At 37.6% G+C, this 144179-nt stretch overlaps 5 protein-coding genes and 1 pseudogene across 12 annotated transcripts in view; 2 read left to right on the forward strand and 4 right to left on the reverse strand.

The window, feature by feature from the left end:
- Window positions 1-6639: 6639 nt before the first annotated feature.
- Window positions 6640-17035, reverse strand: LOC109074089 (G protein-activated inward rectifier potassium channel 1-like). The gene is made up of 3 exons (XM_042757947.1): window positions 15395-17035; window positions 14755-14971; window positions 6640-8771 (listed from the first exon to the last, which is right to left on the reverse strand). Exons 1-3 carry the CDS (start codon window positions 16070-16072, stop codon window positions 8050-8052), a joined length of 1617 nt encoding a protein of 538 aa, XP_042613881.1. The 5' UTR covers window positions 16073-17035; the 3' UTR covers window positions 6640-8049.
- Window positions 17036-17229: 194 nt separating this feature from the next.
- LOC109054506 (ADP-ribosylation factor-like protein 6-interacting protein 6) lies at window positions 17230-41994 on the reverse strand. Of its 2 annotated transcripts, none has more exons than XM_042757948.1 (4): window positions 41216-41994; window positions 41034-41087; window positions 40825-40957; window positions 17230-17855 (listed from the first exon to the last, which is right to left on the reverse strand). In XM_042757948.1, exons 1-4 carry the CDS (start codon window positions 41505-41507, stop codon window positions 17741-17743), a joined length of 594 nt encoding a protein of 197 aa, XP_042613882.1. In that variant the 5' UTR covers window positions 41508-41994; the 3' UTR covers window positions 17230-17740. The 2 variants fall into 2 exon arrangements, with proteins under 2 accessions (XP_042613882.1, XP_042613883.1); XM_042757949.1 differs by lacking the exon at window positions 17230-17855 and adding an exon at window positions 27805-30521 and having other exon boundaries at window positions 41216-41862.
- Window positions 41995-43267: 1273 nt separating this feature from the next.
- Window positions 43268-72660, reverse strand: LOC109054507 (formin-like protein 2). Of its 5 annotated transcripts, XM_042757942.1 has the most exons (28): window positions 72062-72660; window positions 69202-69285; window positions 66408-66488; window positions 65210-65286; window positions 64999-65082; window positions 61723-61872; window positions 61516-61624; window positions 61325-61401; window positions 60584-60677; window positions 59741-59815; window positions 59518-59628; window positions 59269-59418; window positions 59014-59115; window positions 56054-56408; window positions 51152-51358; window positions 50892-50912; window positions 50603-50727; window positions 49930-50132; window positions 49171-49405; window positions 48966-49034; window positions 48798-48878; window positions 48555-48684; window positions 47846-48009; window positions 47632-47733; window positions 47452-47553; window positions 46265-46388; window positions 45908-46023; window positions 43268-44522 (listed from the first exon to the last, which is right to left on the reverse strand). In XM_042757942.1, exons 1-27 carry the CDS (start codon window positions 72179-72181, stop codon window positions 45932-45934), a joined length of 3324 nt encoding a protein of 1107 aa, XP_042613876.1. In that variant the 5' UTR covers window positions 72182-72660; the 3' UTR covers window positions 43268-44522; window positions 45908-45931. The 5 variants fall into 5 exon arrangements, with proteins under 5 accessions (XP_042613876.1, XP_042613875.1, XP_042613878.1 ...); XM_042757941.1 differs by lacking the exon at window positions 45908-46023; XM_042757944.1 differs by lacking the exon at window positions 50892-50912 and having other exon boundaries at window positions 72062-72659.
- Window positions 72661-73866: 1206 nt separating this feature from the next.
- LOC109092334 (myosin light chain kinase, smooth muscle) lies at window positions 73867-88206 on the reverse strand. 3 transcript variants are annotated; one of them, XM_042757951.1, is made up of 17 exons: window positions 87342-88206; window positions 85776-85892; window positions 85519-85584; window positions 82001-82042; window positions 81671-81798; window positions 81391-81547; window positions 80359-80664; window positions 79379-79423; window positions 79180-79270; window positions 78862-79065; window positions 78083-78300; window positions 77883-78006; window positions 76470-76622; window positions 76072-76195; window positions 75852-75942; window positions 75617-75748; window positions 73867-75145 (listed from the first exon to the last, which is right to left on the reverse strand). In XM_042757951.1, exons 1-17 carry the CDS (start codon window positions 87979-87981, stop codon window positions 74892-74894), a joined length of 2892 nt encoding a protein of 963 aa, XP_042613885.1. In that variant the 5' UTR covers window positions 87982-88206; the 3' UTR covers window positions 73867-74891. The 3 variants fall into 3 exon arrangements, with proteins under 3 accessions (XP_042613885.1, XP_042613884.1, XP_042613886.1); XM_042757950.1 differs by having other exon boundaries at window positions 75617-75751; window positions 78862-79064; window positions 79179-79270; window positions 87342-88205; XM_042757952.1 differs by lacking the exon at window positions 82001-82042 and having other exon boundaries at window positions 75617-75751.
- A 3475-nt stretch (window positions 88207-91681) lies between these two features.
- LOC109092333 lies at window positions 91682-95667 on the forward strand (annotated as a pseudogene).
- Window positions 95668-132326: 36659 nt separating this feature from the next.
- The window catches only part of LOC109088154 (acid-sensing ion channel 4-B-like), a 34051-nt gene continuing 22198 nt past the window's right edge, over window positions 132327-144179 (forward strand). Inside the window, 1 exon segment of the mRNA XM_042757954.1 lies at window positions 132327-133749. Coding sequence (XP_042613888.1) covers window positions 133162-133749 — 588 coding nt within the window. The 5' untranslated portion in view covers window positions 132327-133161.

A 144179-nucleotide genomic window follows, 5' to 3' on the forward strand; every position in this document is an offset into this window, starting at 1 on the left:
TTAGCTGTTTCTTTAGCCTCTTCGTTGGTGTTGTTATAGGCTAGGGATAATCCATCCATGAAAATTCTATCATCATTTACTCACCCTCATGTCAATTTTCTTCTTCTGTGGAACATTAAAGAACATATTTTGAAGATTTTTGGTAACCAGACAGTTTTGGTACCCATCGACAAAAATAGATTACCAACATTCTTCGAAGTATCTTCTTTTTAAGAGTCTATTAAAACCATTGATATTAATTGCTTTTTAAATATGTGAGTGTTATGGATCACTGCAAATTGTATCTATACATTATGAACAATGTGAACAGATGTATTTAGAGGCACTATGGATCTTTTACAGCTGGGACCTGATTGCAAGAAGAATTGATTCTTTGATTCTGACATGAATTGAGGGCTGACTCCCAAGGTTTGGAGTCTGCAGAAGATTTATTCTATTCAACACTATCACTAATATTCAACTAATTTGATGTTGGAATAAATCTAATTCAGATATCAGTTGTTTACCAGTTAAGTCAGTTCACTCTGTGTAGTCCCATCTTAACTTAACCCATCATTTTTTGATACTAATTGTCACGGTGTCTGTTCTGTGTCTCCCTGGGTGGCCACTAGAGGTCTCACTTCCCCTTATTGTCACCCCCTTCAGAACTACATTTCCCACTAGCCTTATCTGTTCATCACTGTTTATTGGGTTCAGCTGTCACCACTTACCTTGTTTGCACCTGTCTTTAAATACCCTGGTTGTTTCTGTCATGATTACGGAGTCCTTGTTGAATGTCACCCTGCTTTTTCCTGGTTCCCTCGTGAGTGTTTGTGTTTCGTGTTTTGGACGGTTTTATGTTTGGTTTTGACCCCTGCCTGGCTGGATTTATGATTTTGGATTGCCCCTAATAAAGACTTACTGCAATTGGATCTACCTGTCTGTGTGCGTTTCGTGACAGAAGGACTCCGTCAATCCTAGATCCAGCAGTATGGTTTTTGAGGTTTCTCCCCCGGGCCATCGAGCGGGAGAGAAGGAGTGGGGTTTGAGGGAACCCGCCTGGTCGTTTTTCGTGGGAACCCGGGGGAGGTCGCAGAGGAGTGAAGGCGCGAGAGGAAGTTCAACATCGCTCTCAACCACGGGGCCCCTTCGACCCGGGGGCTGTGTGGGATGGATCAGCGCCACAGCACAAGGCAGTCGTCAGCCCCACGCCACGAGGCCAGATGGCCGCCAGCCCAGCGCCACCGCCCAAGATGGCCGCGGAGACATTGTGTTTAGTTACTTTTCCCAGGATGTGCCAGACCCCAGAGTTTCCCAGGAGTAGTCACATCACGGCTGCTGAGCCAGCACCACAGTCCAGGAGGGTCGCCAACCCAGCGCCACAGCACAAGATGGCCGCCAGCTCAGCGTGCCTAGCACCACAGCACAAGATGGCCGCCAACCCAGCGCCACAGCACAAGATGGCCGCCAGCCCAGCGCCACAGCACAAGATGGCCGCCAGCCCAGCGCCACAGCCCAAGATGGCCGCAGAGACAGTGTTGAGTTACTTTTCCAGGATGTGCCAGATCCCGGAGATTCCCAGGAGTGTTCACATCACGGCCGCTGAGCCAGCGCCAATGCCCAGGATGGCCACCAGTTCAGCACCACAGCGCAAGATGGCCGCCAGCCCAGCGCCATTGCACAGGATGGCTGCCAGCTCAGCGTGCCCAGCACCACAGCACGGGATGGCCGCCGGCCCAGCACCACAGCACAAGATGGTTGACTCAACGCCTGAGTCTTCCGTCAGGGAGCCACCGGCACGCCATCATAGAGGCCGCAGGGAGGAGGAGACAGGCGTCAGCCCGTTCCTCGAAGCCCGGAGGACGTTCCCGAGCAGGCCGCTGCCGTCCAGGAGGACGTTCCCGAGCGGGCCGCTGCCGTCCAGGAGGACGTTCCCGAGCGGGCCGCTGCCGTCCAGGAGGACGTTCCCGAGCGCGGGCCGCTGCCGTCCAGGAGGACGTTCCCGAGCGGGCCGCTGCGTCCAGGAGGACGTTCCCGAGCAGGCCGCTGTCGTCCAGGTGGATGTGCCCGAAGTTCCCGAGGCGGGGCTCGAGGTGGTTCTGGATGCCGAGGCGGTGCCCGAGGCTGTGCCCGATGCCGAGGCGGTGCCCGAGGCTGTATCCGAGGCCGAGGCGGGGCCCGATGCCGAGGCGGTGCCCGAGGCGGTGCCTGATGCGGTGGCCGAGGCGGTTCCCGATGCAATGTCCGATGCCGAGGCGGTGCCCGTTGCCGAGGCGGTGCCCGAGGCGGTTCCCGATGCCGAGGCGGTGCCTGATGCGGTGGCCGAGGTGGTTCCCGATGCAATGTCCGATGCCGAGGCGGTGCCCGATGCGGTGGCCGAGGTGGTTCCCGATGCAATGTCCGATGCCGAGGCGGTGCCCGATGCCGAGGCGGTGCCCGATGCCGAGGCGGTGCCCGAGGCGGTTCCCGATGCAGTGTCCGATGCCGAGGCGGTGCCCGATGCCGAGGCGGTGCCTGATGCGGTGGCCGAGGCGGTTCCCGAGGCAATGTACGATGCCGAGGCTGTGCCCGATGCCGAGGCGGTGACCGATGCCGTTCCGGAGGTCGAGGCGGTGCCCGAGGCTGTGCCCGATGCCGAGGCGGTGCCCGATGCCGAGGCGGTGCCCGAGGCGGTGCCGAGGCAGGTGCCGAGGCGGTGGCCGATGCGGTGGCCGAGGTGGTTCCCGATGCAATGCCTGTTGCCGAGGCGGTGCCCGATGCCGAGGCGGTGCCCGAGGCGGTGCCCGATGCCGAGGCGGTGCCCGAGGCGGTTCCCGATGCAATGTCCGATGCCGAGGCGGGTGCCCGATGCCGAGGCGGTGCCTGATGCGGTGGCCGAGGCGGTTCCCGAGGCAATGTACGATGCCGAGGCTGTGCCCGATGCCGAGGCAGTGACCGATGCTGTTCCGCAGGTCGAGGCGGTGCCCGAGGCTGTGCCCGATGCCGAGGCTGTGCCCGATGCCGAAGCGGTGCCCGATGCTGTTCGGAGGCCGAAGCGGTGCCGGCCGATGCCGAGCGATGCCGAGGGGTGCCCGATGCTGTTCCGGAGGCCGAGGCGGTGTCCGAGTTGGTTCCAGAGACCGAGGCGGTGCCCGATGCGCAGGCCGAGGTCGTTCCCGAGGCGGTGCCCGATGCGCAGGCCGAGGTCGTTCCCGAGGCGGTGCCCGATGCGCAGGCAGAGGTCGTTCCCGAGGCGGTGTCCTTGTCCAAGGCCGTTGCCGAGGCGGTGCCCGATGCCGAGGCGGTGCCCGATGCCGAGGCCATTCCCGAGGTGGTGCCCGATGCAGAGGTCGTTCCCGAGGCGGTATCCTTGTCCAAGGCCGTTCCCGAGGCGGTGCCCGAGGCCGTTCCTGAGGCCGTTCCTGAGGCCGTTCCCGAGGCGGTGCCCGAGTCCGAGGCCGAGTCCGAGGCCGTTCCTGAGGCCATTCCCGAGGCGGTGCCCGATGCTGTTCCGGAGGCCGATGCGGGGCCCGAGATGGTTCCGGAGGCGATACCCGTGTCCAAGGCCGTTCCCGAGGCGGTGCCCTTGGCTGAGGCCGTTCCCGATGCCGTTCCCAATGCCGTGACCTGGCCATCGCCACAGCCTGCTCCTTACTGGCTCCCCGATTGGCAGGTTCTGTTCGGGCCACTCAAATGGCGAATTCCTCCCTGGCCGTCTGCACAACGAGAATGGACCGATCCACCGCGGCCACCTGAACTGCCTGGTCCCTCGTGGTCCCCTGAACTTTCGGGTCCACCGTGGCCACCTGAACTGCCTGGTCCCTCGTGGTCCCCTGAACTTTCGGGTCCACCGTGGCCCCCTGATCTGACCAAGCCACCTGGGCTACCAGCGGAGCCATCGCTGCCGGTCCCAGTTCCCCTACACGGGCCTGGCCCGCCATCCCTCCCCCTGTTCTGCCTCCACCAGTCCACCTCCCTCCTGGTCTCTTTGTTTTGTGTTTTTGTTCTGAGGAGCATCTGGAAGCTGCTCCTTAGAGGGGGGGTAGTGTCACGGTGTCTGTTCTGTGTCTCCCTGGGTGGCCACTAGAGGTCTCACTTCCCCTTATTGTCACCCCCTTCAGAACTACATTTCCCACTAGCCTTTATCTGTTCATCACTGTTTTATTGGGTTCAGCTGTCACCACTTACCTTGTTTGCACCTGTCTTTAAATACCCTGGTTGTTTCTGTCATGATTACGGAGTCCTTGTTGAATGTCACCCTGCTTTTTTTTTCCTGGTTCCCTCGTGAGTGTTTGTGTTTCGTGTTTTGGACGGTTTATGTTTGGTTTTGACCCCTGCCTGGCTGGATTTATGATTTTGGATTGCCCCTAATAAAGACTTACTGCAATTGGATCTACCTGTCTGTGTGCGTATCGTGACACTAATATTGTAGTAACTTTGTTTTTATAATTTAATTATTAATATAATTAAAATATATTAATTTTTTTTCTACAAAATGTAGTATGTGTTACAAATAAGGGGAGGCTTAAAAATAAAGGTTCCAAAAGTGATGCCATAGAAAAAAAGAAAAAGAAAAAAAAAAAAACATTTTGGGTTCCTCAAAGAACCTTTCAGTGAACGGTTTTTAAAAGTACCATTTTTTTTTTCTGCGTGTGAAGAACCTGCTATAATCTAAATAATATTTTCCACTATAAAGAACCATTTGTGGAATAGACAATTTCCATGGAATGTGATTCCAATAAAGAAACTTTCATTTTATGAGTGAATGAAATCACGCCTCCATGAACAAACATGTTTTTTGTATATTTTCTTTCTGTAATTTTATCAATGTCAGTTCAAGTTTTTTTGTATTTGTAGTGACACTACTGCCTAAAATTGCTTAAAACATTCTCTAGTAATGATACATGATGTGTCACACAGAGAATTTTATTTTTGCTCAAGATTAAAAAAGGAATCATCTTCATTGATTCCAAATCCTGGAATCCTGGAATGGAACCAGATCCATTCATCAGTCTTTTTACTGATTATGGTCTTTAAAAAGGCATGTCTATATATCTAATCATACCTTTTCTTTACATCTTTAGAACAATCAGGTGTTAAATTGAATGGATGATCTACCACAAACTGTCTCAAGTGCATCACCCGGATACAACCAGCTGGTAAATGGCACACTTTCTCTGAAACACGCACACCTCAGAACAGACAGCACATTGTCCCTGCAGGGAATATCCACACAAATAGAGCATCCTGCTGCCCTCACGTCCATTCAGCCCTTAAGCCATTATTTATCTGTGGCAAGTGCCATCCTGTGCCAACCTCAAGACTTATAAAGTGGCCCTGGACAGGACCCTTTTTGTCCTTTGTGAATTCAATTAAACAGTTAAATTGCTATTGAACTGGGAAGTATAAGATTTCTACTTTGATCTGCTATGTACCTAATGCAAAACAGTAAAGACATACAGTTGACTCAGACATCTGGAGATTCTAACCACCTTAAAACCGCAAAGATTTGACCGGGAGGTTGTTAACAAAGGATTTGCCTTTATTTATCTATAATTAATGAGTAAGAGCCTTTCTCCATCTATTCCATCATCAAAGTAGTTTTAAATGAGAGTGATTTAATTTACAAAACCATCGGAGAGCAGAAACAATTTAGGAACTCATTAATGGTTATTTGAAAGTACATTAATTTAGCTAATCTTATATAGGATGGGATTAGATCGCTAAGTATGGAACTGATGAAATGAAATAAGGAGCGTTTGACATCGGGCTGCAGGGGAAAATAAATTAAAAGGGATAGCAGCTTCTGAGAGCTCTCTGAAGAGACGAGCAGGTCACAATAATGCTCTTTAAGCAGAGCAGGTTGACCTTCACAAACCCCTTCTTTTCATCTGAATTTGACATTTAGTGACAAGATAATATTCTCTCTGAATTTCACCAGCTCCCTTTCAGCACACACACACACACACACTTTTATAATTAGCTTCCTGCTGATAGAAGTTCAGGATATTGGTCCCCTGTGGAGAGGTAATGTGTTAATGTTTCTTAGGGAAGTTGTATCGAGGGATCCATTTAACGGTGAACTGCGTGGAGCCCCTGCAGTTTGTATATCTAATGCAACTCTCATGCAGATTTCACATTGTCTCTTTCACACTTCACACCCACATTTCATTTTGTTCTGAAAGGTGAAGCAAATAAATGTCTGTATCAGATGCAAGCTGACTTTTGCAGTTATAACTTGGGAAATGCTTTACGGTACAATGTTTTGCATAGTCACTGGGGTACATGGAAAGGACAAACCTGCCCATTTGTTACAGGAAAAAAAGCTTTATTATTCAACTTAAGCGTTATAAATAATTAATCATGATAAATAAATGAAAGCACACGTGACCTTTTACTAGGCTGACGTCTGTGTTTTTTGTGGCACTTGTCTGTTTCATTAAATGTGAATGAAGAGTAGTTTTTTTTTTTTAATTCAGTTGTTATTATCTGAACAGTTATTAAGCATGTGAAAAGTGACATACTGCAATGATGATTAAAAAGCAGGCAAACTTTAGCTTTCTCTGCACAAAAAATGGATGTTTTTTCATAGAAATAGAATAGAACTCTCAGGACATTTGAAGCAATCTAATACCTCCAAAGAGCAGCAACGGGCAGCAAGCTGCCAGTCATCCAAACAGCTGGGTCAAACCAGTTCAAACTGCTTTATTTGTGGGAAAGACCTCTGCCAATACCAATGAGTTTATCTGCGTCGAACATGGAAAAGTCCACCCATAGCTTTGATTCATTTTGGACTTATTTTGTGATGATGGATCAGGTGGAGGTTTCCTTCAGTAGTTTCCTTTCATAATAGACTTGTTACACATCACATCACATTTATTACAGTATTATAAACCACTCCAACTGCCATTCTAACATTCGTCGAAAGTAGAATAGATGTATTGAGAGAAACACAATTAGAAAACTGTAAAACCATTGAACGTTAACATAACATAAGGTACGAGATTTTTCCAGTCAGAAGTTCCACTGCAATTTATAATCTTATTGCTTCAGTTTTCAAACACAAGAGTTAAACAAAGCCATAACAACGTTGACAAGGTCTTATCTATAAAGAATATTAAAACAGATATACACATCCTTTGTGCTCTTTTATGTCTTTGATAACCCCCCCCCCCACCCCACTTTATCCATCTTTCCCATCGCAATTCTCAAGTTATTCAGGTCAAGAAAATATTTGATAATTTCAACTAAGTTTAAACTTCTAAACGGAGAACAGCAGGAAACGATCATTGACAAAACATCATATATAGTCAGAGCCAAATGTGAAATACTGTGAGAAAGACTTATTCTTCAACAAACAGCTCATAAAAGCTTTAAAAAGTGTCAAACATTTTAAAAGCTTCTCAAATAAACGTCTATGATGATTGGTATTTTACATTTGGCTCCTTATATTTAAGGCTTATTCTTTGACGTGAGATAATCTGACTCGATTATGAAATGATAGGTCATGCAATAGATTAAAAAAAACAAGAACAAAACCTGAGTCGCTTCATCCAAATATGTGTTACATTTCCATACATGCACAGCGCCCATTTTTGAAGTCTAAAGACCACAGTAACTAATCTCTCAATGTGTTATTGTGAACCACAATAACCAATCCACTGATAAAAAACAAAACAAATGGCTAACTCAGGTTATAGCCATTGGCTTCTTTAGAAACTTCAGTTACCATGGCTTATCAGTGAAAACTGACATAGTATTCTGATAATTATATTGATATTCTATTTTAAGATATACATTATATAGGCAAGCCCTCAAAACAAGTTTGGCTATTAGGCTAATATAAAAGAGATATACTGAATAGTTGTTAAATAGTGTTGAGTACTGTTATATTATCTGCAATTAGATGTTGAAATTTATTTTTCCTTTCATGCTGTTTGTGGTAAAAACATGCCAGATTGTGCAGAGGATTAGCATTAATCTAATATATTATCCATATATAAATTGCTATAAGTATAGATTGTCCTTTTTACTCAATTTCAATTTCAGAGGAGGTAAATGAGCAAAATGTGTATGCATATAGAAATCAGTTCATTTTAAACTCAAGCCCGTGAACCTCTCTGAATTAATTTTTCTCAGTTTGGGAGGCAGATGACCATCCATTCGTCCTCCGATTCCGACTCCACCCACCCCCCCTCCAGCCAACCTTTGCAGTTTCGGTGGCAGATCTGTCACTGATTGGCTGATGGGTTCAGGCCCGCCCACCAAGCCCAGCTTGGGAGCCAGTCTGTCCTCATTGGGGCTAAGCACAGCACTGATTTGCTGAAGCCTCTCTTCTGCCACGCCCGGAGCAGAGCTGATTCGCTGGAGTTTGACGGGCAGGTCACCCAGGTTGTAGGTGATCTCTGAACTCATGCGCAGAAGCTTGCGGGGCATTCCATCCCGGATGGGGGCCTCCCGTCCTGTAAGCTTCTGAAGCTTGGCAGGCAGTTTGTTGGTTGGCATGGGGGTTGCTATATTGATGGAGGCAGTTTCTGCATCGCTCTGAAGTTCCAGACCTTCAAGAGTGCCACTGCCTTCCGTCACCCCACCTGCGCTTTGGCACAGAGAGGGCGCCGTCAGAGGTGATGACAGGAGCAAACTCTCCTCTTGTTCTTTAACACTGTGTGGAGGTGTAGGAACCTCAAAAGTGCCATGAAACTGCGAATAGTCGACCTTGAAGAAACCCTCCTCCAGAGAAATTACCGGGAAGAATCGGTGACCCCACAGAACCTCATCCTCCGTGTACGAAGTACGAGCCTGGCATGTCATACCTAGGACAATACAAGAAACAAATTAATTAAACAAAGTGCGAATGAAGGGGACAGTGCAGCTCATTTATAAGAATCTTCATAAAGCTTTGTGCAATAGCAAATCTGTTTCAGAGGAGTGTGCTGTGCAACAATGGTTGGATGACTAAAACTAATAGATGCATTACTGACTGGGTGCGCGAGCACACACACACACACACACACACACACACACACACACACACACACACACACACACACACACACACACACACACACACACACACACACGAGCGCATTTACTGTTGAGCAACACCCACGGGAACGTCTGTTCACGGTCCATTTGGTTGCATGAAAACAAGAGCTTTATCTGTGGGAAATTCATTAGATCTGTATATCACCCACACCAACGAACATCCCTCCTTAATTAAAGCATGCAAAGCCTTCACTATAAAGAGCTCATTTTATGAACCCCCTAACAAGCAAACAGATTTGCAACACGGTGTTCGACATCAGTCAATAGCAAGGAATCTAAGATAAGACAATTGCCGACTGAAAAGCAACACCGCGCTTGATGCAGAGTACACTTGATGACACAAGAAAGGTGCGTTTTTCTTCAATCTGCAGTTGCGAAGACAGTTCCTTGAAAACCAGCATCCACATCTCCTTGTCTCCATATAGGAGGGTTGTTCTTTGTCTACTCTGTGTCTCTGTGTCTCAGTGCAGTAGGGGCCAGAGCAGAGGAGATTTGAGATGTTTGCAGGAGAGATAATGTTGAGGACTTTGTTCTATACAGGGATTTGAGCAGCTGGATGAAGGTGCTTAGAAAGCATTGGGACTGCTGTGTAGTTCTCCTGACAGAAGGAAGCAGACGTGGTCTAAAAAGAGACGTTCGCCGAGTGCGCATTACAATAAACCTCAGACCTAAATATAAAAACCAAGCAAGACAAAACATACATTATACATTTTTGAAACTCAAGATCGTTCTTTTTTTCTCACGTTGCCGCCTACGACCATTACACACCTACACACTCTCACACACACAAACTCAGGCACGGTTATCCTCCCTTACTACAGTAAAAAAATCCTTGCTTTTCGAGCTGACAAATCCTGGGTTTAGCAGCATAACACAATATTATTCATCTTATGAAATATTTAACAGGCTTTCTGCTGTTTGCTGGGAGAGGGGAAGGTAAGGTCTCTGCCGGAGTTGAAATCCAGTCTGGCTCCCTGTGATTTTGGCTTACATAATCATTCCATATTCTTCCATTATGACAAATTTCATTTCTGCATTTGAGAGGAACGTTTGCGCACATTGGCTTCCACCAGAAAAAAATGGTACCGCTACACTCCAACAAATGACAGTTATGAGAACAATTTATATTTCCAAGAGGGATAATCTGTTTCTATGGTGACCGTTATCAAGTGTTCGGTTCCATTGCCACAGAGGTGCTCTGCCTGACCTGTTTCTGTCATCTCTGTCTTTCTCTCTTTCACTCGCTCCCTTTCCATCATTTTGCCCTATTTGCTCCACATTTCCTCCTGTCCATTTCACAGTCTCTTCCTAACACACCTATAGCACTAACCATCATTATCATCACGACTCCCTCTCCATCCCTATCGCACACTCTCTCTTTCTCTCTTGTTGTCTCTCTCTCTCTCTGTGGTGTGAGATAACAGTAAACTCTACTATCTGGCTGCTCTGAACAGTAATTGACCATGCAGCTGGGCCCAATTCTCTCCTGTATCTCGCTGATACACAGTGTGTGGTCCTGAGGGGATGAAGCAGTGCCTCCCTTTTGATTTACTGAGGCCCCTTGGGACGGTTGCACCGAGCTGCCCTGTTTACTCACACTGCTGAAAGCACAAGAAATAAAACTGGAATTCTCAAACCACAAGCCAAGATCTAAAAATAAATAGTCAATGAATAATGCCAATACATTTTTCTTCCAAGAATAAATGGTTAATATTCCATGCTGCTCACTATGTACTAAGACACTGTAACTGAATCCCCAGTGTTATTTTAGTATAATTACTATAATATATATATATATATATATATATATATATATATATATTATATATATATATATATATATATATATATATATATATATATATATATTTGTTACTATTATATACAGTTATATATGTACTATATATACTCTAATATATTTGTTTTTATTAATAGTTGATTTATTTTTTATTTTTATATATTTCTTTTTCATTTGAATATTAGTTAACGTTTTGGCAATTTTGTTGATTTTGCCATTATTATTTTTTTAATATGTCTATATAGTTTTTATTTTTTTTTATTACAGTTTTAGTTACTTTAGTACATAAATAAAACTAAATGAAAATAGTTTCTTGGGCAACTAGCTGAAATGAAACAGGTTTTTAGAAAATATATTTTAAGTTAATGTTTTTTTTTTTTTAAAAGGAACAAAAAAGGTTTTAGTTTTAAATAACAATTTCTATGGTCTAACTATTTCTACATGGTCTAACCAACATATCATTATGTTGACCTGGATAATTTAGTGACAATAACTGCCTAATCAGGCATCTGATAAAAAAAGCAGTCACAGATGCTACAATCATTCAGTAAATAATACTCTTCAATAGGAACATATTTCATATGTTTTATCTTATTTACATCATATTTAATTGTTCAAACTGTTCTGTTTGTTTAAGATTTTACATCTCCAGATTATTACATCTTTTGAAGATGCAAATTACAATGCACTGAATGACCAACACTATAATTTTAATGCAGTTTTTACTAAAATTACTTAGAGGGTTACTCCATCCCAAAATGAAAATTTTGTCCTTAATCACTTACCCCATGTCGTTCCAAACCCGTAAAACCTTTGTTCATCTTTGGAATACAATTAAAGATATTTTGGATGAAAACAGGGAGGCTTGAGACTGTCCCATAGACTGCCAAGTAAATAACAGTGTCAAGGTCCAGGAAAGTATGTAAAGCATCGTCAGAATAATCCATCAGTCATCAGTGATTCAACCGTAACATTATGAAGCGACGAGAATACTTTTTGTACACGAAGAAAACAAAAATAACTACTTTATTCAACAATTCCTCTCCTCTGTGTCTCTCCAAATCAGCGTAGCGCCATTTTGGCAATTCTGAGCAGTACGCAGATGGCTTTCATTTGCTTTCAAACCAAAGTGTAAATACACGTAAAAAACGTATCCTTGTGGCATGGCTGATACAGAAGAACGTACGCCATCTGCGTGCTACGCTGATTTGGAGAGACACAGAGGAGAGGAATTGTTGAATAAAGTCGTTATTTTTGTTTTCTTCGTGTACAAAAAGTATTCTCGTCGCTTCATAACGTTACGGTTGAATCACTGATGACAGATGGACTATTCTGACGATGCTTTTCATACTTTCCTGGACCTTGACACTGTTATTTACTTGGCAGTCTATGGGACAGTAACAGGCCTCCATGTTTTCATCAAAATTATCTTAAATTGTGTTCCGAAGATGAACAAAGCTTTTACGGGTTTGGAATGAATAATTACAATATTTTCATTTTGGGATGGAGTAACCTTTTAATATTCAAAACCGTTACTATTTCTTTTGGCTAGAATTACGTTAGTTTCAAGTAATTTTTCTTAACACATTCTGTATTTGCTTAGCATCAGGAATATTTTTGCTATATTTAAGAGACACATTTTTGCAGTGTAATGTGAAAAGCTGTAAATAATTTGACAGATGTGAATGCTGGCACAGCTGTCATATTTATCTCTGAGGGCAATGGATGGCTCAGGGCTGTTCCTCTGAGACTCCTTGGCCTTGAAGTCACTGCCTCTCTGCTCGAAGGAAATTAATGTATTAATGTCTAAATCGTCCTCCTTCCACATTGTGAGAGACTCGGATTAGTTGTCACACTTTTTACTCCAGAGTCCATTTCTGTAGGAAAGCACCTTACATTTTCAGCTACAAAAAGGCTATTTCCTCTGCGATTGTCCAATAAGAAAAATAACAGTTCGATGCACACACTTTTAGTGACAACATGCTCTAAAAGCCGTGCTGGGGTACAAAAATGTGTAAAAATTATACCTTTAGGTCTGTAACAACTTGTCGTTGGGGGAGTATCCTTAAAGGCACATCTTTGTATCTTTTTATCCCTAAAAGTAACATAATCGTATATTTTACTACTCATATGCATCGTTTAGGAGTAGATAAGTTACAAAGTTGTCATTTTAAGGGTAATGCATCAGTGACACGCTGTTGCACCTCTACAATTTTTGCAAAAAAAATTTCGGACATGTGGGTTGTTATCATACCTGCCATTTAAAAGCCTATTACTGTCTATTTAATTTCTCTTCAGCTAAATTTAGAAAACACAACAATTCATGAAACATCAAAAATATAATAGGTAACACTATTAAAACTATCAAGCCATTGTTTTTTGCCAGCAGATTGAATTGTAATTGGAATATATTTAAACATAGAGCATATTTGACAAGCTGCTATCCTGATGCTTACAAGAAAAACAAAAAATCATTTTGATTTAAACCTACTTTTTATCTTAATTTATGCCCCTGTAGTTTTATGTTGTGTCCTTCTACAGAAATGCTGCTATTACAGAAATTTGAAATAGTCATTTGAGTTTGAAAGACAGAAATCGCAAAAAATAATGGAACATCTTTAATGGAACACATTTGGAGACATCTGAAACCAACATTTAAAACCATTACCTTACTGAGATGTAGCCCTTGTGACAACTAGCCCCGGTATCTATCCGCTTTGTGAAATATGAGCTTTCATATACAGAGACGTGTCTAAACAAAGACTTTAATCCTGAAGATTAGAACTGAAGGACACAAGATCGCCCACACACATACACACATGCATACCAAATTTGTGCTGCATTCCCACATGCACATGTCATAAACCTAGCCATAATTACAGGACATAATTAAAAATGTCTAATGAATTAGCTGATAAGTAGTAATTAGTATTTGATTTGTGAGGCTGATAAACACAAGTTTCGTCTCCATACTTCAAACAGCCGGTAAGACTTTACTGTATGGAGACTGCTTAAGAAGGGGCCGATTTAGTTGCTATGGAAACTGATTCACAATGGGGAGAACAGAGTGCTGACTAACTGTACATAATTCTGCTTTTTTTCCCTTTATTATTTTTTTTTAATCCACAAAGCCCTTCACTTTCTGCAGGTGGAATGTTCTGATGTGCCATCAATAAGGAAGACCGGACAGCATATATGATTTTCTTGATTATGTTAATTAAATCAAACCATGGAAACATGCGATTCTGAATCTAATTGAATATGTACATGTACAATATGTATGCTGCAGAGATTTTCTGCTGTTGCTTGTTCGAATGCTGTTTCTTACTGTAAGTGCGTGCTGTCTTGTATATGTATGGATCGATGTGTTTGGCGCTGCAGGGTGAGAAAGTAAAGGTGAGCTGTGATTTGATTGACAGGTGGCTTAATCTCTAAGCATGCCAGACTACGGAACCATGAGGCAGGGAGCAAAATGAAAGACTAACTTTGTGTATCATCTCTTTCATAACATGTCTCTCTCTCTCTTTCCATCTTTCCTGCTAATGCCACCATCCATTCATTTTATTTCATAAAAAGCCGATTTGCACGAGCAAACTTGCTTCTGCAGACTGACTCACACACACACACTGAACCAAACATGTGTAGCACATCACCCAAACACCTTCACCCTGCACAAATTAGAAAATCATTGAAAGTATAGGGATTTAGAAACTTGACTGCATAGCACTGGTTTGTAAATAATGTGTATGATTCAATCAAAATAAACATTTGTGTAATATTTTATTTTTCTATTTCTCTAAAACTTTTGAACATGTTAAACATATATACGGTGGAAATTTACTGTGAAGGATATAGTGTATAATTTAAATTAAATTTCAGCATTCAGATACAGGTTTCTGCCAATTTTTTTGACATCTGAGGATATTCTCTTTGTGTGTATTATTAAAACTCACCGGTGGTCTCCACGATCCCCTCTAAGATAACCACAATCTCAAATTGCTCTGTTTGCATGGACCTGAGCGAGAGGTCATAGAATGGGCTCTTGGAGTCGATCACATGGCAGATCGTTAGAGGGGACACTAAGAAAAGCTGGTCAGCTCCGGTACTGAAACCAACGTCCAGCTCAAGTTGATCCAGAGGCAAAAACTCACCTTCAGGAGTCTGGCGGGACTGCAGGGAAAGGTAGAGAAAGAGAACTACTTAGGATAAACCAGGGAGATGATGGAGTGTGAGTGAGAGAGAAAGACCGGGTCTAATGCATCTACAGTGATCCAAAAGGGACTGTTGCATCCAAGACCACCGAGGGGTCAATACTCTATCCACTGTAGGTGAACAAATCAAATTACAGGTCTTTCTCATCTGTCTAGGCTTGAGGTAATGATTTTATTAGGTTAACGAATGAAGCTTAGCTTGAACCCATTAATATTATATTCACACGTTATGACTGAAATTCATTTTTGTATATTTCTAACTGTAAGATCTCGTAATGTAATCCGCACATAATGTGTTATATGTTTAGTGTTCTTTCTCTCTCTCTCCCCTTTTCATAGTTTTTTTTTTTTTTTTTTTTTTTGGTTCCAGTCGTATACTCACTTTAAGTAGTTTGCAGCGTATTTGCGCGGAGACCATATGGCTGTTCCGCAGGTTCCCCACTCGGAACATCAGGGTCAGTTTGCCGTCACGCATGGAAATAGCCGCGTGCTCGCTGAACATCAGCGTCTCTGCGCGTTTCTTCGGCTGGGACATCTTGATGAACATGCAACCGATCAGAAAAGCGTCTACTATAGAGCCTAGGATGGATTGGAAGAGGAAGAGAATGATGCCTTCCGGACACTTGTCTGTAATGTAGCGGTAACCGTATCCGATAGTGGCCTCAGTTTCGATGAAGAACAGAAAAGCGGAGGGAAAGTTGTGCACATTGGCCACGCACGGTGTGTACTTGTCATCGTGGGCCTGGTTCAGGTCTCCACGTATAAAGGCAATGACCCACCACATTGAAGCCATGAAGAGCCACGCCACCGTGTAGGTAAGGATGAAGATGAATAGATTCCAGCGCCATTTGAGGTCCACGAGCGTGGTGAAGAGGTCCGATAGGTACCGGCTGGTTTCTCCTCCCAGGTTCCCGTGCTGGACGTTACAGCGGCCGTTCTTGTCCACAAAGCGCTGACGTTTCTTTTTCTTCTCAGGGGCCGCCTGGTTGAACCCGCCGCCGCTGGACGAAGTGGTCACCACTTGATAATCATCCCCAAATTTTTTCCGCAACGCTGACATCCTTCACGGTTAAAGTTGTCCCAGATATACGAGAATGCTTTGCGTGCTTGTACCTGACTAAATGTTTTCGGTTTTCTTCACACTGCAGGTACACCAGTCTCTCGCATTTCTGGGCAGATAATTTCAAAAAAGTTATTTTTAGGGCTTACCGCTGTCAATAGCAGCGCGTTGGTCTTGGGATGGAGCGATGCGGATCTCCTTGTCTTCTCCAAACCCGCATAACTAATAATAATAATAAAAAGTCTAACTCAGCCAAGGCTGTGAAAAGGGGAAATAATATGGATGCGAGTAATTTGTAATCTCAGATTGGCTTGGCGCAGTCTAGCATCTGTGCGTTGGCACCCTCCTCCTCCACCTTCATCCACTCCTGTTTCCCCAGGTGTATCGCACCAAATTTGATAAGATGGTAGTTGGTAGACGCCCTAAGGATCCTGTCCAAGTTTAACTGCTGATCCTCGCGGCTGGCAAGCGTTGTTATCTGATTCTGTTCGTCTTCACTGTTCTCGGTTCCTGCGCACTGCGCGCATCCAGCTCTCAAACTCCATCTCCAGCCCCGACAAATAAGAGAAACTTCTCTGAGAGGGTGGTGGAGATGTGAAGTGGGGGAGGGATGAACACGTGTTCTTGTGTTGGATACATCTTTCTTTTGCTGCGTTTGTAATATGCTTCTCTGAACAGTGCTGCATACAACGTGATCTCTGCAAGATGTGTTTGTTTACAGCCAATATGCAGGATGCGAATTAGAGGAGGGTTGGCGTTTGGGGGACCCCCCTAATTAAGGCTAATTAATTAATGCCCCCACAATGGAACGCAAAATGTAAAGTTAAATATCCGTTGAATTTTCAGATGTTAGTAATCACAAGTTTCGAATTCGAATTAGTCGCTACATACATTCTTGCAAACACGATTTGCATTCACGCTAGGAAATAACCATAGCAACAGCAGCTGCTTGAGCACTTTTTGTACACTGATAAATTTACATAGCCTATCACAAAAAAATAAAAAAAATACAAAAAAAATAAAATAAAATATTCTCTTTTTTTCAAAGGTCTCGAAGACTATTCTTTCCTAAGGGTGCCAAAATAATTTTTTCGCGTAAGCAACTGAGTCCAGAAATTACAACTACCATCAGCTCATTTTAGAAACAAGACAAAGCAAGAAGCGTTAATTTTTTTTATTTAAAATGACAGAATTTAAAAACGTAAAAAGCACACTTTGAATGAACCGTCAGGTCATGGTAAAGGTGTTCCATAGCAAAATAGTAAAAGGCAAACATATTGTACAGTTTACAGATGATTTAGTTTTATGTTTTAATCTGTTTTCTAATAAAAACACACTGTTTAAAGTCATTTGATCTTGCACTGATATTTCTGACAGATCTTTCTGTAAACAGTCAGCCACCCTGAAGGTTATCTAATATTTTACACCAATGTACAATTTATCAGAAAATAATTAATGTCCAGCCTTTAATATATTTGGCCCTTTGTGTGTCAAAATGATGGATGAAGAAGATAGAGTTGATGAATATCCTGTCACATCAGTGTCAGACAGAGCAGAGGGAATAAGCTTTCTTCAACAAAAGACATTCTTCATTTGATAAAGCTTCTAAAGCAAACTGTAATGACCTTGGCTTATTTATAACCCAGCCATACATGTCATTTTCTGACACTATCTTAAAGAAAAACACTCACTGTACTTCTCTCTGAAACTGTATTTGACATCTGTGTGTCCTTTTCCAACTCTGAGATTTTCCATCCCTTCCCATTTCAAGCCAGGCGGGGTGCTGGAAGATAAGGACACAATTAGTGTGTTATTTTGGAGTCATGCAAATGACTCTCAGTCTATAATGGACTGACTCTGCTGCTCTGGAAGTGTCAGCACTATCCACAATGGAAGACTGACAGAACGTCATCAGGTACACTCTTACAAATAAAGATGAGGTTTTCACAGCGATGTTAAAGGGATACTCCAACCCAAAATGAAAATTTTGTCATTAATCACTTATCCCCATGTCGTTCCAACCCGTAAAAGCTCCGTTCATCTTCGGAACACAATTTAAGATATTTTGGATGAAAACCAGGAGACTGTGACTGTCTCATAGACTGCCAAGTAAATAACAGTATCAAGGTCCATAAAAGGTATGAAAGTCATCGTCAGAATACTCCATCTGCCATCAGACATGCAATCTGGGTTATATGAAGCAACGGGAACACTTTTTGTAAGTGAAAGAAAACAAAAATAACGACTTTATTCAACAATTCCTCTGTCAATGGTCTCCTCTGTGTCTCTCCATATCACTGTATGCTGTGTATGCTCTTCTGTATCATCCGCGCCACAAGGATGCGCTGTTTTCACACACAGAAGAGTATACGCAGCATACGGTGATATGGTGATACAGTGCTCCTGTCACTTCATTTAACCCAGATTGCATGTCTGATGCCAGATGGAGTATTCTGACGATGACTTTCATACCTTTTATGGAGCTTGACACTGTTATTTTCTTGGCAGTCTATGGGACAGTCACAGGCCTCCCGGTGTTCATCCAAAATATCTTAAATTGTGTTCCGAAGACAAACAGAGCTTTTACGGGTTTGGAACGACATGGGGGTAAGTGATTAATGACAAAATTTTCATTTTGGGGTAGACTATCCCTTTAAATAAAGGTTCCAAAAGGGGGTTTTCACAGCATTGCCATAGAAGAACCTTCTAGTGAACAGTATTTAGGAGAAACTTTTTTTTTCTTAGTGTGAAGAACATTTTAAAAATCGAAATTACCCTTTTCCACTATGAAGTACCTTTTGTGTACTGGAAAGTTTCTATGATTTTAAAGGTTCCTCAGGGAACCATCAATACCAATAAAGAACCTTTATTTTTAAGAGGGCAGATAGAGAAAGGATTTGGGGTTTTCCAATGAACCTTTCACTGAACAGTTCTTAAAAGAACATTTTTGTTTCTTAGCGTGAATAACATTTAAATAATATTGAAACTTCTTGTACTTTAAAGAGTGTTTTGTGCAATGGTATATCTCTCCCATTCTTTTCCCCACCTCAGTTATGATCTTTTAATTCCCATTATACAGAAGGTTGCACATTCACACATGCACAGTGAGATCTTTTGGAAGCAAACACAAATACAGGATGTGGCTATTTTAAGTCCTTTTGCTGAACCTGCTAGTTTAGGCTATTTTTTGCTATTTTATTTTTTGCATTCAAATCCATGTACACCATTAGGATGCTCTGTTTGTAATGAAGAATGGGGTTAGTGTAGAACAAGCTTAAGGGTGTCTGCACCAAGGACAATCCCATACACATGCAAACACCAACAGCATGCTTATTAGACCAAGCATCAGACACAACATGCACTTGTCTGAATGCTGCAAAAGCACATTGTGACTGTTAGCTTAGTGCAACTGCTTCATGCCAGCCAAGGTTTTCCTCAAGACTCTTGCCCTGTCTTCTCCAGAAAGCCTTAATGACTTAAAGAAATAATTATACCAGGAGCACCTGGAGGAAGACCGCCGGAGCATAATGAAATGTGATGAAATATGTCCAGACAGCTTCTAATGATGTCACTGGTAAGAATGTGAACATAATGATTGGAATAATGCAAGAGGGCTTTTAAATCTAAACTAAAAACCCCCTCTCTGACTCTGGACAAGAAAGTCTGCCTATTTGTTTACTAAATAGATTCATCAGCACAATGGGAAGCTAATGACAGGTTGAGAAGGTCCAATCAGTTACTGCTATTCCTCTCATGTGATAATCACTAGATGGCAGAGTTCATCAGAGTTATGCTTTTAAAAGCCCTGACATTCAATATTCTTGTCCCCAGAGCTTAGAAAGAAGACTGTACCAACAAATAAATATCAACCAGCCAATAAATCCCAAGCCTATCACACATTTTTGCTTTTAGATAGTTTTAGCAGAACTGCTCTCAGCTATTTGGTAAGCAACATGCATTCTGTTATATAACTAAAGACACATCATGTTACAAAATATCCCAGTCTTGTTTGACAAAAAATGTTTATACAGAAAATACACTGCCTGGTAATCGTGTAGTTAAAATGCAAGACACACAAATAAAAGTTCCTTACTGCCATTGATGGTTCCTTTATTATCTCTACCTTTCCACTGCACAGAAGGTTCTTTAGATTTTAAAAATGATTAAAATTGGTTATTTTAAGACCTGAAAGGATTTCTGGTGAACCCCTTTAATTTTTAAGAGTGCACTTTTAAATATGCAGAGCTTTTAAGAAAATTGAGGCAGTTTTATTTAGAATATAAGGAGATTACATTACATTTCTTGCCAGTCACGCATCATAGGTACAGTAATTTTAATAGATTTGAACTTCTACCTGATCAACATCACAATAAGGTTCAGCTTCTATTAAAATACTTCAACATTCTTCTGTTTTTCTCCCTGCGATCATTTCAGATGCCTCTTTTGCCTTGTTTCTATCTCTCCTGAATCTCTCCATATGACAAAATTCTGTACTCTTCCATCTGTAGCCTGTTCTACCCATAACCACCCACTCTTCTTCTTCCTCCTCTCTCTCTCTCTTTCCCTCTTTGCCTCCACCGCCCTCCACCACTGAGGGAGAAAAGCAAGCGCTCAGTGAAAGCATTGGAAGAGAGCACACTTCAATGTGCACAGAAACACCCAGACAGGAATAGCACTATGTCCTGAGAGCACATCTCTCTCTCTCTCTACTGGATAGGTCTGATGAATCATATACACGGAGAGAGGGTGATACGGGACAGAGAAGACATGTAAAATAGGCTTCATGAGAGAAGACCCCCAGTGCTGCTCAAAAGACCCTTGTTGATGGACTCACTCCAGGAGGTGCATTGTGGGATGTGTTTATATTGCGCAGATCCTGTTTTCCGGGCTGTTGATTAAAAGGCCAGGTTTGAGAGGATCTAAGCACCCTCGATGATCGATTCTTCCTCCCACTACTGAATGCTTCACAAAAGGGGCTTTTAGGACTTATTATATGCCTGATATCTAAGAGCTTTGATGCTGTTAAGTGCTTGTTCAAGACACATTTAACCCTGAAAAAGCAGAAAATAAAACATTGCTAAGATGTGATCTCAAAGCAATATAAATACTATAACCAGTAGTTAAAGGAGCACATGGAGGATATATCGTGCAAGAATAGTTAATTGCTATAGAGGAGCACAGATTTTCACCTGAGACTGTGTAAACAATAGCATATTAAAAAGATTATCTATAACTGCCACGTTGCACAACCCATCGGTGCCTTCTAATGGATATATTGCACCCATATATTTCCATGGTAATCCTGCTGTTCTCTATCCATATGTTTACAAGGACATCACTAATTTCTGAGAGATTATATGGTTTCATTAATTATGGATTTCCATCTTCAAGTTAAACCCAACTGTGAGTCACAGCACGGTGACTCAGTGTGTGCTTCAACTTTGACCATGTTGGATTGTTTAGGTTGTTTTATTAAAATGTGTGAACTGGATCTTGTATAATCAACATGGCTGTAATTAAAACTCTATTTTCTGCACTACACATCCATGACAGTAAAGAAAACTGCATTCATTTAGACACATTTTAGGAGCAACTCTGCCCTCTGCTGCATGTGTGTCTGCAGACCACCTCATCGCAGATGACACTCAGTTCAGGTTTCAACTAATTGGCTTTTACTTATTTTTGTGCAAAACACACATTTATAAAAAGTGGACATACTTCAAAGCCAAATTAAGTAGGATTAATTAATCTTAAATAAGATTAATGTGCAATTATTTTTCTAAACTTATGCAAGCCGTTGAAAACATTTATTCCTGAAACCTTATACTATCCCAATATTGTTCCACTGATTCTGGTAATTAAAGGGATACTCCACCTCAAAATGAAAATTTTGTCATTAATCACTTACCCTCATGTCGTTCCAAGCCTGTAAAAGCTCAGTTCGTCTTCGGAACACAATTTAAGATATTTTGGATGAAAACCGGGAGGCCTGTGACTGTCCCATAGACTGCCAAGTAAATAACACTGTCAAGGTCCATAAAAGGTATGAAAGTCGTCATCAGAATAGTCCATCTGCCATCAGACGTGCAATCTGGGTTATATGAAACTTTCATACCTTTTATGGACCTTGACACTGTTATTTACTTGGCAGTCTATATGACAGTCACAGGCCTCCCGGTTTTCATCCAAAATATCTTAAATTGTGTTCCGAAACCGAACGCAGCTTTTACGGGTTTGGAACGACATGGGGGTAAGTGATTAATGACAAAAGTTTTACTAGTGACTGTTCATTGGCTACTACCCAGTTAATAATAAAAAATGTTTTAAGAATGTTTTTCCATTAAGCTATAAAAAAACATTATTGGTGAATTGTCTCTGAATGATCAAAATGACCAGTTTTTTAAATGTTTTACAAACATTTTTTTCTTGTTTATACAAATGTTAAAGGAACATTCCATTTGATCATTTTGCAAACATTATGGGAATGTTACTTTTGAATGTTCTATAACATAACATGGGGAAGTCGTGGCCTAACGGTCAGAGTGTTGGACTTGCAGCCCAAGGGTTGCGAGTTCGAGTCTCGGGCCGGCAGGAATTGTAGGTGGGGGGAGTGAATGTAGAGCGCTCTCTCCACCTTCAATACCACGACTGAGGTGCCCTTGAGCAAGGCACCGAACCCCCAACTGCTTCCCGGGCGCCGCAGCATAAATGGCTGCCCACTGCTCTGGGTGTGTGTTCACGGTCTGTGTGTGTTCACTGCTGTGTGTGTGCACTTTGGATGGGTTAAAAGCAGAGCACGAATTCCGAGTATGGGTCACCATACTTGGCTGTATGTCACGTCACTTTCACTCACTTTCACTTTCATAAGCATTAGTTTCAGGCATTAGTTCAAAAAAGGTTATATAGACGACGATGTATAAATAATGTTTCTGTGCTAACATTTTGAGAACATTATTAAAGACCAGATAACTTTTAACAAGATTTCTACTAACATTACTGCTTCATAACTTTGAGAGAACCTTACCAAAATATTAGCTGGGTAATACTCTTACTTATCAGGAACTAGTAGCATCTAGTAGCATACTACAGAACTAGTAGGCCATTTATGAGATGACATTACAAAACTTACATCCCAATTTTTACTAGTTACAAATCTTAAACATATCTTAATATTTACTGATTGCTTTTTTACTTGTTATATGTAATGACTTGTCAGAATGGTTACTTTATAGTTAAGTTAAAAAAAAGAATACTAGTACATCATAGTTATTTACTAATTACAACTGGAATATATCAAAACCAAAAGTGATGTCTGAATCACATACGTACAATTCAATGGCAACTAGTAAACTGACTAGGAGCAAAAGAATAACTGCTAGTATGTAATGAATATACTAGTAATTAACTATTGGAATGAGCAAAAAGGTACTAAAATCACTAGTGAGTGACTATTAAAAATAGGTAGCCAACTATAGTAGCATAAAAAATACTGAATAGTTAGATGTTTTAACGAGTCTACGTTTATTCCGCCGCTAATCGTTTTCAGTTTGTGTCAAAGGGGGCGCAGTGTGAACGAATAGCACAGTAAGCGCCGCTCAACACTGAACTCTAGTCGCAGGGGAAGAGCTCAGCCTTGACTGTGTGAGTTCTCAGGAGTCAGACCCCTGTCCTCTGCAGACCAGAGTCCCTAATTACCAGAACAACAAGTCCGAGAACAACCATCCTCTTTAATGCATGTCAGCCCATACATTCTGTCAAGCTCTTCATTGTTCTTGTGACTTTAAAGCATTGAAAGAAACTTCAGCCGCTGTTTTGTACGCACCTGCTCCTCTCTTCCAAAGGAACCCGGATAGTAGTCCAGAATGAATTCAACTGTTTTTGACGACACAGACAGTGTTCTGTTTTCCAACAGAAGCAGCGAGAGCTTTCTTTCGTGCTGTAATTTGTCCTCAGTGGTGACGGACAGCGGGTTTGTGTCCACGGCGCTGGACGAGCGCAGCGTGTTCATTATGCGCACGGTGCAGATCGCGGTCATGTGCGTGCTGGCCCTCACCGTGGTCTTCGGCATCTTCTTTTTAGGCTGTAACTTGCTCATTAAGTCCGAGGGCATGATCAACTTTCTGGTCACGGACAGAAGACCGTCAAAGGATGTTGAAGCGGTCATCGTGGGATCGTACTAGTGCGTAAAAGTTTCATGGTCAGATGAGACGCGCGCATTGGTAACGTCAAACTATCCGCATTGCCCTCCAGAAGCAAAGATATGTTATAAGACGATAGAAGAAACGTTACATTTGTGATTCAGTATGATTCATTTCACCGGGAAAAGCAGTAAATGAGAAAAGTAAAGGTGAAAGTGTAACGTGAGGCACGGAGACTGCAATGGATATAAAATAGATGAGAGGAAACATCTGGACTGTTTTGCCCACTCAGTGGACCATGAGTGATTAATATCCATGTGATTAATGCTTGCGAAACAAACTGCTGTTTCAGACTGCTGAGATTTATGTGGGTAAACATTTTGAGTAATGCATTTAAAGTTTAAATGAAGGTATAATTTTATACTGTATGTGTAACTAAAGCAGTTCTTAAAGCTGGATATTTATGTCTATTTTGTGTAATATTCAGTGACAGATGTCTTTGTTCTGCTACAGTATGTTCTCCAACTAATTTACTGTTAAATTACTTTTGGATTTTTTTAATGTTGTCCAAAACTGTGCTTTGCACTTATTTTGCATGTTTATGGGTGAATTATATATCATAGATTTATTACAGTGAGTTAATTTTGAAACTGATAAATGTAATGGATATCTGCATCACTTCAACCTCGAAACTTTTTTAAAATGCAAGTACAAAATAACTGAATTATTATATATTATTATTATTTTTTTTTTACAAAAGCAGACAGCACTACATATGAGTGTGTGTGTGCATGTGTGTGTTATTATCAGATGGAAATATGGATTAATATTGTTATGTTTCCTATAGCCTTTGGCAAATAATCATCTCATTAAAGACTGCACAAAACAACAAAATCAGATCAACAGAGGTTCAACCCACCTGTTTGGAATAATTGGGTCCAAAGGTCTAAGAGCATTACTGAAAACTCTTTATTCCAGTTTCTTACTTTCATTCTTGTAATAATTTTTTCCATTACAAGTTATACTATCAGCATAATAAAAAGAGTGAAATTATGAATTCAAAATAATCTTTTTAATCAATCATATTCATTTTACACCATAGTTCTTAAAAAGTTTTCTAAATCTCCAACTTTTAATTTCAAGGTTAAAGTTGAATTTGTCCTGAATTTGTAATGTTTTCTTTTTGGTCCCTATTGCTAACAAGACCCCAATGTGCTTTCAAATAGTTTCTTAACATGAGTGCAAAAACACACATAAAGAATGCATTTGAACTATCTTATAGCAACAACATGACTAAATAATTTACTTAACTTTAATTAAGATGACATTCAGCTTATGTACATGGCACACATCTATTAACCATTACAGATCACCCCATTACCTTAACCTTGTATGTCCAGAGCAGTGTTTGTTTACCTTAGGCATATTTTTACTCTACTACACACATCAGTGTGCCAAACAGCTGTGCAAATGATAAACACCAGAATGCAAAAAGCGTCATAAAATAGGCAAGCACTTGAGTTTAACATTGAGTTTTTACACAACTCACATATCACATTAACTACACTGCAATGTTTAGGCACTCTTGAGTTTACAAAACTCCTTGTCTATGTTTGTGCACTTTAGTGTCATGAGTGTCCAGGTGTTACACTGTGATATTTTATATATATATATATATATATATATTTTCACTCTTGGCATCTATGGTTCCATGACAACCCATAAGGTTCACAAAATATTCTTCATAGTGAAAAAAGGATCTTTGAGGAACCTAAAATGGTTCTTCTATAGCATCACTGTGAAAAACCCCTTTTAGGAATGCTAGGAATGAATGTTCTGTCATAATAAAAAAAATGGACTCTTTGGAAAATAAATCAATAAATAAACAGCCTGAAATAAATAATAATAATAATAAATTGGTTCTATGCCACAGTTATTATGGTTTACTAAAACTAATTATAGAAAAAAGAGCTTAATTAAAAAAAAAAAAATCTTTAAAGAAAACATTTTCATTTAAATTAACCTGGAGTACTGAAATTAACTAAAATAAACTAATTAATCAAATTAATAAAAGCCATACAGATATTAAAAAAAAAAAGACAAAAGCTTAACAAAAGAGATTTAAACTCTAAATATTAACCAAAACTATAATAGTTTACTATCGATATTCCATGGAGCTCTTAATGTGGAGTCAGACCAAGGCCAACATCAGATATTTTTATCTCATTCTAGCCAGTATCTAAGCAACACACATTATCTCTGTTTTCATTCAGCTTGTCCAACTCCATATCCAACAGAAAGCCAAAACGAGGCAGATTCTAGGCTGTTGATTGAAAAAATGTACTCCCTTGCTCTCTGTTTGGTTTGGTTTTGTGATGGTGGAGTTCATGACGCAAAGCAAGAGATGACCGAGATGATTGCATCAAAGGAGTCAGGTCTAATGTCATCGCCAGATCAGTGGGTAAAGAAAGACAGATGGAAAGCACTAAGCGAGGGGGAAAAGGCCAAACACTGAGCTGGCCCATTAACTGCCTTGATGGATTTGCACACTAAAACTTGCAAGAGCATCTGCTGGTTTAATTTGTTCCATGGATTTGTCACCTTGTACAAAGCAAGTCAAATTGACAAAAATGATTTTTCAAAGTTGTAAATAAAACAAAGATTACTGGAATACAGTTAACAAAGAAATAACTTTCACTCTTTCTACTTCATGCAAAACAAAATGCCTAATGTGTTACTTGCTGTTTCTTTGTAATCCTTCACCAGCATTACTGGTCTATACTTCCTCTCAGATATTTTTTTTTTTATTTAATTTTATTATTATTATTATTATTTTTTTTTAAATTAAAATATTATTTTATTATTTTTTTAATGGGAAAAAGGCTGTCATTTAAAAAAAATCATTAAATTCTGTCCTATCAATAAGTTATTACTGTTACCCTGAATATTTCCTATTCCCCTGTATATAAATTCAAAAATTTGTCAACAAAGACTTGACATCAGAGAATTTGCCATTATACATAACCATATCAATAATAATCATCAATGATGGATATGGTTGTGATGGCATGCACAGTTCCATTAATTCAAGCCCAGGGCTGTCACTTTATTACACCTTTGTGAATTGCGGCTCTGTTATTAGTTTGTATAGTGTATTTGTAATTCACCATTTTTTTTTTTTTTTTTTTTTGACGAGAATCAGACAGATTAAGAGTCAATCTTGTCAGACATGCAGTGAGCCGTGGGTGTAATTTTTTATTCTGCAGAAAGATTACATGTCTCGCTGCCCTTTCGTGAAAACTTGCCTTAGGGGTGACAAGTAAAAAGGCAACATAGCAAATGCTTCCATATCGACTGCCACTCGCGCTCACGTCTGCACAGTGCATTCTGAACCGCAGCGCCCTTAGGCCATAATGGAGATCTTTAGAAGCGCTCACCCACAAACTGCCAAACAGATGTTTCTATTATTTTTTATGAATTGCAACACATTAGGATTTTATGTGGAGGCATAACATATTTTTCCATTTTACGAGAAAAGCAAGCAAACATAACTAGTGCTAAAGTGAAATGTGAAAGATTGAAAAATAAAACAGATTTTTTTTTTCATTTAAATTGCAAATTTATTGCTTTTTGCATAAATACATTCTTACAATATAAATTCTACTAGCATTTTTTGACACAATATCCCACCTCTTGGGTAAGCAATGTATATTCCAGTGTTGTTTTTTCATACCTGATTATTTAAATGGCAGGAAAACAAGCAAGCAAACCACTCAACCTTCAAATCAGTGGTTTGTGACAGTTGCACTGCATGATGGTTTACCCCAGACAGACCTTCACCTCAACAGAAAAAGCATTAAAGGGGTCATATGATGTTGCTAAAAAGAACATTATTTTGTGTATTTGGTGTAATGCAATGTGTTTGTGTGGTTTAAGGTTCAAAAAACATTATTTTCCACATACTGTAGATTATGGTTTCTCCTCTATGCCCCGCTTTTCTGAAACGCGTTGATTTTTACAAAGCTCATCGGTCTGAAAAGTGAGGTTTGCTCTGATTGGCCTGCTATCAAGTGTGTTGTGATTGGCCGAATGCCTCAAGCGTGTGACGGAAATGTTACACCCCTTACCATACTGTGATGCATGTCCCCCCGCGCAACGACACAAAACCACTAAAACCCATTACAAATGAGGCATTTGTTGCATCCAGTGGGGACATAATTACTGACTATAATGACTTATACTGTCTTTTTACATGTTGCATTGCATAAAACCACATCTGCATTTGTGATCTGAGAAACAACAAGAGCTACTCTACACTGCTCAAAACTCGTGTTTGAATCATCAGTGGCAAATCCTTTACATATGAAAACGTACTTACAGACTGTGTGTCAGAAGCCGCAGACTGTCCTTGCAAAGTTGGAATTGCCCTACTTTATAGAAACAGACACCGGCATTGTGGGCTACTCTCCCAGGAAACTGTCCTCATCCTCCGTAAAATGCGCTGCACACATCTGAATATTTGGGTTGAACTGTTCCAGAACAACGTTGTAAATACAACTTAACCACTGATTTCTAGTTGTGTCCTCTTTTGGAAGGCCAAACAAAGTAGTTTCGCTTTCACAACGAAACACACATTATCTACATGACATGGCGTGGCAACAGTGAGAATAAAAGTTACGCCTTCTTTCTTTGCATGAACATTTGGGCATGTAAGAATGAGCCGTTTTAGGTAGGAGTGGTTGACTCAACTTTTATAAAGACTATCTCTTTGGATTTGAGACTTTAGTCTTTGCAACTTTACAGAGCTTATTTATGCACCAAAAGCTTTTAACACTCCAAAGAGAAAGATTTTTTTTTTTTTTTATCACATTTACACATCATATGACCCCTTTAAGAGAGACACTGTCACCAAGTCATGCAAGAACACTTTTTTTTTAAAGACTAAAACACAAAAACACGGAGAATGTGATCAAGCACACACGCACGCACACACACACACACACAATAATCTCCTTTTTATCTTAAAATACCTGAACAATTTAAGAACAACAGGTTTTGAGGTGGATAAACTACTTCTGGAAACACTAAAATCACAACAAACCAGAATTCATGTCTATTTAAATGTATTAAAAATGGAGATGAAATGTCCTGTAAAGGAAGACAAATTATAGGATCCTGTTGCCACGGATACAAAAAGAACACACACACAAGGCGGCAGTACATTAATACTCCATATATACGAGACAGACCAGTGCATTAGTGCTAGATGAAATTAGTTGCTACAGGGCCTGCTAATCTAATGAAGAAGAAATAAGTAATCATGGCCTGGCAGAGTCTGCATCAAATAATTAAAGTCATAAATTAAATTCACACTTCTACACTCTCTGACCTTCTCCCAGGCTCTCAACAAAGCTTTAACATGGTCACTCTCCATCAACCCCAAAACAGCTATTGTATTAATGATTTCCCCCATTAAAACACTCAATAGAGCAGCAACTTCCAGCTTTAATAAAGCCTGACTGCAAAGGGACTCTAGTCTTTGCTGAGCAGAGGTCCTAAAATACAAATCCAATTTATTGAGAAAGACTTAAACAGCATCTATGTGTTGCCTAACTAACAATGAATGACATCAAAAGGGCAAAAAGCAGATTTAATGCACTGCTATTGTAATGGTAAAAAGGTGCTTGCATGGGATTCAGTAATAAAAGCCTTTTATAAGACAAAATAACAGGGTAACAAAGAGACCCTGACTTTGCTATTATATTTGTTATTTTTTCTGAAATGTAGTCCATTAAGAAACCATTGTGCATTTACTGAATTTGTCAAATTAACATATAAGAAAATGTGAGAAATCCTCTAAAAAATAAAAATTAAATGAAATTATTTTTTAAACTAGTATTCTATTCTTTGTGTTTGTTTTTGTGCCTTTTTTTAAAGTTTTATCTGTAGTTATATTACTAACTTTATATGACAGCTCCTCCTGCCACTAAAGCAATAGTTCAACCAAAAATGAAAATGATGGCACGGAGGATCCACTGGTGAGGAAGTTTCTCCAAATCTGTTCCGATGAAGAAGCAACCTCATCTAAATCTTGGATGGCTTGAGAGTGAGTAAATTTTCATTTTGGGGTGAACTATTTAAACTTGGAATTTCCTCCTGGTAATTGCAAGTTAAATGACAGTCAAGGTGTCCACAGATGGGCGGCAGTTGAGGTGCTTTAGGTGAGATACCATATAAGAGTGAGCGCAGCCACTATGCCGTTGAGTATAGCCATACTGTAGCCCATGTGGAAAGAATGTCCAGTCATTCTTCTGCAAAACACAAACATTCAAATGACATTAGTCCGCAGCATGACTATAACACAAATCATAATTTGATTATATCATAAGTTGATTAAAGTCCTTGACATTGTTTGTTTGTTTACTGAAAGTGTTCCTGAATTATATCAGAAAAGGTGTAAACATTCGATTTTACAATGGCCTGCTTAAGCAGCCTGAAAAATAAATTGGTTCTAAAATTTCAGAATTAATTATACTTTGAAATCAAGAAACAAGAAACTAGAGTCAACTATTCTAGACTGCAAATCTGGACAAAAGTTGTGTTGTGTTGAGTATTCCAGCCTTTTGTCAGACCTGTAACTGAGTTCTGGACTCCTAAGAAAACTTCAATATAATTAACGAAGCGGTTTATGCTGTGATGAATCTTATTTACACTGTCTGTGCCTCATTGATCATAATGGGAGTGTTAATGGTTTGTAGTAAATCCAACATAATGCTTTTCACTTTGGTTCTAAAGTAATTAATTTAAAAACATCTCACATCAATTCTTGTGCACAGCTGGCGTCTATGAATTGTTACAATGCTCAACTGATGCAAAAAGCACACTAGCACAGTGTAAATAGAAACCTCTTATGCAACAGAAGTAGATCTTAATGAGATACTGTAATCCATACACTTGTAACTGTAACAGCTATAATAAAATCTAAATTATTTATCCAATTAATTGCACAGCTGCATGATGTACTATCACTCTTTACCACTCAATCTGCCTGTTACTCTCTAGAGGTGTCTTACTCCAGTGCAGGAAGTTTAAAAGCACACGGAACAAACAAAACTGAGGACAGCGTATGGAATATGGACAAGTGCATTGATCATATCAGCTGGCCATTACTCTACTCTAGTGAGTGCAGAGACCCATAAAAATCCCATTATGAGGCATCCATATGTCCCACGTTAACCACTCCCCAGAGTGCTTTTTAATGGTTAATTTGACCAGTATTTTAATGATTCATCTGAGAAATCAACTGAGATTTCTCTATGGAAATAAAGGTTTTGATTTTTTTGGTAGTATTACAGCCCACCGTAAGTGTAGATTAACACCCTTTGTTGCTTTCTTTTGGGATCTGATAGAGCTTTTGGACCTGAACAAGCAGATTTCTAAATTACATCAGCTGGACTTGACCATGATATATTAAGGATCATTTTCAATAATAAGTCTCAACCAGACATATCACATGCTCAGATATTGCTCTATCAGCTTGTGTCTGTTTTACCTTTTTTAAAGCCAGGAAACACTAACATTCATCTCTCAAAGACATAACAGACTTAATGACACACTTTAGACAGACAGCAGCCTTGGCATGGAACAACAGGGGGCCAGGCATTTCCCAACATATCAATAGGGAAAAACAGTTTGGGAACTGATTATAATTAAGGCCATCCATTCAGATAATTTACGGATGTGAGATCTAATCAGGGAATAGGGCTGTGTATTGGCAAGAATCTGGTGATACGATACACATCACGATTCAGGGGTTGTGATACGATATATTGCAATACATTGCAATACTGTAAGCAAGGCGATATATTGGGAAATTTCTTATTTTAGGAATAGGATATATTTTTAGGAAAGCTGTCATTAAGAACACACCACCATATGCAATCCTTAGCAAAAAATAAATTAATAAAAATTGTTTAACCAGAACACAGTGGGATCTGCATTTGCAATAATCAGTCCCTGTGACATTCGATGTTACTGAACCACTTTTTGTGTAGTAGGGGGAAAAAATTCAAGTGTTTGCAGGATCCTTTAGTTAAATATATAATATATATAAAATGTATACTGGACCACAAATCCAGTCTTAAGTGTCAATTTTTCAAATAGTGAATAAATAAGCTTTCCATTGATGTATGGTTTATTAGGATCAGACAATATTTGGCCGAGATACAACTATTTGAAAATCTGTAATCTGAGGGTGAAAAAAAAAATAAAAAAATTCTAAATACTGAGAAAATCGCCTTTGAAATTGTCCATATGAATTCTTAGTAATGCATATTACTAATCAAAAATTAAGTTTTTATATATTTACAGTAGGAAATTTACAAAATATCTTCATGGAACATGATCTTTACTTAATATCCTAATGATTTTTGGCATAAAAGAAAAATCAATAATTTTGACCCATACAATGTTTTTTTGGCTATTGCTAAAAATATACCCTAGCGACTTAAGACTGGTTTTGTGGTCCAGGGTCACATATATATTTTTATACCCTGCGTTAAAGGTTCACAGTTTAAGTTTACAGTTGTGACATACAATGTCATAACATTTTGTTCTGAACAAAAAAAAAAAAAAAAAAAAAAAAAAAAAATCACATCTACTTAAAGGGTTAGTTGAAAAAATTAAAATTAGCCTGTGCTTTACTCACCCTCAAAGCATCCTAGGTATATGTGACTTTCTTCTTTCAGATGAATCCAATCTGAGTTATATTAAAAATTGTCCTGGCCCCTCCAAGCCTTTCAATGGGGGTAAGCGGGTGTCAGTTGTCAACAGTTCAGAAAACGTGAAATAAAGTGCGCGTATCCGTAATAAAACGGCCCCTTTTCTCACTTCCTCTGACTGTGGTATGCGGAAGATGTTCAGGCGGATGACGTAGGACGTATGAGAAATGCAGGAGCAAAGGAAACAAAGTTTCCTTACTTTAGCAAAGAAAAGCCAGTCTCCTCTTTGCTTATATCCTCCAACATTTTTCTTTAAAAAAATCCTTGTTTTCTGCTTCTAATTCATGAACGGCATTTCGTTTTGTTTTGTCTCCACGTTCATCACTTATCATGCAACGTCAACGTCTTAAGGCCTGTTCACACCAAAACGATAACTATAAAGATAACTATAAAGATAACGATATTAGCGTCCACACCAGCGAACGATATCTTCTGTTTATTCTAAGCGCACGCTCGTCTGGCGCTTTAAATTCTCGAGCTCGTTACAGCAGGATCGATTCTGATTGGCTGCCAATTTTTTATCGTTCATCAGCTGGAAAAAATCGTTTTGAAAGTGAACGATATCGTTTTTCTTTGTCTTTATCGTTATAGTTGTGGTGTGGACGCTGAATACCTAAAACAATTAAAACGATAACTAGAACTATATCTTTATCGTTATCTTTATAGTTATCGTCCTTGGTGTGAACGGGCCTTTAGGTCCTCCGCCGGAACGGCTGCCACATATGACAGTCAGCAGAAGTGAAAAAAAAAAAAAAGTGTTTATTACATTTGGAATATGGATATTTATCTTACAAAAATGCATGGATTCGCTACAGGAGGCCTTTATTCACCCCCTGGAGCCATGTGAGGGACATTTTATTACGGATGCACGCACTTTATTTCACGTCTTCTGAACTGTTGACAACCAACACCCGCTTACCCCCATTGAAAGAATTGGAGGAGACAGGACAATTTTTAATATAACTCCGATTGGATTCGTCTGAAAGAAGAAAGTCACATACACCTAGGATACTTTGAGGGTGAGGCTAATTTTCATTTTTGGGTGTACTAACCCTTGAATATCAATGAAAAATAAAGTATTTGTAGGATTCTTAAAGAAAACTAAATTGTAAAACAATTAATTAATTAAAGATGCTGATCATTCTCAGAACCTTTCAACTTGGATTTCACAGGTTTTTCAGTTTGTATATGTGTTCCGCGTGGAATCACCGATACCATGAGGCAAGCACTGCCCCACCTGCACAAAACGCCCCCACCACGAGGGAAAGCTGCAGCCACGCAGTGACCCTACTGCCTGCTGTGCGAAGATTCTTCACATGGGACGCGGCAAGCAGCAGAACCGAGGTGCCACCCGCGCCGTGGTCCCGGGGCGGACATTACCACAAAAGCCCAAATGATGCCACACTTCAGCTTTGTACACCGAAACGGGAACTGGGACAATTCTTTCATCCCCATTACTGGCAGTGAACTATATTAAAGCTAACGATAGTGGCGTGCTCTAATGCTAGTATTTCCTGTCACTGTTTATGTTCAGAGATGAAGACTGCTATCTAGCAGTCGAGATATGAACTCAAAACGAAACAACTGCCATGAATCTTGTATGATTTTTATTTTTAAATATCGATATTCTGTTTTTGAGAATCGATACAGTATCATCAAACAAAATATCGGGATACTCATGTGTTTCGATATTTTCTTACACCCCTATCAGGGAACGACACGACTAAAAACCCAAGGCACTGAAAGAGACTAAACTAATTTCTATAAGCCAGTTAATACTACAAATCAATTGTTGTAGCAACTCCCTGTACCCCACCAACAATATAAGCAGATAATGTGAAGCTTATCTGATGGAGACAGAGCCACAAACAACTGACTGTGACCATAGGCACCCACTGATTGAAAGGTTGGGTTTCTATGGAAACAAAGTGATGAGTGCATTATACTAATACATGTGTGCATATCTGGAAACAAAAGAGGAAAGCTTTTATTAGCATTCGAGTCATTTGAGGATAATGCAAGAGGCTAACTGCCAGAGCAGCGCTGCGACATACAGTGAAAACTGACATGGAGAATGCCAATAGGACAGAGTGTGTGCCGACCACTGCCGTTTTGTGGTGGTGAACTGGAGCTATGCAAGCGTGAAGGAACAAGCAGACCCAGTCACAGTTCCGTGGGGGTCGATAGCCTGATTGCATTCTGAGCCGGCTGTGTAAGTTGGGTTTAGGACAGACATCGTCAAAGCACTGCTGTGTGATTAGATAACCAACTCGTTTGGCGATGAAGTGACCCTGGGTTTTATCGCCAAGCCTCCAGACACAATCAATAGCGTTACTCCCAAACAGCCAACCAGAATCTGGCTTATAGATTCATAAATTGGAGCACAGCCTTATACTCACTTGCAAACTCAAAGTTAGCAGAGGAGACACGTTTCAGCTGGCTTCAAATGGGGCTCCCTGTCTTTTCACCATTTCAAACGAATGAGAAGTTCAAGGGGTGCCATCCAGCATGAATTAATTAGAGTTTAAAAACAACTTTAAAGAGCTCTGCTACAATTTTTGTTCCATAATATGTTAGGCTGCATCATTTTTAGTTCAGTTTTAGGTCACCGTTCAATATTCATTAGAGGATGTTATCATTTGAGTGTCCTCTAAAGTCTTTCTGAAAGCTTAGGTCTCCTCATGACTGGATCATTAAATCTAAATTGAGGTAATTTCAAAGTATATTAAATCTGCAAATGGCAACAGCTTGTCACAGCATCCCTGTGTGTCCACATGCCTCCTATCCTGTGTACACAAAACTCCTGGTAATAAATGTCAGAAGTACTAAGGTCACTGGAAATACAACAGAATTCACAGTCTGATGAGTTAACAGCAATTCATCACACCTTCCAAACACTTCCTCATTTATGCAGTGGGTAAACCACTGAGGGAGTGACTAATGCTCTGTATCTGCACCTACGTTCATTATTTTTCCTCAGTGTCAGTCAGTTTACTTACTAACCATGGAGACGAAACAGTTTCTAGGGTTTCACCAGCTCCAGTGTGCACCTTGTGATATGCAGGTCTTACTGAGCTGGTTGTGGCATTCTTTCTGTGGTTAACACTTCCTGTTAACAGCTCAGACATATGTAGCAAAAGAGGACACAGTCACGAAGATTTGCCATTAATAGAAATCTGAATTAATCTACAAATTCTTTTAAACACAAGTCCATTCTACCAAAACTTAAACGCTTCAAAAAAGTTCATATCGAGTTTGTAAAATAAATCCATATCAAGTCTTCTGAAGAGACTCTTCGCAACCTAAACTGTACTTGCTTAACCTCCGAGAACAAACCTCACTGGTTCTTGTGGAGGCTCAAACATACAAACATATCTCACAAGCACATTTGAGTTTCTATTCATCATTTTTGATGTGCTCTATCTGAATGTATTGTTTATATGTGAATAAATGCTTAAATTAAAATTTGTTCATCATATAAATTGATCATGTCTTCAGAAGACTTAAATTAAATCCACTTGATTTATATTGATTATTTTTACAATCTCTTTATGAACTTTTTGAAATGTCAACATTTTTGTAGTGTGAACTTTCAATGGAAAGACAGAAATCTCTCAGGTTTCATGAAAATATCTTCATTTGTGTTTCCAAAATGTCAAAAGTCTTATGGGTTTGGATTAGAATGATAACATTATTTTTGGGTGAACTAATTCCCACCCCTCAATAAATAAATAAATAAATAAATAAAAATAAATAAATAAATAAATATGCAAACAAACCAGCTAAATGACAGTCGATGATTTTGGAAAGAGCAACACAAGAAATTTCAGGCAAATTCCCCTCACCACTCTCTACTTCAAGAGAATAACCAGTTGGGGCAAAGGACATTTAGACATATTTGATGGGGCTTGGAGCCACACAAAATCCCTGAGGACCAATTCTGGGACAGTTTTGGAATGTTCCGCTTGGTGCAAGTATTCAGGTCTGAAGATGAAAAGCAATTACAGGAAAATTGCTTTTCTGTTCTCCTCCGAGTCTGTGCTCTCGCCTGGGCGAGTCGAACCAGCACAAAGAGATAGGAACAATTTGCTATTTTACCAGCTGACAAGCTTCTAAGGCACTGACAGCTAAACACAAAATAGGAAAAATGGCTGAATAACCTCAGACAAAAGGAACAGCCTTGATAACATGTTCCTATAACTCTTGTTCTCTTTCAGGGTATTACACTAAAGAGTAGAACTGGCCATGGAAAAAAATAGCTATACTTGTAGAGAAAATCAGACAACAAGCACTGAAATAAAAGAACAGTGCTCACAAGAAAAGTGGGATGGCTGTCGCAGGTGCTGCAGCAGTGATAATGAGTGAGACTGGAGTGAAGTGATTAGATGATCACTTCTACTTGGAATTTGAGTTTCTCTGCCTATACTGCAGATGAATGTGAACTTATGCAATTTCTAAGAATTTTCTTCTGATTTCTTTGGTATGGAATTAAATCTATAAAATAACATCAATATTTGCTTTTATTTCTTTTGGTTACTTTTAAACAGTAACAAACACATTACTATTACAAAAGATCAGTTTGAATCACTTAGAAAATGGAAATTATGTCTACTGTCCAAAACACGTGCTATTCTTGTATTGCAGTGTGCAGCTCACTTGCAGAGCAAACTCAACGTGGATATTATAGATGTGAGGCCATGTGTACAGTTTAAGAGAGTGGGAGAAGATGCGGTACCACTCAGTCCCAATCACTCACAGTTTGTGAAATTCCATCTTACAGAAAGTTTTAAAATGACTTATCTGCTTTGATGATCTGTTTGGATTCAACCTACATGCTACAGTGCATAAATGTTTGCAGGAATTTCTTGCTTTATAATTGCGAAACCTGGGGAATGTGCGCAATGCATTCAAAGAGTTCTCATTATAATGTTATGTATATGATAGTCTCTAGTAGGCCTACAAATGAAGCACTTTACAGCAGTGTAAACTCTCATCTTATATGAGATAAATAAATAACTCTGTGGACACATTCTTTCCGTAACGCGTTGAAACGTGATATATTCTTTTACAGTCGTGTCCTCATTATAATTTTATGTAGCCAATATGACAGATTTGTTCGGCAGATGTTGTCCTTAATGGTACTTTCCTTTTCAAAGGGATTCAAGCAAATCAAAACTATCACGGGCATATGCATTTGAAGTGTCTCAGTTGGGGGCGGGGTAGGCCATGAGAGTACCGCGGTACGTACCGTGGGCGGTGTATTTCGGTTTGGTTTGAATATCTTTACACTACTAGTGACTGTATGATTTTGAGATCTATCTTTTCACACTGAGAACAATTGAGGGACTGATAAACAACTATAAAAAAAGATGAAAAGATTCTGATGCTCAAGGCGGCAACATGAATCATTTTTTTTACAGGATGATTTGTAATTTTTTCTTACGCAGTTTAAAGATACATAAAAAAATACTATTTAAAGGGTTCATATGATGCAATTTCAAGTTTTCCTTTCTCTTTGGAGTGTTACAAGCTGTTCATACATAGATGAGATCCCTTCTTTTGCAAAGACTAAATTCTCAAACTAATGGTCGACTGATATTGTTTTTTGACAGCCGATGCTGATATCTTATAAAGCGGGGGGCCAATAGCGGATATTATTATGATTTTTTTTTTTATTATTATTATAAATATTTAAGAAATGTGTAATAATTTGTCAATGGATTAAAAAATACATGTGTAAAATAAACATACTTATACTTTAGATGACAAAGTATTTTTCATAAATAAATAAATACTTAATAAAAATATAATTAAAAAGGAAGTAAACACTGTAACCAACAGGGCACTAGTATTCTGGGAAGTTTGTGTGCATTTGGAATCATATTTTTCAAATAAAGCAAGGGTAACACTCATTTTACATACAGCACACAGTGAAAATGACATGCATAAATGCGTAAAGCACAGCTTAATTTGAAAACACCAGTTTAAAGTATTCAATTCACACTGAGAACACGCGATCATGCAGGGAAAAAAATGCACACTTCACAAGATCTCACAGCTGGATTTGAAGTTTGCAAGGTTTGTGTAATGAAATGTTCATTAGTCATTCAAAGATTTGTTACGATTATTAGACAAGCTTCTATCTGTATTAGACAGAACTGTTAACGATGACAGTAAACAAGAGGGAGAATATGAGCACTGTGTGCTCAGGCACTGCTGCAGTTCTCAGCGGCATCAAAATAAAAGTCAGGCGCACCATCAAAATAAAACGTCGAACACATCCGTCAAGCAGAAAAACTTATCGGCCGATGCTGATATTTGAAAAATGCCAAATATCGGCCTTGGTGATATATCGGTCGACCACTATCTAAAATCCAAAAAGATATTCTTTATAAAAATTAAGACTCATCCACGCCCTCCTAAAACGCCTTGTTTAAACAAGCCCCCATGTCTACTTCACTGTGTGGGAAGATTTGCATAACACTGCCCAAATATTCATGCAAAGAAAGAAGGCATAACTTTGATTCTCGCTGCAGTATTGTTGCTGCCGCTACCACCATGTCATGGAGATGCTGTATTTGTCTTTTGTTTGATTAATAAGCACACAGTCACAGCAGGAAAATAGCCCGCTGCCACTTTAAGAGCCGCATGGCTCCAAATTACTGTTACACATGTATTTTCATCCTAAATTCTTTACGTTCATTTATTATATGACCGACCAAGGTATACATGAATAATCACTAAGCAACGCATTTTGACACATTTTTGCATGCATTTGATCTTTTGGGTGCACACCTTGAGCTAAAAGATGACTTTTCATGTCCGTGTTCTGTTCTGTCTCTGAGCACATATCTCTTCCTGAGGAGCAGCGCAAGTTCTTTTTCAAGCTTTTAAAAACATGAATAAATATACTTCGATAAATCAAGCATGTCCCATTTTGCAAATGTCATGTAACATAATTTTACTGATTTGCACGGGAAATTGGGCTTTTATGGAGGAACGAAAGCACAGCGCTGCAAAAGGGGCGCAATAATCATTTTATCTCGCTTATTGTATTTTCAGAATCGTTGGAGGCCAAAATCTAAATCAAAACTGTTTTTTCGATTAATTGCACAGCCCTAGTAATGCGTTTTATTGTTTCTGTCTCATCGCGCCTGGACACACGGCATCACAATAGGTTAAGGGGCGTAACATTTTGGTCACACGCTTGAGGTATTTGGCCAATCACAACGCACAGGATAGCTGGCCAATCAGAGCACACCTCGCTTTTCAGAACGATGAGCTTTGTAAAACTCGACGCGTTTCAGAAAGGCGGGGCATAGAGGAGAAACAATAATGTACAGACGTTTTTTTTTTTTTTTTTTTTTTTTTTACCTTAAACTGCATGACCACATTGCATTAAACCAATTACACAAAATAATGTTCTTTTTAGCAACGTCATATGACCCCTTTAAAGCATTTTAACACCTTTCAGAAGCTACATAAGATATTTACGTTTTCAATAAGACAAAATAACTACAATTTACCAGATCATCTAATTCAAAAACTTTATACCTCACTGAGCATAACGCATCACATTTCCTTCTTGAGCATCAGTGAATGTCACATACCCTTGAATCTCAATAAAGTGCATCTTTTAAACAGCTTATTCAGCACAAAATAAATAACGTATTTTCTTCCCCTTCCTATTTTGCTAAAATGATTAACATCCTGCATATTCTGCAAGGCGTATGCAAACTTATCCGGAGAACTCTATTGGCAATGTGCAAAATTTTTGGGGTTCAGAGAATATGGTTTGGTTTTTTAATTGTGCTAAGAGATAAAACAGGCTCACTTGAGTCTGGCTGAAGAAAGAGGAGTTGGGGGAAACATTCCTGGCTCAAAGGAGTCAAAGTAGGTTATGGTCCAGGAGAAACTGCAACAAAGAACTCCAGCCACGGAAGACAGGACCAAAATACTCCAAAAACCTACAGGAAAAAAAGTCCTGTAGTTCACAATATGCAGTCACTATGTGAAAATATACTAGGTGTAATTTGGACCTACCTAGAAGTCTCACTTCTGATCCATCTTCAGCAGTTATCCTCTCTGCTCTTAGATCTATAGATCAAAGATTTATTAATCAAATCAAGCATATATGCATAATGCATATATCATTAGGTATTGCACATGCTTGAACTTCATGAGAAGGGTTCCAAGATATAGATATGAACTTATTTTAACGTTACCTTTTAATACGATGTACAAGAAGGAGATGAGCACAGCGATAAATGAGACGATGACTACGCTGCATAGCACAGAGACTATACGAGCGGGCCACAGGTGAGTGTCTTTCCAGTAGCGCTGGCGTAACGTTACCGGTTGCCGCCCAGGCGTTGCCCTGCGGATTTCGCTGCTCTCACGTGAAGCAGCATTAATTTCCCCCAACATGTTTCTTCTTCCTGCTAATGCAGTATTATCCTCATCATCAGAGTAAACGTCTAAGGACTGGATGTCTTTATCTCTGGCAGACCGCAGCATGGTCACCAAGATAAAAGTTTCTAAAGTTGAAATTGTTAGCTCGTGAGTCACATCCTGCGTCTTTAGTTTGCGCGTTTCCGTTTCCTAGACAACTGGCTAGTTAGTTAGCTCGTCAGTTAATCTCACTTTTCAAATGAATAATTACACTTGATTTGTACAATACATGTTAACAACTTTTTATTCAGTTAACGAGAACTACAACCGACTTAAAGACGATTTCGCTGAACACAACGTGTATTAATTAGAAAATTGTTAAACGGTGAACAGTTTCAAAACACCGCGGTTTGTGCTTCCGTGTTTGTGAAGCACCGCCTCGATTACTGTGTTGTCCAATCGTAAGTGAGGACCCAGGAAATACGACCATTTGATTGGATGTGATGAACGTCATTAAACAAACCTACTTGTTTCGCTCATTGTAAATAAAAAATAATTAAATTTAATGAAGACTGACAGCAGACTGAATTGAGTTTGTCACTGATGTCAAAATGGAATAGCCTGAAGATCAAACACATTAATCCCACCACATCTGAAGGAACAATGAGGTCTAGGAGATAATGTGGAAGAAAAATTTAATTACTGAAATATTACTTACATGAATGCATAAATTTTTAGCTTACGTTTTGCTTGCTTTTATTCTTTTTTGTTTTTTTTCTTACAGAAGTTGATAACTTTGTGCCAAACAACTATTAATATTGAATAATACTTAAATAAAATTTAAAAAAATATATATTAATATTTAAGTTAAATTAAATGTCATCTACACATTTTTCAGCAAATGTCATGTTAAGGAATAGTCTGTTCATTTTGAATGAACAATTCTGTTAACTGACTAATTACTTAAGTATGATTTTAAGAGTAATTTTCACTGTCTCTAAGCACTTATCTATTGTATTCTTTCATTTGTGTTTTCATGGAACAATTCTTCAGCACTCTTAAAGCTTCTGACACTGGAAGATGGGAGGTCTGCCCACGCTCTTCACAGCGTGAGTTGTTGTCAGCTTTTATTTTTCTCCTCTTCAGTTCTGCATCGTGAACTGGTCCCCAACCTTGTGAAATTGTCCATTAGCCAGCAGACAGGATATAGGTATCCCACTTAACTTAACTGGTTGAATATGAGATGATTCATCTATTACATTATTTAATGCTTTTATATACATACATTTTTAAATACACAGAAGCATTGCTCATCTCATATTTGAAAAATTGGGTCTTAGTTTTAGTGTTAAAGTACTTAAAAGCATTGTATTTCTAGACAATTTATGCTGAATATATCACCACCTGCTTTGTCCTTGTACAGCCATCAAGCAAAATATTACTTTTTGTCAATTATTTGGATTTCATTTTTAGTATTGCAGATCACGGCAATAGTGTTGGTTATTTTAGACAGAAAACCAAAACTGAAAAATTACCAGTCATTGAAAACCTGCATAAATGTAATATGAATTTTATAAAACTTATAGAGATAGAGAGCTATACATTTTTATGTGGTCTGGTTTAAATAACTAAACTGTAATCTGGCCATGTTTAATAGTACAAATGCCTGTTATATGGACCTGGGGCAGAAAAGAAATGGCTAAGATCCTTGAACACAAGAAGTTTGCTACCACCTTGTGGCAGTGTTAGGTTACCATTGCCCACAAGTAGCTCCAACATCACATTTATCATTGAGCATCCTCATGTGTCCATCCAGATTTTCAGTCAAATAAAAACCTCTCTGTGAATTCTTGCATCGACCACACAATAATCACTGTTTTTAATGGTGCTGGTGTCATTGATTTATTTGCACACAACCACTGATTCCAGTTAAAGAGTTCAAAGTAGAAAAAAAGTTATATGTGCCACTAGTGTCTGTTCAAGCTTTCAAGTGTTACGTGCAACCACAGATATTTACCATATGCAACAATAGTGAGGAGAGAGCAATTTAGGTCACAGAGTAAGTTGATTCACGGTCTTCACCATCAGATTAAATAATACTGTCATACTAAACAACATAAAAGCTCATAACATTCCAGTGATATTGCAGGACAAGTTGGTTTGTTTCAACAATATGTACAGCACCACAATGGATGAACAATGTAAAAAATAACAGGCTCGATTTTGTAGCAAAATATCTGTACATTTAAAAAAAAGACTTTTTTTGTCCAATGAAATGTCTTCGTTTAAAAAAAAAAAAAACACTTTTCCACAGCACACAAATGTCACATGAGATTAAAAAAAAAAAAAGTAGGAGAGCAAGTCTGTGATTAAAATGAGATGTACTGTACATACAATGTCAAACTGGTTGTGAATGCTTGGTAGTAAACATTTTCAACATTTCATGGGATGTTTCAGTCGCAAAGAAGAGTAATCCTCAACAGCATTACAGTATCAAGTCCAGTTTAAGATTAATCTACCTCTCGCATTTCATCCATGTTTTTTTTTTTTTAAATCGAAAGTTCATTTTTAAGATGATTCAAAGTTAAAAATAAAAATAAAAGTGCATCTTGTAAATCTTCCCCTCAGAAAAAGCTACTCAGCTTGGAGTTTTAGAACCAGAGGTAAAATGACAATGAAAATGAAAAGTGGGCCAATCCAAGGACTTCCTTTGGCATTTCTGCTCTGTCTTGTGCATGACACACAATGTCTCAATGCTGAATATAGTAAATCATAAAAGACCACAATCTTTCTTCACAATGTCCATTTGTAGGATCCACAATATTTGACCAAGTCAACATACTGCATCCACCACGCTAGACGTAATGTTCTCTTTATCTTACGTTCTTTAAAACGGTCCATTAAATCAAGATGCCACAAAATCAGTGTCACATTTATCCATCCTTCCATTGATCTAAGTGTGCTTTTTTGTTCTTTTTTTTCAGTAGTGTCACTGGCCCACCTTCTGTCCTCAAAAGCTGAACAAACTTGGCTAGCAGGTGGTGATCTCCATGTTGTGTAGCAGAAGGTGCTGTACCTCCAAGTTCCTTCTCCCACTCCTCCTCAGGGCATCGGCCCGTCGGAAAGGTTGACTGCGCAGGTCTGAAGAAAAACAAGTCAACCGTTACACAGTGAGCACAACTACAGTCTGTGCCTGTGGATATGGATGAGACAGGGCCAAAGATGGGAACAAAGCATGCAGGTGTGTGGATTTTTGGTTAGTTTTAGATCAGTTTAGTAGGGATGCATGATATTCTGGTACTATATCGGTTAGTGGGTGTTATTTGGCAAACACCATTGGGTGTTTCGGAAACCAATTGACAAAATGGAATAGAATAGTTTAGTATTGGCCATTTATCTGTCTCTACTGTTTATTGGTATAGGTTTGATATAATGGCTGATACTGAATATATAACTGACAATACTCATTTCCCCTATTTTTACATTATGGTTATGGAAAAGTTAATCTTTACAACACACTAATAATTGAACTTTTTTTTGACAATTTAATATTTTAATAGTGGATATTTGATATAATGGTTGATACTGTATATTTAACACTGCATGCTAATTTACCCTATTTTTACATTGAGATGAAGTGAACAACAAATAATGGCAATTGTAAAGTTAATCTGTACAAAAGAATAATGATTTAATGACACTGTTAGATGTAATCGTCAGCAAATGAAAAAATGAAAATATTCATTCTTCATACTGCACATTATAATGTTGTGATACCTAAACCTACTCATTTAAAATGACTGATCATAGTTTTTGATGTATTATTTTTTAAATTTAAATGGAATAGCATATTTTAATATTGGCCATTTATCTGTCTCTACCACTTACTGGTTTAGGTTGATATTGAATATTGAACTGTGCATATTTATTTATTATTAGGTGAGCATTAAATTAATGCAACTGTGAAGTTAATATCTACAAAACAGAAATATTTCAACATTTAATGCTGTTAAATGTAATCTTTAGAATATTATGGAAGAATGAAAAGGGCGATATTCATTCTTCACACTGTACATAATGCTATGATCCCTAAATTAAAATTTTTGTTATTCAGACAAAATGGAATAGAACATTTAGCTGTTTTCAACAACATTCAAATATTTTCAGCATATCATATTAGCCAGAATTGTAATTTTAGTGCATCCCTACAACTCAGATCCTTCTGATAAGTCATGACATGTTGGAAGGTGGTTACCAAGAGACAAAGTTTGCCTGCAACTGTATTAGAACTACTCAACAGATTTTTAAATCTGCGACTAGGTTTAAATAGTGTGCAGGAAACAAAATGCAGAACAGAAATGATTGAAGGCAGGCAGGCATGCATGCATTTTTTATGCAGAGAATTCACGTTTCCATCCTGTATTTAATGGCCTTACCCAGGTGAACAGAAAACAAATGAGGAAACAGAGAGAAGGATGGAGGGAATGACTAGGAGATGAGTGAAGAAGAGACGGACTTAAAGGCACCTTTCTGAGGGGACAGAATTTAGTTTAATAATGGAAGTCCTCGGAGAGGGCGGGGTCACAGAAGAACCGTGAGCCACGTTTGGCTGATCGTGCGGTAAAGGGGACGGTCTTCAGCACTGCAGCAAAATAATAGCCAATCACAACACAGAAACACCAAAAGCTAGAAGCTCTAGAAAAAGCACAGAATCAGACAGAAACTTCAAGCCTCTAAACTCTCAGCAAGTCTAAACAGCATGGCGTCTACTGCTACTGTTACTTTCTAAAGAACAAGACCAATACACACTTAGGAAAACAGATTAATTTGACGTACGTACAATCAGATGAATCTGTATAGCTTGCATCCAGAAGCGTTCTTACCCGTAATGATGTCCTCAATGGCTCCATCTTTGCCTTCGTAGACGTGGCGGCTATCTTTGCCTTGCCTCTTCCTTAACTCCGCAATCAGTCCCTGCTGCTGCCGCTTGCCCTTGTGAGATGGTGACTGGTGTTTGTGCAAATACATAGATGATAGAATATCCAGTTAGTGCACACAGTTTTGCTGTAATCTTTCCTTTAATGTACACTGTAGTGTGCTCTAGGGCTGGCTATTGACATAAATTGCATGATTCACTTTGATTTTGATTCACGAGCTTGTGTTCCGACTCGATTCTGATTTCAATTCGATTCAATATTGATTCACACAGGTACAGTACCTGTCAGTTTAAGGACAAAATTCTCTACTAACTAAAAACTAATGGTGCAAAGCATACAGGGAATTCTGTCAGTTGGTACATTACTGTAATATTTAAGGTTAAAATTAAATGGTCTGTATACCAAAAAAAAAAAAATTTTTATAATATTATCATAACTTTTTTTAATGACAATTATATTTCTACTCAAATTAGTTTTTTGAAATATAAATATTTAAACGGTGGCTGTCTAAAACATACTGATTTATTCTAACATTATCCTAACATACATTAAACATTTAAGAACAGGTTAAGGAAAAATTTAATGATTATATAATATAATACATATTTAGCAAAATGCTCCTCTCTAAAGTAAATTTTTATAGATAACTAATCGATAACTAATCGAATTTCTGTAGTTGAAAAACTTGATTGTATGATTACAATAGACATGATACATTTCAGTAAGTTGTACTGTATTTTTCAACATACCTTTTCATGTTCATTTACGTTTATTTTGTGCTGTAACTTGTATTAAAGAAGAAGAGATGTTCAGTTCATGTGCATGGCACTTTGCTTGAACTAATTAAAAAGTGCCAAAATGGTATTTATTGTTCGAATTTCATAATAAAATTGACAGAATTTGAAATCGGACCCAGTCTCAATCAATAGTTTGTTGGATGGAAGCCATGCTATAAAATGCTGTGTAGTGAAGTTTTATTTACACATCAACTAAAAATACTATAGACTAAAAGATCAATTTTTGGAATATGAGAATCATTATCGGTTCCTCAAAATGAAAACTGATAAAATCAAGAAACTGATATTTTCAACCCAGCCCTAGTGTGCCCTACTAAGGCTCTCAACTCATCCTACCTGTTGATTTTCTTGCTCCTCCATCATGGCCTCCTGTTCCAGAAGTTTCTCCATCATCAGCTGCTCTTGCCTCTTCTTCTGCTCGTTCTCTTCATCCGCTTGCTGAAAACAACGACAAATTACATCTGGGCCTTGTGTGAACCAGAAGGAAGTTGATGCCCTGATAGCATACAGACTCACCCTATAGGACTTGATGAAGCGAACAAACACAGGGAAGAACACAGAGGGTGGCATGGTCTTGGGGCTCTCCCCGAAGAATTTAATAACATCGTCAAAGGCATCCTGTAATTACATGCAAGAGACATGATCATGGGGATTATCCCTTGTGAGATTCAAACCTACAGCCTTACCATTACCAGGCCACCACGACACCTTATACACTGCTTTTTTCTACCTGTGCAATCCTAGCATCATCCAGGAGCTTCTTCAGTCTGGCCTCATTGTGATGGATGAAGTCTTTGAGCAGGGAGTTGTGGCCGTGCATGCTGTACTCTCTTCTGGTCAGATCCATACCTCTCTGTAGCTCCTTCACATCCAGGAGAACATTCTCCAGTGAGACTGCAACATGGGAATAATGAGACTCACCGTCAAAAACAAACTTACTGTAGAATCAACCAGATAACATATTAGCATATTAAAGCAAAAAATGCATATTAGAGGACAATCATTTTTGTATTTCTTTCGGTTAATGTGAGACCTAAGAACATTTTAAAATGCATTTAGAAAGTGTTATTTTAGTATTATGTACTATTATAGAATTTATTAACTTTGAATTATACTGTTTTCATTTTAATATAAATGTCAGTGATTTTTTTGTGCTTGTCATTTTCAATAGTTTTTTTTTTATATTTCTATTTAGATTATTTTTTTTTATTTCAGTTTTATTAATTTTAGTACTTAAACTAATTTTACTTTAGTTAGTTGCCAAGGCAAGTGTTTTTATTATCTAATATTTATATTTTAGCTTCAACAACAAAAAAAAGGTCTTAGAATTAGTTATTTACAGTTATTAATTGCCATTTCTAATTAGTATATTTTTTTTATTTATATAGAATATAATATATATAAGACATATATTTAGACATATATTTATGTAGACTTACCTGCAGCAGCTTTCTCAATGTAGTGCAGCTCATTGTAAAAAACGCTTACAACAGGATATTTCTCCTTCACCACATTGGCTATGTAGTGCAAAAGTGTCTGCTTCCTGTCTGTGGACTTGGTTTCCAATAGCTAATGTCAGGAAACATTACAATTAAACAAAGTTAATAATGTCAGAATAAACTTAATAATGTCAAAAAAGTGCATGATTTTTTTTTTTTAAGTGTTATGAAATGTGATGTTACCAAATCCAAGCTCTGAAGTTTGAAGCCATAAACAGCTCCTCTCTTGCTACTGTTCATGTAGTTGCCCAGGGCCAAAATGATCTGAAATGAGAGATATCACATAATTAATTAAAAGTAAGACTCTAAAACTGCAAGAAACTGTGTGATATTAAAGTTATATTGGCTTACCTCAAGGATTTTCTTTAACTTCTGTGATGACTTAATGGATACAGATGCTGCTATCATAGCGTGCAGTTGCTATAGGAAAAACAGCAACAGCAAACAGACAAATGTATAAATACATTTCAGATGGATCTTTATTAATAAGAGTTATTATTCAATTCAATGATTCTATCGTAGTTGCTCCTCTTTTTTTTTTCTCTTTCCATCTTACCGGTGTGAGCATCTGCACGCTATCGCTAAAGTTGCCCATGAATGCCATGATGGTCATCCGCTGTGGCAGCCTTTCTATCTTGCTGAAGAGCATCATGAATCGGTCCTCATCAGTGACCCCATCCATTGGCCGTCGCTCCCGCTCATACTGGCGGAGCACCTTCACCTCACTTTCAGTGGGCATAAACCGCATCAAACATTCCACAAAATCCACGGGCACTGTACGCAGGTCAAACCTGCGGGGGTTGAGAGAAACTGATCAGAGCGTTGTTCAAAAAAACAAACCTCAAAAAACAAAATTAAGAACAAAAAAAAAAAAAAAAAAAAAAAAAAATAAAAAAACTAAACAAAAACAAACCAAAACAAAACACTAAACAAAACAAAACAAAACTAACCAAACCAAAAACTAAACTAAACTAAACTAAATCAAAACAAAAAACAAAACAAAACAAAAACAAAACAAAACAAAAAACCAGCAGTGATAGGAGATACAGGAGCTGAACTGTGGAAGGAACAGAACAAGAACTGACTGATGTTCTAACAAGCAGATGTAAGGGAAACACCTGTCATGAATTAGAAGTACAAAATGAGGATTTATAAAGAAAAATGTTGGAGGATTTCGATATAAGCCAAGAGGAGAATTGTCATTTTTGGGTGAACTAACCCTTTGAACAAGAGCAATCCCACAGTTGTAAAACATCATCTCACAGAGAATATGATTCATCTTTATCTTGACATTAATGACAAAGGGGGAACTTACGTCTGGATTGCTTTGCAGATCTCTTCTGGGCTCTTCCCTGCCTTGCGGAGCGTGATGGCAAGGTTTTTGGCTCTGTTGGCCTCCAGCAGTGAAACTTTGTTGGGGCCCTTCGGAGGAGCTTTCTGCTTTTGCATCGTCATGTCGACGGCAGGGCCCTGGGCTTTGGTCTTGAACATTTCCTCAAACTCATCCACATTCAAATCCTGCAAACCAAAACATTCTATTAAAGTTGTAATCCACAGCAATCCTAGAACCTGGTGTTCGAAAACGGTGGCACCACTTATGGCACAAATGATTCATGCACAGTAGGACTTCCTGGTCAATGATTATTTCAAACACATTGTTTTCATAATCTTTTATCAAAATGTTCTTGCTCTGCTTCCTTAACACCTTCCCATCCAAGAACATGGCTCGCTCTGATAGGCAACCAACACTTTTCATTATCCAATCATTTGTTCTCATTTCACAAAATCAAATCCCACCCTAAATTGTTTTCACCTGGAATTGTGTCAGATTATTGAAGTACAATGAGCCGCTAAGGGCAATGATGTTTGACTTTCTGTAATCTGTACGTGTTGTTTATTGCGATTTTAGTAAGCAGCAGTTACAGAATGTACTTGAAGTTGATAGAGATCACACATTTCACACCATGTAAAGTGCTGCAGACAAATACCTCTAGAATCTTCTCGTCATCGATTTCATTGAAGACAGTGCCGTTGATCTGATTTGGTTTCAGAGCCACCCAATTGAACACTGGCATGCGGAACTTGGTTTTGATTGGCTTTTTAATTTTCACAGCTGCCAAGAAAGAAAAGAGGCCTGTGACTACCAAAACAACTACTCAATGAGATTAAAAAGAATCACAAAAATACACAACGACGTGTTAAGCAAAGACACACAACACATAATGTGACTAGATCATGACAGTAAATGGTGGCCATGACAAATATCAGGAAACCTACAGAAGAGCTTGATTGGTCCATCTTTGAGAGCGGGAGAAAAAGAGAGTAGATAAAAACAAATGTTTAGAGAGTAATAAAGCACAAATGTCTAGAAAGAGAAAGCCGGAAATGCTTCTACGCACTAAGAAATGCTGAACAAAAATCTACAAAAGCTTGGAAAATTATTTCAGGGAAAAATAATAAGAATCAAAACAGACAATAAAAAATAATACATTTGCAGTGATCCATTCACACTGAAACAATCATGTACACATTTATACCCGTCAAGCCAGAGTTGAATATGACAGTTGGCGTGCCGCTTCCTGGGAGAGGAGGAGCACAAGGAGGGGGAGGCGGGGGTAATGGAGCAGAGATCTCAATAGAATGTCCGGGAGGTGGAGGTGGGGGAGGAGGAGGAGGTGGTGGAGGAGGTGGAGGAGGCGGCGGCGGCAGTGGAGGTGCAAGAGCTGCCGATGGCCCATTAGGAACTACAGGAGAAGAGAGAGAACGTGTTGGTGGCTAACAATTAATTTAAGACAGCAAGCTTAAGCACATCTGTATCCACTTAACAGAATTAAAACATGAAACTAAGAATAACTGGTTAGAAGGGATAGACTGATAACTGGTTTAGATATTTACATTTCTACTTAATCAGTTCAAATCAGTATGTATATGCAGTGGCGGCTCGTCGGGGGAGGCAGGGGAGGCACGGCTTCCCCAAAATGTTGAGATGAAAATGGGAGGACGACGACTTAACGTTAATAAAATTCACAATTCATTTCAGTTCATGTCTCAGAATGTGTATTTTTGTTTGTAAATTCACAGCTGTAATACCATAACATGTTCCTGAAGTTGGAAAGCGGTGATTTTCTATCGCGAATGTGCCGAATCTGATGTAATTACAACCGCTAATGTTAGAGAAGGGGAGGAGGAGGCCGGGGGAGAGTTGAGCTCTCGTGCCTCAGTTGGAAAAAAAAATTAGCCAATCAGCATCGAGTGTTCTCTTTCAGCGCGGAAGAGTGTTGAGAAAAGAAACCTCGCCTCCCTTCTGGTATATCATCATAGAGACGTAAATTATGTGATATTAGTTTGAACGTCTCCCGCTGCACTGATAATGTAATGTAAAGTACTTACGATGAGTAGCGATATAGAATATTTGATCGCCAACAGATTTACCAAGCTGTCATTCAAACAGTATATATACAAATTAAAAATAAAGGGAGGACATTTCGTAAGCTGGATAGGGTAACTTTACAGCAGTCACGACTTAATTAAATGGCACAACAGGCAGCTCTCTTTTAACATAGACTTTTAAGGGATGGATGTTTGTTTCAAGTGATAGGCCAGGTAAGTGAAATGATATTATCTTACTCTATGTGTGTCGTTTTCTTAACGTTCTCCGACTAAAAACAACCAAAAAGCCATTTTAAAATGGTTAAGCAAATAATAATAATAATCAGCAGCAGGGATCCCCAGACCAATACAATTAGTGTGCCTCCTCTAGTTTAAAACCCACAAGCCGCCACTGTGTATATGTATATGTATATATATGTTGGCTGTTTAAACAACTGTACCCACAAATGCCATTAATTTGTGGTAAAAATGTTGGCACAGTCTTTATGCAGCTCTGCGCAATGTCGCAATTGTGCACAGTAAAAGCTGGTCTGTTAGGTATTTAGTTAAGTTAGGCAGTTGTCATAGAATCTAGGTTCAGAAAAACATTATTAATAGTTCTGATCAGCTGGACTTTATGAATGTGCCGACACATTTACAAATTTTCCTTATTTCTTAGGATATATTCAGTGAACTATAGACTATCACACAACTAAAATACATTACCTATTTTTTAAAGTATAAGAGTAGCTTAACGTGGATATTTATATTTATGTAAATTTGTATATAAATGTATATCAATCATAATTCATAAATGTGTGTGTGTGTGTATATATATATATATATATATATATATATATATATATATATATATACACATATACATACACAGTGTTGGGGGTAACGCATAACAAGTAACGCGAGTTATGTAATCGGATTACTTTTTATCAAGTAACTAGTAAAGTAACGCATTACTTTTTAATTTACAAGAGAATATCCGAGTTACTTTTTCAAATAAGTAACACAAGTTACTTTTATTTTACAATTTATTGATTGACAGCTCTCATGTCCCCATATTGAGAGAAGTCAGATGTTACTGTAGTTCTAAAATAAATATGAATATGCATTGATTCATCTCAATTACAAAAACACAAAAAAAAGATTCAGTATTCCTCAAAAATGAATAAAAATAATGCAACTCAATATGACGCAAACCTGCAATAATTAAATGTTAAACAACACGAATATCCTTTATGTATTTTCATTTACATTACATTACATTTATGCATTTAGCAGACGCTTTTATCCAAAGCAACTTACAGCGCATTCAGGCTAACATTTTTTTTTACCTACCATGTGTTCCCCTGGGAATCAAACCCACAACTTTTTGCGCTGCTAACGCAATGCTCTACCACTGATCCAATGCTGCTTCTGACCTTCGATGACCCATTCAACCATACTAATAAGCAAAAATTACTCTAGACAAACAACTGAAGTGTGTTGAAATCGCTTCTTCTGTGTTTTACTGTACGGATGTAAATTTACTTTCCCTTCAGCCTGAGGCTTATTCATTTCACTTTTAGTGTGAAAAGGCTTTTGTATTTGCCACAAAAAATAACACATTACTTTTAAAAGTAACTTTCCCCAACACTTTATATATATATTGTGTGTGTATGTATGTATATATATAGTTTAATTCAGCAAGGATGCATTAAATTAATCAAAAGTGACAGTGAATACAATTATAATACAAAATATACCCATTTAAAATAAATGCTGTTCTTCTGAACATTCTATTAATCAAACAATCCTGAAAGAAATGCATCACGGTTTCCACAAAACTGTTTTCAAAACTGATAATAAGAAATGTTTCTTAAGCACCAAATCAGCATACTAGAATGATTCTTAAAGATCATGTGACACTAAAACCTGAAAATGTAGCTGAAATGCTGAAAATGTAGCTTTGTAAATGTACAATAATGCATTTATTTTAAAATACATGTAATATGTATATTAAAACATTTTTATATGAAATACAAAAATATTAGATCTGTCAAATGATTAATCACGATTAATCACATCCAAAATAAAAGTTTTTGTTTACATAATATATGCGTGTATGCTGTGTATATTTATTATGTATATATAATTACAAACACATCCATGTATACATTTAAGAAAAATATGTTATGTTTATATATTAAATATATTTATATATAATATAAATATAAGAATATAAATATATAAATGTATATACATGTAAATATTTTCAAAATATTTACTGTATGTGTATGTATTTATATATACATAATAAATATACACAGTACACATACATATAGTATGTAAACAAAAACTTTTATTTTGGATGCGATTAATCGCGATTAATCATTTGACAGCACTAAAAAATATCTATAGAAAATTTAATCAAATAACTGCAGACTTGATGAACATAAGCCTTATTTCAAAAACATTTTCAAATATCTTCTGACCTCAAGCTTTTTCATGTTAGAGTTAATGTTTATAATTATACAAATATTCATAATGCATTTAGGCCTGGTTTCACAGACTGGGCTTAGGCCATAGTTCAATTAGGACATTAAGCTTGATGCTAACCCTGAAACAACGTACAGAACTACCAAATTTTGCTATAAGTTTGATTGCATCATATAATAACTGCTGTTAATAGTCTGATTGATTACATCTTTAATTTATTTTTCCGTACATTTCTACCATATGTACATAAACTGACATTCACCACTGATAAGCTACTACTAAATATTGTAGAAACATAATTTTCTGTAATGTTGCTTTGCAACGATTTGTATTGTAAAAAGCGCTATACAAATAAACTTGAATTGAATTGAAATTAAAGTAACTTTTATAAATGTGCCTTAGAAAAAACATCACTGGTGTGCATCTTGAGATAAAACAAAGGCGCTGATATTTTGAGATATGCCGATGCAAGTTTCTTTCAGTTTAAACAGCTCAGTCATGCTTTTTAGTCTGGGACTAAGCTTAAGCCTTGTCTGTGAAACCCGGGATTATGTTTCTATGTAGCAACAATTATTTGTGCAAAAATGCATAAAACAATTATTAAATATGGGTTCGTCTTATCAGTTATCTGACACTTAAAGATAAAAATAATGGATCTATCTATATTTACTAATCATTTAGTAAACCATCTTTTTTTACTTGCAATACAGGAAAAATCCACCTAGAGCAGCCGGAAGGTAAATGGATAATCATCATAGTTCACAGATGAAGCCTTGTAGGGTTTGCAACAGGGGCACTGTCAGGGGAATGTTGTCTCAGGCCTTGTGACAAAGTGGTACAGACTTTTCATTTGGCCCGTATGAAGGAAGCCAGCCTATAAACTTTTATTTCTCAGGCTCTGTAAATTTAAGTAACAGCACTGTTTGAACCCAAGACCATTAGGCTACACCAGCGGTTCTCAATTCCAGTCCTCATGACCCCCTGCTCTGCACATTTTGTATGTCTCTCTTTGTAAACACACCTGATTCAGATAATCAGCTCATTAGAATTGAGCTCCGTGCATGAATTGTGTTCCGATTGACTTGGTCCCTACACAGTGTTAATTGCTCCCTACACCCTGAGCAGTTGAAATCTGTTGAAGTTTACCTCACTTTGGAACATTCATTCACGGATCTGCGCTGTGCAATGTCTTCACACACGGACAAGTGTGAAATCTTATACCTCTGTAAATAAATACAATTAAATTCACATCTTGCACACTTCAATGCACTTTGAATGGAACATATACATTCGCGTCAAACTGGAATCATGGTGGAATATCCTGTGATATCCACTTCGCAGGGCACTTACGTTCGACTAGAACAAACGTCTGAAGCGATAAGAAACATACAAAATGTGCAGAGCAGGGGGCGCAAGGACTGGAAGTGAGAACCACTGGGCTACACCACTCCAATTAAATAAAATTATGGTAGTCACATTGAGTGAATAAATCATCTTTAGTTGTAGAAAGTAATCATTTCATTAAACCCTCATTAAATGAGCGCTGAACCATCAGATTTGTTGAAATCATTACTCACCAGAGGAACTTGCTATTGGAGGTGGTGGAGGGGGAGGAGGAGGTGGTGTGGCCATTGCTCGAAGAGTTCCAGTCTGGGACGTGCTGCTAGAGCTGTACGCTGCACCGGCACAGGCTCCGGCCAGGGCCATGGCATCAGGGCAGGGAGAAAGAGCCATGGGCTGAGGAGGTGACGGCAGCGGAGACACGTCTCCTTCTCCATCTCCCTCACCCCTGACCTGGATCTGGAGACTGCCTCGGCGCTCTAGCTCATGGATTTTCTTCTCCAGAGTGGACTGCCTCTGAATGGTCTCATCCTTCTCACGAACTATCCGGCGAAGCGTGTGAACTTGTGAACTGGCGTCCCGGTACACAGCCTGGATTGCACATGTGCACGCAAACAGAGTAATTTAGGATTTAACAAGAAATCATCACATGTTATTAAATAAATTAAGCTACCATGGTGACATTATTTCTAGAAGTTCTTTAAGAAAATTGGTTTGTCAATCAATTAGACATTTGAATCAACTGACTGGCATTTGGGGTTATGAGCAAAAAACCCTGTAAAACAGGTCACATCGGATCAGGTCTTGCATATGTGCTTTGTTCAATACAGAGCTGTTTTACTCAAGATGCCTTCGAAGGAGATGCCAAAGAAAATCATAACCGATGTCCATCACATACACAGATTAAAATCTAAAAGTGTTTTTTATTTTTCTTCTTCTCATTAACATTCGGATATTAAAATTGATTAAAACACAGATAATAAAAACAACTAGCTATGTTAGCTGATTATTGCCATCAGTTCATATACCTCTTAACACTCTCTCATATATTTTCTGGTTTTGTTAGGTGACATTCAACAAACCTAAAATTGGACATGTTTGCTTTGGCAACTATCTGAAATAAAATCAATTTAAGTTGAAGTACTAAAATTTAAATAAAAATAAAGCTAAATAGAAATATAAAAAAGACAAATCACATAATATTACTAAAACGTAAAAGAAAACTGAAAATTAAAGGCCATTTAGAATATTATAATAATTCTAAAATAGCATGGAATTGTACTAAATGAATGTGTTAAATTATCAGCCCTATAAATAAATTGAAAAGGAACATTTTCATATGATTTTAATTTGTAAAAGTAAAATCTAGTGTTATGTTGACAGGTTGTTAGAAACCATTTGATAAGATCCAAACTATAGATCTGGGCCCATATTCACAAAACATTTTATCATACAACTAAGAGTTCTCCTAAATAGCAGTAAAAGTTTTTAACTAAGAGTTTTTTCTTAAAACCTATTCACAAAGCTGCTGAGACAAACTTTTACTAAGGAATAGACAGAAGTCTTAAGCTAAGAGTAAGGGCGGGGTTGACCTCGTTGCTATGAATGATGTCAGCACTTACTAACTATGCACACAGTGATTGGCTGATAGTCTCTGTCAGAGATTTATTCATAGAAATATTGTAGAGCACAATATTATGTTGCCATATTCAAATAAAGGTTTTAAAATAAAAATGTTAGTTGCCAAATTTAAATAAAGATTTTAAAATGCAGCCTAGGTGTCACTAATTAAACAAGTAGGCTACATATTCAGCTAATTGTCAGCCTCTTACATATATGTGTTCATTTTAAGCTTTAGTTGACTATTAGTTGCACTTTTATTAATAAACCATATAAATCATAATAATGAGCCTTTAATTGCCTACATAGCCTAATAAGCACTCAAGCACACGCAAAAAAGGCCTGCCACAGCGCACAACAAATATAATAATTATGAATTTGTTAGGGAGAACTGCATTAATGTTTTAATTTATTGTAACGTCGTAATTTATTTTTACACTAGTGCTTTCTGTTTTCGATTTAAGAGATGAAGTATGCAACACTGACTTATCTCCACAGCACCTGTATGCATATGGATTATATAATGTGAGAATATTTGTTTTCTATTTGAATTAGTTCATTTAAAAGTTTCACTCTCTTTAGATATATTTTTTCATGTCTGCAATAAGGCAAGCATCCACAAAGTTTCTAAGTGACATGCTCAAGTTCACAGAGTCCCAAACGGCAGAAAGCGCATCCTTTTTGCTTTATTATTTTACAAAAGCACAACATTTTGTTACTATTCTGAGTGCACACGAATAAACGTAGAGTCTTTACAGATACAAAAGATGCATTACTCTTATCTGTATGACCAAAAATGATGAAGTATTTTAAGAGCAAATGATCGCAGCGACACCTCCATCTGTCCTACAGTAGCGTTCAGCTTCCACACTCCGTACAAACATGCACACTTTTTCCTAGGCTAACATTAGATTGAACTAATGCTACTACATACATATCTCAGATGATAAGCCATATTTAAGGTCGATGAATGTTAGGTGACCATATGGATGTCCTGCCCAATGTAATATATTACCATTTGTCCGTCACGGACTGCGTGACTTCGCCACTTCATGTGGATATTTTTTTTTTCTGCGACTAAGCGACTAATAAAATATGTTCATATGCATATAAACAGCCTTTTAATTAGCAGAATAATCATGGCTGATAGTAAGACATGCAAACATAAAAGAAAACCAAACTGGACGCGATCAGCTATATATTAAGGATATAATCAAACATTTGGTGTTGGGATAACCTCAAAACCAAACCAATTAGAAAAAATTTTTCTAAAATGTTTATATTCCAAGGTAGATTGCTGGCAACAGCCATTTTAGGATATTTCAGATTTGGTCTTAGTTACTTAGGAGTCCTCTTCACTACTCCTAACATTTCACAAATTTAGGAGATAATTTTAAGTCTAAAACGCTTTGTGAAATACTCTTAGAGCAAAAATTTAGGAGTCCTAAATTTAGGACTGACACGCCCACTATTTTTAAGATTTTCTCCTAAATTGGCAAGTTAGGAGCTACTTTTAGCCTTAAGATGTTATGTTAATACGGGCCCTGGGTTCTAAGTCAGGTGGTGTGATACTGACCCGGACGGTATCCAACTCTTTGTTCTTCTGCATCAACTGCTTCTCAAGTTCCACGATTTTAGACATGGCCTCATTCTCTGTTTCTAAGAGTTTGTCTGTCATCTGCAAACATGAGGAATAGAATGAGATAGGGGAAATATGCTAGAGAACTCAGATAACTGTTGTGTTATTATTTAATTATGTATATATATTATGCTGAAAACTAAGAGGAAATGACAAGGAATCAGAAAATGTGGTGTCTGAGTATTTGCTCACATGTGAGAGACTCTCCTCCAGTTCCTCCACACGTTCCAGGGCAGCATTTTTGGTCTCTGCATCCTCTAGAAGTGTCCCAACGTCAAACAGGTTATCCAAATAAGCCTGGATCTGCACCTTGAGTTTATCACTTTCAGTGTGCTTTAGCCTCTGTGCACAAAAACACACCCCAGAGACAGCAAACAACAGTGGGTTTCTGACTGAGCGTAAAGAGAAAATACTTTAACACACTAAGAACAGTTTTCATACCTCCAGATAGTCATCCAAAGCAAGCTTGGTGAAGTCATACTGGAGATGAACTCTGAAGTTCATGTCCTCTACTGAGTGCACCACAATATTGATGAACTGCATGCATGCCACCTGAGTCACGAACAGAGAATGATGAAGAGATATGACATCAGTGGTGGTGAGAGCTTGTCAGTTTAAAAGGCACTCCAGAGGAGAGAGGAAGGACTCTGTAATATAGACCCACCATGAAATCAATATTGTTGTCTTCATTTTTGAAGTGTTCCATCAATTTTTCAAACCTTTGGGATTCTGAGCAGACCTGAGAAACATAAAAGACATAAGTTATGTTTTAATAACCCACAGAAAACAACACTGGGCTTTCCGGTTTTGTAATTTAGCTTTTTGCTTTGAGTAGTTTTGTGAAAGTTTCTGTATTAATGAATATAATTACTAAATTGTCTGTAATTTGGTTAATTTTATAAAAGTAGTTATTTCCTTTGTTTTTATGATGAATCATAAAATGTATCATGAAATGTAAATATGATTGAAGCCCACCAACTTAAAATGTTACCCATGAGTGAAATAATGTCAAACACTGGCAGAGGACTGGAAACCAGCAGAAAAAAAAGTAACATTAGATCTATAAAGTGTGGGACATGTTCTTTTATTATTGATTTATTGAAGATTTTTAATGTTTATTGTTATTTTATGTTAATAACCGAAATGGTTACTGAAAGAGGTGTAAGTTTTTTTTTTTTATATCTATAAATACATAGATACATAAACAAATAAATCAATAAACCCAAGTATGAACACCCAATTTTTGAAAGTCCTGAAAGGATTTCACACTCAAAAATATATTGAATTATTGTTATTTTCTATGCATATGAACTCCCTAACAAAATCAACCCACTAACTTCTAAATATAGCTATTCAAGTTATCTGGTGAAATTCCTGTATTTTTAAATATCTCAATATATATAGAAGAAAGCTAAGTATTTGACTATCTTTTTAATTTTTCCTGTCCTACATCAGAGTGAAATAAACTGAATGGAAAAATGATGGAAGACAGAATATCCTTTCCTACCTCTTTGAAATGGTCAAAAGCAGCAAGGATGATCTCGTGTCCTCCTCTGACCAAACACACAGCGGCCAACAGCTCCAGAACTAGGGCTTTGGTCCTGCACAACAAAGACAAAAGGACACTTATATCAAGAAACAAAACCTGCACAAAATACTTAGTACTACAAACTCTGATAAAACATTCCAAGGAAAAATTACAATTCCAGATACTCTTAACTCTTAACCAATCAAGAAATCTCCAAGGGGCAGGTCAAATTGTCCTACTGGTTTTATGGTTGGGAAAATACTAGAGGAATTCACCTATACAAGGAGGTATTCATAAAGGTTTTGTTTGATGGCTTTGAAAGATTCTGTATCATTGTCTCAAGGAACAGTCTTAGTTACAAACTATTATCTTCTATTGACCTTAATCAACACAACTGACAGACAATTCATCCATTTATAGCTAAAGTTTCCAAAGAACAGCCCTGCTAAAAAAGGATTTTGATCAAATGTAATAACTTAAGGGTTTGGATGAAAGCCTTGACTGATAAAAGACTTCTCATCAACCATTTTGAGAGGTTTAAACAAAGAAACTGTAGAAAAGTTTGAGGGCAATGGTTAATGTTTTCACATATATGCTGGTTAAGAGAAACCAGTATATATATATATATATATATATATATATATGTGTGTGTGTGTGTGTGTGTGTGTGTGTGTGTGTGTGTGTGTGTGTGTGTGTGTGTGTGTGTGTGTGTGTGGTTACCTGGGATTTTTGTTGTTAAGGCTCAGAGCAATTTCATTGACAGCATGGGGATGGGACATAACCATGTTGAAGCCATACCAGCCAAAGAGTGTGTGATACAGAAAAGGGAAAAATTAAAAGAGATTTAAATATTTTTTGTTTTGTTTTTAAATTCAGCCGTTTTTAAAATTTGCATTTCATAATCTGCTTACCTGGTAATTCATAATAGCTCTTAGACACATGATGCAAACATGAACATCATCTTTTTTACACACCAAACGTGAATTCTTCAGAGTTCTGCGACTGGGCAAAGTACTTGACCTAAGAAAGCAATACAATGTTAAGGGCGGTCTTGTAAAAATATTTTCCAATTTTCAGAATGAACACAAATGTGCTTGTGTCTGTTTGTGTGCTTCTACCTTAAGGAGTGCCTAGTGGATCGTGGTATGCTGCTGCCGCTGACCGGTGATGGTAGATTACTGTCGCCATGGAGATCTTCTATAGACCGGCTCCAAGGGGTCTCTACAGAAATCTCACCTGTGGTGCTCTCTGCTACATCTCCATCAAACCTGAGAGAGAATAAAAGAGTTTAAAGCCCAAACAGAAAATGATGTATAGGTTGTGTATTGTTTATGTCAAAAGTACTACAAAACACAGTGTCCTCCCAACTCCTCCTCACTGAGAAAGTTTGCTTCAGTCTCATTTTAGGCTCTTCCACAGTTAATGGAGTTATTTGTTACCTGTCAAGGTAACAAATGACTTTTGTCTTCCAAATTTTGTTGTATTTCACTGCTAATACTACTAGGTTTGCTTCTGATTCTATAGAACCACTCTTTTGAACCGGCTTAAAGGTGCAGTTCATGTCAAAAATGAAAATTCTGTCACCATTTACTCACCCTCCACTTGTTGTTGTTGAAAAATGTTAGTATCCGAACAAGTTGATGGGCAGTCATGGAAGTCAATGGTGCCCATCAACTGTTCAGATACCAACATTTTTCAAAATATCTTCATTTGTGTTCAGCAGAAGAAAAAAACTCATACAGGTTTGGAACAAGTGGAGGGTGAGTAAATGATGACAGAATTTTCACTCTGGAAGTGAACTACTCCTTTAAGGATTTGTGTTGGATTCATGGTCTCCTAACTGTCAGATTGATAAACCCTGTGTGTGTGAGAGAGAGAGCGAGAGAGAGAGAGTGTATGTAAAAGGATAACTAAATGGTCAAATATGGTATGCCACAAGGTTCCATTTTAGACCCATTGTTGTTTTCCTTGTATATGCTTCCTTCAACTGATAAATATAAGGAAACTTTTGCCTTTTATTTTAATTTTTTAATGTAACACAGTTCAGTCCTCCAGACTCCAAACTCTTTTTAAGGGTACATTTACATGACAACGATGTACTAAAATGGAAATGTTTTTCCATGGCATTTGTGAAAAGTTTTGCATACAGATGACAATGCTGTTAAAATGATCCCTGTTGATACGGATCCGCAAAAAATGATAAAAATGCTTTATTTTGTATTCCAGTCCAGTAGTTGGCGATGTCACTTACACTACGCAGCTTTGCACATACCTACTGTATACACATATGTAACAGGGTTGTAAACAAAGAAGTTATTTATACTTTTAATAACACCTTTAAGACGGAGTCAACAAATGCACTGAGCAGCGCTGGCATTGGAATTCAGCCTTAACAGTTGAAAGGATACTACGACAAAGATATTGCTTTCATCAGTGGACATTTAAACTTATGTTTTATTCTGTATATGCGATTGAGCTGAAGAATGAATGCTTTATCAGATGCAGGTAATCACACTCACTCAGTCCATCTCTCTCTTAAAATACTCTACATAATACAGTAAGCTTTAATACAGTTATACAATAAGCTTTTAATGAAGCAATTCAGTGTTCCTTCGTTACTAGTTCTAAAGTTATGTTGGGCTAAGATGTTAAACTGTCAACTTGAGATTTGAGTCAGTGGCGGAAGGTAGTAGTTCTGCATACAAAATGTGTTTTTTTTTAAGACACTCTGTGGTTGTTTATTAATTATTTACACACTTGTGCCATTAAACAGTTGTATAAATGCAATATCACACTCGTAGTCATGTGATATCGCTCTATATCAGAATGGCTGTGATTATCTCAGCCTGCAGCCTTGTGCCTAGCAGTGGTTTCCAATTCTGGTCCTGATGCACATAGAATTGCACATTTGGTGTGTCTCTCCTATCTGACACAAACTACTTCACAAACTCATTAAGGTCCCAAAACTCTTGTCTTTTGGCAGTGCCAATTAAAAAAACTAGATGAGCATTTCCTTACATGGCTCTTTACCTTTGGAATGGCCTTTCTAACACTATACACAGCAAATAAAAAAACTTTTTAAATCTATACACAAAAAACATCATTCAATCAATCCATATAGTCATACACAATAGGGCTGCACGATTAATCGGACGCAATTAATCGCGATTGTCATGCACATTTTGTCAGTAAAGCCTGTTCTGTGATTAGCAGTAAATCACCATCACCTGCTTTCAGGTGGAGCACCATTTACTACACAGAGCCGTAGTTCACTGACAAGCTACGCAAAATCGCCTTCATAATCGCAGACGATATAATTGTAGGATTATGTAATCTATGAAATCATTTGCGATAATGACAGCTGTTTGCATATCTTCTCAGTAAACTAAGGCTCTGTGTAGTAATGCTGCTCCATCTGAGAGCACGTGAAAATCCAACATTTAATAACATGTTTTTACTCCAAACTCACTTCATAACGTCAGTCGAGTGTTTGAAATAAATACTTCTGTGAGATGATGTGGCTTCTTAAACAGAATAATAAAAGGCACACAATATTCCATTGTATTCTAAGCAGTGATAAAGGCTATGTCGATTAGAATTTCATTATAGATATACTTTATTATGATGAAAATTATAATAATAAGAACTCAGATAAACCATATATTGCCGTAGTCGTGTGTTTATTAGTCACGTTGAATCAATAAAAGCAGTTAAATCTTCTGTTTATTCAGCTGCAGCGATTTCTTCTTCGGGGCATATTTGGATTTTCAGCGCGAGAGTGCCCTCTGGCTTTTGGGTGGAGATTTACTGCTGATCACAGAACTGTGCTTCACTGAAAGATGACAATCGCAGCTTCTGCCTAATTGCGATTGATTGCCTTTGTGATTTAATTTTGATTAATTGTGCAGCCCTAATCCCCATAGTCCACTTCTAATCCTGCAACACTTGTTCTGCAGGCTGGCAACTATTGATCCTTTCTTTATTAGAAGCACTAACATTACTTCCATTTCTTTCCTTTGCCTACACCTTAGGACACCCATGCCGAGTTTCATTAGATCCTGCCATGCCCAATACATGCAAAACATTTTTTTAAACAGTTTTCACAAATCTAATTCATTGAATTCGATCTTGCTTTCACACTGACCTCAAAACACACCTTGCAAATTTTCATCCATCAAACCTTCTGTCACTGCTAAATGAGGCACTTATCTATTTCATCACCCAAACTTTCATTTGTCAGAAGCAACCCAGCAGTGACTGGTGACAAGATTTCAGCAACAACAGTCGACTGTTGTGACAAACCTTACCAATTAGAGTGTTCTGAGGTGGTAAGCAAAAGCAAAAGACAGCAGCAAAGACAAAAATTATGATTGACAAGCAAAAGAACTACTTACGTGACCGCATACTGGGCAAAAGACAGGTACTCCACCAGAACATCAAGCCCTTTATTATCCTCATTAAGAAACTCTCTCACCCACCTAAATGAAGAACAAAACATTTACTGGCCTTTCCCCAACTGAATACCCCAAAAGAAACCTTTCACAGATCTAAAAATGAACTTTATTCATGTTACATTGAGGTTGATTCATTGGACATGTGACTCACCCGATGTGATTGGTTCTAAGAGATATCTCCAGCTCTCTGAGCACCTGTGTTGACTCTTGAACTCGCCTTCTAAATTTCTGTGAAGGAGGAGGAAGAGATGTCCACTTCTGAGCAAGCATGTACTTGATTTGGTTGGAAAGTAGAAAATGCCAATCTTTTATCATTAACTTTTTGATGATAAATGAGTGTGAAATATTTACTTAATAATAAGTTGTCAACTTATCAGAAAGTAAATATTTTACAAACATTTACATATTTTTAGACTGTTTCCTTTTTCACATCTTTTTTTGAGTTTGACGATCTTGAAAATGATCTTTCTTACTCATCACAAGAGTGCTGTTACACTTATAACCTTGAAGGACACTACGTATATCAACACATATCCAAATTTTAGAAAACCTTATTTATTATTTACATTTATGAATGTAACATTATTAATATTTGACCCCAAATTTCTACACAAAACAGACCTCCTAGCACCTTCTTGATATCCAGTTTGACTACTCCAGTTTGAAAGGCCCTACATTAGAGGAATTATATTCTAATGGTTTTTATATAAGTGCTGAATGACTTTACTTGTATAATAGGGATTTCTGGATGGGCCTTTAAATTTAAGAGGTAGGTGTTTCTTCCATTACTTAGATGCATCATTAAAATATGTAGGAGACATTTCTCTTTATTTGCATATATAATTAATTTAAAGGAGTAGTATGAAAATTCTGTAATCATTTACTCACCCTCCACTTGTTCCAAACCTGTATGAGTTTCTTTCTTCTGTTGAACACAAAAGAAGATATTTTGAAAAATTTTGGTGTTGATGGGCACCACTGAGTTCCATAGTTCCATGTTTTTTTCCTACTATGGAAGTCAATGGTGCCCATCAGCTGTTTGGATACTAACATTTTTCAAAATATCTTCTTTTGTGTTCAACAGAAAAAAGAAACTCATACAGGTTTGGAACAAGTGGAGGGTGAGTAAATTGTGACATAATTTTCATTCTGGAAGTGAACTACTCCTCTAAGGCATCTTCATACATACATGCATGTGCATCTACTGTATACTAACTGCAAGTGCCTTGCTTAAGGGCACGATGATGATCACTCCTTGAAGAGTTTGAATGTACAAACTTTGGATACCAGGGCTAGATCTTTAAATATTTGTGGGCTTTTAATATAGCAGACAAAAAGGCATAACTCACCTTCCTGGTGGCAGCAGGGTCCAGAAAGCTTCTGAGCTTCTGAATGTACGTATGAGGAGGATTTTTCACTTGGAATCGTTCCTGTTAGACACAAAAATGATGCTTTATTTCTATTATTCAAATGTATCACTCCTCTTGAAGCAAGTTCAAACCCCTCCCCAACTTCAACATGAAACATTAATGAAGCAAACCTTCTTTTCTGTTCAGTTATCCTCTGATCTAATTCCCAATCATTCAACTCCTCGCAGAGTCTAACTTTTACCCAATCACTCCTGAACCACATTTCAGCCTTGTAAGCCTCATGGCAATCACTGAGATATGATCATTCATTATTTAGACAGCAGGCATTTCACACTCTTTCACCTCAACAAACATTTCCACTGTCAGCCATGTTCTCCTTCTCTTACGGCAGTGTAGCCATGGTGACATGATAGGGTTGATGTAGAAAGATTGTATTAATAAAGAATGTTTACTTAGTGGTGCTGTTCATGAGTTCGCCTGCCCATTCAGCCCTGCCAGATAATGATAAACGAGCTTGGCTTGCTGTCCACGAAGGAGGCTCGAACCTGAGGTTTCAGCTCGAGCTCAGAGTAAGAACCCCTTCATATGACGGTACAGTATGGAGGAAAAAGATAAGGAATTAGAGGAGAAGTGGAAGTGGAGGGATGCCGGAAGAATTGTTGCTGGAGCAGTGACCGCTGCTTATATACGGTTGTAGTGATAATTAACAGGACTGGATGATTAGGTTCCTCCCAAACCTGCGTTGGGAACTTTAATTATGATAAGGGAACTTTCCTCTGTGTATATGTATTAGGATGATTATATATCTGTACTCATTTTCAACTTGGATCAATTTAAGTTGTACAGGTTTACAGGAAATAAAACAAAATTAAAAGGTCAGAGGTTGTGTCATTTAACCAACTTTAAAAACATTGATGGATTACTAACATTGATGGATGTGCTTTCTGTCAATGTGAAAGATAATAAAAAAAGATATCTGCTTTATTGGAATCATTCTTTGAATAAGGTATGCCAACAGGAAATAAAACAAAGAAAATTACAACGTTTTAATTGGGCGACATGAAAACAGACCTGTAGCGGAATGGACAGAAATGAAGTGTATTCCAGTGGTTATTTAATCGACTGACCAGAGTGCAAGTGTCTCGTCTTATTTCACTGAATAAAAACCCAAGAAACCTCAACAGAGCACTTGGTATGGCTAAAATAGCTACTGCCACAGAGATTCATGTGATATCAATGTCACAATAAAGATGTCAAACATTACAATATTATGTAGCTGGAATTTTGTTTTGACATTATTAAATATTTTTTTCAAAAGCCAAAGAGGGTTTAGGGTGTCATGCACATGGGTTGTCATTTTTACGCTTTAAAGTATTACCCTGTAAAACCTGACATATAAAATAATGGCCAAACTATTTATTTGAAATGGAACAGTTTACTGAACTCATAGACAACAAATGAAAAATAATAAATAAACAAATAAAAAATAATTGTGTTTTTATGGCTCATATAGTATTCCTCTGTTTTATTCATAGCCATCAACTGATCAGAAATGTACAATTTGATTCTGATAGTTTGTAATGTAAATTAAAGATACTGTATCTTTATAACATTATAGCAGACTACTCCTATAAAATGCACAGAAATAGCAGTTTCCACTCTATATCTCCCAGTAGTATAATAGTATTATACTTTGTTTTATGATTGTAGCTCTGTAGTTTTTATTCTGGGAGGCAAAACATATAATGTAATGCAATACAAAGATGATTGAGGGATGTACAAATTCCTCAAAAGCCTGATGTATCATATTTAATACTTACATTTTAATGTTTTTTCTACCTTTTAATATTTTTTTTCTGAAAAAATAAATAAATAAGCATTGATAATCAAGTTGCTTTAGTCCAGCAAGTTTTCATCTTGAAATATTACAATGTAAAAGTTATTCTTACATTTTATAAAAATCATTAAAGAGTTCACATTAAAAGACAAATGTAACACAACCTGAAGGAGGACGTTTTTAGAATTATACTTTGGCTACGTTTACACGACAACGATGTAGTCAAAAACTGAAAAGTTTTTCCTTTGCGTCTTTAAAAAGTTTCACGTATACACGACAATGTTGTCAAAACGATTCACGTTTACACATATCCGCGAAAACAGCCAAAACGGCCAGTACTTGGCACTGTCACCTTGCTAGTAAACAGTACCTGTAGGGAATTGATGATAATATGACGTATATGATGCGTCTCCACTGGTGGTTGTAATATTGGTGAAGTAAACAACAGTATACTCCGCCATTGTTGTGTATGTATGTTCGCGCTTGCCTTTAAAATCGACACATTCTGTGCATGTCTACATACCTTACACATACTATGAGGTTTCATATGCATGATGCATGATGTCACCATTTTTGGCTGAAAACGTTGTCGTGTAAACGGCCCCTAAAAGGCCTTTTACTTGCTAAAACAGTATCAATCTATAAGGTATCAATCAGACAGATGACAAAAAGCATGTAGTAGATTTTGTACAACAGGTTTTTCAACAAAGTTTTGAACAGGTTAATAATTTAGAGGCCATGAAACTTGTATATCAAATATGATACCATAGGCTTTATAGAGTTAAAACTGGGTATAATAAAGACTTTAATTTTCTGTAAAAAGGAAAAAAGACAGTTGTAACAACCTCTGACTAAGATATGGTTATATAACAGTTCTGTAAAATTGCTTTCTGACAAGACTCATTATGGAGAACGCATGTAAACAGACACTCTCACCTGATCACATATCAGTTCCCATTTTTTTTCATTGTCATACTGTCTAAGGAGCCTCACTTTATCCGGTGGAAGGTTCATAGAGTTCTGAGAAAGACAGAAAGAGAGAGAATTAACATTCTTTTTTATCATACATTTGAAGCATTCTGTATGTACCATGTTCATCAAAAACACAAATGATGAAAAGCTAAATAGCTATTCTTGAAATTTCCTGAGACACCGTGGATTTTTCTTTGCAAGTGGTTCAAAAACAAATATGTCACTAGGCAGTGTGTAACCTATTTACTATTTTGTCCCATCTCTGATCTAAGTTCAAACATGGTTTCAGTTTGAACAGACTAAATATCTTCAGAACAGCAAAATTCTCCTCTGCAACAATCATACAGAATACAAATATCTGCACCTTCATACAGAATATCACCAGCATTAAAAAAAGCTGTCTGAATTTAATGAAACTTTAATGACAGTGCCTCCCTAAAGGAACAGTTCACTCAAAAAGAAGATTCTGTCTAAAATGCAAGATGTAGATGAGTTTGTTTCTTCATCTGAAGAGACTTCTGTATTACATCACCAATTTAGTATTGCTCACCAATGGATCCTCTGCAGTGAATGGGTGCCGTCAGAATGACAGTTCAAACAGCTGATAAAAACATCACAATAATTCACAAGCAATCCTTAGGACTTCAGTCCATCAAATAAAATCTTACGAAGTAAAAAAAATTGTGTTTGTCTGAAACAAAAGCATTATTAATGTGTCCTGTTAAAACTGTCACTTCTGGACAAAATACCAGTTCATAAACCATAATGATGCTTCCTCGAGTGTAAAAGTCCACCACGCTCTTACATCAAAATTCTTACATTTTGTTTTTAAATGCTTTTTTAAATGTTTTGCTTGATCTGTGCACATTTTACTCCTGATTCTCTGGTTTCTCTGGAGAAAGCGATACTATGGATAGAGGACTCAAATTTTACAAATACGCAACTTTTCATTTCACAAGACATTAATTGATAGACTGGAGCTGTGTGGATTACTTGTGATGTTTTCATCAGCTGTTTGAACTTTCATTCTGACGGCACCCATTAACTCCAAGTAAAGGATCCAAGTAAAGTAATGTTAAATTTCTCCAAATCTCTTCCAATGAACAAACAAACTCATCTACATCTATGGCCTGAGGGTAAGTAAACTGTCAGCAAAATATTAATATTAATTTTTGGCGGAAATATTCCTTTAAGACATGCATATTTAGAGAGGGAAACCAAGAATGAAACCTTTTCTTTTATACTCCATGAAATTTAGTGAAAAATATCTCCAAAGTGGTTTTTACTTGTATGTTACACACTTGGTCCATATGTGCTAATTCTACAAATATAAAATAATATAATGGATTGATAGAGTTCAATCAGATTAATCAATTGCATTAATTTAAATGATATTTAAATAATTTAACTGAGCCCGTCAAAGATAACTGACTGAAACATACTGTTAGTTTCTCATGCGTTTTTCAGGTTACTTTCTGTTCTTCTATTTGGCCATAATAAGCCAAGCCCAAGATTGACTAAATGATTAATGAGAGAAAAGCTCTGGAAATCAAACAGTCTGAGCATCAAATGAAAACACAGCAGCAGTGCCCAACATGTGGAAGAGGGTGAAGAGACTTGGGCTGCAAAAGCTAACTCTATTGAGACAGAATTTGTGATGCAAATCTGTGAAGAACGAGGCAGCATTAACCAATTTGCATTCACTCCCCCCGCTCCGTTTCTCCTCTCTCAGGCACAAATACAGACACAAACAGACAGACATGCCCACACACATGCACACATGGCATGAAGCGGTTATGCTGATTTGCAGACTTTTGATTCTCAATGCACTGATTAAATCTTGAGTGTTCTGTGGCCAGGTCTCTAATGTAAGCAAATGATGTGTGTCTGTTTGGAGGACACCCTGAAAATCAAATCAGGGAGATAAGTAACAGATGACCTATTCTAAGTGCATTGATTAAAGACCTTTGAGTACTTCACATGTAAAGCTTGTCAAAAGAATGTGGTTTTGAATCCATCAAATTAATCAAGGCACTGCAATTACAAACATGAACAGGACCAGCTAATATTAATAAGAAAACAGGTCTGATCAAAGTCAGTGGTACAATACAGAAACAGTTAGTTACACTTTATTGATCTCCGAGGGGAAATTTAGGGTCTCTTGGGGGGGTTTGTACCACTCCAAATGTAATTTTAATAGACTGCAAGCTGGATTCTGATGAGAGAATTAAATCACAGGATAGATATCATGTATATCCCTCAAGACATTATCTGAAGAGCCTTTCGTGACAAACTGAAGCATTTCAGACCCCTTTACCAGACAACAATCAGACAGGTTGTGCCACTGGCTGAAATATTAACCAGCAAGATAATAATGACATGGTAACTCTATCTGTATCTAAAGAAGTGCAAGTACTTTTCATGCTTCACGGGTTATTGGTTATGTTAAGTCCAGCACCTAAAATAATGTAATAGAAAAACAAATGCAGGGAATACAGTGGCCTACAGAGCACGTTGCGATGACTGGGTAGACTCCTTAAATCACACATAAATGCATAATTGCCGCAATAAGAAAATATATATCCAAGATCACAATTCTAGTGTCGCTAAAACAGATCAAAACCCCAAAGGATTCCATAATAAAAGTGCCGCGCGCCTGCAATTAGTAGCTATCATGCACGCGCAAACAGCATCAAAGCAATGCACACTGCCAACCGCACACAATAGAGGCGTGTGTGCTGGCGTGGGCTGCCAGCTTCCATGCTAGCTGTGCACATGATACAGTTACATCGATATGGCTTTTTAGTATATAAGTGAAAATTACCAGTGCGATTGCAAATCTCTCCTCCAGTTCGGCCGGGTCCGGCATGGGCAGTTTAGGGGGTTTGCTGCCCCTCGCCCTGAAATCTGTGAGCTGAGCATCCATACTTTCTGCGTTCCCCATGTTTTGTCTGATGCCTAGCGACGGTAAACCCTTTGGAAAACGTATTCAGCCCCAAAATGTAATCAAAAGGCAAAAAGCAATCAAAAAAGATAGTGCAGGCTTTTAAAGGTGACCAGACACCCTCTCCATCGATGCAAACCCGCAGAGCTCTGTATCAGATGCGAGAATTCGACAAGAGCATCCCTACATTGTTAATCCATATCTGTCGGGCCCTCAGTTCATTTTTCGGAGCTGTTGAGCATCGTTCACTCAACAGCAGGTCTGAAGCTGGGCGCATTTATCTGTATCATGCGCTATGAATGCACCGCTGGAGGTTTGCGGCATGATAACGCGCATGGCTCGGACTCGGGCAGGCCAGTTAATCCGCGCTGTGTGGATGATAACAGACGGACTTCGACTAAACGCAAACTCCCCCATTCAATCCCCGACACAATGAAGCCTTTCAGCACCAATCCCCCGCTGGGGAGTGCCAAAAAGCCACGCTGAGGAGTCGAGGGGGAGGCAATGTTTTGTTCTGTTGCATGCCGGTATTTGTAGTTTGGGCAGCACATCTGCGACATTATAGCTTTATTTATTATAACGTTCTAAAAATCCGACTCAGAAAGTGCATTTATTGTAGTTTATTGTAGAAACACCTGTGTTTTTATTATGTTATGTTGTGCATTATTTTTTTTTATTTTATGTTTTATTTTATTATTAGGTTCTTCAAAATAGCCACCATTTCCTTTCATAACAGCTTTGCACACGGTGGAATACTAGGATAATTAGACTTTAACGGAAAAGAAGGAAAAAATAATAAATGTTATTGTATGAGTTTAAGTTAACATTATGCATAGGATATAGGCTATTATCACCTATAATATATACTTTATTGAAAAACTTTCCAACAGTCAGTGTTATATTTATGGCATTTTTATGTGGTATTATTTATTTATTTATTTATTTATTTATTTATTTATTTATTTATTTATTTATGTTTTTTTTTTAATCACCATATGACCTTTCATTGCATTACCTGTGTGCTTAATATTATATGATATATTTTAATGTATAAATTATAATATATTTACAGTAACAATCAAATTTTAATAGTTTGGTTGGTAAAGCATTAGCTATATAAATTAATGTATACAATGTATTGTTAAATTTAGTAAACTGCTCCTGTTGTCATCTGTGTATTCCACTAAAGCCCTGAAGGAATCCTGATTCCTCTTCAAGTTCATTAAAGACCAAAAGTATGTAGACACCTCCTTGTAATTAATGAGGTTAACTATTTCAATAATTCCAGTGAAGACAGATTGTGCAGTTTTGGGAGGGTAAATTTGAGACATGTCATGCAATGGATATTTCCTTACAGACTAAATGAAACTATATAGCACAAACATAAGATTGATTACATGTGAACAGTCATGATATACTCTTTTAAGTACACTTAATTGGCCTTTTATTTGATTAATACTAAAATATATGCAAGTACAGTTTTTTTATTAATTTTTTTTATACATATTCTTCCAGAATTTGAAGTACACATTCAGTACAATTACGTGCACTTCTTTTTCACAAGGGTCATGCTGTACTTTGAACTTCCTGTAAAGAAATAGTGGCATTGCATGCCAATATGATGAAAATATAAATCTCTAAATAACTGTAATTTTGATAAACAAACAACATAAATGTCACAGAAGCACAGAAGGGAAACACTTTATTTATATATCCACAGTTCAGAAAATCGCTGCCAATTATGCTGAATAAACCAAAACTGACATACATGGCCACTTAGATTTGTTGCTGTTTTCTGTTATAAGTTTTAATATCTTCTGATGTGATGGGAAATGTAAAGCATTATATGTTAAGTAAAAAATCAAAAGATAAGACAAAACAGAGTAAGAGTGCAGACACTCAAAGGCAGCAGAAGCCTATACAGGGTTTCTAAATATCATATCAGAGGTTGTATTGCAGGTTCCTGCACAAAATTCACCTCATTGCTCTGTCATGCAAGTGAATTTACTCGGCAAAATGAATTCAAAGTGCAAACAGCACAGACAGTTCTTTGTATTTCAGGAGTCAACTGATGGTCACTTTCTTAAAACAATAATATAATCCTTAGTTAATATCTTCATACAGTAAGGTCTCCAACAGTATTTAAATGGTCTTCATATTGATTCTGTCACCATATAGACTAGACTATTGTTATTAGAGGAAGAACTGTCATGTTTATACCACTAGATTGCACTGCAGTGCAGACCTAAAATGTCAAATGTGCGCATAAAAGTATACTGACTCACAAAATTACTGACATGGATGATTTCAATGGATTTTTCAATGGATGATTTCATGGATTTCAATGTAATGATAAAACAAGTGGTGGATTTTTTTCATTGCATCAAATGGTTGCTATACAGGCATATGGTTGTCACATTCAGTTTTGTAACTACCCTTTTGGTAAATCAGCCGGGACAATTGTCTGGACAGAATGGCACAAGCTGGAATGTCTGAGATCATGGCAAAAAGTTTTACCCCAAAACGGTTGCTCTTTCCAAACTATTCTAGGCAGTAAGAAGAAATATGAAGATGGTGTAAAAAAAAAGAATCGAAATGGTGTCAAATGTTTAAGATATTCATAGTTCCTGTGGTATTCAGTCATTCTCCTCCTCTGTCTCATATCGTCCTTCACTTCTCCATCAGTATCCACTCCTGTTTCCATCATTATTCAATCCTCTTCCTCTACTTCAGCGTCACCCTCTCCATCCTCCTCCTGCATAAACTCCACCATCAGTTCAGCAGTACAGGTGGTCTCTCCCAGACTGTTGACGGCTTTGCAGGTGTACTTGGCATCATCATCGGGACAAACCTCTGAGATCACCAGGCTACAGTGGCCATCCTCTTCATAGTCAATCTGGAAGTGACGTGTCTCCTTAATAGGCTGGTCGTCCTTGTACCATACAACCTCAGGGTCTGGGTAGCCTTTGTGTTCAGAAAACACAGTAAATCAGCAATAAATCAAAAAACGCTGTTAAAAATTCAATTCAAATGCAAGTGGACTACACAGCAACAGTCATTTACCTTTGGTCCACCAATGAATAACCCTAAGGGCATATATTTAAACATCAGTATAAAGAATAGTGGGCCATATGGTGCAAGTGTAAACATTATTAATCATACCCAGCCCGAATTTGCTAATTTTCTGACTCATGATGATCGAATCTCCAACCATATTGCCAGGCCTTTTCATTAGTTATGACTTTTGAACATTACCATATTACAGGGAGAGAAGAAGGTAAAAACAATCCTCACAATATAGGTATAACAGCAACTATTTTCATTTTAAATCCTAAAGGAGATTAAAAGATATTTTAAAAATACACATTTGTTAACTGCTCAACCAAATAGCTGATGGAATTTTAAGGTAAGAGAGGTAATAATAAAGGTCATTACCCTCGATCTTGCAGTCAAAGCGGGCAGCACTGCCTTCCACCACTTCTACATCCTGTATGACAGAGGAGAAGCTGGGGGCCACAGGGGTGTGGTTTTCATCCTCCACACTCTCAAGGAACTTTGCAGGAGGATCTTCTAAACACACACACACTCATTTATTTATATGCAATCAATATTTTAACAAATATGACATTTAATATGCAGTGTTGCTGCATATTGGTTGCTGGATCATTACCTTCAGTTGGGGAGCTTTTCTTTGGGCCAATTCCGCCTAACATTCCCTTAGAGCTGAACCTGGAGATGGCTCGCACTGCATTCCCTGTTTTCTGCACAGATACTCTCAAACATGAAGACTAAGCTTGGTCCCTTCCACCAAGAAAACAGTTTCCCATGTAACTCATAGAAATTCATTCTTTGTCTAACAAATAATTCAAAATAAACGCCAGTGCTCTCACCTGCCAGCGGCGTCTCAGGATGTACTTCTTCATTCTCTCTTTGGACAGTTGTTTAGCCTCCATATTTCTGGTGTCCTGTTTGAGCCAAGAGTGCTCCAAACACTGAGCGCAGGTCAATCTGGCCCTACGGAGTGGCATTTATAGGGTCACAGAATCCAGATCAAATGCTTAAAGTTGTCTTCTCAACATTCAGCATGAACTAAATTTGAGTGATACTGTAATTTACTTTGCCCATTACAACCTCCATTTACAATAATTTAAATTTTACTGGTTTCTTGGTTAGTCGTTAGCATGTTAGGGGTCTATGTCAAGAGCTCAAGAAATGTCAAGAAGCTGTTCAAGAAATGTGCTTCCTGTCCATCTATAGAGTGCTCTGCAAAGGTATTTGTTTAACTTACCTCATGTCCTTTTTTAGAAGACTGCTGATGAAGTCTTTCGCCTGATCTGAAATCTCATCAAACGCCTCATCCTCAAAATCCCAGGTGGCTGAGGTGACATTGGCAAGGGTTTCATTGTCGTTATCTCCCATGAATGGAGAAAGACCACTGACGCTGAGGATAAACAAGAGGAATGGTATTAGGCAATAATCTTTGATTCTTTTAGCGCACATCCAAAATGTGATATACTGTATAACAGGACTAAAAGCATCCCTTATGGTAAATAATTTTTTCTGGTCCCAAGACATATGAGAATGAAAAAATATAGACTGTCATTCAATTTTTTTTTTTAATAAATTAAGAAAACTATTAATTTATTAAAAATATTTTTTACCCAAATTTTTAAATTCAGCAAGGATGCATTAAATTGATTAAAAAGTTCTATTTAAAATAAATGCTGTTTTTTTGTGTATTTGTCAAATAATTGTTTAAAAATGTACCACAATTTCTACAAATAATTATGTAGCAATGCTAAAAAAAAGGAAAAAAAAATCTACATATTAGAATGGTTTCTGAAGGATCATGTCACACTTAAGATTGGAGCTGCTGCAAAATCAGTTTTTGAGAGGAATAAATTACATTTTAAAATATATTCAAGTAGAAAGCAACTATTTTAAATGGCAATAATATTTTACAACATTACATTTTAAACTGTATTTTTGATCAAATAAATACAGCCTTGGTGAATATTAGTGAATTTTTCAAAAAAACATTACTAGCACCAAATGTTTGAACGTGTATATATTCAGTATTCATTATAAATATAGTGTATATTCTATATATACATTATTATTATGGTATAACATATTCAATGAAGTGTGTATTCTGTAAAAAGAAATGCTAAACGTCTTAAAGTTTAGAGATAGTAATGTAGTGATACAGTTTACAGTAGAGGCAATGTTTATTGGATCAGGGTGGAGCAACTAATTTTTATTTTTTCAAAAAAAAAAAAAAAAGACTGATTCTATCACCTTCAATCACCTTCAATAAAACTGAATAAAACTTGCAGTTCATAGAATCAAAAAGATGTTTAGGAACTTGTTGAGGTGTTATTTATTTATTTTTTAATAGCTATTTAGTTTTGAAAAAAAAAAGGCCTTTTACCACAGGGGGCCATTAGCCTCTTGTAACCTGAAGATAAAAGTAACTGACACTAGTCAGTTTAAATATTTATACTCTACCTCCAGGAATCAAAATTGTGTTTGAAATTGAAAAAGCAAGCTTGGACAGCGAGTTGTCCGAAAACTAATAAGGGCCTTAAAAGGAAATGTTTTCAGTCCTCAGCACTGATTACTTTGTCTTTACATGCCATGGTTGTTAGCGGCTGTTGGACGAGTGATACTGATGTAGCTGAGATACTGATTTATCACTCACAGAATGTAACAGATGACGCCAATACTCCACATGTCTGTCGGGTAGCTGATAGCCTCATAGTTAATCACTTCAGGAGCTACAAACTCAGGAGTTCCAAACAGAACCTTCAGAGAGCCAGAATCCTCTGAAAAAAAAAAGAATTAAAACTGTGCCAGAAAACAAGACGCTGTTTGCTTTTTCAGTTGTTTGCACTTGTTTACCTAGCCTTCGAGCAAGTCCGAAATCAATGAGCTTGATCTTGCTTCCTGTCTTGTTGATGCACATGATGTTCTCGGGTTTGAGGTCCAAGTGGACAATGTCCTGCTTGTGGATAAACTGGACTCCATCAATGATCTGCAGCATGTACTTAATCACCTCTCGCTCAGTCAGCTCGAAATCCTCATCAACGATTCGCTCAAACAACTCGCCGCCAGAAATTCTGCAGCCAATGGGGACCACAATGACATTATCGTTAAGTGACGCTAACCAATCACTGTCAGACTGCGATCTCAGTGCATTAGAACTGTTTATACGCATTCCATTTAACAACCAAATGAACAGTGTCTGTGCCTGGAGGGCTAAACAATTCTCTTACAGAGATTTAATTCTGGGCTATTTTCCATCATGGCTGCCAAGCTGAAGCAGAGTGTGAAGCATCCACACTTTCTTCTCTCCACCTCCCTGTTTCTCCATCTCACTATATAAGGACATGTGACATGCACTGCTCCAATCAAAGGATGCTGGATTTTACATTCCACTCTCACCATAAAAAGCTAAACTGGTGGAATGATTTAAAGGTGCTGAAAAAACAACTACCAAACATTTCTGCCTGTTCAAAGACACCAGGGAACACAAGGTAGGTTCACCAAAGTGACGTAACTTGATCATCCCTCCCAACCTGGAACATGACTGATGGCCTTTTTCTGAAAGCTTTTATTCAGTCAACCTATATCACATTAGTCTTTCTGCTTAGAAGACAGAAGATAGGTTAGGGACTCACATTTCTAAAACCATGACCATGTCAGATTTTCCCTCAAAGGCGTCCACACACTGCACCAGTTTGGAGTGGTGGAGGCTGTTCATGATGCCAATCTCTTGCCTCACATTTTCTTTTTCCTTCTGTGAGAATGTCTTGATGAACTTCCCTGCCCATACCTTCTTGGTGGACTTTTCTACGAGTTTGAAGACTTGACCAAATTTCCCCTGTTGAGATAGGAGAAAGGCAGTGTGAATTGGAAGAAATATCTGGTACAGTAAATCCAAAATGATGTGTTATATTGATAATGCTGATGGTGGATATGACAGATGCATCTCTTACGTTCCTAAGCGGTCCTCTATATCATAGAAATCTTTAACGCTACAGTCTTTCTTAATGACCACATCTCTGTATTCTGGTTCTTTCTCCTCATCTGTGAAATGAACAGGATATGTGTCAGACTGACCATGTGGGAGTCATGTTAGTAAACTCTGGATTCAAGAAGGATGGAATGGTGGGCTAATTGCTTTGAACTTCATACCATCATCAGACACAGTGGCTCCAACTTCCTCCTCTTCCTTTTTCTCTGGAGAAATAAAATATGAATGTTTATGAATAAATATGAAAGCTTAATTTTTAAGTAGTGCATTAGCTCATCAGATTTATATTTTTTGGGTTCAGTTGTCTGACACCATGAATATACAGTATGTTTTCCAATTAAACCTGAACAAAATCTGGCTTTTGAATAAAAAAGGAAAGAAAAAAGTAAGGTTTTAGTCCTTCTCCCGTCCTATGTGTACATGTATGTTTCCCCTTTTTTCATTTTATTCTGTATTTCTGTATAATGTGTATATACATTTCATTTAACAATTTTAAATTCTCTGTATGTATTACATTTAACAATGATCTTACAATATGTGAAATGTGATGTATCAAATGCACGAATAATATTGATACAATAAAGTGCATTTGATACCTTACATTTTTATATTATTGATTGTATAATATGGATAATACTGATTCACTCATATAATGTTACATTGTAAGATCATTGTTAAATGTAACATATATACAATAACCTAATCAATTTGACAAAATAGTAATACATTTCACTAATCACATTTGATAAAATATTGCCTAATATTGATAATATTAATTTATACATAATATACTATAAAACTTGATTGATGCTGCCATAGTTTCATAGAATATTAATACATTTGACACATTACATTTGATAAAATATTGTACAGTAATATTAATTTATGCATATGATATTATAAGACTTGTGGAGTTTATACCAGCTCAATGAATTATGAAATTCATGTGCATTTCTCAACTTTTCATTAAAATTGTCATAATGATGATATAATTTTTCATGAAAATGTTTGTATTATATCAGAAAATAATGCAAAATATAGGCATTTTCACTAGTGGCTTCATACTTTTGGATCCCACTGATTCTTTCTCAATCAACAGTAACAGAATGTATCTCACTATTAAGCAGATTTTCTTTCTCACCTGTTACCTCCTCCACTCCCACTTTAATTGGCTCAGATTCTGCACTGGGCTCTCCAACTCCATACACATTAACAGCTCGAACACGGAATTTATACTGACGGTCAACGAGAAGGTTCTGGACATGGTATGAGGTGCTGTTACAGGAAGTGAGGTCATTCCATGTGTTGTCAATGGAATTCCAGATCTCCAGGTTGTAGGACTGGACAATGCTTCCTCCATCATAAGTGGGACCATACCAGGAGAGGATGAGTGAGGACCTGCGGATGTCAGAGGCAGCAGGGATGCCGGCTGGGGGATCTGGCTTATCTGACACAGGTTTACATTGGAGAGGTCAGTAATAGTAGAAAAGAAATGCATAGAAAGTAGAAAGCAATGCATAGAAAGATAGGGAGACTACTAGTAAATATTGTTTATGTTAATATGTTTTATCAAAATGCAAACTCAGATATTCTTAATACTGATATTTAAGGAATAGTGCACCCAGATTTTGTCATCATTTACAACACTGTATGGTTTTCATTTTTCTGTGGAACATAAAAGAAGATATTTTGAAAAATGCTTGCAACCAAACAATTCTGGTTCCCTTTGACTTCCATTTTATGGACCAAAACAAACAAACAATTGGTCAATGTTAACCATTCTTCATATCTTATTTTGTTTTCTGTAGAGAAAGAAGTGCATACAGGTTTGGAACAACATGAGGGTGAGTAAATAATGACAGAATTTTCATTTTTGAATGGACTATCCCTTTAACTGGAAACAGACACAAACAGCCATTTTTAGTAGGATTGTATAGAAATTAGTGACCCCCCCACCACAAATAAATAAATAAATAAAATGAATGAATGAATGAATGAATAAATTAAATAAATAAATAAATAAATAAATAAAGTCTATTTAAAATTAAGTAGAGCTTTGCAAACTGCAAATAAAGTTACATGCACAGTGATGCAATACAGTCTCTCATAATCCCATCTTCCTCCTTCCCTCTTCTTTTTGTATGCCACTTCCTGTCTTTGTTTACTCCCATACCTACGATGGTGAGGTTGAGTGAAGCCTGCTTGGTGCCAAATTTATTCTGCAGTTCTAGGGTGTAGCAACCACAGTGATCCTGGTCACTTGCTGCGATTGTCAGCTGACTGCTGTTCTCTGTGGTCTCTATGGAAATGCCTCCACTTCCTGGCTGGATCTAAACAGGAGAAAAGTATACAATTTCAAAAATCACTATAAAGAGTTGCCTTTATTTCAAATGGTTTGGGAACCACTGATCTGTCATCTTACAAGCTCTCTGTTCTTTCCCAACCCTTCCTACCGGCTTTTTAAATTTGAGCCAGGTGCAAGTTATGGGTACCGTCCCTCCAAAGTTGCCCAACAGCTCCACCTTTTCTCCTGCCCTGATCTTCTGATCTCCAGGGAACTGCAGAAACTGAGGCGGAGAACCTGCATGGCATCACAAGTTAACATATGTTCATATTCAACTCTCTCATGGAAAATAATTATTCCATATTTTCTCTTTCTGTCTAGTGTCAGAATTTTGCAAGACAGCTTATCACACAATAACATGGCTCTGTACATGGCCTTCAGGTCAAATATTCCTTGGGTCTGTATGGTTATGTAAGGGATAGTGGAAGGGAAATCCTACCCTGTTTGGCGGGAGATGGTTTCTTCTTTATTCTGGCTTCATCTGCAGAAGATATAGAGCATGTTTTGACGTAAGACATATGGCACCTACTGTATCTTTAGAGATATATTAATCCTTCCAAATAACCATTTTGGAAGGATTTGACAATTTTGACATTTTTATGTGACATTTCACTCATATTGTAATTGTAACATGATATCTATTGTTTTTATTATGAATTTATTTATGAATAGATTTATTTTTGTTTTATGATAGCAATGAGTTCATTGTCTTTGAAAGTCTTTTTACTTGTTATGTTATGGGACATTACATCTTAAAATGTCAAAACAACAACAACAACAACATTAATCTTTATCTGCATTATGTCCTTTTATATATTGGTTATATAACAAAGTTATATTTTATTATAAATATTATTATAACTATAACTATAACTATTATAATTATTTATTCCTTCCATTTAAAATGACAAATAATACACTTTCTATTCTACATTGTTAAACAATTCTCTTATCAGCCCTGCTGACATTATATTTATATGTCAAAGGAAATAACTAGTCAATATTCATCTACGGTTGCATCTGAGAATTGACAGGGGTTCTAAGGAAACTGCCTCTCCTGATCAGCATCCAGGGAGAGAGTGTTTGTGTGGACACTGTGTCTTGCTGGAATTCCCCTTATATGGGCATGCTAAATATAGGGTCTCCAAAGATCCAGGAAGCAGTGGCTCTCTCTCTCTCTCAACTATTTATTTAAGGTTTGATCGCCGTCAAGAAACAATGCAACATGTAAACCCCACTAATACTCAGCACAGACCAAATAGAGAGACAGAGAAAGGGGGAGAACAGGGGTGTGGAAGACAGAGAGGACAGTCAGATCTTTATGTGTTTCAGCTCACAGAAGTCTACCATTTTAGGCCTTCTCTTCATCGTCAGTTGCTTCTTTCCTATCTTTCATGTTCTTTCATGTAGTCCTTAATTCTGTATGTAGCAGAATTAAGGACTAAATGCTTTTGCCAACCATTTCAGATGATTAAGGACAACATAAGGAGAAAATAAACGTAGATGGTGAGTTATTGTGGTTTTTGGAAGGTTACTAAAATATTTACTAGTACATATGGTCAGCCTCAAAGAAGGGTAAAACAAACACTAGGCCTATTTACAGTATGCCAAGATTGAATATTTGTTGTTCGTTGTAGACAAGATTTTTAACATAAACAATGGATTGCTATATATAAAGAAATATACTACATTACAAATTTCAGATGTATGATTGTTAACATCATCACAAAATGTAACTATATTCTCGCCCAGTTTATGTACATATACATATACTTATGTTTATAGGCCAATATGTACTATACAGTTATATGCAAAAGTTTGGGCACCCCTCTGAGGTTGCATAATAATTAGCTCTTTCTTTATAAGAAAATATTATAGTGATATGCCATTTAATTTCTAGAGAAATCTGCATAATGTAATGTTTTTCAGACAAAAATTCTTAGTGTAGCAGTACTGTATTGAATGAAATAAAGTCAAATGTGAAAAATAGGCTGTGCAAAATTTTGATTTCAATTGTGTTGATTTTAATACCTGTAGTCGCTTATTTCTGATTAATTACAACACAATATTGATTTGATTTAAGGCTCAGTGAACCTTAACACTGAAAACTAAGGTGCAACCCATCATGGAAAATGATATTTAAGGTAGCTAATTGCTAGTTGTGCTTCTCCTTGATTCTCTACTGGAAAGTAGCAACATGGGAACCTCAAAAGAACTCCCCAATGAACTAAAAACTAGGATAATTTGTCAATATAAATTAGGAGAACGGTACAAAAATTTTCACAAAGGTTTAAGGTCTCTGTTTCCACAGTCAGAAATATAGTTAGAAAATGGAAGGCCACAGGAACAGTCCTTGTCAAAGAAAGATATGGTTGACTGAAAAAAAAAATCTGAAAGGCAACAACGAAGAATCGTTAGAATGGTCACAGACAAACCACAGACCACCTCCAAAGTGTTCCAAGAACATCTCGCAGCTGATGATGTCATTGTACATCATTCCACAATCCAGCGCCCTTTGCACAAGGAACAGCTCAATGGAAGGGTAACGCAGAAAAAGCCTTTTCTGTGTACTGCCAACAAGCAGAAGCGTTTGAGGTATGCAAAGGCTCATCTGGACGAGCCTGAATTATTTTTGGAATAATGTTCTGTGGACAGATTAAACTAAAATCGAGTTATCTGGTCACCACCAGAGGCGCTTTACTTGGTGGAAAAGAAGATCCTGCTCCCCACTGTTAAATTTGGTGTAGGGTTCATCATGCTATGGAGCTGTGTGGCAGGCACAGGTACTAGAAACCTTATCAGAGTTGAGAGTTGCATGGATTCCACCCAGTTTAAGCAGATTTTTAAGAACAATGTTCAAGAATCAGTCAAGAGGTTGAAGTTACGCTGGGGGTTGGTTGTTTCAGCAGGACAATGACCTAAAGCATTGCTTCAAATCTACCAAGGAATTCATGCACAGGCACAGACACAGTATTCTAGAATGGCCATCACAGTCCCCAGACTTGAATATCATCAAACATTTATGGATTGACTTGAAGCAGGCTGTCCACACTGGGCAGCCATTTTGCAAGGGAGAATAGCCAAAATACCTGCAGTCAGAATTCAGGCACTTATCAGTGGCTATAAGAAGCGTCCACAGGCTGTTATTTCAGCAAAAGTGGCTCTACTAAATACTGATGTGATTATTCCATTGGGGTACCCAAATTTTTGCACCTGTCTGTTTTTGTTGTGATCCACATTGCATTGTTTCTGTTGATTCAATAAATGTTATTTCAGAATTGAAATGTTCATTTATCCATAAGGTATAAATTATATATCAAAATGAAGTTTCAGCTTCGAAAACCTAGCAGATTATAAATTGAAATTATGATAATTATCAGGGGTGCCCAAACTTTTGCATAAAACTGTATAGAATCTCTCCACTGCTTGTTTCGTCGAAAACTGTAAAGTATATTACCACTCAGCTCTAATTTGGTGAATGTGATTATAAGGCATGACCTGATTTCATGGGGACTTTTGGGGATAGTTCACCCATGTATGAAAATTCTGTCATTGTTTACTCATCCTCAAATTGAAACCTTTAGGACTTTCTTTCTTCAGTGGAGCACAAAATTAGTTATTTATAACTTAATGTCCAAGCTGCTCCTTTTCATACACTCAATGTCAGTGGTGACCATTAAAACTTGGAATATAGTCCATGAGTTTTGTGGACTACTTTTATGTAGTTTTTGGAGCTTGTCAACCCTTGGTCCCCATAAACTTTAATTATATGGAAAGGAGGAACATGAACATTCTTCATAATATCACCTTTTATGTTCCACAAATGGAAGACATGTTGATAAACAGGATTTGGTTATGACAGGTTGTGTAACGGATTACAGTAATAACTTGTTATCCCTTTAAAAATAAACTAGTAACAGCTCAAGTAAACAGGCCACAACATGTGTTCTTACTCACGTTCTGTCGTGGGAGTTGCAGAAGAGCTCTTCCTGTTCTTCTTATCTGCTGATGGGTCAGAAGGATCTAGAGGAATGCAATAAAAAAGAATATAACAATATTTTTTTTCTCCTTTTTGTTTCAAATAAGATAAAATGCCAAGTTCCGGGGGAAATTAGCTATTGTAAGTATTTTTATTGGTATTGCAACCTCACTCAATTCTACTGTATGTTTCCAATGACATGGATAAGAAGAAGTCTAGGAGACAGGACACTTACCATCTACAGTGACCATACAGGAACACTCTGCTTTACCATGTGCATTCTCTGCCCTACATGTGTAGCGTCCTTCATCCTCTAGTAAAGCCTTGTCGATTGCAAGTGAACACTTTTCACCTGATGTAAAACAAGAGGTAGCATTGAATGACAAGTGTGTGTCATCCTTTCAAACACGTAGCAGCTGACAACAGTATTGTCTTATGATTGAAGTTTTGTTTTCAGTCTTGGTATTCACTGAAATCTAAATGCAGGGCTTTGCAAAGACTAAATCTCTTTAACAGGGACAATTAGCTACAGAGCTAAATTTCATCTGCTGTCCCTGGACAGGAGAGTACCAAAACACATTACATAACAAAAACATCAATGTGACAGCATATACAATAACCCCCCCCCCCAAAAAAAACCTACAACCCAAATGACTACAAAACATATCCCTATAATAGAAATTATATCCCTTAAAGAATATTCAATGGTCAAACCTGACTCATCTTTAACCATATTTTCAAATGTAGTTTAAACTGTGCAAAAGTAGGAAACTGTCTAATATTAATCGGTAAATAATTCTAGTTATTAACAGCTCTAACAGAAAAAAGCTGAACGACCAAATTCAAGAACTCTAAAATGTGCTTCACAATCACCTCTGGACAAAGCTCTTGTTTGTCTTATATTTTCAGTACCAGAAGAAACAAATGCTTTCATTGGCTGTTTATTAGTTCTTATAAATCACATATTAATGCCTTATTCTGCATGACCGTATTCTAGACCCCTTAACCCTACCTCATACCTAACTATTACAAGAACTACCTTACTATCATTATACAGCAAATTAGGAGTTTAGTGAGGGAAAACTGTTATTTAATAGTGAATGTGTTCCCTAATCAAAAGTGTTACCAAACAACAACAACAACAAAAAATATGTTTTTGAGAAACTATTTGAAAATTATTTGAAGAATTTCTCAATAATCACATTTTTACAATTTAACATTCTTACAAACTTAAAAAGATTTTGATGAACCCGGCCCTTGCTTTCTAAACATAAAATCCACCAGAACAACTGAGAACCTAAAGCACTGGATAATGCATTAGTGCAGGGAACACCAATCACATCCCTGTTTGATTTAGGGGGAAACCTCTATGTCTATTTCAGAACTTTCTAATTGCGACCCAGATCATCATTCTGTCTCATGTCAGTGGAAAGGGTTGGAGAGACCTTAAATCCTCAGATCGAATAACCTAATGTGAATTAGCTCAAAGAACCAAGATAACATCACTGAGCGCTCCAGTTGGCAATGAATCAGCCTCAGCTTTAAGATCATTCCACTCAGCATGTGATTTACGACATAGCTCAGAACACTAAAGTAAGGAATTTGGGTTGAAAGGTTTAAAAAGCTGTCCTCATCATTAAATAACTCTACAGAGACAAGGTTATCACATTTCATTGGAACTGTCTGTCACATTTAAATGTCTGTTAATCAAAAGACAAAGAACTGTGTAGAAAAAACAAGATCAATAGTATTTTGCATTGTAATTGTGAAACTGCGGTCAAATGTATCTTTACTTTCATACCTTCCTGTGATAAGATAATGAACTTGGATGCCTTTACAATTTTCCCATCAAGAATCCAGGTGATGACAGCTTGGGGGTCAGAGGTCACCTGACACTCTAACCTCAGCCTCTCTCCATCCACCACAGTGATGTCACCGAGGGGTTGTTTGAAAATGGGCAGCTTTCCTGCATCCTTCTCTCCTCCATTCACAACTTTTGCCTTTTTGTCATTTGTCTCTGCTATCTGTCCATCATTTGTCTTCTTCTCTGGGCTGGCTTTCTCCTTTTTTTCAGTTGTTCCTGTGTGCATGCTGCTGGCTTTTTTCTCTGTTGCTGCGTTAACCTTTTTATCAATTGCACCACCATTTACACCATTGAAACCAGTTTGATTTTCCTTCTGGGGTGTCTTGGGTGCTAGTTTTGATGATTGCTGTTCTTTTTGCTCAGTCTTCTCTGGTTCTGGTGCTTGCTTCTTGTTTAGGACAGACCTTAAGTCTGAAGGAGCACTGCTTGGAGGTGGTGTGGCAGCAGGTGCTTTGGGTGAACCATCTTTCTTGTTGAGCAATGATCTAAAGTCAACCTTTGTTGGGGTGCTTGTCTTGATCTCAGACCCTGGCTTAGGCCCCGAGCGGGGCTTTAGAGCTGCCCTGAAGTCTGTCATCTGGCTTTGTTTGCTAACCAAAATATATGAAATCTCCTTTCGTCAATTCCTCTCAGCTCCTTTGGTAACGGTTTCTTGCAGTTCCACAAGCTGTAAGTAGATATGGGTGTCCAGTTGTATGAACAGTCCCACTGATCCAGTGACTTTGTGGAGGTCCTGCTCTCTCTGTGGCTTCCAGTCACTGTGCAACTCTCTGTTCTTCCTACTCTTGTCCCACTCCTGGGACAACCCCTCTGGACCAGAATGAAAGAGGGAGGAGAGAATCGAGAGTAGACAGAGGACATACAGAGGGGAAGGAGAGAGATATGTGAGGGTGGGGAGTGGAATTGGATTGTTTAAAAGCTTAGGCTCCATTCTATAATAGGTTAATTGGAGACAGGAACACATTTCATATCTATGTGGCATCAAAGGGGGGAACGCCTTTGCCTTATTAAGGAAACACTTCCAGTGTATGGGCATCAGCACAGCGGAACAGAGCTAGGAGGTAAACAGATGGCAAAATTTCATCAGAATCTGATTCATTACTAGTATGTTAAGGATACAAACACAGATAAAAATCTTGAGCCTGTCAACAGTACCTGATTTGGAATTACATTCATTAAAAAGCAATAACTTTTTAATAATGAGAAAAGGAAGAGAATCTCACTGTTCCTTTGCTGTTTGGACAGAAACCAGAGAAGAAGTGTTCTGGTTAATCTGTGGGTGTTTCTTTGGATGCTCCTTACTTTTTGACCTCTCTATAAATGGGGGCCCCTCATTGGGCCATTTTGAAGATGCATTTCACCAGTCAGAGTTGAGTTGCATGTCTGCAACAGTTTATATTCAAATGTTACATGGGCAGCCTTGTATGGCTATGAACCTCTCTGTTACTCTTCTACTCGTGCGTGTGTGTGTGGAAGATGGACACAACATGGGAATGTCTCCTAGATAAAATAGCTTCCTGTGCTGTTTTGCTTCACCACAAGGTGATCTGGTGAGTGAATTTTCCATTGCTGCGGTTATGAAACAGTCAAACTCACATCTTTAAACTTACCTACTTCTTATTCTGTAAAAATCCAATCCTCGGTGGCATTCCTAGAGGTCTTAGAGATAACCATAATGATGAGATTGAATGTGATATCATGAGTCATAATGGAGAGGTCTGCATCTGATTGGGTGCAGTTCCCGACATCTGAGAAATATAAATATTATATTGAAAAACAAAGTCTCATATTGTGTGGCAAAAAGCTGAAAAACACATTACTATTGTGTGGGTTTTAAACTCTGGTCAGCAAAATTCCAGATTGTATTGTTTACAACAAAACAATGGTTAAAGCATATGTCATGAAAAGACCCTCACTGCCTCTTTCTGGGAGTATATTGCTGCAGGAACATTAACTAGACTTATTAGGAAGTGGAACAAACAGAAATGAGTAAGCACCTCATTTTTAACTGCCACCCATTTATGTGCTATCCTCAAGCATTTCCACAGCTTTACTTTGCTATAAAAATCTCTCTTGGCTTGGAATGCTCACTTATTATTATTTTTTTACATTAAGTGTTTACCATAGAGAAGACAGTATACAATTGTTTTGTAAAAATGCATTAATTATGCAAAATAAAACCAACTATTAAAAGTAGACAAAAACCTTTTATTTTAGGTCATCACTTTTATTAACCTTTATAAATTGTAGCAAATTTATTCACACAAGAAGTTCTAAGTTTATTGTCAACATTTCACACATACTTTGCCTGTATTTATTTGCACAAGCCACAAACTGGTAAACTGTGACAGCATTTATTGTAATCAGTTTTACTAAACATACAGTACAAAAACAGAAACAGTCCAATGATAATTATTTATTCAAAAGAAAGCAAAAGCCATTGCTTTTTCCTTAAAGAACACCAGATTATTAAAATATGACTTCAATCAAATTGTTTATCAGGCTAAAAAGACCTAAAAGGACTAAAGATGATAAATAAAGTCTCTTTTTTGAACAGTTTTAAAGCTACTGTGTAAAATATGTTAGATGTTCCAGGCAGTTGCTGCATCTGAGGAATAACTGGATGAAAAAACAACTAACTGGAGAAAAATAGCAGGAATGTTCTAGAATGAAGAGCAGGCATGAGATGGGTGGACACTCTTTACCTTTTAAATATGAAAAAAGCAGTTTAACAGAATACATGTATGTCTGATATGTATTAAAGGAGAAAAAACTATTTAAATCTTAGGTCAGGAAATCCTTATTGCTTGCAAAATTTAATCTAATTTATATCTGATGCACAAATAAACATTTGAAATGGATTAACCCTTCATTGTGATTTTCACCATTTAAAATTTTAGAAATCTGCAAAAATCTATGATAAAAACCAGAATCTCAGTCAAAATTATTAGTTATTCAGTCATTATTCAGTGGTTAGGGCCTTAAGACTATTTGTGCTTAAATGTGAGCATACTGAAATTTACTATAGAAACTGCATTTTCTCTCAAGGGTTAACAAGATAGCTAATTACTCCATACAATATAACAATAAACTTGGTGTACACAAATGATACATTTCTTATACCATTAATAAACACTCATCTCCTCCTTGCATTTAAATTATGAAAATACCCATGACATATTCTGAAAAAGTAAAACAATAGTGGGTGTGACAGAATATAGAGGGCATCCCTTAATATTCATGCTGAGAGTGGTGTGAAAGGAACAGTACTATATGCTTTGTATCTGAGAATGGAGAGGCTCTCATCTGGGGCAGAGAAGCAAGGGGACACTGTTTACGGAACAGCTTGTGTGGTCTTTCTTCTTCTGAGACCAGAACATTATATGTCCGTAAAAACTTGGACTTCCAGATCAATCAGCACTTCTCATACCAGTCATGATTCAGGGCTTCTGCATACTGTTCAACAATGGTTCTTTTTAGAGAATGTTGTTGGGTAATATATAATGTTTCAGACCGGTTAAGCTGTTTGCACATTTCACTTTGAAAGATGGCTGTTAGTTATATCATCAGTTCATGATTCATGGATGTTACATGTGACAGCTAAATTTAGTTGCTATTACTATATAACCCCCTATTAATATGGCTTTGGTATACATCCCCCCCTCCCCATTTAATATGCATTTAAAACTAAATATAGATGATTATACTTTTTTAAATAAAAAACCATTATAAATTATTTTTATTATTATTATTATTTTTTTAATAAAATGATAAAGTTATGCATACTCACTTTCAAGGCCAAGGAAAGTATTTTAGTAATTTTTATGTGATTTTACATTTTAGAGTAATTAGAAAATGGTTATAAATGTTACACACATAAATGTAGGCCATAAGACCAAAATTAAAGTATATAAAAAACAACTTGGTAAATATGGTTCAAACTACATTTTATAATGTTTCTTCTTTATTATCTTCTTCATTATATACATTATGATCTTAAACATCAGTCAATCTATGAAATCTACAAGACTAGACTGTTGAAAAAAGACTAGGTCTGCCATCTCGTGGTAGATAATTTGACCCAACTCTCCTCATGTGAAATGAAGTAACAGAGAGAAACGTAAAGCAATGTTTTCTGTTATTTGTCTATAATCTCTATATAATATAAGAGAATCATGTGAATCTTATTTAATGCTTGTTTGACCTAAATATGGAACAGATGCACCAGTCTGTACATAAATTGACCTGTCTCTCCAGACAGACGACGTGATTGGCAAGCGCAGCAGACACGTCATAGTGGGTGGGATTACAGTAGACTCACTTCCGCATCATTGTTGTTTAGTTTAGTTTAGTTTTAGAGTGAGTTTCACGTTGTCAGAAAAAAAATTGACTCAGAAGCAGCTCTTTATTTCGTAAACAAAATTTGTAACCATTAATTTGCTTAAACAGATTTACAAGAAATAACTTAATTACATAAAAACTGTACGTGATATAAGCAGCGTATTAAATCAGTATTCAGTCATCCTGAAGAGTTAACTGCCTCATAACTGAAAGATGTTAAAAGCGATTATCATAATTGGGGGCCCTCAAAAAGGTGAGGCATTGATTTTTTTTTTTTTTTTTTTTTTTTTTTTTAACTGTACGAATGTTATGAATGACAGATGAACAACAGTGTCACATACGATGACGTGGCGCAAAGGACGTAGCTACGTGATCGCGTCCGATATGACAAAGTCAAATTAGTTGTACAAAGTTACGGTCTTAATATAAAAGATGAAATATGGATACTAAAACGCATTAAATTATTAATATGCCCTGCGTTCAGGTACCAGGTTCCGCCCCCTGTCGTTCGAGGTGCCCAAACCGCTGTTCCCTGTGGCAGGAGTCGCCATGCTGCAGCATCACATAGAAGCCTGTGCCCAAGTAAGACCATTGATTATGTTTAGATCACACATAAAACATCAAATTTAACATTGTTCACAGTAATCAATATCTGTTTTGAAAGTTTGCCATGTTTTATTCTGTTTTATTCAGGTTCCTGATATGAAAGAGATCATATTAATAGGTTTTTATCAGCCCAATGACGAGCTTAACCGCTTCATTTCTTCTTCTCAGCAGGAGTTTAAAATCCCAATAAGGTAGAAACGAGTTCAGATCACTAGGTATTTTAAATAAGGACAAATTGATACCATTTATTGTGTAATATAATACAGTGTGATTGCTGATATATTGATATTCTGTCTCACAGATCTGATAGTCCTGTAATTAAAAAAACAGTCAGATACATAGGCTTAAACACATTTTCTTCCTTTTTGAATCTGAAGGTACCTGCAGGAGTTTGCCGCCCTGGGTACAGGTGGTGGGATCTATCACTTTCGTGACCAGATCCTGTCTGGAGGTCCGGCTGCATTTTTCCTCATGAATGCTGATGTATGCTCTGAGTTCCCGTTGCAGGAAATGCTCCGGTTTCACCGTCAACATGGCGAGAATCATTGTGGAGTCTTGCTTGGAACTACAGTAGGTCTAATATAATATACAGTACTGTTCAAAAGTTTAAATGTTTTTGAAAGAAGTCTCCTATGCTCACCAAGACTGCTTTTTTTGATCAAAAATACAGTGAAAGCATTAATATTATGACAAATTATTACAATGAAACTGTAAAAACTAGTAAAAACTTTTCTATTTAAATACATTTAAAATAATATTTTTGTAATTTATTCTTTTGATGGCAACACTTCAGCAGTCATTACTCCAGTCTTCAGTGTCACATGATCGTTCAGAAATCATTATAATATGCTGATTTGGTGTTTTAGAAACATTTCTTTTTTTTTTTTTATCACTGTTGAAAAAAGTGGTATTGATTATTATTTTTGTGGAAACAGTGGTAAATTATTTCAGGATTGTTTCTATATCTCTCTCATTGCAGGCCAATAGAACACAATCTCTGAATTACGGTTGCATTGTGGAAAACCGTGAGACAAATGAGGTACTATAAATAAAACTGTGCAATATCGCTGTAAAAGATGGACAAACATTCTGTTTAATAAATGCCATTAAGAAGATGCTTACTTTTTCACAGTATGCTAATTATCACTCATTTTCTTTCAGGTGCTCCATTTTGTGGAGAAACCCAGTACTTTTGTAAGTGACATTATCAACTGTGGTATCTATTTGTTCACACCAGATATTTTTGGCCACATTGGGAAGGTTTTCCAGAGGAACCAGCAAGAGCGGATCCAGTGAGTGTCACTGACATAATTCAGCCTTTGCAGCCTTCCCCGGATAGATTTACGTGTATAATAACAGGTCAGTCTAACCTGTTTGCACTGAAATGAGTTTTTTTTTTTTCTACACAGGGAAGATCCCACAAATGACAAGCATATAACAGGACATCTTTACAACCCTAGCAGGACAGAAAAAACTCTTGGTCTACAAAACACAGCATTTCTGGAGTCAGATAAAGTCTGCAGGGTCCCCCCCCCCCCCCCCCCCCCCCCCCCCCCCCCCCCCCCCCCCCCCCCCCCCCAGTCAGATAAAGTCTGCAGGGTAAATCTGTCTTTCTCTCAGTTTTTATCTGTCATCTCCCCTTTCTGCCACTGTTTCTTATACATGATGTTATATAATGTAATACAGGTCAGCAATATATGCTAGTCGTTTGTACCTCAAGCAGTATCATCAGACACATCCTGAGAGACTAGCCACAAACCGAGACGGAACCCCCAAAATTATAGGTATGTTGCATGAAGTATTCACTCTTAAGAGCTTAGCTCTAATAAGGTGTGTTTTTGTTAAACATAATTTACCTGTGTAAATATAGAACTAAATAGTTATGTTATAAAATTATGTGCAGCTACAAATGATCTGTTTTCCACCTTCAGGAGATGTTTATATCCACCCAACAGCAAACATTGATCCCTCTGCTGTGGTAAGTACATTGACAACAACTTATATAAATATATGTTTCTGTATTGTACTCAATTTCTTTATCTCTCTTCAGTTGGGTCCTAATGTTTCCATTGGCAAAGGAGTGACAATTGGAGGAGGCGTAAGAGTGAGGGAGTCCATAATTTTGCATGGAGCTGTGTTACAGGTGCAGCTGAATGCTTCTGTTTTCACCTTTGTAACAATGGCAATCAGACAACAGAAAGAAAAGTGAAATTGATCAATAAATATATGGGTCTCTGTTTCAGGATCACTGTTGTGTGTTGAACAGTATTGTTGGGTGGGACAGTACAGTGGGGAAATGGGCAAGAGTAGAAGGAACTCCAAGTGACCCCAATCCCAACGACCCATATGCCAAGATTGACAGCGAGACACTGTTCAGGGATGGAGGTCTAACCCCATCCATCACCATCCTTGGTATGAAAATCTAGTGGAACTTAGATAACACCGTATAATATAATTCATCAATATCATTTTAATATGCTGATTTGCTTTTGAAAGGTAATATAATATAATATAGTCATATTGTAACTGCAGTTATTGATTATAATCTGAAGAGTGTTTTAAACACATGAATGATATGTATTGGTGGGTTTAGTCCAGAAGGTGGAGCTGTTCCTTATGAAATTATAACAATTGATCATCTTGCTACTGCATGTTTATGGCAACAGTTTTTCCACAACAGGAAGTCTGACCATCTATACTCTATATTTCTGTTCTAGGCTGCAATGTGAGTATTCCATCAGAGGTCATCATTCGAAACTCTATCGTCTTGCCTCATAAAGATCTCAACAGGAGCTTCCAAAACCAGATTATCCTATAGAAGACACCTTCCTCTATTGTTTTATTCATGTAGAAAGTATGCCTAAAGATTGCACAAAGTATTGTTTATCATTATTTAATGTTTATGTATTCGGTAGTTACAGTTCAAAGAAAAGGAGTCCACTTGCGTGGTCAAATTGTATTGCAGTAATATAGCATGAAAAATATGGTTCAACAGTGTATTTTCCTAATAATTTTAGGACTTGGAATTTTGTATTTAATAGCTCATGCTATGTTGATACACCAGCCTTATACACATACAGTAACATAACTAGATTTTACTTTTATTTTAGTTTTATTCCTTAATTACAAATCACGCATACCTGTAATGCCTTTTTAGTAAAACGAGGGGTGAGCAATGAAGTATTTTTTAGAAACTGACAGATTTGCACATATTTTTGGTAGGAATGTAAAAGATGGTGATAAGGTTTAGTAAAAAAAAAAAAAAAAAAAAGGTTAAGGATTTTAAGTAAAAGGTTTAGTAAAAAAAAGGTTTGGTTAAAAAAAAAAACAAGGTTAAGGATTTTAATTATTCATGTTTTCTGTTGCAACCATGTATTAAAATCATCTAACAACAGAAACATCAGAACGTGTGGAGTTTTATTATGACAAATTGACAAGTCCCCTGTGAGCACAAATTGAGCCTAATGCTTTTATATTTTAATTAAAAGATTAGAAAAAATGAATTGAATACACCATAATGCTTTAAAAGTGTTACTGAAGTTTACATATATCAAATTATTAAGTTATGGAAAAAATAAAACTGATAGTGCCATACGAGTGACCAGTCTTGAATGGTTACATGCTTCTTTGACATTTACAAGTTCCTCTGTGGTTTTCTGTCAGCTAGTGAGAAATGCAAAATAATTTAGGGCTTAACAAAGCATGAATGCCATTTAGTTGTTTTTATTTCATTTATTTATTTTTATGACCAAAGTAGTATTGCTGCAAAAGTGAAATTGTCTGCACTGACATTTTCAAATGAAGTGTTCTTATGTATCAAATGTAAGTTAAATTTAATAAAGGTTTTCTTACTCCCATGATTTCTCTTTCCCCCAATTAATTTGTCTGCAGACATATAGAAAGGGTCTTCTTATCACACATTATGTTTTTCTTTGATTAACCTGTCTGGAAGAATGGCATATAATGTCAAAGAAGCAAAAATATAAATATCATATTAATATAGTATTACTACAACATTAACATACAATATCTATGTTATCAAATATAACATATCTTCATATAACATAATATCTATAGGGTTTGGATGCATCTGCAGAGTATCACTGTGGGAAACCAATGGCAAACTATGTTCAGCTTTCAAATATAAAGATCATATATATATATATATATATATATATATATATATATATATATATATATATATATATATATACTATATATAAATAATAATGTTGAAATAAACCCATTAATTGAGAAAAGTATAGGGGGACCCTTCACGGTTAGCAAAAAAAAGTGTAATGCAGCAGTACTGTACACTGACAAAGAGACGAGGCAGTTTTTTAATGCCTGTCAATAGAGGAGAGGCTTTAATATGCTGAATAAACTAATGCTTTTGCGAGGAACCACATATCGCCTTATTACTTAATAAAATGTTTGCAAATAATCTTTTTTTACCCCATTAAATATTCATTTATAAATATTCAGCAATGTAAATGGAAATTTTTTTCCTTCATTTTTTAAAAGTTTGGGTACATACGACGGGTAACATTGTCAAAACTGATCTTCCATCCTTAAAAAAGGTTTCTTGTAAACGCCTCCTAAGTTACAACTTACAAGCGTATTACTAAATATGACAGCTGTATTGTTAAAACTTATTTTGAAACATATCCCCTATGGAAGCCTCCACTGTGTAATAATGGTTATAATAACCGACTGAATTACAACAATTTATATTTACAAAAATATACTGTTTAATATCGTTATTATTTATGCAGCCTATTGTATTTCAGTTGACAAATTTGGTTATTGGATCAAGAAAGGCAAACATCACATTATGAAACCAATTTTTTGAAGGACTCGCAACCTACCTGATGAATCTTGCTTTGAGAACAAATAGTGTAACCAAACTGTACATAGAGCTACAAAGTAACTAGTTTTTAAGCCCCTAGTTTCAATTTTATGTCTCAGTTTAAGGTTGGTGCAGTCTACTCAGCTGATTGGGTCAGAAAATGACAAAGGCCTACAGATCACCCTTATGCAGTATTTGCACCAACCAAGCAGCTGCCTAATGAAAAGAATGGGAATGGGACATGATATGAAGTTCTTTAGGTAGATCTTTGTTATGGTAGCTCAATTTATTGACCATTAGATTTTTTTTAAATAATTCTGAATCTGCACCAAGCTTGTTGTTTAGCTTGCCCTTACAGTCAGGATACATGGAAATAACTTAATACGACAGAAGACCAATGTCTTGTGTGTAGGCTTGCATTAGCTCCGACAGACGGTTGGATTCTTCATTTTTTTCTTCCTTTAAAATAAACCACAGAGTACCTTATAAATTTGAAATAATGCTTCATTGCTATACAGATATGTAATTCAGAAAGGTGACAGCCTCCTCCTTCCTCCGTAAACATGTTGATTATTCACAGAGTGGAGCGGGTCAGAAGAGGTTTAATGGCTCCTTTGTGAGTGGATTCTTGCAGCTTTATCTTTACTCTCACTCTCCTCAGACACAGCACATAATTCCAGTTGGGAAATAGAGTTCTTTTTCAAAGCCTTTTCATGTCAGATTATATATATAAAAAAAAAATAATAATACAATAGCCTAGTGGTGGTGGCATGTCTTTTGAGAGAAAACATGGGAAAAAGAGAGAATCGCTTTAAATGCAAAACTACTCAAACTTTTAAGTATGTTAACACAGCCAAAGGGAACCAGGGTGAACCATGCATATGTGGAGTGTTTTGTCCATGTGTCATCTGTTAGTATTGTCACTATATATGGTTATAAAAATTGAATTGATCACTGTAAGGATTTACGTCTCGACTACAGTAGCTGACAAGATATGGATCACATGAATTCCACTGTCTTCACTCCCATTAGTGTTGCTCATATTACATTGAAATCGCTGAACTTGAATCTGCAAATCAATGACACTGTGAACAGAGCTTCATGCACCGCAGTTGAATGCCAGAAGTGAAGGTTTTCAAAGAAAATAACTTAAATTTTAGTTTGTTCCAGGAATATAGTGCACAAGTCATATGGACTGCTTTCATTATATGGTAACACTTTAACGTTTCATTAGTTAATGTTAGTTAATGTACTAACTAGCATGAAAAAAAAACAATGAACAATACATTATTACAGTATTTATTAATCTTTGTTAAAGCTAGTTAATGAAAATGCAGTCATTCATTGTTAGTTCATGTTAATATCCAGTGCATTAACTAATGTTAACAAGCACAACTTTTGATTTCAATAATGAAGTAGTACTGTAAATGCTAAAAATTACATTAACTAAGATTAATAAATGCTTTAGAAGTATTGTTCATGCTTAGTTAATGTTAATTAGTTAACATTAATTAATGAACCTTACTGTAAAGTATTACCCATTATACTTACAGTATATATGGTTTTTAGAATGTGATCGTTTACCTATTACCTATCGTCCACCTAGAAAATGATTTGGACAACTGTACAAACCCAATATTAGCTGAACATTATTTCAGTACTTTAAAAAAATTCAAAATTCATTTCTGCTTTTAAATCCCCATGATTGCCGTATGTTGTAAGAACAAAGTTTTTATTTTGATTTTGTCTCCTTTTGTTCTGGTTATTGACAACATTCCACACACTGTTGACAGAATAGGAATTATCTTAAGAAAAAATGGAAGTAATTAATCTCAAAAGTTGATGTGTTAATTTGGACAGCTATAGTCAAGGAAACTTGCGTTGAATGCTAACTGAAATGAAATGTAGATTTCGATCACTAACAACGTTTGTAGTGTACAAATTAGGTTTTATCATCTGACCAGTAAAATGAAGGAAAAAAAGGGAATAGGACCCATGGATTTTCAAAGGTGCAAAGCATGAATGAGAAACTGAAAATAGTTCTTGACATGAATTTCATCCTAGTTAAGTTTTGGTGTATCAGCACTCTTCATCATCATTTATATATATATAAACTAAGTTCACACAAGCTAACATCCAAAGCCTGTGAATTTATCAGTACAGTGGTCCTCATTTGGGTTTACTGTCCTCTTTTGATGAGATAGCTTTTTCTGTCCTTCTTTTAAGCACATTTCTCCACATACTCACTTAATCTGACAGCTTCAGGGTTTGTGAAGTTGGGAGGAGAACCTCTCCCTGTCAGGATATTTACAATCTCTTTTTCTTTGATAAGAGATCTGAAGATGTCAGGTGTGATTATCTTCTTTTCCATGTAAATAACTTTAGTCTTCAGTGCTTAACTCACCCCTCCAGTTTCGTCAGTGGTCCCTGTCAAAGTTCTAAGTTGTAAGGATTTTAGTTTCCATGGCTCAGTCTGAATTTTAATTATAATCTCCCAGCTTTGTACTTTTTATGGCGAGTTCTATTCATCTACTTATGTTCGGATAATAGAAAGTAAATCCATGAGAGGAAGTGAAATGAATAAGGTTTGAAAAAGAATTTGGGAGGTTACTGGGTAGCCATGCCATATTTAACAGTATATATACTAAAGTATACAATATTATATATATATTAAAAATATATTAACATAGAAAGCAGATATTTTAATAATATTTCTTATACGTTTGATAAAATAAATACAGCCATGATTAGCATAAGAGACTACTCAAAAACATTATCTATATACCAAATCTTACCGACCCCAAACATTTGATAAGTAGTATATACACTATATACTATACACAAAAGTTTTGGATGCACACCTCTTAATTATTAAATTCAGGGGTTGAATGCATAAAAATTTTAAACTAGTCTTACAATTTAGTCATCTATTTTTTCATTATGTGTTTTTAATGTAGATTAGTCTATGCTGAATCCAAAAAAACAACACTAGTTCTTAAAACACTGTCTTAACACAGAGGCTAAGTTTATGCAACTGGCACATGACCACTGGACTCTGGAGCAGTGGAAACCTGTTCTGTGGAGCAACAAAACACGCTTCTCTGTTTGGCAATCTGATAGGTGAGTCTGGGTTTGGCAGATGCCAACAGAACATTACCTGCCTGACTGCATTGTGCCAGCTGTAAAGTTTGGTGGAGGAGGGATAATGGTATGGGGCTGTTTTTCAGGGGTTGGGGTAGGGCCCATACTTCCAGTGAAGGAAAATCTTAATGCTTCAGCATACCAAGACATTTTAGACAATGCTACTAAGGCTGTGTAATTAATCGCATGCGATTGTCATGCGAATCTCGTCAGTAAAGCCGGTTCTGTGATTAGTAGTAAATCTCCATCACACAGAGCCATAGATCACTGACAAACTATGCAATATCGCGTTCATTTTCGCAGGCGATTCGATCTGCAATAATGAACATGATATTGGCTAATTGTCAGTGAAGTACGGCTCTGTGTAGTAAATGCCACTCCATATGAAAGCAGGTGATGGAGATTTACTACTAATCACAGAACTGGCTTTACTGACAAGATGCGCATGACAGTCACATGCAATTAATTGCACAGCCCTAAATGCCACAAATCCAACTTTGTAAGAACAGTTTGAGAAAGGACCATTTGTATTCCAGAATGACTGAGCCCCAGCGAACAAAGCAACGTCCATAAAGACATGATTGGATGAGTTTGGAAGAACTTGACTAGCCCACACCCTAACCTCAACCCCATTGAACACCTTTGGGATTAACTGGAACAGGCACTCTCATCCAAAATCGGTGTTTGATCTCACAAATGCTCTATATACCTCTTCTCTTGGGGCCTGAATGACACCTCTGCATGCTCCTATGCCAAAAAAGAGGATCCATGGAGCACATATTAAGCTGCTGCCCTAAGGCCCTGGGAGAGGGGCATTTTCGGTGGTGCCACGATCAGGTGCTAAGGGTAATTGCTGGAACTATCAGCACAGGGATCTCTCTCTGCAAACACCAACAGCCAGCACAGCAGGCAATCACATTTGTTAAGGCTGGAGAGAAACCACCAGGGAGTAGGAACCCAGCAGGTGGATTCCTGGCAACAGCTCGAGAATGGCAGCTAAAGGTTGACCTGGGAAAGCAGCTCAAATTCCCAGAAACCATTGGCACGACCAAGCTTAGGCCTGATATGGTCTTATTCTCAGAATCATCAAGGCAGGTGGTTCTACTAGAATTAACTGTGCCCTGGGAAGACAGGATGGAAGAGGCATTTGAACGAAAGAGGGCCAAGTACGAGGAGTTGGCAGGCAAATGCCGTAACGGGATGGAAGATGCGCTGTCTCCCCATCGAGGTTGGCTGCCGAGGTTTTGCCGGCCAGTCGTTATGCAGGGCCCTTAAGCTCTTGGGAATCAGGAGACTGCACAAGAAAAAAACCATCAGGAATATCATGAATGCCACTGAGAGGGCATCAAGATGGCTGTGGATCATAAGGGGCGATCAGTGGACTATACAAGCTACCTAGACACAAGTCGGGGACTGATCACCCTTGGCTGGGTTGCCTGGGTGAGGGTGTATGATGTTGAAAGACCCGAAACAACCAACGACCCCAAGTTACATCACTGATGATGTGTCTAGAGCGCACCTGGAAGGTGTGTGTCAAAACCTATTGGATGAATGGGCAATCATTCCCACAAAAAAAGATTCCACAATCACGTGGAAAGCCTTCCCAGAGGAATGGAAGCTGTTATAGCTGCAAAGTCCCTGTTGGTGTAATAGTCAGGTGTCCCAATACTTTTGTCCTTATAGTGTATTTACAGTTAAAGCAATAATTCACCCAAAAATGAAAGTTCACCCCTCAGGTCATTCAAAACCTGTATGACTTTCCTTCTTTCGTATAGAATAGATGATATTTTAAAAAATGTCTGAAGAATATGGTATGGAAGAACTTGAATAGCCTGTACTTATTGAACACCCTTATTGAAAAATGTCATAAAAAGTTTGAGCACTTGCTGAAACATTTTTATACAGTACTAAGATAAATTTGAGCAGCAACATTAACATTTACACTGATCAGCTACAACATTAAAACTAACTTGCTTATATCGTGTCGGCCCCCCTTGTGGCAAAACAGCTCTGATGCATCGAAGCATGGACTCTGTAAGACCTCTGAACATGTCCTGTGGTATCTGGCACCAAGACATTAGCAGTATATCCTTTAAATCCTGCAAGTAGTGAGGTGGGGCCTTCATGGATTGGATTTATTGGTCCAGTACATCCCATAGATGCTTTGTTAGATTGAGATATGGGGAATTTGGAGGCAACACCTTGAACTCTTTATCATGTTCCTCAAACCATTCGTGAACAAATTTTTTGTGGTGTGGCAGGGTGCATTATTATATGCTGAAAGAGGCCACTACAATCAGGAATACAATAGCTGTGAATGATGTAATGTGATCTGCAACAATCTTTAGGTAGGTGGTACATGTCAAAGTCCACATGAATGCCAAGACCTAAGGTTTCCAAGCAAAACATTGTCCAGAGCATAATACTGCACCTGCCGGCATGCCTTCATAGTGCACCCTGCTGGCATCTCTTCCCCAGGTAAACGATGCACATTCACCCAGCCTTCCACCTGATCAAAAAGAAAACCTGATTCATCATGCAAGGCAAACTACTTCCATTGCTTTATCATCCAGTTCAAATGCTCACGTGCTTGAAGGCACTTTTGGTAGTGGACAGGGGTCATCCTGAGCACTCTGGCCAGTCTGTGGCTACGCAGCCACATACTCAGCAAGCTGCGATGCATTGTGTGTTTTGGCAACCTTCAATTATGGCCAGAATGAGGTTTTACAGCAATTCAAGCTACAGCAGCTCTTCTGTGTGATCAGCCCTGTTGAAAAAAACAGTCAAAACAAAGCTGTGCCAAGCCCTCTTGCAGCAGGGCGCTCTTCTGGGTCGGCAGCAGGAAGAACTTGCGACTTCTCGTTACGCCTATTCTGAGATCTCTCTCCAACTTAACCAGCTGGTAGAACAGCTTGGCCAGCTGCAGGCCAGCCCCTCTGCAACTCGGGTTGTAACACTCTCTCCCGGCCCTGAGGGAGCGGTTCCTCGCCATGCTGGACAGTGTCTTAATCTGCCCGCTCCATACTCGGGTGAGCCCAACTCATGTTGGTCATTCCTGTCCCAACGCTCACAGATTTTCACTCTCCAGCCTTCCTGTTTTCCCACGGAGCGATCCAGGGTAGCGTTCATCATCACGCTCTTGATGGGTCAAGTGAGAGTGGGGAACGGCCATGTAGGATAGCGAGCAACATGCCTCAATTCCCCAAGCCGAGTGATCAAACACCTTGTGCAGCTCCTCCGAGAATGTCTCAAAGGAAGAACAGAGCCTTGTTTCTGATTCAGCAGGGAGAGCAGTCCGTGTCCAGTTATTTAATTGAGTTTCGCACAATCACCGCATCCTGTGGCTGGAATGCTAAGGCACTCTGGGATCATTTCCTTCACAGCCTGGCTGAGCACATGAAGGATGAGATCTATTCCCTCAAACTGCCCTCTAGCTTGGATGGGTTGATCGACCTCGCCATTCGGGTCGATGACTGGATTGCTCTCCATTCCCGGCACTGAAGAGGTGGGATTCCCCACGAGCATGTCACTATTGCAGAGTCAGGTGGTCGTTCTGAGTTTCATGCGTCATTACAGTTCAGGGGAGCTGTGTTTCAGGTGTCCGCATTATTCGACTCTAGAGCAGAGGGTGATTTCATGGATTCCGGATTGGCCACACACCTGGGGATTTTGTCTGTTGCCCTGGCTGAACCCATTTCAGCTAAGACACTTTATGGCACCCTTCTCACTAATATTACCCATGTCAAGGTTGTTACGCTAACTCTGTCCGGTAATGCTGAGGAGATCCGATTCCTCCTTATTCACCTGCCCACTGCTCCAGTGGTTTTGTGTCACACATGGTTGGATAAACATAACCCCCATATTGATTGGGCTCAAAATTCTGTTTTGGCTTGGAGCCCTTTCTGTTTAGCTCAATGTTTGGGTGCTGCATTTCGCCCTGTCATGTCTTGTTCTGTGTTGCAGGAGGAGCCGGTGAGCCTGGCGGATGTACCGGAGGATGTACCCATATGACTGTGCGATTGACCTGTTGCCTGGCACTTCTCCGTCTAATGGGTGCCTTTACTCTCTGTCTGGACTGGAGAGGGAGGCCATGGAGAGATATATTCATGATTCTCTGGTAGCAGGCATCATCTGTCCCTCTTCCTCTCCAGCAGGGGCGGGGTTCTTTTTCTGTACTGTAAAGAATCATTATCCTTTGCCGTTGATGTCATCAGCCTTCGACCTCCACTAAGAAACAATTCTGTTGGTTGTCGCAGGCCCAAACTGCGTTTGAGAGCTTAAGGAGTCTGTTCATTTCGGCTCCCATTTTAACTACCAGTCTAGTCAGTTTTGTCTCAGAGATTATCTTCAGACAAGAAAATACATCCCTGTGCTTTCTTTTCTCATCGTTTAACCCCCTCGGAATGGAAATACTACATCGGGAATAGGGAGTTAATAGTTGTCAAGCTGGCACTGGAGGAGTGGCATTACTGGTTAGAGGGTGCGGAAATTCCATTTATCTTTTGGACTGTCCATAAAAATTTAGAGTATATCCACACCGACAAGTGAATAAATTCTAGGCAGGCTCATTGGACATTATTTTTAGGATGTTTCAGGTTTACCATTTCTTATCACCCGGGCTCTAAGAATGGTAAACCTGACACGCTGTCGTGGATCTTTGAGGCTGAGGCTAGTCCCACCCTCCCTGTGGCTATTCTGCCTCCTGAACGGGTTGTGGCGGTCGTCATTTGGGGGGTGGAGTCCAAGGGCCTCACGGCGCTACATGATGCTACGGTTCCCATGTGGTGCCCAGAGGGTCTGCTGTTTGTGCCTGAGTCAGTCCGAACTAGCGTCCTACAGTGGGGCCACTCTTCTAACCTAGCTTGCCACCATGGCGCAACTCGTACTTGTAGATTAATCAAGCAGCAGTTTTGGTGGCCATCCATGGTGCGGGATGCTTGATGGTTCCTGTTGGCCTGTCCGATTTGTACTGCAGGTAAGGGCTCCAATCGACCCCCAGCAGGGCTACTCCAGCTGTTGTCAGTCCCTTCGTGGCCCAGGTCACACATAACATGGACTTTGTTACTCAAACGAGCTGCCATGATTCAAAACATAAGATTTTTAATTTAAGTATTACACAATAAACACACAAAACTCCTGTCAAATCAATCAATCAATTCAATTACTCCACCGGCCTCGCTCCGTTCCCAAGGCTCTCGGCCCCACCCCACTCATCACATACCCCCCTCGCAGGCCGGGGGGGTACTCCCGAGACTGCGCTCTACTCCCCCCATCCGGGAGAGCCGATCACCTGATCACAGGTTCACGCTGTGTACCTGGGGGTATGGACAGACAGACAAGGCTAGAGAAAAGGAGACAGAAGGATGATGAGAGACAGAGACGAGAGAGGGGAGAAAGGAGAAAAAAACTGCCGCTTGGTCCTTCACCAGCTGGGTAAACTCTTCTGCGGTGCCTGGCGACAGTACTGGATAGCCCTCGGTGGATGGTGCAACACTCCTTCGCCGCCCAGTGGACGGTGACAGCTCCTCCGGATTCAGGCAGCCGGCAGGAGTTCCTCCGTTCCCTGCTCCCCCCCAACATGGCGGATGGCAGCAGGTTCCGGCCTCAGGCGAACGGCGTAGACACCTCCGCTCCCTCACCGTCCCTCCACATCCCAGGCAGCTGGCAGCGAGTTCGTTCGTCCCCCCGGCAACTCACTCCAACCTACTGCCTCCAGTGTCAATGGAGACAGACTGCTCGCTCCGTTCCCACGGCTCTCCGCCCAACCCCACTCATCACAATCTTCAACCTGTATACATTATCTTTGATATTATTTGTATTTAAAGAAAGAAAAACATCAGTTTTTCAAATATGTGATATGCAAACGTTTTGGACATATTCCCTCATTAACTGGAGTTTTATGTTAATAAGACACTGTGTTATCTGAGGACATTTCTGCAACAATGAACACATTAGTGAGGCTTTTATATTTTCCCACTGGCAGTTTGTTTATCCATCAGCTCTAATCCTATATTCAGTGGTTCACTCTATGATTAGGAGAAACATCATACCCCTGCCCCTGTCTGGAGTAGCATTCTGATTTAGGTCACAGGAGTCATTTGCTTTGTAAGTCACATACTCTAAACGCTAACCTATATCAAATTTTATGCTATTGTGACGAGTCAGTGGGCTCTAATTGGTTAAAGTACCGGTGTAATTGAATCTGAGCCGTGCTATAACACTTTTGGCACTGCTTTGCCTGATTTCACCAAGCATGGCACTTACTTAATATTTCCTTTCACACACACATGCATGCATAAAATGTGCATGTATGCGAACACATTTAAATGCATCTTAACTATTGTGGGTCAATGAATGTAACAGGATAATTGAAGACTATACACACACGCCCTAGAGCTGAATCTTCAGCCGTGACTTTTGTGTTTAACTCTTCATTAGAGGAATTAAAGCATCTAATAAAGTACTTCAGCAGCGACCCTTAGGAAACTAGCGGGAGATAAGAACAAGGGGCTTGTCTTGACTGTTTCATAACTCAAGCTTTAAAAGATTTAACATATAGCGTTAACTGTTCCTGCCTCGCCCACTCACTGCCCTTCGTAGTGGCTCAGCTGGAGGTAGATGGCGAAATATAAATTGTGTCCGTCTGTCTGCTGACGAGAAAATAATGTGTTTTTAAAGTGGTGACAGCACTTAAAGAGAGAGACGGAGAGAGTAAGTGAGCAGTGATGCGTAAGGGGCTGACTTACACAGTATTGTCTGCTCTTCTACAGCAGGAAAGACTGCCGTAGGTTTAACTAGCTCATCTAATATCTTGCATAACAAAGATTCACAAATTGGTGACATTCCTTCTACTTTTTTAAACCTATGCATATGGTTTATGAAATATTAAATAATCGCCCAATTTATAATCAATAATACATTCTTTAGTACTAAATATACCCAACCTGAGGATTAAGGTTTTTTTTTTTTGAGCAATGGATGTAAATTGGTATAATATTAAAGATTGGTACGATGCCTCATATTCATGCACAAATATCAACCAATTAGCCTCTAGACTTATCTTGCATTATAGACTTATCTGACTGTTGCAGTCAGACTCAGAGGCAATCTGTGTTAGTGAAAAACCCAGAGAATCTCTACTCTGAAAGCATTTTAACAGCGCACTACACAGACTTGGCATCTTCAGCATAATCTTCTACCCTGAAGTTCTTTTTCACCACACTAAAATCCTCTTAATGTACACTTAAAGCAGTATTGAGGAGCAGAGGAATAATTTTTGAAATTCTGAAACATCTACTCTTATTTAAAGACTGTCTCTTTGCTAATCATGTGATCTTGTCCATCAGAAAACCTTTTAAGCAAGAGTTTAGTTTTTTTTTTTTTTTTTTGGAAAATCCTGTTGGTAAATTAAATTGTGCAGCTAGTGGTTTGCAGATCTTGTCATATGTTCTTTTGTTGGTGAAAGAGATATTATGTAAAATAAACAAATTTACATCCCTAATCAAATTTTTCATAAATGAGCATGCATGATGTGGAAAGCTGGTGGAATAAGAACAGTTGTCATTTCATAAGATCTGAGAGAACAGGTCGAGTTGTTTAATTAGTCCTCTTATAGATTGAGATTCATACAATCTGTTTTTTCATGCCTCGCCTGTTTCTGTACACTCGGAGCTTTTAAACAAACCAAATGCTTTTAACAGACACAAGTCTGCTGACAGATTTGTTCAGGAAGTGCCTGCTTTTAGCTTAGATTAAAACATATGGATTTGAAAATAAATCTTTACATCAGTTTTGTTAGTTTTAAATTTTATCCATCTGCTGCCTGTGATGTCAGTTCACAAAAAGTGAAGAACAATGCAGCTTTCCAAAACGAGGTCTGTGTTGTTTTTAGAAGTGGTCCATTGAAGACCAAAAAACAAACAAAAACAAACAAACAAACAAACAAACAAACAAACAAACAAACAAACAAACAAACAAACAAACAAAAAAAACAGTTAATTTCATAACTCTTCAGATGGAATACATCTCACAAATGCTGACGTTCAGATAAAAAGTAAAAATGAGTAAGAACAGAATTATTGAATAAATGTTTCAAAATTTTGTCATTAAGCGGAAATTAAAGGTCATATGCCTTTTTTAAAGGCATCATAGGCTCGATGGAAAATTGTGTCTTTATTTACATGCACTCCAATCTCCAAAAAGATACCTATACATACAATTCACTTCAGCTGATCTGAACACTAAAATTCTGATTACAGGGACAGATTATTTTTGCATGGTAATTCTTATATTATGATGTCAAAAAATGATTTATAAATTAATACATTCTGACGCTTGCTTATAGAACCAGCTCCATATGTATGGCTTGCCACAATGTTGCCACATTCACGTTTGTCTGTTTCGGATAACACTGAAAGCGCTTTTAGTGCCACTTACTGGACATCGTTTTGTAGAAATGCTGCCACAGGCAGGTATTTCCAATGAGCCTTAGATGTTCATGTTAAAATCAGTGCTATACCAGAACAAAGGGAACAGGGAGTTATGAATAGATTCCTCCCACTGCAACGTCTCACTGGCAATGTCTTAAATCTCAGATTAATTAAAAAAAATTCCTCCTTATGTCTAACACTATTGCTTTCAACCATCCTTTGCCAACTGTGAAAGTAAATGCTCTTATACTTACAAGTGTCAAATCCTCAATACATACTAAAGCACTATGCCATTGTGCTGCCTTCTTGTGGAATAATTTAGATTCTAATATCTGATATTCACACTGAGCCAAGAGCTTAGAATTTATCGTTTTAGCTATGCTAGGACTTTAAGACTTGTCTTTGTTTTGGAATGGGGCCAGTATCAGAATCATAGTGGTCCTGTCATCTCCTTATTGACTGACTGTTTTGCTTGCAAGTAATGTTGATGGGACTGCATCTTGCTTACATTACTGATGGTGTTTCCTTTGCAATTTATCCATTGGTTATGCTGCCATATTGGTCTGGGAGAATGCATAATTTCCCTCATCATTACCTGACTATATACCAGTATGTTTTACTAATTGTCCTCCCTTTCAAATCTCCAGAGACTATTGAAGGATCTTATTTACTAGACCTACCCTTTGCCCTGACTGGACACAATCTACCCTGGGATCTCTCTGACCTTTGGTATAATTTGCGCAGCTTCTACTGCAGGCCACATGCAGATACTCCCAACCTACCTTTAGCCTGTCTTATAGTTCCTCATGAGACCTGACCTTTAACCTCAGTATCATTCAATGTTTGATTATTCTTATTCTGTGTATTCATTAGTATTACTTCTATTTTTTAATGACATAGCTGAGCAGAAGCACAACTGGGTTCACCCTTTCCCATTTCTTCTATGAAAAGGAGGCTGTCTTTTTCATGGTACCTCATTCTTGCTTGTTGTTTTGTGGTACCTTTAGCTTTTGGCAATCCTGCAGTGTCATTAACACTATATATTTCTGGGTGTGTGTCAATGTATGTGGACAGTTTTCATATAACTTAGCAGTCTGTTCTTTCTCTCTACTGTTTTAGACTAAAAATAATTAGAGGGATGTTGGCAAAACCCTATCAGACCTCACAGAGCGGAAAAGGCAGAAATCAATGCTCTCATACCAAAAAAAGCCCCTCTCTGTGAACTGAAATCAATTACAGCTTTTAACTCTTCTCAGTTTCCTGTGGAGTTTATTTGTTTATTTTTATTTATTTATACATTCAATTATTGTTTTGTAGCAGTTTAGGAAATGTTTGGCAAGTCAAATAGTTGTTTGGAGGGTTTGGTATGTGATTCATATGAAAATGTAATTTTTTTTTTTTTTTTATGAATATGTTAATAACTTTTTGCTGCTTATTAATAGTTAGTAAGGTAGTTGTTAAGTATAGGGGAGATCATTTAAGGGATCTAAATTATGGTCATGTAGAATAAGGCATTAACATGTCAATTATAAGTACTAACAAACAGACAATATGCTAGTAATATACATGCTAATAAGTAACTTGTTAATAGTGAGAATTGGTCCCTAAACTAAAGTGTTACCCTAAAGTTTTACCATGTTGTGTTTTGGGAAATGTCTGTAAACTTAATGGACAATGTCCTGGTACAAACTTACCACCATCTGTTTTGCTTTTCTACTGATTTTTTTTTCTTACTGTGTACAAATGAAGTCATAAAAAAATCATATGCATTTGCAAGCAATCAGAATCTTGGCACTTTACACCTGTGGTGGTTGGGTGACACTGAAAACCTGCAACCTTAAATGCTTTGTAGAGATTGCTGTTACTTTTAGTGTTCATTTTTCGTGAAACTAAAAAAAAATTCTATGAAATTCAAAGAGTCTCACTCATTCACTTGCGGTCTCTTTACAGCTGCTCTTTCCAGACGTTTTGTCCTTTTCGTCTCTTTTAAACTGCCATATATCACCAGATAATGGAGTGTTCTGATAAAATCGATTGAAATCATTTGTCCTAACAATAAGGAATCTGCCCAAAAGATGTTTCCTCACTTCAAATGTTGTGCCAAAAAGTACATTTTTGGCTTATTGCAATTATCAACTTTTCAGTTATGATTATTACCATTAACATTTTTTTAATAGGCTGAAAAAATGTCTGCAGTTTCCCTGCAATGAAACAAGAAACATTTACCACAGTTGTACTGCAAAATATATTAACATTTATTAATATAAATCTTGTTTGAAGGCTATCAGGACTTGAAAACAAGAAAACACATAAATATGGTGATGATGTTGAAAGCGGCATGATTTGATCATGATAAACTTTGATCTGTGATGTTAGGTGACCGCTCAAAAGTAGACTTGTAGAACTGCTCTTGAGAGTGTTCTGCTACAGTATGCATGCAAAGCATATTTTTAATGATGCATAATGAACCACCATTCAATCAGGGAGAAATCTATCCATTCTGAATGCTGTGTTGGCTGAAAATAATGCTGACGACAAGCAAACTGACCCAAACTATTCAATAACATCCCCAAATATACAGGAGTGTAGGCAAAAAAAACCCCCAAAAAACCTAACAAACATTTCTTCATTCAACCAATTTTCACAATGGTCAGTTTTGCCTTACAAACAAACTCTTTCAAATTGCCGGATTTCATTCCTCTATCGAATCAACACATTATTAATCAAAACCTTATCGATTTTTAATTAACATAATTTCCTTCTGATCTGCATATTGTGCTTTTTTGTTGTTGTTATCTCTGTGTTTTTCTGTGAAACTCTCCCATTAAGCAGTGCTGCAGGGTTTCTTGTGTTTCTCTGTAATTAGCTGCTGGTGTTTGGCCTTCATCCCCCCGCAATCATAATCACTAATTAAACGCCCATGTTCATTGTGTAATTTGCTGCTTATTGTGACATGATTAGGTTCTTTTTTTTTTTGATTGAATTGTCAAATTTATTAGGGTTGCAATGCACCAAGGTCATTTTAAGGTAGTCTGCTTCCCAAACTTCCTAAAGAAGTTGGAAAAAAAGGCCTTCGATATTGATGTTGTTTTATGTGAATCAGTATATCATAAGCATGTGTTTGATACTAACAACCAACTTCATGCATTAAACATTGACATTAACATTATATTAAATGTAGTTGGTATGTAACATTGCTCTGTAATGCACCCATGCATCTTACTGTAGCTGTTAGAATCTACCTTGTCATTATGAAATATCTTCTTCTGCTGAATTTTGTTCTCAAGCAAAGCAAATAATTTACATCAATTATAGCATAAACAAGGCACAACATACGACATAAAATTTATATTGTAAGTATGTTGTGCCTTGCTTAATAATATTTGTTTAATGTCTTGTGATTTTGTATTGAGGTACTAATATTTATTTTATACTTTATAATAATATTTTATTAGTACTTCAATTCAAAATCTCAGAAATTACATGAATGATCTAATATTTAAAAAATAAACAAGATTTTTTTAGGTCTCTAATTAGTTACATTATTTCCATTTGTGCATAATGATGAAAGATTATTTCAAACAACATTTTTAAAAACAAAAACAAAAAGTAATTTACAGTTGCGCTTGTTCTCTGGCAACTTGAGAGACAAGGATGAAGTTTCTAAAAACAAAGTGAATAGTCAGTGCTCACTGGTTTTTATACTCAATTCTGAGAATTTCTAGGGAACATTTTAGTGTAATGGAATAATTGACAATAGGACAGCACTAAAAATGGCTCCCTAGCCAGTGCACTACTCTGTAGTACCCCATTTCAGAGAAGGAATCAAATCCCCAAAGACTTTATAACAGATGTTGTTGAAGAATACACCTGATAGTGAGCTCACTAAGTATTTGCCTTGGGTCTAATGTACAACTTGTTATTGGATTAGAAGCATTTCCCACCAGTGCCTTTTTGAATGGTTGTGAAGGCGTAGAGGAACAGCAGCCAAGCAAGGAAAGCAAAATGATGATAAGGGATTTTCGAGTGAGCAAAAGCACTGATGTGAACAAACTTAATATATCTAGCCTAACTCTTGAGAAGTCTCCTCAAAAACCTGAAATAACCATTTGAAATAGTCCTTCTGATGTGAAGAAATCTGACCTTTTGCACAAATTTGCTTATTTCATTAGCAAAGTAAAATTAGTGCATAATCATATACACGCACATACTGTATATTCCTCTTTTATGTCTTGGCATGTTGCCTTTGCCCATAGGCATGATTTCTAAAGGTAATTGCAAGTTATTAAGTGTTTTAACTACTTCTAATTTGCTTAAAGCTTGAAGCTATGTTGTCATCTCTTTGGTTAAGATCAGTTTTATTCATGAGAAAATTAATTAAATCTACAGTTGCATTGATATGGATGGTCTGGCTGTGCCCATGTTTGCGTAACATTTCATGGCAAATGTCAATATAGATCAGTTTGCATTGCAGGCATAAAATGTCAAATTATCATATGTTTGGTGTTTCAGAGGTTTTCAGTAGACAAAAGATTCCTCCTCTAGACACAGTTTGCAGTAACAGGAGAAAATGGTAAATCAGATATCATAATAGTGGGTGAACCAAATGATTGAGAAGTATTACACATCCATTTCTGTGTTTGTGTAGATACAGGTGTATATGATTCTGCACTCCAGCCTTCGGGCACCCAAGAGTGTCCATCAGTCATCAGGGCGTTGAGATGATGATGTTTGTGTATTTCTGTGACAGAAAATCGATGGCTTTCTCCCCACAGTGACTGTTTAACAGTCAGAGCAGCATGTTGTGAAAACTGGGTGTCTGTTTTAGTCAATGACCCAGCACTGAAGCCCTGCAACTGAGTATGGAAACGCAGATAGAGAGAAGTGGTCAAACATGTTAGATCAAGAGTATGCAAATCTATCCTCTCTCCTTGCTGTCTTTTCTCACACATTTTATTCCATTTTTGGCAAAAGCAAAAACATTTAAACTACTTCTCCCAACACACCTTAATTAAGATCACTTTATGATGGGGAACCTGGTCAATTTTTTTTTTTAGCAATGTGTTATCCATAAAAACATCAATGATTATTTAAGACAACGTGTTAAACAAGGTTTTAGCAGTAGGCTAATGGCTACATGTTTGAATTTTTCAAAGACTCGTGAAAAGTTTTACCTTTCAAACTGACAACCTAATCTGAAATGTAGCACAAAAGACTTTAAGTACAAAACCATGAATCAGTTTATTCTGGTCAATGTAACGCAACAGCTAAATGACATTTTTCACACTTTTCTTTATGCTGTGCTCCCTAGTGAAAAAAAATATACTAAAATGTATTTGAAATACATTTATTTTGTGCTAAGTATACTACAAATACAGTTACATATTTATGTGCTTAAAGGGGTCATATGATGCGATTTCAAGTTTTCCTTTCTCTTTGGAGTGTTACAAGCTGCTCGTGAATAGATGATCCCTAAAGTTGCAAATACTAAAGTCTCAAAGAGATATTTTTTATAAAAGATAAGACTCGTCCACGCCTTCCTAAAACACCTTGTTTAAACACACCCCCACGTCTACGTCAATGTGTGGGAAGATTTGAATAACACCGCCCAAATGTTTACTCAAAGAAAGAAGGTGTAACTTTGATTCTCGCTGTAGTATTGTTGCTGCCGCCGGCACCATGTCGTGGAGACGTTATGTGGTTCATTGTGAAAGTGAAAATAATTTGTTTGGCCTTCCAAAAGAGGACAAAACTAGAAATCAGTGTTTAAGTTGTATTTACAACACTGTTCCAGAACAGTTCAAACCAAATATTTGTGTGTGCAGCGCAGTTTACGGAGGACTGTTTCCTGAACCTGAGAGAGTAGTCTACAATGCCGGCTGTTCTGACTCACAGCCTAAATATGTTTTCATATTTAAAAAATTTGCCACTGATGATTCAAACGCGAGTTTTGAGCAGTGTAGAGTGGTGCTTGCAGTTTATAATTTCTCCGATCACAAATGCAGACATGTTTTTATGTTTATGCTACGCAATATGCAATGCAACGCAATGCATAAGACAGTGTAAGTCATTATAATCCGTAATTATGTCCCCACTGGATGCAACAAATGCCTCGTTTGTAATGGTTTTGTCTCGTCGCGCCGGGACACAGCATCACAGTATGGTGAGGGGTGTAATATTTCCATCACACGCTTGAGGTATTCAAAGTATTCTGAATTCAGAGTATTCATCCAATCAGAGCACACCTCGCTTTTCAGAACGATGAGCTTCGTAAAAATCGACGCATTTCAGAAAGGCAGGGCATAGAGGAGCAACAATAATATACAGTATGTGGAAAATAATGTGTTTTTTTATCTTAAACCATAACACATTTCATTACACCAAATACACAAAATAATGTTCTTTTTAGCAACGTCATATGACCCCTTTAATAAAAATTCTCTGCAATTGTACTTTTGGTATACTAAAACTATAAAACCTGGTTTACTTTGTATACTTAAAATCTGTTAAATTGGAACAACTGATTTTATGCTTAATGCACTTTAAAGGGGTCATATGATGCGATTTCAAATTTTCCTTTCTCTTTGGGTGTTACAAGCTCTTGGTGCATGAAGAAGATCTGTAAAGTTGCAAAGACTAAAGTCTCAAAACCAAAGATATATTCTTTATCAAAGTTAAGACTCTGCCACCCCCCCCTAAAACGGCTCATTTAAACACGCCCCCACATATCTACATCACTATGTGGAAATATTTGCTTAATGCCGCCCAAATGTTCACGCAAAGAAAGAAGGCGTGGTTTCAGTAACTGCAGTATGTGTTGAAGCAGTGTTGATGTCAGGGAGATGCTGTGTATCTAGGTGAAAGGAAAAGCACTTTATTTGTAGGGTGACCAAATGTGCCATTTTCCCAGGTCACATCCTGGCCAAGATTTCTATATTGCCTAAAATATCCATGTTTTGGCTTTGTTTGCACTGGGCAGACCAATCAGACCAATTGTTGTATGACAAAGTACAGTGAGAGCTCTAGAGAGCAGACGGCTTCTTGTGCTTTTGAATCCTCTCATGGTACTTTGTCATACACCAATCGGTATGCTCAGTGCTGCTTAAGTCGAACACTAATATGTACACATATTTGCTTCGCTTTGACCATTCTCTGTAGATCCCACCTTCTCACGCACCACGATTGGTCGATTACATACAATATCTGCATGTTATTGGTCAAATGATCATTACCTTCATTAAGTATGAAAACAGGAAACCAAAGCCAAAACCTGGATATTTTAGGCAATATAGAAATCCAGGCCAGGACGTGTCCTGGGAAAATGGCACGTTTGGTCACCCTATTTATTTGGCCTTCCGAAAGTAGATGCATTTAGGAATCTTTAAGATTACTTACAACAGAACAGCAACACATTTTATGGACAACCATTTCGTGAACCTAGGAGAGGAGGTAATTCTGACTTTGCTACGACAATCTGGCGTATTTGCAATCTAAAGTATTTGCTATTGACTGTTCAAATGCGGAGTTTTGCGTATTGTGTGTGTGTGAGAGAGAGAGAGAGAGAGAGAGAGGATCACACAGTTGAGTCAGCTGTCTTAACTGTCTGTGGCTTGTTTACTGCAAACACATACGAGCATCATCACTGTGTCTGTCAGGCGACTCTGTTCCCCTTTCGGGCTTTAACTGATGGTAAAACTTAGGACATTATTAACTGTCTTTACATTTATTTTGAAAGATGAAGCTCGCGATTATGGAAAGGGGCATTACATTTCCGATGAGTGCGTGCGGTGTTTGGCCAATCACAATGCACTGGGTCAGAGCAGACTGTGCTTGTCAGAAGGAGGGACTTTGTAGAAAACAACGCGTTTGAGAGAGGTGGGGCATAGAGGACCTACAATAATGTACAGTATTTTAAAAATGTGTTTTTTGAACATTAAAGCATGTCAACATATTCTGTTACACAAAATACACAAAATAATTATCTTTAAAAAAGCATTATATGACCCATTTAATTGTTTGGAAGTAGTGCTGAGATTCAACTAAAGATATACTTAAAGGGATAGTCCACCCCAAAATTAAAATTTTGTCATTAATCACTTACCCCCATGTCGTTCCAACCCATAAAAGCTTTGTTCGTCTTCGGAACACAATTTAAGAAATTTTTAATGAAAACAGGGAGGCCTGTGACTGTCTCATAGACTGCAAAGTAAATAGCAGTGTCAAGGTCCATAAAAGGTATGAAAGTCATCATCAGAATACTCCATCTGCCATCAGACGTGCAATCTGGTTATATGAAGTGACAGGAACACTTTTTGTAAGCAAAGAATACAAAAATAACGACTTTATTCAACAATTCCTTTGTCAATGGTCTCCTCTATGTCTCAACATATGCTCTTCTGTATCATCTGTGCCACAAGGATGCTCTGTTTTCTTTCAAATCAAAGCTAAATACACATAGAAACAGTGCATCCTTGTGGCACGGATGTTACAGAAGGGCATACGCAGCATACGGTGATATGGAGAGACACAGAGGAGACAGTTGACAAAGGAATTGTTGAATAAATTCGTTATTTTTGTTTTCTTCGCTTATCCTTTTAAGTATAATGTATTTTATTGTGCTGAAGTGAAACTATTGCAAGTATACTTCAGGTACACTTTAAATATCAGCTATTATACAATCCTAATTAATAAAGATATTAAAACACAATTTAGGCATAATATTAAGAAATGTGCATTGTGCAATAAAGTTTAATTATCACTCCATCTTTTTGATTTTAGTAATAGATCAAGACTAGAACTGCATTTTTCTGAAAAATGATTTTAGGGTACAAGAGACATGTTTGAGAAGGCGTTTAACAGTGACAGATATATTGCTGTTTTGAGCATTTCAAAACACAGCACTCTGTGTGCTTGATTTAGCATTTGTTTGATTTTCTTGCTTCTGTAACCATTGTAGAACTAGTGGACCAGCACTATAACTGTTTATTGTCTGAGCACTTCACAACTGCTGTGATTGGTTTGGCTTCATAGGTGTTTGACGGAGATGAAGTGCTTGAGCTTGTGTTATGTAATGTCCGCTTTGTTTCTCTGAACTCAGTGTCAAAGCCATTACCAGAGAGGACGCTGGGAGTATCTGGGGGCTTGCATCCAGAATCTCTCCCTTAGAGGTCACAGATCTGGAAACAGTCTTTCTGTGCATATGTTTCCCTCATCATAACCATGCATAGACTGACTTCAAGTCAGTGAAATCAGAGCAGGCAGATGACTCACTTAATAGCTTACAATTAACAGCAAAAGGTGCTTGCAGAAGTGCAGACAGACTGCTTGTGGGGAGGATGTAAGAAGCTGCACCTGGGTGCTTGTTAGTGTGCAGGTGTATGTCATTATGTTCTCCATTACCATCTATTGAATGAGTCCTGTTAGTGCTAAGAACAGCTTTATTTAAGAAACCAGCAATAAACCAGGAAGCTATTTCGTATTAATGTCGGTGCTACACATACATATAAGTTTATTTCCCATTATTTGCTATTTAGTCATGCCTATACTAGTATCTGATCAGAAAATTACCTGGGTAAGGTTGCACCAGCTGTTCATAAGATCTTAATTAAATTGGAGAGTAAAGTCCACACTAGATGCTTACTAGCTACAGCAGTTTGTAACAACTTTATTTGGTTGGACCATTTGTTCTTTAGGCAGAATATAGCTAGTGGATCATAAGCGCTCCATAAAGTAATGTGTAGTCACAAAATTGTCATTTTCCCTTAATGATTCAGTTGCAACCTTCAAATACGTGAGCAGAAGTTGTGTTGAAATACTGTGAATTTCAGTTTATCCTTGATTCAAAGTTTTTTTCACTCATGTAACTGATGGTAAAAAAAAATCTGTTACTACTTAATCATGAATAACTAATAACTAATTTAATATGTCAGATTAAGAAACTATAAGAGTGTCCCTTTTTAAAATGATTAAGGATCAATATATAAATACCAATGAAAAATCATGATAAATTACACACATTTATTATGATTGATTATATCTTATGTGCACCGAGGTACACTGTTTAGGTCATGTTGAAGAGCTGTTCACATAATGTTACCTCTTAAAATGAAAGTAAGTGTAAATGTCAACATTATGATATATTTCTAAATGATTAAAGTCTAGTTTTTCGTAAAACTTATATATTTCCTTCATTTTATTATTATTATTATTATTAATGTTGTTGTCATGTGAATTTTTTTTTTTATTTAATGTGAACTTTTCTTTTTATAAAGGTCATGTTAAAACTCTCTTGGAAATTTTTTTTATCATTTTTTTTTTTACCATGTCTTCATTTAATTGTACGGAGCCCCGCACATGACATGCAAGAAAAAATAAATAAATTGTGTGCACGATTTACTAATTCGTTCCCTCGATGTAGTAAAATGTGCACACGATTACCATGGCGTTCCCTTGATTTACTATTCCATTCCCTCGATTTGCTAAATCGTGTGCACGATTTAGCAAATTGAGGGAACAAATTAGTAAATCGAGTGAACGAAATAGTAAATCGAGGGAATGCAATAGTAATCATGTGCACGTTTTAGTACATTGAGGGAACGAATTGGTAAATCTTGCACACAATTTAGCGTACTATTTTTTCCTGCATGCTATGTGTGGGGCTCCGTATAATTGTGCTACTTTTTAAAGGCTTTATATATTTTATAGTTTTACCCTTGATGTTTAACTTTAATATGTGAAATTCCATCATAAAAATGTTAATTATTGCATTTTAAAACTATGTTCTAAACAAAAGAGTAAAATAAGCATTAACTATTTAAATAATGTGTGAAAATTATTTTTTTACACAAATTACCACTGTCCTTCAGGCCTCATTTCCATCATGGCCAACAGTTATGCCACTAGTAGTTTTATCAGAAGTTTTATCAAAAGTTAGTGTAACTGGCAATCAAGGACAAAAAAGTGTAAAGTGAAAAGAGCATGCTTAAGATGCAATGTGCGGTCAAACACAATAAATAATTTTAACTGTAGTAGAAATGTTCATGACAGAATTATCTTTTATAAAAGCTATGCTGTTCACCATTGTAAGTGGCAAATTAATAGAATGTGAGACTGTGAAAGTGTTTTTTTTTTTTAGGTTTATTTTCTTAAAGTGTACAAATGTGCCATATTTGAAACACCCAAATACATGCAAACAAAACAAGGTAAAACTGCAGAGATGTGTGTTGTGCATAGTTCTGAAGGAAATACCCGCTTGGTGGTGTCATTTCTGCAAAATTATATTACGTTGCTTCTTTTCAATGTGAAATGTCCAGTGAGAGGTACTAATTGTGTGTTCAATCTGGCAATGATTTTTTACACTTGTTGATGTATGTATCATGACAGTTGGGAATGAATTGTCTGGTGAGTTGCACTGCTCTATTGCGTTTCAAAAAAACATACCACCTACACTTAAACCTTACACTAAATCTAACCAACAGTGTTAACAAAACGTCTCGGTTACGTATGGTAACCCTCGTTCCCTGAAGGAGGGAACGGAGATGCCACGTTGGTGACCGACGAAAATGGGATATCACTTCGATAGACCAATCTACTTCGAGTGTAAACTAAACGAGCCAATGCACATTGGCATGCAATTATTGCATCCAGCTGCCGCTGATCACAGCGTGAGTATAAGAAGGCAGCAGGTGCAATGCATACCAGCTTTTTGCTGAGGAGCCGAGCCGGAGACCCGGCAGCTCAGCGGCGGTACAGCAACCATGGCGACGGGACGTGGCGTCTCCGTTCCCTCCTTCAGGGAACGAGGGTTACCATACGTAACCGAGACGTTCCCTTTCAGTCGGTCACTCTCGACCCCACGTCGGTGACCGACGAAAATGGGATCCCTACCAAAGCGCCATGGGTGCTGCCCCTTCCAGTGCCCTGTGCGAGCTGTCTGCGCCCCTATTAGGTGTAGACCGGGGCTCGGAACAAGTAGTTCCACTCACCATTGTCAAAACACTACCTCACTGGGTGAGATTGGATAACACTGGGAAAATGTAACCGTTTGCTTGGAACAGGGACGCTGCGGAAGCCCCATTCTTCCTGAAGGAGGTCTCGGGAGCAAATACACATATAGCATCCGTTTAGGTGTATATGGAGAAATTTGAGGTGATTAAAACCCTCTTGGGAAGGCAGAAGTCTGCCGGGGAAACACGGGCTCTCAGGCTATACCGTGGACTATACACATATGAGTACCGCTTAAGTCTCAATATGGAACCCAGCCTTCCATGGTTCTCATGATTCATCACGTTCCGCCGCGTCCAGCTGCCTAGGGTGATGGAGGATCTCAACAGGGTCTACAGTACGGACACTCTGGAGCGATTTTAGCAAGCCGACACTAACCGGGGCCTCTCGGTGCCACTACCCGTTTGAGGTGAGAACCCAGGAGGATACCGGCTCTACACGAAGGCTATAGAACCTAGCAAACGTGTTAGGGGTCGCCCAGCCCGCAGCTCTACAAATAAATCACAGCGAGGCGCCACGAGCCAGCGCCCAGGAGGATGCAACACTTCTTGTTGAGTGAGCTCGCAACCTGAACGGGCAGGGCACACCCTGTGCCTGATAAGACAGGGCTATGGCATCCACAATCCAGTGGGCCATCCTCTGCTTAGAGACGGCATTCCCCTTCTGCCGGCCTCCGTAACAGACAAAGAGCTGGTCTGAGGTCCTGAAGCTTTGTGTCCGGTCTACGTAGCATCTCAATGCTCTGACGGGACAGAGCAAAGCTAGGGCTGGGTCTGCCTCCTCCAGGGGCAGCGCTTGCAGGTTCACCACTTGGTCTTTGAAGGGTGTAGTGGGAACCTTGGGCACGTAGCCAGGCCGGGGCCTCAGGATTACCTGGGAGTCAGCCGGCCCAAACTCTAGGCACGAATCGTCGACCGAAAATGCGTGCAGGTCCCCTACCCTCTTGATGGAGGCCAGTGCAAGCAGGAGCAGAGTTTTCAATGAAAGAAACTTTGGCTCGACTGAATGCAAAGGCTCGAATGGGCCCTGCTGTAGTGATTTCAGCACCAGAGTCAGGTCCCAAAAGGGTATCAAGGAGGGGCCAGGAAGGATTTAACCTCCTGGCCCCTCTAAGTAACCTGATGATGAGGTCATGCTTACCTAAAGACTTCCCAATCACGGGGTCATAGTACGCAGCAATAGCGGCAACCTGGACTTTGAGGGTGGAGGGAGACAGCCTTTGCTCCAGCCCTTGCTGCAGAAAGGAAAGCACAACCGCAAATAGGGAATCTTCGGGGGTCTTCTCGGCGAGAAGAACACCACTCGACGAACAGGTTCCACTTCAAGGTGTAAGCGTGTCTCGTAGACGGTGCTCTTGCCGAAGTGATGGTGTTCACTACCTCCTGGGGCAGGTCACCTAGAACCTCCGCGTCCCGTCCAGGGACCAGACATGGAGTTTCCAAAGGGACAGGGACAGCCCGAAGGGCAGGACCTTGTACTGATATGCCCGTCCTTCGAACGCAAACCGCAGAAAAGGTCTGTGGTGCGGAAGGATCGATACATGAAAGTACGCGTCCTTCAGGTCGATCGCTGCAAACCAATCTCGGGGACGGACGCACTCGAAGATGCGTTTCTGCGTCAACATCTTGAACGGTTGCCGATGAAGGGCCCGGTTCAAAACTCGCAGATCCAAGATCGGTCGTAACCCACCGCCTTTCTTGGGTACAATGAAGCAGGGGCTATAAAACCCCGTCCTCATATCGGCTGGAGGGACCGGCTCTATTGCATCTTTCGCCAGTAAGACTGTGATCTCTTCCCGCAGAACAGGGGCATTGGACGCTTTCACTGTAGTGAAGTGGATACTGCTGAACTTGGGGGGACGCCGGGCGAACTGAATCGCATAGCCGAGGCTGATGGTCCGCAGGAGCCAGCGAGACGGGCTGGGTAGCGCTGACCAGGCGCTTAGAAACTGTGCAAGCGGGACCAGCGGAACCACAGCCGTACCCGGAATGGGGCAGCGAGGTGGAACACAGGGACCCATCTCGGGCGGCTTGTGAGCAGGCCTGAGTGTGGTGCGAGTGTGGGGTGCAGGGCTCACCTGGTTCCACGGGTTGGCAGAGGGTGCGTGAGTAGGGCCTTTGTTGACGCTCTCGAACCGCCCACTGCTGCCATCTGGCGAAGGAGGAGGATGAGTGAGGTCCGGTGTTTGGCCGTCCGCAACTCTCCGTGCCCTCCTGGGACCTTGTCGGTGTCCCTCATGTCTGCCAGACACAGCCAGAGATGGCGCTCCTGGACCACAAGCGTGGACATCGCACAACCCAGGGAACTCGCGGTGACCTTCGTCGCTCGGAGCGCGAGGTCAGTGGCGGTTCGAAGCTCTTTCAGAACTTCTGGATCGTGACCACCCTCGTGCAGGTCCTTCAGTGCCTTGGCCTGGTGCACCTGCAGTAACGCCGTAGCATGTAAGGCAGAAGCAGCTTCCCTGCAAGCCGTATAGGCACTGCCGGTTAGACCAGACGAATGCCTACAGGCCCAGGAAGGAAGTACTGGGTCTCCACGCCAGGAGGAGGCGGACTTAGGACAAAATTGCATCGCTACCGCCCACTCCACCGGCGGGATCGCCAAATACCACTTCGCTGCACCTCCATCAAGGGTCGTGAGGGAGGAGGAGCCCACCTGCCGGTTTCTGGCAGTAAAAGGTGCCATCCACGACTTGGTGAGCTCATCATGCACTTCCAGGAAGAAAGGCACTGGGGCGGGGTGCTGAGAACCAGCGCGAGCCAACCCGAGAAACCAATCATCCAGCCTCGATGGCTCGGGACGCGGTGGAGGAATCCACTCGACGCTGGAACGACCGCCACTGGAACGACCGCCACTGGAACGACCGCCACTGGAACACCGTCTCGCCAACACAGAAAGCTTCCCAGAGCATGCTGAACTCACAGTTCACCGTCGACAGTTGAGGTAAACAGAACGATACTCTCGCTCAGCTTCGAAGCAAAAAGCTGGTATGCATTGCACCTGCTGCCTTCTTATACTCACGCTGTGATCAGCGGCAGCTGGATGCAATAATTGCATGCCAACGTGCATTGGCTCGTTTAGTTTACCCTCGAAGTAGATTGGTCTATCGAAGTGATATCCCATTTTCCACCATCACCTACTCAGCATCAACAGTAACCTACCAAAACTTACCGAAACGTAAACCATGCCATTTTAGCTTGTTTCTTCAAGTCTTTGAGGTCTTTGTGACTTATGTTTCACGTGACTCCCGAGTGCTCAGTATGGCAAGTGCTGCTCTGTACCAGGTGAGGTACTGAGCAAGTTTACTTCAGCAGAAAAGCCAAACATATGGAGCTGGTTTTGTGATGCAAATGTCAAAATGTATTAATTGACTGATAATACACTATACAAAACTGTTTTGAAGTCATATTCAAAGAAACAGTGCAGAAATAGTCTTTATTAATCTATAATCTGCCCCTGTAAAATAATTTTTTTGTTAAAAGGAATAAATGTTAGTGTTTTAATTCAACAATATTACACTTCAAATATAAACAGAAACTAAAACAAATTAAATTTAAATTTTTATTTTTTTTTTTTTTTTTTGGTATATCTGCATTTCAGCAGTATTATTATTCATAGTTTACCTGAAACTCAAACTTTTAATTTTATTCATCTAAGGCTACCCTTTACATTACAATAATTATGGGCCTTTATTTCAATGATAGTATTATCAGATTTCTTCTTGTACTTTTAAGGTAGAATTAGAGAAAAGGAGCAAACATTTTCTAAGAGTTCACAGGGCAGAAATTATACAGTGGACTCTGTGTGGTTGTTATCTGTCTCAAAGGTCATTGGTTAGGTTAATTACATTTTATTCACTTGTTTTGCATCAACATGATACACACCCTGCCATTTTCTTAAAATTACTACATTCTCATCATTGTTAGATGTGGGGGGCAAATAATTTGATTGGTTCAATAAGTTGAACAGATTTTCACATAGCCCAATGATTGATTTTAGAATTCTTGCATTAGAGTACAGCATGCCCAAAGCCAGAAAATATTTCAGCTCCACAGGCCACTGCAAAATACCATTTCATCATCAACCTTACATTTAGATTTATGCATTTAGCAGATGCTTTTATCCAAAGCGGATTCAGGCTAACATTTTTTTACCTAACCTTGTCTAAAGTCAAGTATCCTCTCTATGCCTGTTGTGTCAACACAAATTAAGTTTGGAGTTCCTATGCACAGACTGAAAGAGAAGATGGAAAGATAGATTTTAACTGACAGTACTCCCCAGGGAAAAGCTTCAGGCCAGCCCTGTACAGGGTTGTATAAATCAAAATGGTTCTGTGTGGCCAAATCATCTTACTCATCTCCTCCTGTAACGTAAAAGATGATGTGATGGTCCTCCCAAGGTGCAGAAAGATGTAGGCTACAAATGTGGTTACAAAAAAAAAAAAAAAAACAGACCTGTTTTGATGAGTGTGAGCAAACATTGCACAATATATACCCATGGCATGTTCAGTCAACTGTTCTCCTGGGTTCCTTCTATCAGAGTTTTGCTATTATCAAATGAAAGTACTATAGACAGGAACATAAATTCTGGTTTCTAATCATCTATATTACAGAGTGAGAAAAGATTAACATTGATGAATACTAATAACAACCGCTATTGTTACAGAATCCCAAACTAGAATTTTCTAGAACCTGTAAAACACGTCATTTTAGAAAATAAGACATCTAATCATATTCCAGAGTGCTCTCTCACTTTGACAGAAAAGGCTAGAAGTGTGTTTAGAGCTAAATTGTCCACAAAGATTTTCCTAGTTAATATATTCATGTGTTTCCAGCACCTCTTTATTTTTCCTGCATTGCGAGCATCAATAATGGCATTCATCTTCTCATTTAGACATGGTGCCTGAGGCAGTCCGATAAACAGAAATCATTTGCATAAATATGAAACACCTCAGTTTTGAAGTGGCATGGGGTGATCTAATGAACCCTCTTTCTCCTGTGTGTGGAAAGGAGATTGATTCCTAAATTAGACAGACAGGTTGTTTTCCATCGCTCTGACTGAGGTGGTCGTATAGAATGTTTCTTAAGTGTGTGTAATATATGGACTTTGGCTGAGTAGAGTGGCGTCTTTATTATTTATTTAATCTGAAAGCATTCCAAACTTGTGTTCAGACTATAAAATGCCATCTAACTCAAACCTATTTTAAGATGCAATGTTAGTCTTTTTAAAAAACTAATAGAGGGTGAAAGATATTAAAACACTGACACTTTCACTTACCTCAAGATTAATTAACTCCTCTTGATGATAAACATATTTGATAAATGCTCATGCCGTACACCATTTACTGCGGTTCCCTGATGTAGTATTCAAGGACACCAGCGTGCACTAGACATCCTTCAGCTCACTGCATCTGATGTCTTCGATCTCACACCTAGACACCTGGAAATGAGCAGGGAGCAGTAACAGATAACAGGTACATATAAATCCAGAGTTTCAGAAGTAGCTTTCCTCATAGCTGCCTTGTTGCACGTCTCAGGTGTGATTGATAGTAGCTGCAAAAGGGAAATCAGGTTCTTTCTTACAGCAAAGACATCTGTGTAACTGCACTAAAGCCTATTTATGTGTTTTGTAAATTATATTTAATATATAGTGCTACAATTCACTCAAACACTCTGTACACAGCAGGACACATCATTCTGCTTTTCCCCACACTCATTTATTCCTTTCAAAATCCACTCCTTTATTTCCTCTGCCAATCATTTCTTTCTTGTTGCTACTACCCTCTGAGTCATCTCGCAGTTCTTCATGACGGAAGAAGCAAGGAACCAAAAAGAGAGCGACGACTGAGATCACATGCTATTCAGATTATCAATAATGATAGGTTCTGGGTAAGATGGTTTCAAATATGCTTTAAAAAAAGCGCTGGAAAAAAAGTGTTCTGAATTTCTTTTCTGTTTGAATTGTAATTTTGGTTCAACACAAATCCATAAGGTTACAGCACTATTTTTTTTTTAATTCAGTAATTCTGTTTGAAAATGCTATTTGCTTTTGTAAATGTATGTATCCCTGACGTAAACTTCAAATCAGTTATAAGTTTCTAGGTGGCTTACTACTATAGTGGCATCGGTGGGAAGTACAAGCAGGAGGTAATCAGTCACTGCACTGGCTTTTGTACAGAAATTGCTAATTTTTAGGGAAATTAAGAGGATTTCTGTCTTAAGTTGTCTGCTGTCTGAGTTCTGAAAATATATGTAGCGGGATCTTATTGCAGCGGGATGTTATGCGTTTGTGTTTGTGCAGTGTTGATTTGTGTAAATAACCAAAATACATGAATCCAATGGGAATGCGTCTCTATTGGTGTGCATCTTCACAGCACTCTGGGGGTGTTACTTCTAAAACTTTCATTTTTTGGAATTTTTATTTAGGTGCATCACTACTGAGACTATGTTTAAAGCCATTTATTCAGCTGTATTTATTTTCTCTATTATAAGCAAAGGCCCTATCATTTCGAATTCGACATGAAATGTAATAATGTAATGTGGTTATAGTATGTGCATGTACTGTAAGTGCATTCATTTTCTCTCCCCTTCAGTTTTCACAGATAGCATGCTGTGTATTAAAAAGTCCCTGCCCAGTTTCAGTTAATGCCAACAAAAATGATTCATACAGTCCCAACACAACTCGATTAAATAAACTTATTATTATTATTATTATTTTAGAAATTTAAGTGGATTACTTAACATGCAATGAAATTAAGTTGTGACAAAATGAAAAGCAAAATGTGTTGTTTTAAAATATATTGAACAATAATCATTCATATCAGTGCATATCCAGACAAAGGTAACTCTGGGTAATAGTAATTACAGACAGTGTGAGAAGTCAAGCTGTTCAATAAACAAGAGTTTCATGATCTACATTTTATAATTCATCACACTCTTGTCTATTTTTGTTAAAGAAATGAGAATTAATGAGCTGTTTAAATTACTGCCCACAATCACTAAACTGTAGCATAATAAATGACAAGAGCATCTCCGTTATTTCCAGAAGAAATTAGCTGAAAATATAGAGAAGTGCAGGAAAAGAATATTGGCTTTTAGAGGGGTCATAAATTGAGAAATCAAATTTTCCCTGATCATTTGACAACAAGAGGTGAATATTTTATAAACACATTGAATTTAACTTTCAGAATTTAACCATTTCTCAAGAAAAGTAGCTTTTACAACTTGTTTTCTACTTCCAGGTTTTTATTACATAACAGAGGTGAAAGCAACCCCCCCCCCCCCAAAAAAAAAAACCAGTCTACACTGCTCATTTAATCTCTTATTTACAATGTGTTTGCTCTGTGTTAGTTATGATGAGAGCATTCCTGAGATTGCAGAAATTGAGTTAGACTATAGTCAGGGTAGTGCCAAATGTAATTTTTGACAGGAATGAAAATGAGTCTGTAAGGGATAGAAGTACAGTGCATTCAGAACATACAAAATGTATGTTTCTTAAAAAAATGCTGTAGTCAACAATTTTCATGATTAGTTAATCCTGGCATCTGTATTAAAAGTTTTCAAAACAGTTCCACGTCTAAAGATGTTACCCAAGCATTTACAATAAAGCTTAAAAAATGCTTCCCTTGTAACACTGTTCAAATCAAAGAGCTAAAATCAGGATAGAAAATGGCCTTTCATTTTCTAAATTATGTTTTTAATGTAAAAAAATCTTTTTTTGTTTTCTTGTTGGGACAGGAAGTACTGATGGAGGGACGAAAATCAAAGCACACTCCAAATCTGATGTTCTTATTCTGTATTTACCAAATATATTTGAGGACAGCCGTTCAGGGAGAAGCATTTAAAACTTCTTCTCTGTCAGTCGGAGTGGCTTAGAGTGGTTGATGCGTGGAAAGAAGTCAGAAGTGGGGCGCTATCAGAGCAGTGCAAAGGAGAAGTGAAGCAGCACTTACTTTCACCTCAAATCTTTCTCAAGTTGAGTGTGTGTATGATTACATGTTTGTTTGGGGAGGAGGCGTGGATCACTGTCAGTGTTGCTTCCTGGGGGGAGATTAATAATTCATGAGATGGTTGGTGAGACTCAAAGATTCACCCAGTGTGTCAAGACTTTGTTACATGTCTTTGTGTGTTTGTATGCCACAGTGCAACACGTAACATTCTCCCCACAGGGAGAATAAATGATGGACCACATCTCTTTTGCTCTCAGATCTCTTCATAAATATAAAATTGACTTTTTGTCTTCAGGTCTGTCACCACCGAAGCTTCTGAACATCTTGCGTGTGTTAGATTGGCTACTACTCAACCTTTTTTCAAAGAACAAGTTGAAAAGAGTAGTTCTAATGTTCAGATTAAACAAAATTGAGACAAGGTCAAAATGTCCTTAAAAATTCAGCCCCAAGACCCAACTCAATGTTTTTCTTTGAATGAAATGCTGTCAGACTAAATCACTTTATCATTCACAGGACCAATTCTGTTCAAAACTCAGAGCTGCTTTTGAAAGGCCAGTCATCAGAAAGCAGACCCCGGTGGCCTCCGATTTTCTAATGCTTTCTCTGTTGAGATGAATGCATTTGTTCAAATGGAAAAGTCAGGTAGGCAGTTTTGTTGTAGAACAGAACTGTTTATAATGCATATTACACAAAGCATTTTTCTTAAGATGACGGATATAGAGTCAACGTTGCTTGAAAGCACTTTTCTAAACATTGTTATATTTCACTACATACGTAGAAAGCATCCTCATGGTGCTCAACTATTTTTTGCTTCTTTGTTCTCTCTCTAATACTTGTCATTTCTGTTTTTGTTGGCCATATTTGAGTTTAAAAGACTTTGTGTTTAATGTATTGATGATTATTGCATTTATTTTTGTGTTATGCATATCTAATGTGCTTTAGGAACTGCTTATGAAGACTTTTCCCAAAGGGACTAAGTGTGTGCAGCTGAGTGGTACGTGTGTGTGCTTGTGTTTGTTTGTGTGTGATCACACTACTCCTTAATCACTTGTTCTTGCATCTATCTAATCAATGGTCTGTCAGTCTCTTTTTTTTTCCAGCAGGGAGGGGCATTGATCTTCAGGATTCGCCTCACACTCGTTACAATGTTCTCAGTCTTCATTAACACCACCATTAGTCTCACATTGTTGCTCTCTAACACAACAACACAAACAACACTTTGGCAACCACATGCATGGGGAGAGTGGAATAGACTATAGTATGCAACCCTGGAAGAATGACTCACATGTGCATGCACAAACAAAAATACAGACATACATAAACACAGATTAAACTCAGTCAGCATATAATTTCATTTGATACATATATTCATATTTATTCATCTAGCAGATGCTTTTATGCAAAGCAACTTACAAATGAGGAACATCACAAGTCATTTGTCATAAGAAGCAAAAATATTTATAGTATGCAATAGAGTGCTGCAGCTGTGACATCAAAACCCAGAAGACTTATTCACCATGGGTTCCCTCGTGATTTTCCTATGGGTTTTTATAATTGGGTTTTTCAGTTTATGAGTAAACAAAGGTCTGTGGTAAACATAACTTGATGATACTTGGAGGTTTTGCTCTACAATGAAAATTAAATACAGTACATGAATACTGAAAACACAAATTTTGAAGCAGTTATATATATATATTTAATAAAAAAAACATGTTTGTAATAAGTAACTAAATAGGAACATTTGGGGTATGAGTGTGTGCATTTTACATTGTACAAATTGTCCAATTATTGTCAAGATATGTTTACTATTATTTTACTCATGAACTGAAAAACCCATGATAAAAACCCATGGGAATATCTAGTTTCTGGGTTTTGATGTTATGACTGCAGCACTCTGTGCCATGTATAAACTAATAGAAATTAATTTGTACACAAGCTAGAGTCAAATGTAAACAAATTTACAAGATTTTTAAACCTAGAAAAATGTAAACCTCACTATCAAAAAGGAGAACATAGAAAAGTTATGACCTACGATAAAGAAATATTTAACATTCTGCCCTTTTTCAGTGTAATCTCATTATTAATTTAGCATTCATATATAAAGTGTGTGTTATAGCTCACACACATTTTCAGACATTTGCCTAGACACTAGGAAATACCAAACTGAAATATTACCATCTAAAACAAATTTTACATATGAACAAATTCAGAGACATACAAATGTTTGCAACTCATTTTATGCTGATAGAATATTGAATTAATTGAATTAATAGGTAAAAAACATTATAATACTATAATATTACTATAATATTATATAGTGACTAAATAGGTCTTCCTATTCTTTTTATATATATACAGTATATATATATATATATATATATATAATATATATATATATATATATATTGTATATATATATATAGTATATATATATATATATATATATATATATTGTATATATATATATATATATATATATATATATATATATATATATATATATATATATATATATATTGTATATATATATATATATTCTCTATATTACAACATTAAAAAAAATTTTTAAAATGCCCCTACAAAAACACATTTATAAAAATATAAACAATATATAAAAATAAATAATTTTTTTGTACATTTCTAAAACTGTTAAGCATTTTATACTTTCAATACATTTATACTGAGTACATACAGAATTGTATATATAAATGGTATGTACAAATAACCTAGTGAAAAAAAATATACTAAAATGTATTTGAAATAGGTTTATTTTGTGCTAAGTATACTACAAATACAATTACATATTTATGTGCTTACTAAAAATACCATGCAATTGTACTTTTGGTATACTAATCCGGTAAACTTAAAATCTGCTAAATTGGAACAACTAATTTTATACTTAATGCACTTTAACTATTGCAAGTATTGAAGTATACTTCAGGTACACCTTAAATATCATCATTAAAGAAATACTTAATAGAAAGTTAAATTATAATTTTATATCAGTAAGTCTTAAGTGATATGCCAGTAAATATGTTTTGAAGTATGATTTGAAGTATATGAAATAAATGTATTTTAAATAAAATATGGTTTAGGTTTTTATTTTATTTTTTTTATTTTTTTATAGGGTAGTTATGAATTCCATTGTTGCTAACCATACCATATCATCAAACTATTTTTTGACATTCACAATGTGGACTTCTTTGTATAAAAGCTCAGGTGTTCTTGCTTCCTCACAAGTTGCTCTTTTGAACATTCTCAAATCATGCTGGAAAGCATGGATTAAGGGAACATTTCTTTATATAATGCTTTTCACAATCCATGTTTTTCAAAGGAGCCTTATTTGTGCAACAAACTTGTAGAGTGTGCTGTCTTTAAACCATGAAGGACATACCAAATGTGATGCATTTTCTCTAGCGGACTCTTGCACCCACCTTACCTGCAGTACAGTCACATTCACACCTGCTGAGTAAAAGAAAGATAAAGAAAGAACAAAGAGTGGTAGAAAGAGAGTGTCGTGGTGAGTGACCGCTGTAAGTGGATGTAACAACCTGCTGCTGTGAGAGGAATAAAAGCTCTAGTGTGGGTTGGGATGGCTCTTCTTCACTGAAGGGGAAATAACCCCTGCCTTCTCTGCTCATGTAATATTAAATTTCTCTCCTTTCACTTCTCTCTCTGCCCCTCCTCTTTCTTGTAGGGCATGTAGAGAGGGCAGCATTTGTACTCCCTGTCTTTCATATCAGCTCTCGCTCCGGTTCCCTTACTCTCTCCATCACTCTCTTGCTGTCTTTCCCTGAGTGTGCAAGAGGAGCTTGGGCAGCAGCTACGTCAGCCTTCAGCGAGCAGCTGAGGAGAGCTGTGGAACTCATATGTGTGTGTGTCTCTCTCTCATTCTTTTCTCATAGTCTCCAGCTCATGCCTCTACTCTCTCTGGAGTCTACGACCGTGGCACATCCTGGGGCACTGATACAGCGAACGAAGCACCTCCTCTCACCATCTGCACTCTACTACACAAACAGCATCTGACCAAAGCACAAACCAAGGAGAAAAGAAGGAGAGAGTGGAAGCAAAGGATGGAAGAGAAGAAGAGAGAGATGGGAATCTGAGGAAAAAGTGCGGAGGTAGGAGAGACTGATGGACAGAGTAGAAAGAGTGAGCAAAGGAATAGTATTGGAAGAATGAAACAGAGATGAAGTGAGGAATGCAGAGCTGATAAAGGCAAAAACTGATAAGAGACATATTTGTTATAAATAGGACATAGCTGGGTCCAGGAGAGAATAACAGCCTTAGAGAGAGAATATTTAGGAAAAAAAATGTTCTAACAGTCACAGCGTGGTAGAATAGCTGGTGAAACGGAAAAGAGCAAAGGCTCAGGGAGAGATCAGCAGGAGGGATCAGAGTCATTTGCAAAGGACTCTTCACACAGCCCTAGCCAACCACATGCCCATCGAATTTGTTTGTAAAATTAAGTTTGCTGAGGGCAACGAAGCCAAGGGGGCCTCAACAGAAGGAGGCGGAACGGTTATGCTAGATGAAGGCCTTCAGCGGCAAAAAGGAGGCATGGCTGACCTTGCGTCCTTTGCAAGCTCCTCTACGCTACACGGTCTGGCTCGGGTATTGGGGACCTCAGGACGCATGGGCTTCAGACAGACCCTTTGGGGACTGGCACTGTTGGTCTCACTTGGTCTCTTCCTGTACCAGGCGACATGGAGCACGGCGACTTATCTAGAGCGACCCCACCTCGCAGCTATGAGGGAAGAAACCCGCCGTGAGCTCACCTTCCCAGCCATTACCCTCTGTAACGTCAACCGATTTCGCTTCTCAGCTCTCACCGATGCGGACATCTACCACTTGGCTAACCTCACCGGCCTGCCACCCAAGAGCCGTAAAGGACACCGGCCAAGTGAGCTCCAGTACCCACCCCCTGACATGCTAGACATTTTCCAGAGGACTGGCCACCAGCTGGAAGACATGCTGAAGAGTTGCAACTTCAGCGGGCAGAACTGCTCGAGCGAAGACTTCAGCGTGGTGAGTAACCCAGCCTATGATTGTGAGGGGATTAAATTCATTTGTGTGACTTGAAAATCTTCTCTTTGCATGCCTCTTTTTGTTTGGTGACAAAATTTTATAATGCCTCCTTCAGTTTTTTTTTCTCTATGAGAGACAGCTAACAGCTAAATGATTTGTTTGGAAAGAGGAAATTAAGCCCCATCCATCTGTGTCTAACCTCTATGCTGGGGCAACAGACAGTTGAATGATGCAGTTATTTGCCATCTTAATTGAAGATCTGCCACATTTCTCTCTCCCCACTTTCTACGTCCCTTTCTTTTCTTATTACGTCACAGTCTGTCCCATCTGATGCTGAGTCTTATTTTGGCCAGAGAATAGATGAAAAATTCAGGAGAGGGACAAGCGACATGATTCCTGCATTAGCCCAATCAGCCTTGAGGAGACACGCACTCAACTCTCCAAAGAAAGTTCCTTTCCTTACTTTGACATTTTTTGCTTGTCACGATGGTGTAATTCTCTTTAGTTTTGCTGTTGTTGTTGTAATTTCAGTCAGTAATTTCCTCTTAGGGCTCTATCAGTCTAAACAGGATTAGATAAGAGAGATATCCTTGATAAAGACCATGAGACTTCTGTCAAGGATATCAGCTCTCTCTAGAGTTCAAGCCATCCTCTTATAACTAATTTACTCCTTTTCTCTTCTCTGCTACCTCCTTCAATCTTTTTAGTCTTAGTTTCTTATGCAGAGTTTTGAAATATGATAATTTTCTATGTGATTTCATGGGATTCATTAGCAAAGGCTTAGGCTGTATTATCCTGTTCACAAATTTGTTTGCCAGTATATATAAATTTTCATTGTGCCCCATGACCCTGGAATTACCAGAATTTCTGGTTTCTCTTTTCATATGGATATGTGCATCCAAATTGCTGCAGTTTTGTGCATATTGCTGAAAGTCTATTTGTCATTGACTGACATCGTAACCTGCGCTTATGAAAGTATTTTCCCATGTGCATTTAGAAGAGCTATAGTCCTATTATACCATATTTTAAATCAGCTTGTGTGTAGCAAAACCCTTGGAAATAGTAATCTTAAAGTGTATTTTAACGTTTTATATTATTTTAGAAATTGTTTTATTTTTATATTTGCATTATTATTCATTTTATTATTGTCATAAAGATAATGGAAAACCGATTTTTAGCGAATGTCAGAATGTGAGATTTGTATTGGCTGTGTATTTGTATTTCTTTGGCTTGATTTACTCATTTAGATACATCAGAACAAATGCAATGGTCATCAGACTTACATTTGCACATTGGGATTTAACCACTTTATTATGTTGCAATTGTGAAAACTACTGCCAGTTGCTGTTTTATTCAATTAGCAAAGCCAATTGTTACTCACATTTGGTGCTTGTTAGTTAGTTTTCAGTGTTGAGGTATGGTTGTTCTGTTGACATTCTATTTTGTTTCATGCTCTTAAGAAGTCAGTAGCTAGCTCTCTGATGTCTTCAGATCTTGAACCGTCCTTATTAGGCTTCTTTGTTGCTCAGTTATAATTTCCTGTTTTGTCAATAGGTCATGCAGTAGTGCCGAAACACATTTAACACAGTACCTGTGAGGTTAACACATCATAGTTTTGACATAAAGCCCTTGTTATGTTCTGACATTGCAGCAGGATGTCATAGTCTTAAAGTCTGCAGAATTTGAGGTTTCTTGATGCAATAATGCATCTGTAGACATCTCATTGCACACATATGAAATAGTACTACTATACTATTTGTTATTTAAAAATTAGGGCATTCTGTCTAAATAAATTTTAGTGTCTGTAAATTAGTGCTTTAAAATGGAAAGTTTATGTGAGATGAGACTGAACAAAAAAAAAAAAAAACCTTTGTGTCATCAATACAGCCAATTGCTTAGATTGTTGTGCCATGTTGGAATGAGCTATGACAACCTACAGTATCTATTTTAAAATGTACCTGCCTGTCAAAAATGATGGTTTTAATAGTATTGGATTAGCCTTTTCCTGTCAAATTGGACAGTTCTTGTCAAGGATAATGCTTTTGTCAAAAGTCTGTTCTGCGTTATGGTAAACCACAGTCACATCTGACGCTAATCAGAAGTGCCAAATCTAAGCCTGTTTTGGCATAAACTACGGTTATCTGTTTTTTTTTTTATCTGTTAATTTACTGGATGATCTAGTGCTAATAAATGTGCCTTCATTCAATTTCATCCATCTAAAGCTTTTTTAGAGCAATATTCAGTAGAGATGTGAGACAGACCTCTCTAAGTAGATCTATCTGTTCTCCTGTCTTCGGAGATCGTAATGGCCCTTTTTATGGCTCTTACACAAAAATTGTGCCTGTCTAGTTGTCCATCTCTTAGGATGAACCGATTAAAGAGACTTTAAAATCATTATTATTTTTTTCAGTACCAAAAAAAAAAAGTGCTGTGAAGGCTTAAGGGCAACAAACCGTGGCTGCGCTCAGCCCTGACAAAAACGGTGCAAAACGTTTTTTAAACGGAAACGGTGGTGCATTGAACACCCTGTTCTGATGACACAAGTGTTGCAACTATGGCAGCTGAGAAGGCCATTCTTTGTGTTCTTTTTTAAGAATTTTCGGAGCCTGATATGATCGGTATAAATTCGTGTTTAATACAGCAAAATAGGCTCAATGTTACAGTCACTGCCCTTGCCATCCAGAATAAAAGAGAACATCCCAATTGAGTGAAGGGATTTGTGGAAACTGTGGTTCCACATTATTGTGATCCAACATTTGCCTCACAAACATTTCAGGTGAAGAATAATCCACTTCTTACCTGCGAGACTGTGTTATGATCTATATGACCTTATTATTTTTATTGTGAGTATAAGGCTTACCATTATTGCTGATCACTGTTGTTGTGCTATATTAACCAAAAAATAACCATAATATAATAAGAAAATTAAAGAAACTTTTACTAAACAATAAAACAACAAAATAAAAACAAAAAATATAAACATGTAAAGTATTCCTACAAAACATTAATCAGTGTCTAGCACACCTTCCAAAGGAAAGGATATGGACCAGAACACATTGCAATTACTAAATGATATTAAGACAGACTTAAAGAAATTCCAGATCTATAATTGTGCTCTTATTATTTTAGTTATTTTGCCTTTAATGTAAATAAACGTGCAAACAATATATTTGCTCTTGTGAATTTATTTTGATGTTAATTACATTGTGCGAGCTGTCTCTTTAATACTGCGTGGTTTATATAGCCTACATGTTGCTGCTGATTGGGCTGACATTTTTGACACACCCACCAAACAAGAGAAAACGTATCTCAAACCCTGTTGCACACCGTTGCACACCGTTTCCAGGAAACATGTCATTCAAACCGGAAACCGTAGCAAAACGGTGCACAGTTTGAGCTTGAACTTGCCCCATATATAATCTCTTAGTTGACACCCTCACTGACCAGTTAAAGAGTGTGTGTAATCAAACCTTATGCAATCCACCTGGAACACCAATGTCAGTTTAAACAGGATTAATATTTGCCACTTATAGCAAAACAAGTAATGTACAAGGACTTTTAATAATAACAATATGCATAATAATAATGCATTATAAACAATATAAAATTATATTACAATATATAGATGTAAATATATTGTCAGGTATTCATATAATGTAATGAGAGTGGGCATGGCCATTTGTCAATTTTATGGGACTGGCTTCCGGTGTCATCCACTTCCAGGTATTTTAAGCTGTACAAAACAGCGTGTTTTGCTGCATGATATTGCAAACTGGTGTGTTTAATTATTTTAATGTATTATCATAATTATGAACACACCGGTTTGTATTGCAAATAGTTTTACTGTTTACTGCACTTTGTTATTCTTCTCGTTATTTCCCTACTGCAGCTTATGAACCGGAAGTCTCTCTCATTCACAGAAAACGGCTAACTTCCACGTTAAAAAATAGTTGATAATATCCCCTACAAATACTAAATACCAACTTATTATATACGCTAAAACTTTAAAAGAGATAGTAGATGTTTGTGAAAGATGTTTTCTCTGTTTTGGAGGGATGAACAATGCTAAATTATACCATATTTATTGCAACAAAATTTGTTAATAGCCTACTTTACTGTAGGTTAGGGGTGGATTTTTTTTATCAGTTGATTATTATTCATGCAACAATAATTAGGCTATTACTGTTGTTTTAATTAATAAACATTGCTATATTGATGGTAACTTTGTCTAGTGCTCTTATGAATGTTTTAGTTTATATAATGAGTTGTTGGCTGTTTGTAAGGGATATTATACACCTTATTTTTCAACGTGGAAGTTCGCCATTTTCTTTGAATGAGAGAGACTTCCGGTTCATTAGCCCCAGTATAGGGAATTAACAAGAAGAATAACAAAGTGCAGTAAACAATAAAACTGTTTATACTACAAACCAGTGTATTAAGTTAATACATTAAAAAAAATATGGTAAGACACACCAGTTTGCATTATCAAGCAGCAAAACATTCTATTTTGTACAGCTAAAAATAGCTGGATGCGGATAATACCAGAAGCCAGTCCCATAAAACTGACAAATGGCCACACCTACTCTTATGGGAAAAAGGTGGATAGCACAATTCTTGATCCCACCCCAGACCTCACTAATTTTCAAACCCTGGTTACAGGCTAGGACACAATGTATGGGTGAAATAATCTTGTATCATAAAAGGTTACCGTGTTTTTTTTTGTTGTTGTTGTTTTTTTTTTCATGTCTATTGGTGCATTCAATTCTTCCAGAGAAGTTCGTAATTATGATTTGACAAGTCATAATTACAATGTCTGGTGCCTTCAAGTCACTTTGGTCGGTACAAGATGGCGATTTAACTTTTCTACATGCATTAAAAAAATAAAAAAATAAATAAAATATATATATATATATATATATATATATATATATATATATATATATATATATATATATATATATATATATATATATATATTAAACTCTAGATCAACAAAATGATGAATAAAGAATGTGCATCGTGTTTTTGCTTTTTTCTGTTTTTATTCAATTTATGAAGGTGATATAAACTGAATCATTATATATTCTATGGTAATTATACAATGATATAACATTTTATTCATTTAAAAAAAAAAACATTACCGTCAATACAGAAGTTGCATATCCCAGCTCGGAAACACAGGGGTAAAAGAAAATGTTGAGTTTCCCACCTGTAATATCGACATTGTGGTGACGTTCATGTGCATTCAACTCATAAATACAATCTATCCGACATGACTTGAACACACCATATCAGTAGCTCTGTACATCTGTGGTTCCCTTAAAGAAATGAAAACTTATTACATCATTTTCCCATACAGATACAGATCTCATTTTCATGCACTCAACAATAATTAGATGCTTTATAATAATATATTATTCATCCAATAGTCAAAATGCATTATATGTAAACCAGTTTGCTTATACAGTGCCACTCAGAAAACATTTCCAATTTGCATTTCCATTCTATTTCCATTCAAATCAGACCGGTTGAATTTTTTTTAAGCAGCCAGTGGTTCATGTGTGAAGGTTGCAACATCCCGGTTGTCAGAGATAAATGTAATTGCTATTTTTGGCATACAAGAAAGTCAGCAGTAATCATTTCTGTAAATAATGACCACACAAAGACCGTGGGGGAACAAGAATAAACAAGCCCAGTGGAGGTCAGTGGATCAGTGCTCCCTTTTCCCTCCATCCTTTAGCTCTGTAATGATTTTGCATGCTTGATTTTCCGCAATATAGTGGCATAGATTAGTGAAACTCACATGAACCATTCATTAGAGCTTCCTGGCACTGAATTGGCAATGGATGGCTCTTTCCTGCCACTCACTGGATTGAACTTATCACTCACACACTGAAACACTTATACTGACCATAACTTTAAAGCAAGATTCTTTTACATTCAACAAAAATCTCATTACATGCATGAACACAAACATATGTATATATATATATATATATATATATATATATATATATATATAGGTATATATATATTTTGTTCACACAAAAACAAATAACTAACTGATCTGATATACCATAAACAGTTACTTCACTTCACACATTGTTTTCTCTCTTCTCTATCTTTCTCCATTTGTCTGTTTCCTCTTAAATATATGACTTTATCTCTAATGTAGTTTTAAGAAAAGAAAAGAAAAAAGAAGGAACGAAAACAACAAAATCTCCCAGCAGCAGATATGTCAGCTGTAGTCTCAGACTTCAGATGACTAATGTGTGCGCAGTGGGTGATGTTAACAAACTCTTTGGCTTTCACAGAGCTTTTACAGTTCAGTTAGTTCAAACATGAGACGTCAAACTGAGATAATGTTTATTTCCTTCATTTTCCCACCCAAGATTTTACTTAAATTCATTTGTTTTATTTCTTATCTTTGAAACAGGTTTTCACATGGAGGAGTAATTGAGGGCTTCTGGTCTAAGTCCAGGGAATGTGAATCATTTCCTCTGATTAACGTCACGAAAGTGAACTGTGTTAGACTGCTTTATTTTGTCTGACTTTAATGCTCTGCTGTTTTTTTTTTTTTTTTTTGGCAGAAGAGGTTTATCTGTAATGTATTGATTTTTGAATACTAATGAGTTTCACATAGCAAGGTTGCCAAATACTCTCCGTTTCGTTTTAGGAAAATAAGAGATAGTTTTTTTTTTTTTTTTTTTTTTACACCACAAATGCAATTTTTGTAAAGAGAGCAGTAAACAAAATGCCATGGTTTAATATGCCTGCACTATATGTGTATAAAATGACTGAATTAAATGAAATAAATAACAATATTTTACTGTTGCTAGTATGAATTTGCTACCTAGGTGAATTAAAGCAATAAAGAATGACTGTGCATGCATATTTTAAGATTCACAGTTTAACTTCAAAGTGCTTTGTATTTTAGACATTTTAATTAACATTGGAACATAGCAATCTTGTGAAAATGTTACTTCAGGAAATGCACAAGAAACTGAAGAAAAAAAAGGACTGATTGTCTTATATTTCACCGTTCAGTACTCTAACCTAACTGATCCAACAGATCTTACTTTGCTTGTATCACAAGTAATCAGGTTATGTCATTACACCAATATGTGGTGACAAGGGACTGTCTTTATGAGTCATTGATTCATACATTCAGCCCATCAGGAGTGACATTCATGGGCATTCATGCACTGATTCATTTAGGAATGAAACAAGTGTCTTTATAAATAAGTCATTGAATCATTCAATCAAATGATTTGTTCAAAACACTTAGTGCCAGATTTACTAACAGCTTGCGCCAGCGCAAACAGTCTTTTGCCATTAGAATAGTACTGTCATGATTTACTAAAGACACGCAGTGAAGAATTAGCACTGAAAAGACATTATTTTTGCACCTGACCTTATTGAATATGCATTTGTCTGAGTTTCCCTTTCAGATGCAAAATTTATGGGAGGAGAGTATTTAACGTGATTTACTAATGTTTGCGCTCATTAGATTACTGGTATATGCGCCATTATTTAATGCTCCAAAAAAGCATGTCTTAAAGCAGACACTAATTTGCGTGTTCTTGGTAGATTGTGTTGGTCATTATGAAAATGATCTGGCTGCGTCTTTGTTCTTTAATTTGTGTATTGTCAATAATTCACCCACAGAAATTTCCACTCCCATTAGCGCATTTTTGGAATTGTGTTCTCATGCTAATTTGCAGTTTAGTAAATCTGTTGCTTTTGAACAAGCAACAGCAGATGAGGAAAGTAGTTCCACAAACAAAGGTTTGTTTGGGTTTTATATACAACTGTAAATGACACTTGCAAAAAAACAAAAAAAATGTATGTATGTATATATATATATATATATATATATATATATATATATATATATATATATATATTATATATATATATATATATATATATATATATATATATATATATATATATATATATAAAACCAAAGGTCCAAAAACTCAACAGATAAAAGTTAGTACCCTCCTCAGATCTTCATTGATCCTACCCCGCTATCAAGTGTATCTTTATGTTTAGGCTCTGACACAATTCAAACAAAGAGCATTTCTGTTTCACATCTTTTTTTTTTTTTTTTTTTACACAATTCGCATTGCACATCAAAATCAAAAGTGTAAACTGCTTGAGGGTCATGTCTTTCATTCAACTATTTTGTGCAACTTTTCAAAACTTGAAATCATTGTTTGCTTTTGCAGCTACTGAAGTGAGAATGTGTTTGCACACGTGAAGTTCTTATTTTCTGACTGCTAAAAGGAGGTTTCTTTCTACAAATGTTATAACAAACTTGTGTGACTGAATGTTCTCTAAACATCTTAGTATGTAGGGCTTGAAAGGTACTTTTATGCTTTATTTTTTTACATAAAATAGTCTAAAAATAGTTATGCATTAATAAATAAATGTGTTTACTGTACCTATGTGTTTTAATTTGCAACAAACTTTGTATTTAAAGGGACCACACAAAATTGTTATATGTTGTATTTTAAAGAAAAACACAAATGTGTTCAGAGTACAGTGCATGTGTGCATAATTTAAGACAGAAAGTGAGCTAAAACAGCAAGCTTTCAGGTGCTTATCTCTGTTATTTACTTGGATGATGTCTGGTGTTGTGAATCCACACATTGTTTATGCAAACTGACTCTCATAGCCAATATCAAACTATGAATCAAATCAGTGATGTGGTAGATGATTGGTGTTTTGACTCATTGTGTCTCTGATTGGCTCAGCAGGATCTGTGATAGCATTAGTGACTAGGTAAGTCCTGGAGACAAGCTTATTGCATTATTGCATGAGTTAGTTTTGCATAACACTTGTGAGGGAGACACTGATCTCACCTGGTTTTCATTTCTTACTCACTAGAACAATGTGGCATACATCCTAAAACCTCACAGACACAGGTTTTGTGCATCCTCAAACCTTAATTATAAAAATAATACATTATTGAACAAATAATAGATATTATAATAAACAAATGATAATATAGTGATATATCATACACCAACAGCTAAACGTTTGTAATAATTAAGATTTTTAAATGATTTTTAAAGAAGTCAATAAAAAATACAGTAAACCAACAATTAATAATTTTTGACAGTAAAAAAGAGAACGATTATTACAATTTGAAATGTTTTCTATTTGAATATATTTTAAAATGCAGTTTATTCTGTGATGCTGTCATGGTTCTCATAATTATCAATGTTGAAAGATTTTTTTTCTGATGAATATTTTTGTTGAATAAAATGTTAAAAAACAGCATTTATTTGAGATATATTTTTGTAACATTATAAATGTCTTTACTTTTGATCAGTTTAATGCATCCTTGCTGAATAATAGTATTATTTTTCTTTTTTATTGCACTTACCCAAATCCTTTAAGTGCAATTGTAGCACAGTTTCCATAAAATATTAAACAGCAATAACTGTTTTCAACATTGAAAAAAATATTAAATATTACCAAATCAGCATATTAGAATGATTTCTGAAGCATTATGTGACACTGAAGACTGGAGTAACGGCTGCTGAAAATTCAGCTTTGCATCACAGTAATAAATGAAAGAAAAATTTTATAATATATTTATATAATATTTAATTATATTTTAGTGCTGTAAAATGATTCATTGCGATTAATTGCATCCAAAATAAAAGTTTTTGTTTACAAAAATGTGTGTACTGTGTATATTTATTATTTATATATAAATACACACACATGCATGTATATATTTAAGAAAAATATGCTTTGTTTTTATATAAAATATTTATATATAATAGAAATTATATATGAACATGTAATTTTTAAAAAAATATATACATGTATGTTTGTGTATTCATACAAACATAGTAATTTTACACAGTACACACATATATTATGTAAACAAAAACTTTTATTTTGGATGCGAGTAATCCCAATTATCCATTTAACAGCACTAAAATATTTATAAAATATTTAGAATATATTAAAACAAAACAGTTTAAATAGTAATAATATTTCACAGTGTTACTGTTATAACTGTATTTTTGATCAAGTGAATGCAGCCTTGGTGAGCATGAGAAAAAACAAACAAAAAAAATCTTAATTTCACAAACATAAAGCAACTTTATCTCAGAATGATTTTATTTAGCTCTTCTCTATCCATACAGTTCTGCATGCAGTGGGATCTTCAGAAAAAGTGATGTAAATCTGAGATAGAGATGCTAAGATCATAAAAAGAGCACAAATCCTCAGAAGGTTAAATGCTGGTCAGCTTTGCAAAATGCACACCGTATGAATCTAAAAACATAATTAAGATCACATAGTGGTCATTGTCATTTCACCTCATTGTGAGCCTAGTCGTGGAAATTTAGCAAAAACACACAGTACTATAAAATGATTATAGCTCTAGGGATTAAATAAATGTA

This window comes from Cyprinus carpio, chromosome A6, assembly GCF_018340385.1.
Source record: "Cyprinus carpio isolate SPL01 chromosome A6, ASM1834038v1, whole genome shotgun sequence".
Taxonomy (NCBI): domain Eukaryota; kingdom Metazoa; phylum Chordata; class Actinopteri; order Cypriniformes; family Cyprinidae; genus Cyprinus; species Cyprinus carpio.

Bases quoted from the DNA above. Each gene is read 5' to 3' on its own strand.
- LOC109074089 (XM_042757947.1), bottom strand. From the start codon at position 16,072: ATGTCAGCGTTGCGGAAAAAATTTGGGGATGATTATCAAGTGGTGACC. The intron at 14,972-15,394 runs GTGAGTATACGA...CTTTCCCTGCAG, and splicing joins TACGCTGCAAACTACTTAAA to TCCCGCCAGACTCCTGAAGG. The intron at 8,772-14,754 runs GTGAGTTTTAAT...GTATTGTCCTAG, and splicing joins GGGGATCGTGGAGACCACCG to GTATGACATGCCAGGCTCGT.
- LOC109054506 (XM_042757948.1), bottom strand. From the start codon at position 41,507: ATGCTGCGGTCTGCCAGAGATAAAGACATCCAGTCCTTAGACGTTTAC. The intron at 41,088-41,215 runs GTAACGTTAAAA...TTTGATCTATAG, and splicing joins CTTGTACATCGTATTAAAAG to ATCTAAGAGCAGAGAGGATA. The intron at 40,958-41,033 runs GTAGGTCCAAAT...TTTTTCCTGTAG, and splicing joins ATCAGAAGTGAGACTTCTAG to GTTTTTGGAGTATTTTGGTC.
- LOC109054507 (XM_042757941.1), bottom strand. From the start codon at position 72,181: ATGGGGAACGCAGAAAGTATGGATGCTCAGCTCACAGATTTCAGGGCG. The intron at 65,287-66,407 runs GTGAGTTATGCC...CCTCCTTCACAG, and splicing joins ACCCTGCTGCCACCAGGAAG to AAATTTAGAAGGCGAGTTCA. The intron at 61,402-61,515 runs GTAAGCAGATTA...CTCTTTGGCTGG, and splicing joins GAGCTATTATGAATTACCAG to TATGGCTTCAACATGGTTAT.
- LOC109092334 (XM_042757950.1), bottom strand. From the start codon at position 87,981: ATGACAGACTTCAGGGCAGCTCTAAAGCCCCGCTCGGGGCCTAAGCCA. The intron at 78,301-78,861 runs GTGAGTCCCTAA...CATTGGCTGCAG, and splicing joins ATGGTCATGGTTTTAGAAAT to AATTTCTGGCGGCGAGTTGT. The intron at 75,146-75,616 runs GTAATGACCTTT...CTGAACACAAAG, and splicing joins CTTTGACTGCAAGATCGAGG to GCTACCCAGACCCTGAGGTT.